At 41.6% G+C, this 144,179-nt stretch overlaps 2 protein-coding genes across 2 annotated transcripts; both read left to right on the forward strand.

Moving 5' to 3' along the window:
* Positions 1–25,660: 25,660 nt before the first annotated feature.
* On the forward strand, positions 25,661–102,521 carry ABC4 (UbiA prenyltransferase family protein). Its single transcript, XM_087665457.1, is given in 10 exon segments — positions 25,661–26,224; positions 53,525–53,628; positions 76,750–76,821; positions 76,901–77,039; positions 77,144–77,244; positions 77,335–77,434; positions 77,527–77,565; positions 77,807–77,917; positions 88,530–88,595; positions 101,491–102,521. Coding segments are annotated over 10 exon segments (1,338 nt in total). The 5' UTR covers positions 25,661–25,762; the 3' UTR covers positions 101,635–102,521.
* Positions 29,119–30,663, forward strand: LOC148014975 (uncharacterized). Its single transcript, XM_087666036.1, has one exon. It carries the CDS (start codon positions 29,134–29,136, stop codon positions 30,661–30,663), a length of 1,530 nt encoding a protein of 509 aa, XP_087522162.1. The 5' UTR covers positions 29,119–29,133.
* Positions 102,522–144,179: the final 41,658 nt, after the last annotated feature.

A 144,179-nucleotide genomic window follows, 5' to 3' on the forward strand; every position in this document is an offset into this window, starting at 1 on the left:
AGGAAGGAGTTTTGCCCGAGGGTCGTAATTCAGTAGGTGCATCCGTCTTCAGTATTGGAGCTACCAATAGCTGCATCACCCCTGCCTGCTCGTAATCCATGGCTCCCATGTGCTCCAACCAGGACCTATCGCACTCCATCAACATGACTCCTTTTTCATTCCAACCTGCCCTTTCCCTTCTAGGCCTAGAGTCTGCCTTGATCTGTTTGATTGCTCTCCCTTCACTATCATATTCTATAGTGTCTAACTCTTCTTTACTCTCGTCCCCCACAGAGCGACAGTCCTCGTACCCCTCATCATCGGAATCTTGCCCCTCTGACTGCTCGTCATCCCCCAGGTTTTCCTCTCCAATCTCCTCTTCGTCAGTAACTAAGGCCCAATTGTATAATAGGTTAAGATCATGAATTTTGGTCCATTTCCACTCAGGCCTAGCCAAGAGATCGCTGAGGGGTTTTAGATTAGCAGCCATGTTACCCTTCAATTTATCGATCAGGCACTCTATGATTTCCTAAAGCTCGAGCTTGTTGGTGGGGATATGGAACGAGACTAGTTTCCCTAGGTCATGTGAGCTTTCTGCCATCATGCAGAGTGGCACAATGGGCTCCTTTGCTAGCATGCTTGGTGATTTAGCAGCTTGCCTATACAGCTCTTCTTCATTTGAGAACAGTAGGTCAATGATTGCCAAGACATGCATCCAATCCCGCTCATCCTCAGGGCAAGGGATGTACTTGATCAATGACCCATTGGGTTTTCTTACCTAGGCATCACCTTTTAGCATGGTTAAGATAGCATCGAGATCGGCTGGGGTGGTCTTCTAGGTGTCCATCTCAACCCTCACTGCTTCTGTTCTATTCCCCAAGAAGATGAGATTATTCCCCCAATCTTTAATAACTCGCGCATTCCTCATCCAGGGTCGGCCTAGCAGTATATCGTAGTTCACTCCCTTCATGACAATGAAGTTCATGGAAAACTGCACTCCTGCGACCTTCACTAGCTAGTTCTTTAGGACCCCGAATGGTATGACCTTCATTTCATTGGCCAACGTAACATTGAACCTAGCCGCTTCCACAGGTGGGTTTCCCCAGGCTTGTAGAACTGCGTGGCTCAAGACGTTGACCCCAACACCTATGTCTATGATTCCTTTTCATGTTGCGTCTCCCAAGGCTAAGATAGGTAAGACTGCATGCATTTCCATGCCTTCACAGAAAGCGTTGACATGCAGTGACCTTGGAGCCGAGTGTAGCGTTAGGCTTGGAATCTACATGACTGCATCCTGCTCTTGCAAGTCAGCGGCAGTATGCTCCCCTTTTCCCTCCACCCAGTGCCTTAATTCTTGCCATAAGGGAGGGTGCTGCGAAAGCAAATCTCCTAGGCTCACGGTTACTGGGGTGGTTACTAAAGTGGTGAGGAGGTTGCTGGGTGGTTGGCTTCCTCCTTGGTCATAGCATTCTTTGGCCATATGTCTTGGTTAGCTTGTTGACAAGCTTCTTCTTGGTCTTGCCTCTATGGCATCTCTCGTGGTGTGGGTGCATTCCCCGATTGAGGTCGCGATGGTGAAATGGGTGTACTCACACTAGAGAGGTCTTCCATTCGGTCTTCCAGTATGGGTTCTACATCTTCAAGGTGTTCCTGGGCATCCTTGACCCACTCCTTAACTTTGGCTATAACCTCAAGTTGTCGTTTGGGGTGGGGGTATTCCCCTACCTTGGCACTCCCTAGTTCTGTTGTCTTAGGAGCTGAGGTCTCTGCCTCTGCATCAATGACCCCCTTTCCCGCCACTAAATTTGTAGCTTCCTCAGTCTTAAGGGTAATCTTTGTGTCTGTTCTCTTTCTCCTTCTCCTCTGGCTTTTCTTTCCCAACGAGGCTGCGTCCAGGTTACTTGGCCCATGCAATGAGATGCCTGCTCGTTTTGTCTTTGCTCGCGTCATGACATGCAGTGGAATGGGCGTATCCTCACTGCCAAAGGTCTCCATACTGAAGAGCCCCAAGGGTATGGAGGACATGTTGGCAGAACTAGTTGATGGCTTCCGTCTAGGACAGTCAAGAAATAGATGTGTGATTCCACACTCGGTGCATCGAAGGTAAGCTTTGTCCTTGTTTGCTTCTTCCCTTTCTGGGCAGCGTGATGAAATATGGTTTGCATGACCGCAAGTCGAGCATGAGATTGGATCTTGGCTTGGTCCTCCAAAGCCTCTACCTCTTCCTCTGCCCAACGCCATTATCGATACTGGTCGATAGTCCATTAGGACTGGATTGCCTTCCTCGCTATAGGAGATGTATGGGTTCACATAGGTTTCCTCTTTACTAGGTTCGTCCACATAGTGAATAGGAGCGTCACTCGGTGGTTGGGTTACATAGGGCCCTGGTGGTCTAGGTATGCATGTTGGGTTCATTTCTAGCCTAGGAATGGCCGGTCTTGCGTCATTTGGTGCTAGAAGCGCCAGCTGGGCTCCCCTGCCAAAGAGGTTAGGTGGCCTGTTGCCTAAGTATGGAGGGTTGTATTGCTGCGTATATGGGAATCTCCTTGGCAATCTGCAATGCAATGCATCATGATCGAACCTACCGCAATTCGAGCATGGCCTAGATCTAGGATCTTGACACTCCGCTAGGAGGTGGTTTCCACCACAGTGTATACACTGCACATGAGACCGCACAGGCTTCCTCATCTGTTCTTGCAATCGAGCAAGCTCCATTCTCACCTCAGCCAGCTCCTAGCCTTGGTCAACACTCTTTCCCTTATCCTGTATGCTAGAGTTCTCTCTCTCTCCTGAAACTGTTGACCGCTCTGGAGCTCTCTGACTTGTACTGTCCCGACTGGTGTTCCTCATGCTTCTCTCCCTAAGCTGATCGTCCACCCTTATTGCCTCTTCAAAGACTCTAGCTAACACATCTCGATGTAGAGTGGAGTTACTAGCCAAAGCCTTGTAGAGCTCCTCGCTTCAAATTCCATTTATAAATATGGTAGACACAGCCTTCTCGTTAGGTCGCTCATTTGCAGGGATCCTCTTGAAGAGGCTACGCACATGAGTGACATAGTCCCTTATGTCTTCCTTTTCCCTCTGACTGACATTCATCAACCGGACGATGAGATTATCTGAGTACCTTGCCTCAGAGAATCTCTTGATAAAGAGGTCCTTAAGACGGGCAAAGTTCGTGCACTCAACTGCATCTAGACTAGTATACCAAATTCTCCCCTTATCACCTAAGCACAGACCGAAAGCTTGAGAGCATTGTGCAAGGTCCGTGAGGCCGTTTACTTCGCAAACTTGTTCAAATTGCTCCACAAAGCTATATGGGTCATTGCTAAGTTCATATTTGTCTAGCTGCTTTTGCTACAATAGGGATTCTAGATTGCCCCTTGCGTGACCCCTTATCCCGAGAGTAATGCGGTGGCTAAGGTTGTTGCGCTCTGCTCAGTGGACGTATTGTCCATGAGCCACTTGGCTACGAGTTCACTCAACAATAAGTCAGCCTCTATTGCTCGTTCTCTCTATGCATTTGGCTCTACTTTGGCTGCACTAGCCAAGGCTAGCACACGTCGGGCCTCGTACATGTCTATATCTTGTTGGAGTTTCCTAGCCTTCTCCTCGTGGTTATAGGCAATAATGCCCTCTAGCACCTTTCTAATCGCATTTCTTTCCTCTTCTAGGCTTGCTACCACTTCCTCTACTGGTCTTCCCTGAACTACCTTCCTAGTCAACAAGTCGTACTCATTGACTAACTCCTACACTAAGACTAGGAATTCTCCCAAGTCCAGTCGACGGTCCTCTCCTTGTCCGCCTCGTGATCCTGACATTGCTCCCACTTCCAGCTCCACAAGGTCGTCGATCAATTTGAGTAGCTCCGCCACTAGCGTCCGATCCTCTATGTTGTCGCCTTCCGGATCTTCATGTCCTCTTAGAGTCCTACTAATGGGGCTCTGAGGTAGCCAACTATGTTTTGGGATTTTCTCCTAACTAGTAGTGGGTTCCTTGATGTTATTATGTCTCCTGATGAGCTCCTTGTCATTGAAAGCAGTCGTCAATCTTATTCAGAAGTTGTGATTCGTACTTTCTAGTGCTCAGTGCGAAAACAAGCTTTTCCTTTTCTTGTATTGCACCTTAGGTAATGAAATCAAAAAGTGACGTGCGGATGTATGAAATGCTCAATGCAAACTCCACTCTTCCCCTCACATTTGTAGCCTGATGTGGCTCTAAGTGCAGGTTCTGGTTTATCTAAAGTTTTACTGAAAGTCCCTGCTGCATTCTCTATTCTGCTTCAGGGTTGGTTGGTTGACTGGTCGCCGAACGTCAAGTCAAATTCTAAATTTGGTCTGCTTAGTGTCTACCTGTTTGGGGTGAATCCTCGGTTATCCTATGTGGCCTCTAACTTCTAAGGCTAAACTAGGTTCCCTAGGGGATCAAAGATGTGACTAAGGTGGCCACGATTGTGGGGCAGGTTAAAAAACCTTATATTAAAGTTCTGGCGAATTGGTCTGATTCTGGGAATCGGACGGGTTGGTCCAATCCCAGGAATCAAACGAGCTGGTCCGATCCTAGGAATCAGACGAGCTGATCCTAGGAATCGGACGGGCTTGTCTGAGTTTGACATTGGAATGGTGGTCAAATTCTATTATAGTCCGATTTTCCTAGTCGGACGGGGGAGGTCTGACTACTGCAATGGGTCGAGTCATCCAAATCCGGGACTAGGACACGTGGTCCAATTCTGAAACTGGGTTCGATTATAGCAGTTAGATGAAGTGGTCCGATTTTCGAAGTGGTCCGATTCTGGGAATCGGATCGGAAAAGTGGTTCAATTTTCAGAGTCAGATGGTCCGACTCTGAAAATCGAGCGGTCCTATTCTGGGACTTGGACGGCCTGGTCTGATGGTGTGAATGACGGCCCGTGGGTTGCGCGCGATGTCTCAAGGTCAATGCCTAATCCACTGAATCGTGCCGCACCTTCCAAATAAGTGCAAAGCAATAGAGGGAACTGCCATGCATACCTTGAAGCAATGCGGCGCTTGAATCGATCAGCACTTCAATGATCTCCCCACAGCTCTCTCTTTCTCTCAATCTCTCCCTGGCTCTCAAGCTCACTCTCTTCTCAGAAGGTAGGATGTCAAATGTGGTCCTTCCTGGTTCCCTAGGTCTCTTATTGCCCGATCCTAGCCTAATGTAACCTCAAAATTTAATCCCTCATATTCTTCCAACCAGAAATCTGAATATGTGCCCCTATTTCCCTGTTTCCAGCAGTAGTAGTTACCTTATGTTTTCCTTCTTCTTCCTATCCTAATCTTAACCTAATGCAACAAAAACCAAAACCAGAGATGGAGATGGAGATGGATAGTCCTACTCTAATATTCAACAACAAATCAAAATACTTACTTGCTCTAAGGATCAAAACCTCCTAAATCTCCTAACTATCTCAAGCACTGGTTCGGGCTGCAAACCCTATTTCTATGCTCGATTCGATGCGTGCGGCGCTCAAGGCTCGATTCTGTCGATCCCGACAACGGAACCAAAATGGAGGGGAGCTACGGAGCTCTACCTCAAGACCTACGGACTGCTTATTGATCAAGCGTTTCAAGCCGAGCAGCCATGGCTACCTCTCACATAGCCGATGCGCAATGTCTACCTTACGGGTTTAGTGAGCTTACCTTGATGCTCGATCAAGTTCCTCCTCTCTCTTGCACTTCGGTAGCTCCACGATCCTTGTGGCAAGCTCAAGCAACCTCAAGCCCCCTCCCTCAAGCTCCATCCTCCATAGCCGCGCAAGAGAAGAGAAGAGAAGAGAAGAAGAGAAGATGAAGAGAGAAGATGGGGAGCTTCTTCTCCACAATCCCTCACACTCACACACTCACTTCCTTACACTCCCTCACTCAAGCACAAGTAAGAAGGCAAGAAATAAGAGAGGAAGAAGAAAAAGCATTGGCCACACACAAGAATGAGCTTCTCATTCACTTTTGAACTTTATATACATGCCCTACTTTTTGGGTGGTCATCCCCACTTTTTACATGGCTGGCCATTAGCCTAGGCCCTCTTTTCCTATTTCCCACTGTTCTAACTTATCCCATTCCCGCTAATGCATACAATTTGCACAGGAGTGAGCCCAGCACTCTTTTTACAAGGATTCGGAAGTGCCTTCATATTTAATGGCATGCTTTTACTCTTTCCTTTTCTCGAGGCGACACTGAAGCCTTCTGGAGAGGTCGTCATTCAAATTTTCAGGGTCTAACCTCCATCCAGGGCGCCTTTTCCTTCCTTTGTCCTGTGCCTTTTCGGTTATCTCCTTCTTCTATTTTTCCCACACTTCTGCTCCATTTTCCAATCCTCTGTGCTGCGGTAAATAGAGAGTAAGGCTGACACCAAGAGAGATAAAGAGGTGTTGAGAAAGAAGGTGAGAGTTAAAAAAGAGGCAATAAAGCCAGTGCAGCATCCTAAAGAGCGGATGGTTTGGCACGAGAAGCGAGCTTTAGCGAATTATCATGAATTTGATTTAGCTAGCTCCCTTTGCGATGTTAAACCAAACATGAATCTCATACAGCTAATCAAGCTGTCACCAGAAGTATGCAAAGAATTTAAAAAGATCTTGCGTACGGGTTATATCATAGAACCCTTAGGAATAGTGCGAGTAGGGGATCACTGGTTTGAACATGCCAAAAAGCACTGCCCAAGGGTTGTAGCCTATGTTGATGGAATTCTAGTGGATAATGCTATTCTCGACACAGGATCCTCGGTTAATATTATGAGTTCTAAATTGATGGAGAGGTTGGGTCTTGCAATTCAGAAAGATGCCTCCACAATCCTTAGAATGGCTAACAATAGTCTGAGATAGCCGGAGGGCTTCATTACTAAAGTCCACGTGACAGTTGCCAATATAGAATGCCTGTTGGACTTTAGGGTAATCCGATTTGCAAGGCGTCTGAGTTACCAAGTATTGCTTGGTTGACCTTGGATTTTGCAAGCACAACGGGCGGAACTTGAAGCAGCGATCCTATAGATTGCTGGGATAGCCTTCGGGCGTGATATTAGTCGTTGATAGATTGATATTTAGCAAAGGTGCTAGACGTGCGGTAGTCGATGCATATCCTGAATCACCTCAAAGTGAGCGAGCTGCCCTATCTTCTACAGAGTTAGAGACAATGGAAGATGTGTCTGCAAGTGAGACATCGTCGACTGACGAATACAAAGAGGGATCAACCATAGAAGATGTCTATAAAGTAACGTTGAACAAGCCATTAAAAGCTCAAGATAGAATAAGGGACATAGATGTTATCGAGCTAGACCTTGGTACGCCAGACAATGAGCAACCAATAAAGCTAGGGTTCATGCTTAGTATGGAGGAACGGGAGGATTATGTCACTCTGATCCAAGAGCTCCGCAATATTTTCCCTTGGAGTTACAATGAACTTAGGGGCATCCCTCTCAACCTCGATATCCATACAATTCTGTTGAAGGAAAGAAGCCATCCTGTGCGACAAAAACTCAGGCGTATCCCGTTTGAGTTGCGGGATGGGTTGTTCGATGAGTTATAGAAATTACGGAAAGCGGATTTGATCTTCCCTATGCAGCAGACTGAATGGTGTTCACTAGTTGTGATCAAGAAGAAGAAAAATAATCAAATCCGGTGGACTTTTGAGAGTTAAACAAGAAAACAATTAAGGATTACTACCCACTACCCTTTACAGATGAGATTCTGGATCAATTGGCGGGTAGGGAGATATATTCATTCATTCATAGACTATTTTGCAGGCTATAATCAGATGGCAATCGCAAAAGAGAATAAGCTCAAAATGACATTCATAACAGTCTTTGGCACCTTTGCGTATCATGTGGTGGCATTTGGTCTATGCAATGCGCCTAGTTCTTGGCAATGAACTGCTGATAAGACCTTTGGTGACATTTCCCCTGAGGAGCTGAAGGTATTTATTGATGATTTAGGGGCAACCACCATGAGAGAAAGGCAATTGATTATTTTACAAAAATGTTTTGAGCGATGTAGACAATTTTGCATAGCTCTCAATCCGAGGAAGTGCGTTTTTGGCATACCTTATGGGCTCTTGCTGGGCCATGTAGTTAGCTCAGTAAGGATTGCGACGGATCTTGAAAAGATCAAAGCTATAGTCTCCGTCACCCCCAAAGAAGTTCATAGCTTTCTGTCATTAGTTGGATATTATCGACGGTTCATAAACACTTTGGCATAAAGAACATTACCATTGAAAATCTGTTATCCTTCAATTGTTTGTTTATGTGGAGTGATCCTTGTAAGGTGGCTTTCGAGGATGTAAAGCAAGAACTTGCAAGAACACATGTGCTGAAAGCACCGAAAAGGGGCAAATTTTTTAATATATTTTCAGCATCTACCATGCATAACATTAGTTGTTGGTTAGCACAAATGTGGGAAGAGAAGTGGTATCACCCGATTGCTTTTGCTAGTCAGAAGCTAGGTGTATCCGAAGTTAATTATACTTATATAGAAAAGTTGTGCCTTGCGGTGGTCTTTGTGACTAAAAAGTTCAGGCATTGCATCCTTTATGAGAAGGTTGTCCTTTATATGAAGGCAGAAGGGCTACGACTACTGATGAATAAGCTATAACTGCCCAACTGTTTGGCAAAGTGGTTAATCACTTTGCAAGAGTTTGACTATGAGGTTGAGCAAGCCACCCAGATTACAAGGTATCGTAGAGTGCCTTGTGGACTTTGGGGAGCCAAAGGAAGCTATGGCTGAAGGTAGTGATTGGGACTCATTGTTCAAGATTAACACGGCATCTATTCCCTCCTGGTATGTGGTGATAACGCATTATTTGTCGATGGGAGAGACTAGAGATGGTTTATCGAACTCAGAAAAGCAAAAGATCAAGCAACAGGCTTTAAAATTCACAATAATCGTAGGCACGTTGTATCAGCAAGGGGTAGACGATATCTACCACCGATGCATAATGCATGACGAGGTCCCTTTTATCTTAGAAGAGTGCCATGACTCAGCTTGTGGATGTCATTTTGCTTGGCTGCTAACTACGCAAAAATCCTTGAGAATGGGATATTGGTGGCCGGCCATCGTCCAGGATGCATTCGAGTACGTTAAAATATGCAACATTTGCCAACAACATGATAACCAAGAGAATAGAAAGTGACCACTCACTCCTATAATGGCGATCCTTCCATTTGAGAAGTGGGGGATCGACTTTGTGGGCCCTATTACTTCATTGTGCACTACACAGAAAAGATATATTATCATAGCGACTGTTTATTTTACTAAGTGGTTGGAAGTACGTGCAACACGGAAAGATGATGCGAAGGAAACCACCAATTTCCTATTAGAGCAAATAGTATGTCGATTTGGTCTGCCAAAAGAAATAGTATCGGACCGGGGGATGCATTTTCTAAACAAAGTGATAAAAAGCCTTACTAAGGCTTGGCACATCAAGCACAATAAAGCAACCCCCTATAACCCACAAGCCAATGGGCAGATCAAGAGTACCAACAAGCAGCTTGTGGGCGTTCTATCTAAGGTAGTATCAGAAAAGAAACGAGATTGGGACAAAAAGTTGTATGTGGCAGTGTGGGCATATAATACAACGTTCAAACGAGCTACTGGTCACACCCCATTCAAGTTAGTATATGGAGACGAGTGCGTCCTACCTCTAGAGATCAAGTTGCCGACAATAAGATTCACGATCAATCATTCTTTGGGTAATGGGATTGTCCTCTTAGAGCGCTTTACGACTCTGGCACACCTTGATGAGATTAGATTGCAGAGCTTGCTACATCAGGAGGTGACCAAGTGTCGGATGAAGCAGCGCCATGACCTAAAAGCAAAGAAATACACTTTTAAGAAATGGCAGCTAGTGTTGTACTATGATGCATGTAGAGAATTATTTCCAGGAAAGTTGGAGCCCAAATGGGATGGTCCTTATAGGATTGTCAGGATGAGGAAGAATAAATCCACAGCATTATTGGCATATCTTGAGGGTATGGAGTTTAAAAATAAGGTTAATCTTAATAAGATTAAACCTTATTATTTTTTATTGCGCTAATGACATAAGTGCCTTGCATGTCTATGTGTGATTGATCAGACATGTGCAAGGAAACAATGATAGATGTTGATGGGTCGATTGATCCCTTATTTGGAGCACTCATACTTAGAGCAACAATATCATTGGGGAAAGCTCATCTGGTGGAGTAAAGGCTATAAAGTGACTGAGCAAGACAACAGGACATTTGTTTGGGACATTTTTTGTCCCATCACCGCTAAACTTCTCCAACCCTACCTTGAAGATTAAACCTTCTAAAAAGATACTTAAAGCGATGGACGAACAAGTTAAAACCATCCAGCAAGATATACAAGCTGCCAAGGATCGGCAAAAAGCCTATGCTGACCTAGGAAGAAAAGGGTGAATCTTCCAAGAAGGGGACAAAGAGGAGTTCTTTATCCTTGGAAAATTCAAGAAGCTATGTCCAAGATAATGTGGACCTTACAAAGTCATAAAGGCTCTTGGACCTAATGCTTATAAGTTGTAACTTCCTAAAACCCTAAAGGTTCATGATGTATTCCATGTAAGTCTCTTGAAGCCCTATGTACCTAATCCTGATCATATTATTGATGATCAACAAGTTGTAATGCCGAGCCAAGGTTTACTTGAGCTTTGACCTAATATAATCTTGGATATAAAAGAAAGAATCCTTAGGAATAGGACCCTTAAAGAATATCTAATCCAGTGGAATGATTATCCTAAAGAGGATGCCATTTAGATCAATGAGGTAACCCTTATAAAAGAATACCCCCAATTTCTCTCGAGATGAGGACATCTCGATTTCTCTAAGGGGGAAAGAATGTAATGTCCCCATTACTTAGTTTATTTTAATGTGTGTATATATGTGGTGTTGCACGTCCACACATAGAAAAAAAAACTACAAAATCTCTACAAGATTTACAGGAAGCAAGACTAGTTTACAAAATAGTTTGAAATCTCTAGTATCATGTTTAGATGACTTAATTCTCACTTTAGATGGATCCGAATATATATTATGGCTTATTTTGAAGGGAATAAGTCGTCCAAGACAAAAGATAGATAAAAATAACACGATTTATAAAAATCATCATTTTTCTATTTTTGATAGATTTTTATCATTTTCCTCGTGCAAGCTTGTCGACTAGATGTACTCCAATCATTTAGAGTACCCGGATGACTATATTTGGAGTTCGTACGACGAAGTTATGATCCAAACAAGTTGCAATGCAAGGGGGGAAAAAAACGAAAATAGTAAAAAAAAAAGTATAAGCTTTAAAACTGTGCTAAAAGAAAGTGTTCTCTCTTTATCATCAATGATGTCATCGAAAATCACTAAAAAATTAAGCTCCTCTCTTCTCACCCCCCCCAAATAAGAAGAACACCCAAGAGTTGCTGCAACCATCCTTGAGCAAGAAAATGAGGATGTGCGGTTGTAAATGAGATCGTATAAGTAGACCTTGATATAAGAAAGGGTCTCATTCCATTCAACCCAAGGAAAGGATACGCTGAAGATCTCTCATCCTCTTCCACTCTAATCTGAGAAGAGAAGGCACTAAAGAACTCTATCCTATTCTATCATATCTCTACTCTCATCTCTATTCCACCTACTAGAGAGAGTGAAGTATTGCTCTCCACGAGGCAAGATGAATCATCCGCGAGGCCTACATCATTGAATCCCGCAATATCCATCATCATCATTGAGAATCTTACACCTTTGCCAATCGGTATTGTTGCCGTGTTCTTCTTCTTCTTCTACAAATCATATTTCTATCATGGCCCCAAACAAAAAGAATCTAGAAGCAGAAATCGCGAATGACCCTACTAACATGGAAGCAACAGTTGGAGTTGCAAGCACAAGAATCATTAATGGAGTCACGGGTGCGGATAACAACCCTTTACCAATCGCAATACCATAGGTTTTTCTTAAAAAAATCTATTCAAATAAGATAAGTCTCTTGAGAAATACTGACTTAAGGCCAAGAAACTTGGTTATAAGAACTAGGAAGTTAGAGACCCCAAAATCTAGATATCCCTAGTTGAATTCCAAGGGAAAGATTTCATTATGTGAAACTCAAGTGTCGATTGCTACTAGAATTAAGCATCACTTGAAAGTTGCATGATTGATTGAAGCCATAATTGCTTGCAGATATCAATCTTGATTGTGATTTTCTATATTAGATCCTGATTGAATTAAGAATTGGAACATATAAGAACTAAGGAGTCCTATACCTCCCCCAAGGATAGGTGTTGAATCCCCATACCAAGAGGGGATGTTTTTACCACCACGAAAGCATGGACCGGCTTCGATGGCGAGAGATCTCCCAGTAGGGATCGTATTGAGTAGAAGGTGGATAGGGTGCCAGGGGGGCTCTAGCTAGTAAATCCCTTTTTGCACCTAAGAACTACTTGGTCCCCTGTATGGCTCGAGTTCTACTTAGGACACCTATAAACACTAGCTATAGGTGGATTTGATCTTGGTGACGTGCAAATGCGCTGGATGAGGTAGCACGTAAAATTGTAATTTTTCTCTTATATGGACGGGAGAATACACATTATGGAATATAATCAATGAAATTGTTTTATTCAAATTGTATATCCGTGAGTAAATTACGTAAACGATCAATTGTGCATAAAATGATTTTAATTAATGAAGTTGTTTTTATATGTTTCACGTAATGTGATAGGTAATTAGATAACTAAGAACTTCCATAGAGGGAATTGGGTGGATGGATTCCCAACGAATCTAGTCTTGTGGCAAGGTGGTCTTGGTTAGTCGAGAGATTTCCCTAAAAACAAACGCTAGGAAAAAAAAACTCCAGGAAGGACTGATTCGCTGACTTACCTAGGGTTTGGTCTCTTGGCTAATAGGTTATCTAGCCAAACAAAACCCGATCATTCTGGTTAGAGTACGGATAATGACAGCTAGAAGGTAAAACTCTGGGCGACTACTAAAAAGTTATATGTCGCATAATCAAGGCGGGTACGTCACATGTCTCTTGATCCTAGCCACACCCATGGAAACTTTCCTTGTCACAATCTAGATGATCCTGTCAAGAAATATCATTTTCCTAAAAGCCATGGTCGACTCAAGGGCCTCTGCATGTTTCATTGATGATGGATTTGTGAATAGATACCAAATTCTAGTACTCCAAAAGAGCAATTACGCAATAGCCGAAGTCGTTGATGAAAGACTTCTAGCATTTGGTGGAGATATTACCAAGGAAACCTGACCACTCATGGTAACTCTTGGTGATCACAAAACTTGTGTATGCTTTAATATCATATCCAAGCCACAATATCCAATCATCCTTGGGATTCATTGGCTAAAGAAACACAATCCGAAAATTGATTGGGTCAAGCAAAAGATTACACGACATGAAAATCAAGGAAAGTCAGTATATGTAGGAGCCAAAGCTTCTATGTACACAGCAAGGTAGGAACTTACCTACATGATATATCATATACCAACTTAAGGATCTAGTAAGGATGAGTCACTTAAGCTACCAAGCCAGTATCAAGAATTCCAAGATGTCTTTGAAAAAAACAATGAAAATCTATTGTCAGAACACAGACCACATGATTGTGCTATAGAACTCCATGAGGGGGCTCAGCCACCTTTTGGAGCCATCTACAAGCTATTCCTTAATGAACTAGTTGAACTACGCAAGAACATTGATGAGAACTTAGCCAAGAGGCTCATTAGACACTCAACGTCTCCTACTAGAGACCCAATTTTGAAATCATAAAGAACTCAGTCACTTTCTCGTTTACATTAAAAAAATTAAAACCGCAAAACTTGAGATCTGAGATTTAATGCAAAATTTGAGATTTTGTTGCATTTTGAGAGTTCAATGTTGTTTTCATGGAACAGTAATTGATATGCTCATGGACCATAGTCCATAATAGTCACATAAATTAAAATTTTATAATTTATATTCAAATAAATGGAAATTTTTATTTGAAATAGTACTTTAAAGAGAAAAATTTGTTTTAATGTGTTGAAAATTATAAAAATTTAAGAGTGTGTGTATGGATGTATAATGATGATAGGGCATGAGGATTTGCCTTAGTCTACCTCCATTTATGTGTGAAAAGTGCATATTTACTACCTATTCATACAAAAAATAATGATAAAACTCTTTTTCACCTATTCACGAAAGCAAAATCCAACTAGTAGGGAAAAAAGAGCTAAAAAGAGATAAGATTTGAATAAGTTCTAATTTCATTGCATATTATGGCATGTAGACTTCATTTATTTAAGTTTAAAGAGGAATAGTAACACGAGTTAGCTTGGTAGTGTCCCTTTGCAATGCAACATAATGTTAGAGAAAAGAAATCATGAAAATATTGTTTTTACATGACACGACTGATTTATAGTTAAAATCATTTGAGCACAATGAGTCACACACGTTGCATTTGCATTTAAGCATGATATCCAAAGGAAAACTCCTAGCTGCGTTATCAATGAGGTTTCTTTGTTGTAGCGTAGCACAATGATCTTTGGGGAGACGTTATGTGAGGCTAGAATATTATTGGATCATTATACATATCATGAGAGGATTTTGTCACATTTGTTCTTTATGTTTGATATGGTGTATCCTAGGGCTAATCCCTGGGTTATAGGAGAGCTGTAGAAGCCATAGAAATTAGTTGGGGGTGCTCTATTTGTGTGTATAATGAGGTCTTAGTCACCTATATGTATAGAATACTCCCTTTGCTTGGAGTTGGAATGGGCAAAATATTGAACTACAATTTTGACGCTCATGTCTACAAATGTAGTATTTATATAGATCAATTTGTATTATCCAGACACTCTTGGTTGCGAGGCCATGTGCATTGTTTAGGATGGCCTATTTTTTGTTTTGACAAATTGGTATAATAAACATAATCGAAATTTTAAGAGCTTTGGTAACTTGGACTAATACAATGTTGAATGCACACAAATGCAATACATGGAGATGTGGCACTCACACTTATATATAGGGAATGAAAGACCAACATTAACAAGAGCAAGCCTAAACTATATCTCCAAAGGACCTTTATGATAATTTCTCAAAGATAAACACATTTAAGAATGATTTTTGTTTACATTGCATGCATACTATCCTCACACAGTAAACCTGCAACATGATAAAAACTTGATAACCCATAAACTATATTGAGAACTACTATACTAATAATTTTTCTTCTTCTCTTCTCTTCTCTCTCTCTCTCTCTCTCTCTCTCTCTCTCTCTCTCTCTCTCTCTCAATTAATAATTAATAAGATATATGTACAATTATATATGTGTAATAAATTAATTAAAATATAAGTATATATTTCTTATTAATAAGTAATTGGTGTATTAATAATTAATTATTAATATATAATCAATTATGTTATGTTATTGTATCATTATACATATTAATGATTATATGTATGTATGTATGTACATAGAATATATACACATTCATGTGTGTGTGTGTGTGTGTGTGTGTGTGTGTGTGTGTGTGTGTAAATGGATCTCATACACACATATACATACACACATTTTTCCTCTCTCTCTTCTCTCTCTCTATGTGTACGTGTATGCGCATACGTGTCTATTTGTATGCATACACACACGTACATGTGTACTAGTATGCATGTATGTTTAATAAATATGGGTCTATTTATGTAGTCTCATAAATGTTTGTCCTCTCTCTCTCTCTCTCTCTCTCTCTCTCTCTCTCTCTCTCTCTCTCATCATTTTTATTTATCTCATTTCTTTTTCCTCCTCTTATCTCTAATCTTTCTTCATCTCGTATGTATGCATGTTCGTAGGCACTATTAGATATACTTAATGCCCCATCCTTGTAAGGCACCACCAATGATTCGTGATACTCTAAGTTCTAAGGCCCCTATTATGAGGAGAAGCCATGTGTGAGCCCAAATATTAGTTAGATCTTCACTTGTATGTCAAATGAGGTCTATGTGATATCGAATGAAAAAAAGGTGACCTTTGTGAATCTAGACTTTAAGTTAGATAGAGTAGTAATGATGGTAGCAACTTGAGGCATAGTGTGTTGGATTTCAAGTGTGGAAGTTATAGTAAGCGGATTTTTTTTAATTGACTAGGAAAGGTTCATAATATGGTCAAATATGCCGACTAGACTACCTTGTCGGGCTATAAAAGAAATAAAAGAAACAAGTTAAAACCAAAAAGCACGAAATGGATCTTCTTAGATTATAGAGATGAGGAAAAGGCTTACAAATTGTATGACCAAGAGGCAAAGAAGATCATAGCAAGGCACGATATGGTGTTCAAGGAGTAGCCACATAAAGTGGAGGATGAAAATATAAGTTCCACCACTTTATTGTCTCGCAAAGAAGTCATCTACTATGAACATATCCCAAGAGCCATCCCTACCTTCAAGGAGGAGAAACCATCATCTTCGGATGATAAGGAGAAAGTTTACCAACTTGCAACCATGCCATTGAAAAAGCCATTATGGTGATGGTGAAGTAGCTATATGGTCATAGTAATCATATGCCTACCATTGTTGATGAAAAGATAGATGGATTAAGGAGGTCTCAGAGAATAGAGGAGCAAAGAATCAAACTTGGAAGAAGCACTTATTGATCCAACATGGAGAGTAGTTATGCGAGCTGAGTATGGCAACATAATGAAGAATAATACTTGGGAGCTCATGGATTGGCTAGAAAAGAGGAAGATTATTGGTACCAAGTGGGTTTGGAAGGTAAAGTACAAGGTTGATGGAAGCTTAGAAAAGTACAAAGCCTAATTAGTTGCACAAGGATTTTCACAAGTTGAAGGATTTGATTTTCAATAATCATTTGCTCCAACTACTAGGATGACCACTATTCACACAATACTTACAGTGGCCACTCATAAGAAGTGGCCAGTTTATCAAATGGAAGTTGAATTAGCATTCTTTAATTGTACCCTCAAGGAGAAGATATATGTGGGTCAACCACCAGGATTTGAGGCCCCCATTCTGAGAACAAAGTTTGTAAGCTAAAGAAGGCACTGTATGGATCAAGACAAGCCCCTAGATCATGGAACTAGCATTAGATACTAACTTGTATATTTATAAGGATGGTGAAAAGTTTTTAGTGATTGTCATATATGTGGATGACCTTCTTATTATAGGTGACTATAAAGATATGATCCATCAAACTCAAAAGGCTTTGAGCTCTAAATTTGAAATGAAAGACTTTGGCTTGTTGCATTATTGTTTGGGGATTGAAGTTTGCCTAGCAAAATCTTCAACTTTCAAAAGAAATATGTGTGGGAGATCTTGAAAGAATTTACCATGATTAAGTGTAAGGAGATAGCAACACCTATGGAGGTCAAAATGTGAAGTTATCCATTGAAGATACATCAATACTAGCAAACATTGGGAGGTAAAAGAGGTTGGTCTAATCTACTTGTGTAACACTAGGCCTGATATAAGTTTTGTTGTTAGTGTTTTGAGCAAGTTCTCGAATAAACCATGATTACATATAAGAAGATAGCAACACCTATGAAGGTCAAAATGTGAAGTTATCCATTGAAGATACATCAATACTAGCAGACATTGGGAGGTACAGGAGGTTGGTCGGCGATGTAACACTAGGCCTAATATAAGTTTTGTTGTTAGTGTTTTGAGCAAGTTCTTGAACAAACTATGAGAAAGTCATTGGAAAGTTGGGATGTGGGTGCTCATATACTTGAAGGAAACTCTTGACTATGATATCACATACAGTTTCAAAAGTGCTTTCATAGGGAGCCTGGGCAGGTAACAATGATTATAGGAAACTAGTATTTGGATGTCATTTCTCTTTGGGTTTAGGAATCTTCTGTTGGATTAGTAAGAAGCAACCAACTGCGGCACTATCTTTGATACTAAAGCATAGTACAAGGTAGCTTGTTTTGTTGCATCTAAAGTGGTATGGTTAAGGAGGATACTATGGCATATTGGAGTATAGGATGAGGATCCAATAGTGCTAAGACATGACAATAAGAGGTGCATCGCCATTTCCAAACGTCTAGCTTTTCATGCAGACACCAAACACATTAAAATCTAATATCACTATGTGCATAACTTGATCAAGGATGGGATACTCAAGCTTCTCTACTGCTCAATAGAGGAGAATGGAGCAAATATCTTCACCAAATCTCTTACAAAGAATCTGCTTTGAGTTTATGTAGTTTACTTGTGAGAGTGAACGTTGAGGGGGAGTGTTACATATGCTAAATGTACCACTCTCATAAGGTGCCATCAATGATCCATGGTTCTCTAAGTTGTAAGGGCTCCATTATGAGGAGAAGCCATGTGTGAGCCCTATTTGGGTCCTCACTTATATGCTAGATGAGGTTTATGTGACTGAATGGAAAAAATATGACCTTTATGGATCTAGTCATTGAGTGAGATAGAGTAGTTATGTTGGTAACAACTCGAGGCACAATGTATCGAGTTGCGGGGTGTAAGAGTTATGGTAAAGGGAATGTTCCCTAGCCGACTAGGGAAGGCTTATAATATAGTTGGATAGGTCGACCAGACTGCCCTCTTGAGCTATAAAAGGAAGACCCCTCCAAAGCCATCATCAATCTATCTTTCACCCAGTTAGAGTTATTCTAGCTAGCCTTAAGCTCTTCTCCTATCATCTCTCTAGATCACCATCTAAGCTTCATAGTAGAAGCACATGGGTGAAAACAACCATCTTTGTATCAAGTTGTTTGAAATTAAAGCAATTTTTGATATTCTTATATTTGATATGTACGCTTTATTTCTTGCTCAAATTCAGCCTATTGTGCTATGTAATTTTTTACATGCACATATGCATATATGTATGAAAATGGGTGTATGCATATATATGGATATGTATGTATTTGTGTCTAGATGTGTGTATATGCATATATGGATGTATGCATGTTTATAAGTGTGTATTTTATATATGTGTACCCATTCTCTTTCCTATGCTCTTTTTCTCTCTCATATATATATTCAGATGTATGTGAGTATATATGTGTTTTAGTCATGCATGCAGATTTCTGTGGTCTCATGAGTTTGCATACTGTCATTATTTTCTCTCCTCTCTTATTTTTTCTCTATTATCTCTCCATTTTTTTCCCTCTCCTATCTCTCTTATTCTTATTTTTCTCCTCCTCCTCTCTCTCTCTCTCTCTCTCTCTCCATTTTTATTTTCTCTCATTTCTTTTTCTTCATCTCTTATATTTCTTCATCTCATATGTGTGCATGTGTATGCATGTTTATATATGTGTATGCATTCCACGTGCATGCACAGACATACATATATGTGTATGCATTGCACGTGCATGCACAGACATACACACATATATAGGATGTGTGTGTTTACATATGTGCATGCGGGCATGTTTTATAAGTGTATATCCATTCTCTTTCCTCTTACATGTGCATGAGTATGTATGCATATATGTGTGTATATATGCATATGTGTTTGCACATATGTGTGCATGTGGGCATGTTTTATAAGTGTATATCCATTCTCTTTCCTCTGACATGTGCACGAGTATGTATGCGTATATGTGTGTATATATGCATATGCGTTTGCACATATGTGTGCATGCATACATGTATATATGTGCATATATTGTTCATGTGTTTTTATAGTTTATATGCATTTGTGGAGGTTTTTAGAATATGCACGCATTTCGTGCACATGTTTGATTATTAAAATATCATATCATGTCATATGTCTCTAATTAAAAAATAAACTTGTCTCTCTAGAAAAAGGGGAGAGAAATAGAGAGCCACATACAAATTTTCAAAGATTCAACTTCTCCCTTTCCATGATCACATTGTTTATTGTTGGGGATAAAGGTGTTGGTGCCTAACTGCCCACATATTAGTTACACTAGCAATATTCACACACCAATATATTGTAGGTGGCAAGCATCCATCACTGTCACTTTATTCTTTATTCTCTCAATGAAATTTGAATCGGTCACACGTTGTGACTATTGGAGTTCCCACATATTGTGTGTGTGTCTCTCTCTCTTACTATTGTTCCTTCCACCATAGCTATCGCTATTGCTTGTGTGCTTCCACTCCAAGCTCACTTCCTTCAACTAGTATCAAAGGCATCACACTGGCATTGAGGAACTCAACCCGATATTGCTTTAGCTTGTGGATAATATCTATAGTTCACAGGTTTCATGGTAGCCATGGCTCAACTTGGAGAGGTATGATTTGGTGTTCTTCTCCTTCTCGATGATCAAAGGCATGTTGAGGCGGGCCCCAAACCTTACCCTAGCCACAGTGAGCATTGTTTTGGGGCCCTATTGTAGGTAGCATAGGGAGCAACAATAAGATAGTAACTGGCATGATTTGTGCCTGATCTTCACGCTGCTTGGATAGCACACGTGGTAGCTCGTTGCTTGCTGGGCCACTTCAATAATAATTGGGCATTGTTGGCACCCCTCTATCATTGGCATTGTAGATTTGGATACTCCTATTTAGTTAAAAGATCTCTAACATTGGATGTATACTATGGGTAGCATGCTATAATACACATAGGGACAACCCTTACCTCATTGTTTGGAGGTCACTTATACTACTCGGGATGTATATTTGATGCCAGATCACTTGGGGATGCTACTCAATGTTATAAGCTACTATTAAGCTGATTTGAGCACACTTTTGGCTTAGTTTTCTCAAATATTTCCCTGATGTAATCATAAGGGAAAAGCTTATGCCTATTGCTACTTGATGCTATCTGAGATCTCTATTGGATACATTGATGCCACATACTTGGTTATGCTCCTGACATGCTCTTAAGTTGAGATTGGAGATTGGATGCCTTGACATTGGCATGATTTCTTCCATTGCCACGTACTTGGTTATGCTCCTGACATGCTCTTAAGTTGAGATTGGAGATTGGATGCCTTGACATTGGCATGATTTCTTCCATTATTCACTTGATGTATTGAGCTTGTTGCTCAGTTAGCATTCGACTTTTACTTCAGTGGGAGCCACTTGGATTTATGTACTGAGACACTTAACATTGGATGTTATATATTGTGGATTGAATTGTAGTTGAGCTTGAGCTCATTTCATTGAGACCATGGGATACTTACTTCATGCTTATGCTCTTAAGATGCTACATGTATGCAATGGATGCCTAGTGGGCTGATCTAACATTTGTCTTTGGGCTAGCACCTAGCTCTATCAAATTGTTGTTAGTGATGCATACGCTTGACATGGCTATGTATTGAGCCTCTAGTTACTATTGCTCAATCAGTTGTGCCTTTGGGAGGTCTCTTCTGTTTCTTGTGAGACCCACTACATGCACGATTGTTATGCCATTTAATGTATTTCCCTCTGACACTTTGAGGTTGACAGCTTTGCATATTGGTCACATGTTTGTTGACTGCTAGTTATTCGTATATACCCGCATTGTGCAAGAGATATCCCTAGCAATTGTAGTTTGCAATTTATTAGTGATAGCTCATACTTGGCTTTGATTTCTTACTACTATACTCTATTTTCAGCATGTTGTAATTGCAATTCTTTGCACTGTTTATGAGAGTAATTCCCTTGTCTTGACAATTTCTTGACTACAATTTTTGGGCAACTCATTGTTTTGTCAGTACCTCTTGTTTCTGCTTGATTTAGCAGTGGTTTTGGGGTTGATCTGCAAGAAATTATAGTAGCTTTTTTTTACCATTTGTGCAATTGCTTGGTCTCATTATGGTTGGTGGTTCTCATGACAATGTTATCTTCAATATTGAGAAATTGGATGGGACCAACTTCAGTTATTGGAAGACCCATATATGGTAGGTTTTAGTGTAGAAATTACATGTTAGACCACTCAATAATGGGGGTGCCAAACCTGAAAACATTATGATTGAGGATTGGGACGAACTAGATGAGTTATACAAGTCCACAATCATTTTATTACTCTCTAGCATGTTTAGTACAACCTTGTGTGATTGAAAATCAGACTACATATGAGCTTTGGATATAGATTAAGAATCTTTATGACAAGCACAGTCATGTGCCTCAAACATATTGGCTAAAACAGTTGATGGACCTTTGCATGAAGGAAGGGACTTCTATGTCTACACACTGGAATGAGTTTCACTCCATCATTAGCCATTTAGCTTCACAGAAGATTGAGTTCAAGGATACTTTGCATCCTTTATTTTTACTTGGTACTCTTCTCGAGTCACGAGACACTTTTCGTGTGGCTCTAGGCTAAAATAGCAAGATGTTGAGTGTACCCTCTTGATAGAAGAGGTAAATAAAAATAATGTGGATGCTTCCAGTACGTCACATGCATTGATTGTGAGAGGTTGGCAAGATGAAAATGGCCGTGATAGAGACTCTAGCAGGTCTCAGTCTAGGACACATGGATAGTCTCGCAATAGGTCCCGTGGCCGTAAGTCCAGTCTTACTTGTCATTATTCTGAGAAAGCAAGTCATTCTCGGCCATAGTGCCATAAAATGCACAAAGACAAGTGCAAGGAAAAGGAAAAGGGTAAAGTGCAGGAAAACAATGATAATCATAGCATTGGGCATAGCAAGTCTAGCATCAAGATTGAGGAGATTCATGTGGTGCATCCTAATATATTTGATGATCTTATATTGGAAGCCTCTTCCTTGGATGTTTCACAACTGGTTGATGCTTTGTCAGGATTTACACAGTGTTGGTTGATAGATTGAAGGGCTTCCTTTCATACGACCCCTCATAGAGAGTTGTTTCACTCCTATTACAATATGGCTGGATTTGTCCGTTTGGATAATGACCTGGCATTGGAGATAATTGGTATTGGTGATGTCCAGTTGCATTTTGGTTCAAGTAACATATTCACTTTTCATGATGTACATGATGTACCACTCTCACGAAGAGTCTTACCTTTGCTAGCACCTTAGATGATGTAGGTTATGTTATCTCTTTTGGTGATTCCTCATGGAAGATTACCAATGAGATTCTTGTTATTACAATTGGTGTTAAGTCTACTATCCTCTATCCCTTGCTTATATCTAGGTTAGTTGACCATGTTTTTGTTGTGGCTCTAAGCGGTTCCTTTACCTATCACACATATGAAGTGTATCTAGAAAGCCCTTGAGTGATTTCATATATAGGATGGTAACCCTATTGGTTGCCCTCTATCTTTTCATGTGAAGATTAGTCAAGCCGATTGTTTACAGTTTGATGAGCAAAACGCCGAGATGGCCAAGATCCCTTGTGCATCTGCATTGGGCTATTTGATATATGCCATGATAGCCACTCATCTTGACATAGCATTTGCAGTGGGAGTTGTGGCATACTATATGGCTATACTTGATAGACGACATTGGGATGCCATCAACAAGGGTATCTTGAGGTACTGAAAGGGCACATCAGATATATGCATATGTTATGGTGGCCAGGGTACAGGAGTCGTGGGCTACACTGACTTTGATTAGGCAAGGACATGCAGATAGTAGGAAGTCCACCTCTGGCTATATCTTCACCTTTGCTTGAGACGTTGTTTCTTTGGATATCCAGCGTGTAGAAATGCACTGCCCTCTCTACTATTGAGGTTGAGTATATTGCCACCACCCGTGAGACTTGTAAGAAGACTCTTTGGCTAGGTCATGTAGTGGCAGACCTTTGTATGATTGAGATGGTATTTTCATTGCATTCAGATTCTATGAGTGCTATGAATATAGTCTTCCATGCGGAGACCAAACACATTGAGGTGTGTTACTACTTTATTAGAGAGGTCGTCGAGGACAGGTTGGTTAGCCTTGGCAAGATCTCTATTGACCAAAATCTTGCAGATTTGATAATGAAAAGTCTCTTAATTGAGCGTTTTGCCTTCCTTAGGAAGTTGATAGGTGTTGGATCAGATGACATATTTTCTCATCCTATTGTACTTATGTACATTTATACTTTGTTACTTTTTTTATTGTTCTCTCCTCGCTAGAGACACATTCACCTTTAAGTGGGATGAAGGCACTTGTGCCTAATCACTCGTGTATTAGTTACATTGGTAGTATCTGCACACTAGCACATTGTAGGTGGTGAGCATCCATCACTGCCACTTCATTCTTTATTCTTTTAGTAACATTTGAATAAGGGAAGGTCGGTCACACATTGTGATTGTTGGAGTTCCCACATCTTCTCTCTCTCTCTCTCTCTCCTACATAGCTCTTACTTTTGCTCGCGTGCTTCCACATTGGGCTCATTCCCTTCACATATTGTATGCTCAATTAAAAAAATGAGAGAGAGAGAGAGAGAGAGAGAGAGAGAGAGAGAGAGAGAGAGAGAGAGAGAGAGAGAGAGAGAGAGAGAGAGAGAGAGAGAGAGAGAGAGAGAGTGTGTGTGTGTGTGTGTGTGTGTGTGTACGCGTGCGCACGTGCGTGCATGTGTGTATGTTTGGGCATATTCAATTGAGAGAGAAAGAGAGGGAGAGAATAGAAACAAATTATAGCCCCTAATTACCCTTCAAGAAAAAGCAAATTTTATTTCATAAATACCAAACATCTCTTTCTTATGCCACATAGGCTTAGGAACCTTCTGGTTGGCTCGGGATCCCAAGGCAAACCTCTAAATAATATACACATTGCATACACATATTCAACTATTAAAATATCATATCATATCATATGTCCAAGAAAAAAGAAATTGATTTCTCTCTCTAGGAAAAGAGGAGAGAAAGAGAGAGCCACATATAAATTTTCAAACATTCAACTTTTCCCTTTTCATTGATCACATTGTAAGTTCAATTAAAAAAAGCAAGAGAGAGTGTGTGTATGTGTAGATGTGTTCAATTAAGAGCGAAAGAGAGAGAGATAATAGAAAATAATTGTAATCCCCACTCACTCTTCAAGAAAAAGCCATTTTTATTTCTTGAATACCAAACTTCTCCTCCTTATACCACATAGGCTTGCGAGCATTCTGGTTGGTTCGGGATCACTAAGATAAGCCTTCAAATAATATATAGACCAGAAACTTCTCCTCCTTATGCCACATATGCTTGGGAGCCATTTGGTTGGTTTAGGATCCCTAAGGTAAACCTCTAAATAATGTATAGAATGAATACCCTAAAAGGCAATGTTATTAAAAGAAAAGTAACTCAATAGCGTTTTAAAGAGGCTTTGGTGTTTGAAGAAGAGAGGGATGACCAATAGGAAGTGAAGCCATGAAAAAGTAGAGTTTATATGTTTTAGGATGGGTGCATTGTGGCCAAAAGTATGGTAGGATGTCTTGCTCCACGTAGAATTAAGGGCACCTACATTTTTGGAAAAAGCAGATCCAAGAGTAAGTTTAAATTACTTTTTGCAAACACCATGAGAATTCTTGTCTTGTTAGCAATTTGGATAGCAAGGAATATGCTTCGTTTCTGGGGGATAAGGGAAGAGGATTGAGCATAGTTGGAGTAAAAGAAGTTTCGTAGTATTGAAAATAGCCTTTTGTTTTGGCTTTTATTGAACTAAGGTTGGTTACATACCAGTTTGGTTCCATGAAAACTACTAGAATAAAAGGGTTGCTTGGCTTTTCACATCTAGGTGGACAAGCAATTAATTAATTAAGTTTCACACCTAGGTGGACAAGCAATTAAGGTTGGTTACGTACCCTGTCCGGACTCCTCACCGCGTGACATATTTGTGTCACACCCGTAGGCCCGTAACTTGTCCGGACTGATATGTAAACCAACTTAAGGTGTCTGGCTGCTCTTGTGGAGTAGAGCGCATGTGCATGGGTCGCAAAGTCGGCCTACTGTGAAAGCAGTGTGATTGTCATGCATTTTACAAACGTTTGAAGGAAGCATGGCGGCAATGTCACCTGCAGGCTATTTAATCCTCTCTTCTTTGTCCGCTGCTCCCTTTCTTCCTCCAACTCCATCTCTATCCCTCTCTGGCACCGTGATCCCGTCCACTTCCTTTCCTCCGCTCCTGTCATTGCAGAGGCAGAGGAGGATACTTCTAGTTCATCATCATCATCATGATTCTGGGCGTATCAAAGGTCGCATCAAGGCTCCTTCATTGAGCTGTAAGAAGAACAGCGCTATCGAAGAGGAGCCCGAGCTCAAAGCCGAGATAACAGAAGGGGCAGCAGAAGAGGGGAGCAACGAGGAGGTCTCCTCCTTTCAGACCATTCCCATCTTAACCCAAGAGAAGAAAGCACAATCAGAGCGAGCAGAGCGGGTTCAGGAAGGACTGAGCCGACGAACATTGATTTGGCGTGCCATCAAGCTTCCCATCTACTCCGTGGCCCTCGTGCCCTTATCAGTGAGTGTATTTTACTCTCTCCCCTGTCGGCTCCCTTTCCCATGGTGCACTTTGCTCATCTCAAATATGGTCGCATTTATGGTGCATTTTGCTTTATGTACTTACTGTTGAGGAAATCCGACGATGTTTCGTCCTAGATATACACATCTCTCTGCTCAGGAGGAGCAAATATTGGTGCCAGTCACGAGTCATCCTCGATACAAATATGACTGTCCTCAAGAAGAGTAAATATTAGTATTTGTCTGATGTATTTCTCAACAACCAGGTAGTAACCTAAGCTGCAACTGCATCTTGAAATAACATTCACTTTCCGAATTTTGGCGCTCCTGTGTTTACACCAAAGTTGCAGCAGCAGCATATATCGTTAAAGCTGCCAGTGAAGCTGAGCTCTGCCATGTATTTACCATGCATAGTGCCCGAGTGGCTGTGATCTCTTGCCAGCTCAAGTGCTCCTGAAATTGGCGTAATGCTGCATTGCAATTATGATCAATCATACACTTCTAGAAATGCTGGAACTGTCTTCCATTTTTGTCCCTCTGCTATTGGAAATAAACTCAGCTGCTGACTTTCTTTTCTTTTGTTCTTTACGAGCCTTTGAATTGCTTATCACTGAGTGCAAGCATACGAAAGGTTAATCGGGCCGAGGGTTTGGGACCATGCTCAAATATGCACAGAATCTGTTACTGCTGAATATAAAAGGGCACTGAAAGGAGGGACATTTTACATTTAGTGATTGTCTTAGAGAAGAACTGAAATTCCTTTAACTCCAAACAGACTGATACAAGATGGCTCTATCCACCCATGTGCTTCCATTGTGAAGCTTAGATAGATGGTAGGTGATGTCACGAGGATGTGCATTTTTGATGATTTGCTTAGCATTTGGCCTAGATATTAATTAAATAGACACGTGTGAGGTGCACACATGATGTGTAAGTCAGTTACATCTCAATGATAGGTCCAAGACCCCAAGAAGTGAGTGGATGTCAAAGGCAAAAGTTATAATAAGTTATATTGGTTAGGTATGAGGTGGTGCCTAGTGGCAATTTGGGCTTTGTGTATTTAATTAGCCATTAAATGTTAGTGGTGACATTAGGAACTAGGCATTAGTTAATTAGTTAATACTAGTTCAAAGGCTAATTAATGTTCAAGATCACTTGGGAGTCAAAGTAGCCTAGCCAATTTAATTATGGATGGGTCATTCAATTTTTTGGCCAAGGACAAGGCTTGAGATTGATTTTCAGAACTATTAAAATCCAAAAATTAATTTAATGGCCGGAAAATGCATTAGGAAGATTGCCACTGGGCGAAACTTGCCCATGCAAGTGAGGAAAGGATGTTGGAGGCTGGCTGAGCCTCATTCCAACCAGTTAGAGGATGGTGAAGGCTAGGAGAGAGAGGAGCAAGGTTGTTACAGTAGGTTGCCTACAATTTTTAATCAATTCTAGCCAGGAGAAGACAGTCCAAGCCCAGGGTGCTTAGCTGCTGGCAGCTCCATTTTGACTAGATGATAGCCATCAGATGCCTCTAGACTGCTGGCGATAGCATTAAATGCTATTTCTCTGCTGGCATCAGCAGATTTGAGTAGCTTCTTGCAACAAAAATCGGAAATTTCTCTCCTTAGCTTTCTCTCTTATCTACAGCCATTTCCTCAGCTATTCTCAGCCATTTACAGCTGATTTCAGCCATAGAAGACAGGTAGCAAAGCGTGTGCTGCTGTAAACCATAATTTATAGTAGAAATTAGGGTTTACTAGCCATCTTGGGTTCCGCGCCAATAAATTGAAGGCTTAGTACTTGGAATTAGTGGCTGGAATTCTAGAAATTGCTAGATATTTCGGGAAACCAGCCATCCCAATTGGATTTGGGGTTCATTTTGACTAGCCAAGGATCAATTGGAGGCCAATCCCTTGTTAGATCAAGGGGCAAATCGGTTTGAATGCTTGCTGGTCATTTTTGACTGAAAGGGACATTGGAAAGTGAAGAAGATTGGAGCCAAATCTCAATGTATTTCACCCAATTTCAATAGAAGTTAAAGGAATACCACAAAGGTGTCAGATTTTAGGCCAAACCAAGAGTTTGTTGTCCAAGATTATTTGGTAACATTCGTATTTTTCAAATTATATGAATGGAATGCTTGCTATAAGTAGTGCTTAATTTGGTCATTACAATTTTTCCTTCTCTCGACTCTTGAATCTTCAATTTTCAGCCTGAAATCATAAATGGCTTCATCTTCCCGCCCCGCTCGTCGGGTTGGTGGTCGAGGAAGAAGATCTGATGATTGGTCATGGTGGGAAGAAGTAAATGCTGACCGCCCTTTGAGTGGTGGAGGATCTCGACCATGGACTTGCAAGCTTTGCACATACAAGCGAACTAGTGGAGCAAACAAGGTAATCCATTGAGCCGAGCATTTGTATTTCAAATTTTTATTGATTTTTTTCCAAGTTCCTTAAATATTAGAATATGGACTACCAATTGCCACTTGTTCCATTTTAATATTTATGCATAATCAGGTCCGAGCTCATCTCCTACATGAGCCAAATTCAGAGGTGCAGTTTTTTCCAAATGTGACCTTGGAGAAGCAAAGGGAGCTTCGTGACCGTGTAGCAGGTCAACAAGCTTATCTTGCATCTAGACCACGACGTGTTGCAGTTGACCCTGCAACTTTTGTGACACCATCCCCATCAAATGTATCTAGAGTAGGGTCAGTATCAGGAAGTGCTACCTCCACACCTACTGCAGGCATTGCATCGGCCATGGCATCAACAACGCCATATGTTGCACGTAGACAAAGCACACTTGATGCTAGTTGGGATCCCAAAAAGAAGGAAGAGGTGGATACATCAGTGGCACACTTTTTTTTATCATGACCACATTCAATTTCGTGCAGCCAGGTCAGAGTATTTTAAATTGATGTGCAAGAAGATTGGTGAGTATGGCCCTTCGTATGTACCTCCATCATCAGAGACCTTACGCACCACTTTGCTCGACAAGGAAAAGCGCCTTGTTGAGCAAGCAGCAGTGACTAGAAAGAGCATGTGGGCTAGAAATGGAGTTTCCTTGATTGCTGATGGTTGGAGTGATACATACAAGCGATCCATTCATGGTATGGTTGCTTATTCTCGTGGAGAAATGTATTTCATATCTTCACATAATGCATCAGGGACAGGAAAGTCAGCAGATGTACTTGCAGCAGAGTGGGTTACAGGTGTTGAGCTTATTGGCCCAGAGCATGTTGTGGGATTTGTTGCAGATGGAGAGCCTGCAAATAGGGCAGCAGGTGCTATTATTCAGGGATATTATCCGCATATCACAGTTTCATATTGTATGGCTCATTGCTTGAACAACCTACTAAAGGATATTGGCAACCTGTCATGGATTGCACCTGTCATAGAGCAAGAAGCTCAAATGGTTAGCTTTGTTTTGAATCACCAGTTTCTTCGCCATCACTTCTCTTTGCGGTCGAAGAAGACACTTTTAAAATACTCTGATACCAGATTTGCCTTTAACTTCTTGATGCTAGGCAGGTTAAGAGAATGCAGTGGTGCCTTGAGGCAGTTATTTCTTAGTGATGAGTTTACCTCATCAACATTGGCAGATACTCCTACAGGTATCTTATGCTTGGAGAAAGCAAATAACTCCACTTTTTGGGATGATGTAAAGCGGATAGATGCTATGGTATCACCCATTGTACATTTATTGAGGGTTATGGATGCTATGCAACCTTGCATTGGTAAGGTATATGAGGCTATGGACAGGCTGAATGAAAAGTTGCAGGAGTTGGCACCAAATGATGAGGCGTATGAGGAAATACACCATTTAGTTGTGACGAGGTGGAACTCCTATAGCTCACCCATGCATGCAGCTGCATTTGTTGTGGATCCTGAGTTCCAAGGCAAGGGTCAGGAGAATGACACTGAGGTTATGGATGCATGGAGACTTATATTGTCTCGTCTAGTGCCTGATCATGGCACTAGACGAAAGATCAGAGATCAGCTTCCATGTTATAGGACCTTTCGGGGTTCTTTTGGTTGTGGGGATGCACAGGAGGATCGCTGTAAGATTGGGGCAGCTTTGTGGTGGGAGGACTATGGTTCGGATGGTCTTGAGTTGCAGCAACTAGCCATCCGTATTTTGAGTCAGTCAGTTAGCTCCTCTTGTTTGGAGCAATTGTGGAGTACCTACGCTCACATTGCTTCAAAGAAGAGGAACCGTCTTGGTGTGGAGAGGGAAAACGATCTAGTATTCGTTAGTGCTAATTTGAGGATGTTATGTAACAGTATGACAACAAAGCCTGATCCATTCACAGAGTGGGAGATGCAGCAAGAAGAGGAGACACATGCTGATGTTGAGGGAGATTCAGCAATTCATGGTACACATGATGATGAGGCTGGCACTTCAGGAGTGGCTAGAGCAGCCTCAGATCATGATCATGATCTTTGATTTAGCTTACTTATCACGAGTCTCATGATACATGAGTCTGTTAGCAGTCATGTTTGTCATGCCTTGTCATCTCCTGCCTGTGAGCCTCAGTCTGAGTCAGACGAGGACATTAGGAGCTCTGACATGTCTGTCATGTGTTATGATGGGGGAGGCTAGTCACTCTCGACTGGCTGTTTTAGGTTGTGTATTTCTTTTTGGCCTCTTTTAGTGGGCAGCCACTGGCTGCCCGGCCACTTTTTGGTCACTGTTGTGGGGCGCCCATTTTAGGACACTTTTAGGGTTTGCGCCCATTTTAGGGTTAGGGTTAGGGTTTGTCCGTTGCCTATTTATTGGCAGCCCCCCTCCCCACTTGGTCACTTGTCTTCTTGCAGATTCCGACACTCCTCCCCCGTGGTGGTGCTGCCATCATCATCAGCCTGATCTGGTGCCCTCACTGACGCTGTTGGCTGCGTGCAGGGACTGATCAGTCCATTTCAGTGTATTCAGCATTCATTTCAGTCAGTGCAGATTTCTCTTCCTTATTTTCTGCTTTCTCTCTCTCTCTCCCTCCGTGTTCGTATTTCCTCTTCCGTTGCACACTCTCACATGGTATCAGAGCCAAACTGAGAGCACGGAGGTCTTCATCGACTGGAGAGACACCACACCTATCATCTGTTGCTGCCCCCCTTCTCTCCAACAGCCAGGCGGCCCCTCCAGGTGGTCTATACATTTGTGTTTGCTGCCTCAGCCCCTTCCAGAGGCTGCCACGTCATCAACCAGCCCCTGTCTACTTGCGTTTTCAGCTGGGCGGCCTTCTCTTCAGCTGGGCGACTCCACTACAGGCTGCGTTTTGCATCCAAGGTGGTTGTTTTCCCTCCTGGCGGCTTTTCTCCAGCTGGCGCTTCTCTTCTTGGCTGCGTTTTGGTGCCTGGCAACTTTCCCTCCGGATTTTGTGCCCTACACAGCTGCGTTTTCACCTCCTGGTGATAGGCGACCTGATTTCTTGGAGTTTGGTGTTCTTCTGGTGGTTGGTGACCCTTCTGGTGGTCATTCTTCGGCATCGGCACAATTTTCTTTGGTGTTTGGTGTTTTGCAGATTTAGCAGATGTCTTATCATCAGTTTACAGGTTTTGATGACTCAGATGACGAGCTTTTGTCTCGACACTCATCTGAACGGAGGCGTGATTTCTATCACGAGGACCATCGTCCGGAGTCTATTCCTCTTTCCCATCCCCCTTCTATTCATGTATCTCGGCAAGCCTCCTCCAGTGGGCCGAAGATGCAGCCTTTGGTACCCCCTGTACAGGTACCCGTACTTCCTCAACTGCCCAAAGAGGACCGGTTGGATGGCTCCAACTTTTCTCTATGGTCCTGCAAGGTGGAGTGTATCTTGGACTCCTTCGATCTTTGGGAGCTTGTTTCTGTTCCTATTCCCTGGCCTAAGGTGGATCCCGCAGATGGGACATCTATGGATCGTGCAGCCTTATGGGATCGGCTCAATTCTAGAGCCAGATCTTTCCTCTTTTTGAGTTTGCAGGATTCTGTCCTTGTTCATGTTCACAGGTTGAAGACTGCAGCAGATGTGTGGAGAAAGCTTGCGTCTCTCTATCAACAGAAGACGTTTGCCCACCGGATATCTCTCGAAAAGAAGTTGCGGATGCTCGCTATTGATGATAGTCCTTCCATGAAGGACCATATCAACAGATTACAGGATATGAGGGATGAGCTTGCATCCCTCGGTCGGACGATATCTTCTGAAGACATGGCTATGATTCTTTTGACTCAGCTGCCATCGCCTCGGTTTGATGTCTTCTACACCAGCCTTCTTACATCGAGGACCCGTGAGAAGCTTCTATGGGAGGAGCTATCCCCGCTTGTCTTGGAGCATGACGAGCGACTCAAAGAGGTCAGTGCTAGTGGATCCGACTCCACTAGAGCCTTTGTTGCAGGTTCGGGAGGACAGAAGAAGAAGAAGAAGTCAAAGGCTAAGAAGAAGGACAGTTCTTCAGGCTCTGACTCAGATTCAGAGCGACCGAAGTGCCCACACTGTGGGAAAGGGACACATCCAGAGGAGAAATGCTGGAAGAAGTACCCTCACCTTCGTCCGGGAGCGAAGGATGGATCTACATCGGAGCCTTCTTCTACCTCTACACCAGTTGTTACCCATGAGTCAGTGTTCCTTCATATCCATGCTTTGGAGGAGGATCCTTCTTCCGTGGCTGCAGTGTCTTCTGCGCAGCCTTGGTTAGTGGACAGTGGTGCTTTGAGTCATATGACTCCCCGAGGTGATTTGTTACAGGATCTCCGTCCATCAGAGGGTTTAGTCACTGTTGGTGATATTTTATCGGTGCCTATTAGTGGTGTTGGCACATTGCCTTTGTTTACCGACCGACCTTCGAGCTCTTTTTCACAGGCCCTACATGTTCCGGATTTGGGCCTTCCCCTCCTCTCAGTTTATGGCCTTACGAGGCTTGGCACACGGGTGATCTTCACCGAGCATGCCGTTGTTATTGAGGATTCTCTTACAGGAGCTGTTTTATCTACAGGTTGGTAGGAGAGCGGGCTTTACAGGCTCCATTCCCCTTCTTTGATGCAGGGTCCTCCGAGGCATTCTATTGCTACACCCGTTTCCACTTATGCACCTTCTATTCCATAGGTTCCTTCCCATCCCCCACCTCCTCCTCCGGTGGTTCCCTCGTACCCCCCATCCCTTTCAGAGGGGGACGATCTCGGTGATGCGGCTGTGGATTCCCTGGCCCCTAGTGTTTTAGAGGGGGATTCCCAGGATCGTGAGGAGCTCCTTAAGCAGCAGTCTACATCGACGGACTTCATTGACCTTGGCATTCCTCTTGCCACCCCAGGATCCGTTTCTCCCTTGGCCTTCAGCCACATCCAGGATCTGAGAGGGGGTGTTAGCAGTCATGTTTGTCATGCCTTGTCATCTCCTGCCTGTGAGCCTCAGTCTGAGTCAGATGAGGACTTTAGGAGCTCTGACTTGTCTATCACTTGTTTTGACGGAGGAGGTAGCTCATTCTAGAGCACTCAGTTTATTGCATTTCAGTGCATTTTCTCCTCTAGTCGGGATTTTATGTGCGTTTCCCGGGGCAGTTTCTGCATTCTTCAGCCTGCCTCACCTGCCGGACATTGTCCACCCTTACCGGGATTTTTCTGAGCATTCTTGGCATTTTTACCAGCATTAAATGCTGGTCGGATCAGCATTAAATGCTGGTCGGACATATTTATGGCCTCAAATTTCAGGTCGGCCAGTTTTTGGGTTTTTTGGCTATTTATAGCCATTTCCCACTTGCCAGTCAGTTGTATTATCATCTTCCCTCCTCCTTTGGCAGGTGCACACTCCGACTCCGTCATCTTCCTCCGTCTTCGGTGCTGCTGTCATCATCAGCCTGATCTGGTGCCCTCACTGACGCTTCGGGCTGCGTGCAGGGACTGATCAGTCCACACTTTTGTATTCAGCATTCATTACAGTCAGTGCAGATTTTCTTCCTTCATTTTCTGCTGTCTCTCTCTCCTCTGTGTTCGTGTTCTTCCGTTGCGCACTCTCACATGGTATCAGAGCTAAGAAGAAGAAGTCAAAGGCTAAGAAGAAGGACAATTTTTCAGGCTCTGACTCAGATTCAGAGAGACCGAAGTGCCCACACTGTGGGAAAGGGACACATCCCGAGGAGAAATGCTGGAAGTACCCTCACCTTCGTCCGGGAGTGAAGGGTGGATCTACAACGGAGCCTTCTTCTACCTCTACACCAGCTGTTACCCATGAGTCAGTGTTCCTTCATATCCATGCTTTGGAGGAGGATTCTTCTTCCGTGGCTGCAGTGTCTTCTGCGCAGCCTTGGTTAGTGGACAGTGGTGCTTCGAGTCATATGACTCCCCGAGGTGATTTGTTACAGGATCTCAGTCCATCAGAGGGTTCAGTCAGTGTTGGTGACATTTTATTGGTGCCTATTAGTGGTGTTGGCACATTGCCTTTGTTTACCGACCGACCTTCGAGCTCCTTTTCACAGGCCCTACATGTTCCGGATTTGGGCCTTCCCCTCCTCTCAGTTTATGGCCTTACGAGGCTTGGCACACGAGTGATCTTCACCGAGCATGCCGTTGTTATTGAGGATTCTCTTATAGGAGCTGTCTTATCTACAGGTTGGCAGGAGATTGGGCTTTACAGGCTCCATTCCCCTTCTTTGATGCAGGGTCCTTTGAGGCAGTCTATTGCTACACCCGTTCCCGCTTATGCACCTTCTATTCCACAGGTTCCTTCCCATCCCCCACCTTCTCCTCCGATGGTTCCCTCGTACCCCCCATCCCTTTAGAGGGGGACGATCTCGGTGATGTGGCTGTGGATTCCCTGGCCCCTAGTGTTTTAGAGGGGGATTCCCAGGATCGTGAGGAGCTCCTTAAGCGGCAGTCTACATCGACGGACTTCATCGACATTGGCATTCCTCTTGTCACCCCAGGATCTATTTCTTCTTTGGCCTTCAGCCACATCCAGGATCTAAGAGGGGGTGTTAGCAGTCATGTTTGTCATGCCTTGTCATCTCCTGCCTGTGAGCCTCAGTCTGAGTCAGACGAGGACATTAGGAGCTTTGACATGTCTGTCATGTGTTATGATGGGGGAGGCTAGTCACTCTCGACTGGCTGTTTTAGGTTGTGTATTTCTTTTTGGCCTCTTTTAGTAGGCAGCCACTGGCTGCCCGGCCACTTTTTGGTCACTGTTGTGGGGCGCCCATTTTAGGGCACTTTTAGGGTTTGCGCCCATTTTAGGGTTAGGGTTAGGGTTTGTCCGTTGCCTATTTATTGGCAGCCCCCCTCCCCACTTGGTCACTTGTCTTCTTGCAGATTCCGACTGTCCGTTGCCTATTTATTGGCAGCCCCCCTCCCCACTTGGTCACTTGTCTTCTTGCAGATTCCGACACTCCTCCCCCGTGGTGGTGCTGCCATCATCATCAGCCTGATCTGGTGCCCTCACTGACGCTGTTGGCTGCGTGCAGGGACTGATCAGTCCATTTCAGTGTATTCAGCATTCATTTCAGTTAGTGCAGATTTCTCTTCCTTATTTTCTGCTTTCTCTCTCTCTCTCTCTCCCTCCGTGTTCGTATTTCCTCTTCCTTTGCGCACTCTCACAGAGTCATGACACATTTACATTATATATAATATTATGATCATTGATGACATTGTGACACTTGGGCTGTTGACAGTTGTGCCATGCCGATATTATATTTGTACTTGAGTCTTGCAGTCTTGCAGTTGCCCTTTGGGCTATTTTGGCATGCGGCATTTTGCTTCAGTCTAGAGATTAGACTTTATATTTGTAGTCTTTTTTGGGGCAATGAGCATGTTCTTTCAAAGATTAGACTTCAATTTCATATTTGTAATCTTTTAAGTTTTTTGGCAATGGTACCATAGGCATGCTCTTTTAGCTTAGACTTTAAAGTTTAGTTCATTGTCCATTGTTTTATCATTTATGATTTTTGGCATATGTATTATGGATTTTATTATTTATAATTGAATAGCTTACCTCTTGAGCCTTGTAAGTTGCAATTCAATTTTTAATGAGTAGTTTTAGAATAATGCATGATATCTTAAAGTTAAAACTTAAAATGATTTGTCCTTGTGGATTATATACCTTGGTTTTAAGTTTTAACACTCCAGAGTCCATATGGATTATAAGTGAAATATTACAAATTTTTCATGAATTTTGATTTTTTAAATGCCGTTCCCGTTTCCACGTCCCCGTTCCCTAGGTTTGGCGTTCCCGTCCCCGTCCCCGTTCCCCGTTCCCGTTCCCCGTTTCATGTTTCTATGCTTGGGCACCTTCAATAATACCAATTCCCCTTCTTGAAACTCTAAAGGCCGCCTCTTGTCATCAGCATACATCTTCATTTGGTCTTGAGCTTTCCTAAGATTCATCTTACATTGCTGAAGAAGGCGGTGCATTCTTTCCAACTCTTCTTTTCCATGAGGATTATTCTCTCATTAAAGATGACTGTGGGTAAGGGAACCTTATAGCCATACATAGTCTCAAAAGGAGAAACTCCAATGCTAGCATGAATAGAGTTGTTGTAGGAAAACTCAGCCAAGTGTAACCAAGAATCCCATGAATTTTGGACATCATAGTAGAAACGATGAAGATAAGTCTCTAACCATTTATTTACCATTTCTGTTTGTCCATCAGTTTGTGGATGATAGGTCGTAGAAGGAGCCACTTTGGTGCCCATAGATGTGAATATCGCCTGTCAAAAGTTACTCATGAACTTTGAGTCTCTATCATGAACAATCACCTGCGGTAATCCATGTAGTCTAAAAATCTGCTCCATGAATTGACTGGCCACTTGAGAAGTAGTAAACTGGGTCTTAGTTGGAATGAAATGGGTAGCCTTGGTGAGTCTATCCACCACCACATATATACTATTCCATCCCTTCTTGGTAGTAGGTAAGCCAATAATGAAATCCATGGTAATGTGTATCCATTTGCCTGTAGGAATGGGTAATGGCTCTAACAAACCACTTGGCTTAAGGGTGCTGTTCTTATTCTGCTGACAAGGCATACACCTCATGACAAAGTCCTTGACGTCTTTCCACAGTCCTTTCCAATAGAAACTTTTGTTGATCTTGTTATAGGTCTTGAAAACTCCAAGGTGTCTAGCTAAAGGCGAAGAATGTAGTTTCTCCATAATTTTCCGTGTAAAAGAAGAGGTAGAAGGAATGACAATCTTGCCATTTAACCAAATAAGGCTATTTTTAAGTTGATAATGCGAGTTTTCTTTCATGAGACCTTGCTGTAATTTCTGAAAAATATGGCTGAGCTTTTCATCCAAAAGATAAGCCTCCTGCAGTTCTTCAATCCAGTCACTATGCAACTCAGTCATTGCTGAAACTTTGCAAGCCCATATACGAGAAAGAGAATCAACTACTATATTGTCTTTATCCCTTGTATGAGTGATGTCAAAATCATAATTCTGCGGTGTAGCTACCCACCTACGCTTCTTCGGAGTAAGATTGGACCGAGTAAGGAAATACTTAAGAACCCTGTGATCACTCTGGACTTTGAATCGGCTGCCATACAAGTAATGGTGTCATTTTTTAATTGCATGGGACTGTTCTTGGCTCCATTGTTGAGCTCATCTCTGTCAAATGGGTAATCAACTTGTAGATCTTGAAGCAGAGAAGCTATTCCATATGTTGCTTGGCCAAGAAGAGTAGAGATTTGAGAGATATGAACACATCTTGATGGTAGACTCCATGAAACTTGCAGGAAGCTTCAAGAAAGGGGAAAGAGAACCCTCTCTTTTCAAAGTAACCATAGTTTGTTTCCAAACTAAGCCCGGTTAACTCTCCTTTACCCTCGTTACCTCCAATTTTGTATGAAATTTTGATGACGACCTGCTACTTAAGCCATACTTTGCCATATCTAACCTTGAAGATCTCCAGATGTAGTCTCTTGCCAACTGTAGATGGTTTGTAATCCTCCACTAGTCATTGTCTTTGTCAAGTACTTGTCTGAAATTGATTTTTGATGGAGAAAATAGGATTGAAAATAGAAGGAAAAATGGATCAAAGACCAATGTTATGATACCACTTGTTAAGAAGTGGACTAGAGAGAGAAAAAGAGGAGAGAAGTCTGTAGAAGAGAGAATAGTGCAGAAGAGAGAAATAGAGTGAGGAGAGAGAAAGACTAGAATAGGAGAGAGAAAGACAGGAAAGAGAGAAGCCATTGAAGCTGTGAGAAAGGTGAGAGAGAATGACAATAATGTATTAATGTGTCAAAAAGATAGGAAAAATTAAATGCCCTCTCCTTTTATACCAATGTCAGTGTGACATGGCATATCATCAATATTATTCACACACTAAATCCTTATTCTTCCCAGCTTCTTACAATGAATAATGAATATACCGTGCTCATGCAACAAACACACTATGCAGTGAATACTAAACCTCGAACTCTTGTATTGGATCAAGACAGAGGTTATGAGTTGGAGAGTGTGTCGTACTCCGAATGGATCTCGAATTGGAGCAAAGGTAGCCTCTGAGTGTCGACACCAGCAAACGCAACAAAGAAAGGTTGGATTTGATGCACACGGCACTGGAGGAGAGAGAAAATCTTAATGACATTTGTTAGGTGCAAACACAGCAAACAGAGGTGAGAGAACATTAGGGCGACAGCTAGAAACTGAAAACACAGCACTCTGAGAAGAGAGGAGATCAGGGTGATAGTTCTAGGTTGATGGCGATAGCATCAAATGTTGACATCAGCATCAAATGGAGCAGCAAATAGTAGGTGAATAGCTACAGATAGGAAGCGAAGGCTGGAATTAGGTGCTAGATTGTAGCAGATGGTTGGGGGAAGCTTTGACCGTGATGTCCTCCACGAACGGGGTGTGGGCCGTAGAGATACGGCTCTTGAAACTTGCAAAAACAAGATTGAGGGAGAGTGGTGGCCTGTATGCCTATTTATAGAAAGTTTGGGGCACCTAAATTAGGGTTTTGCATTTGGGACACGGTAACTCTCTAGGATTAATTAAGCATGTTTTGGGGCTGTTTAAGTTAGGCAATGCATTTTTAGCTCGACACCCCCTTCAAGCCCAAAATTGAGCCATGAGAAATAAGCCAGTGATATAGATTTTCTTTGTATCCCAAGGCGTCCCATCCCAAAGTAGCCAGGGTATCGAGCAAAGGGTGTACTTCGGCTGCCCAGTGACCTACCAAGATTACAGAGGCAATGGTTATCTTACCAAAGGAGGTCAAGTGATCACCCCAGAGAGACCAAGGCATTGGATCAAGGGTGCTCATCGGCTGCTTAGGGGCCTACCAAGTCTTGCGAAGGTAGATAGAATCAACAATGGACATTTTGATTATTTTTGTTTGTTTTTTTAAAGGACTTTTGATGTGATTTGTACAAAAGATTTAGCATTAAGTGATGGTTTCAAATCAATTATCGTTCCATTGAGTCACTGTGTCTCAAAAAATGAGAAAATAAGGATGGTTATCCCCACTGCCTTCATAAAACAAGCAAAACTATCCCATATACTATTGGGATGAGTGTCCAGGGAGTTTTAATTTTGTGTGTGCCAATCTTTATGGAGAATATATGGAGAGAGAGGCAAGACGGATAAGCAAGCAAGACAAGCAAAGCTAGCATGCAAGCACATGGAAAAATTGCCTTTGGAGACTGCCATATGCAATGTCACGATTATGGTGCATCTAGAGGCGACCACTCCTAGGGTGACCGAAAATAAAGAAATGCACACAGATGCATGTTCACATGAATAGAATGCCAATGCATGGGATAATACAGAGGAAGATGCAAATTTTCAAGCTCATGTAGAATGCGATGCAATGGTGCTACTTGGACAATGTCCTTGCAGGGAATTGTTCACTTGTCCAAGCGCCCTTTTACAATCATGTCATCTTGATAATACGGATGAAGTTATAAATGTCCATAATAGAGAATACATAGTAAGTAAATGTTTGAAAGTGAAAAGCTGTGAACATTATAACTATCACCATTGAGAAAAGAAAACCACCCCCTCTAAAACTGGAAGGAGAAGTAAGAGGAAGGCATTCTCTCCCTGTCAATTGGAAGAAGTAGAGGAGGGTGTATCCAAGCTGATTTGTGTAGAAGATAATGTAGAACCCACTAGTTGATCACCTTAGTCAAAATATTTGCAAAATTGTTGCTTGATAACAGAAACCCTAGGCGAATGGTGCTTAGCTCAACCTGCTCTTTGGTGAAGTGGCAGTGAACCACCACGTGTTGTGTCCGAGGGGTGATGATAGGATTGTCCACAAAGGGAAATGGTACTCTAGTTTATTGAGAAACCACTTCTTTAGTTTACACACTTCATTTAGGATTTTACATTGGCATTCCCAAAAAGAGCTAGTGTCTACATTTTGGCCACTTTTTTAATGGGTGTCTACACAGTGGTGCGCCACCCTAGATAGTCTATGTCTATAAATGAGCAGTCACTTCATTCATTCACCACCTCTCTCTCTCTTCAATCATTCTTGACCATCTTCTTTGGTCATCGCTACCACTTCCTTCTCTCACCAGCCCCTTTCACTGCCCTCATACCCCTTTAGGAGGACATTGCGGTGCAGTCAGTTCATTCATTCACCACCTCTCTCTCTTTTCAGTCATTCTTGACAATCTTCTTTGGTCACCGCCACCACTTCCCTTCTCTCACCAGCCCCTTCCACTGCCCTCATATCCCTTTAGGAGGACATTGTAGTTCGTGGCTCGTGTTTGCCTTTACCCTTCCTCTTTTGCTTGAGGCGTTCTGTTTTAGCATCAGGCCTTGCATTTGGAGCATCTTCCACCTGCCATCACCATCATTCGCTTGGCGTCAGCACCCTTTTTCATCAGGCTTCACCTTCACTTGCGTTTTTAAGTGTGGAGATCTTCTTGCTTGGTGTCATCATCTTCAGCTTGGCGTTAGCATCCTAGCCTCTTGCCACAGTCTCCATCATTGAGTGTCAGTGATTTCATCACGCGTCTATCATAGGGACTGTTGGAACCTGCGTTTTTGCAGCTCGGCTCCTCCTCCATCACTTGGTGTCACTCGTCTATCTCTAGAGCTACTAGGATCTGCATTTTTGTAGCGTGGCTTCTCCTCCATCACTTGGCGTCACTTGTCTGTCACAGAGGTTGCTGGGACTTGCTTTTTTGCAGCTTGGCTTCTCCAACACTTGGCATTAATAGTTTGTCGTAGAGGTTGTTGGGACTTGTGTTTTTGCAGCTTGACTCATCTTCCATCATTTGGCGTCATTATTATCCACGTGGTGTAAGCTTCTGGGTTGCTCTTCTTGTGTTTGATAGCTTTGACACTTTGGGATTTGCGTTTCGTTGCGCAGGTCATTCCCGACATCAAAGGACTGCTGTTCGCTCCCTTGACAATAGCTAGTGATCATCTTCCACATCTCTGACGGCATCAGGGGACGATGATCCGCTCCCTTGACAGTTGTCTTTCATGCCCCAATGATTACTTTGATAGGCCATTGCTTGGAGGATTGTGTTTCACTCCCTTCACTGTGCAAATTTCCTATAGGTGTTGCTACCTGATTCAGACAGGACAATGTAGTTATCTTGTGATCTTTGACTTTGTTGTATTAGCTTTGCTTCTCATAGCATGATTCACTGCATCATCATCGTGTTCTTCTTGTGTTTTTAAGTTTCTCTTCTCTCTCAGTGTTTGCTGCACACACTTTGTGTCACTCTCTGCAACCCCTATTGTCTCTCTGCATTATTGCTTATTTTGACATGGTATTAGAGCATACCTGTTATTTTTGACATGGTATCAGAGTGCAGGAGCTCTGAGAGCTAAAGACCTTGTTCATCAGAGAAGACAAAAATAGGTTGTGGGTTCGGTATCATCTACCGATTTTCCCCTTCATTTCCATTGTATCACTAGGAGACAGAGATACCTTTCTCTTCCTCTCCCACCCACCCTTCCTTTTACAGGTTGATACTTCAGTGCTATAACTTCTCCACAGGCAGATGGACAGACCACTAGGTGCTCCTCTTTTGGCATCATTGGATCCCCCAATGACACTTGCTGACATGAACCTTTACTCTCTACCTTGCCAAAGTATATGTGTCTACCCCTAGGAACTTATTGTGCGACCTCTTCCTTTTGGGCCACTGAGTTTATTTTGCATTGGCTTTCAAATTTTTATGCTCAAGGCAATAAGATGCATCTGATGTGCACTAAGCCCTTTCAAGCCATAAGAGGATCGACTGGTACCACGGCCTCCTTGCGACTGCTACAATGCGCTACGAAGGTTGCTTCTACTTCTAATTTTAGGAATGCCACCTCGACAACCCATGGTTCCACAGTCCGCTCCCTTGAGAGACTTTGATTGTTCGATATCGTCCCCTCGATAGTCCGATCCTTTGAGAGAGAGTGATTGTTCGACCCCTTCTATTACTTCAGCTTCGCAGTCTGCTCCACTGAGAGACAGTGATTGTTGCCTACCCTTGGCTCAACCTAAGTCTCCCTTTTTCCCACCCTTGACTACTCAAGTTCGAGAGGCCACCTTTGGGAGTTCTTCAATATCTTCGATACCCTAGATATCTTCTTTGGCATGACCGGCGGCACTTTCTATGTCATCAGATGATTCAGAGTCCGTGATCCGATAGATTCCCTCTCTCTTGTCGAGGAGAATTTAAAGGGGGATGTATTCTCTTTGTCCTCAGAGGGGGCTTTTACTTGTTTGGCTTAAGATGGGGTCCTTGCATCTCCACCCTAAGGGGGGCACCTTCTCATCATGAAGTTCGTGACCCTCCATTTAGACTCAGGATCTTTAGAGACTGTCTAGATTGGAGCCTTGGATGTTCCGCCGTGACTTGGTGACGATGAGATCTTCGAATTTCTTCTGCCATGGAGTTATAGAGCTAGTGGCTTCTCCCGAGGTGGAGTCAGGTTCTACAATTCATCCTATCTACTGTTCCTTATTACAGATTACCTTTCAGGTGGAAAACTTGGATCTTCCGGATCCTCTACATCTTCTTTGTATCTCTCTTTGCTCCTCTTTTTTTATTCCTTTTGGGCTTAAGAGGGGGTGTTGAGAAACCACTTCTTCAGTTTACACACTTCATTTAGGGTTTTCCATTGGCAGCCCAAAAAAGGGTTGGTGTCCACATTTTGGTCACTTTTTCAGTGGACGCCCACAAAGTGGTACACCACCCTAGACAGCTTATGCGTATAAATAGGCAGTCACTCCATTCATTCATCACCTCTCCTCTCTTCAGTAATTCTTGACCACCTTCAGTCACCATCACCAATTCCCTTCTCTCAGCTGTCCCTTCCATTGCCCTCACACCCCTTTAGGAGGACATTGCGGTTCGTAGCTCGTGGCTGCCTTCACTCTTACTCTTTTGCTTTAGGCGCCTTGTTCCAACATCAAGCCTTGCTCTTGGATTATCTTCCACCTAGTGTCGCCATCATTGGCTTGGCGTCAATACCCTTTTCCATCAAGCTCCACCTTCGCCTGCGTTTTTCAGCGTGGGGATCGTTTCCTTGCTTGGCGTCATCATCTCCTGCTTGGCATCAACATCCTTGTCTCTCGCGATAGTCTTCATCAGTGAGTGTTAGTGATTTCATCATGCATCTATTACAAGGGTTGTTGGGACATGCATTTTTGCAGCCTTGCTTTATCTCCATCACTTGGGATCACTCATCACTGAGGCTGTTGGGACGTGGTTTTTTGCAGCTTGATTTCTTCTCCATCACTTGGCGTTGCTCGTCTATCATTGAGGTTGCTGTGAACTGCGTTTTTGCAGCCTGACTCATCTTCCATCATCTAGCGTCATCATCTGGGTTGCTTTTCCTGCGTTTGACAGCTCTGACACTTTGGGATTTGCATTTTGTTGCCTAGGTCATTCCCTAGCATCAGAGAACTGCGGTTCACTCCCTCGATAGCTAGTGATTATCTTTTACATCTCTGTTGAGGAAGAGGATGACTCAACGAAGGAGTTTGGATCTTGCTTCTTCTTCTTCTTCTTCTTCTTCCTCGAAGCCTCTAACTCTTTGCAATCCTTACGTAAATGTCCCTTTTTACCACAATGATAACATTGGGCCTTCAACTTCTTCTTCCTGTCACCCCTCTTTGAGATTGTAAAGGCCTCATTGGAGCCACCAGACTACGATGGAAGCCTCCCTTGTAACCACAAAGACGTCTTATGCTCAAGCATCATAGAGGACATTTGTAGAAAACTACTGGTGTTGATGATGTTTGAGTCCTCAAAGCATTGGCTACTCCAAACTTTGGAGGGATCTTATAGAGCATAGTCCCCACAACATGAGCCTTTGGAAGGGCAGATTGCATGTGTCGAAGTTGATCTTGTACTTGTGTGATAGGAAGTACGAAAATTGAATAGTGTCCTTTGGCTCAAACTTTATCTGTTGGAGCTATTCATGAAGAGTGACAGTACACATAGGTGAAGGAGCCTCATACAACATTTGAAGCTTTGTCCAAATCACTAGAGAAGTCTTGTAGGAGGTGACCATTGAAAGAACAACTTTGGAGATGCAACATAGAAAAGCAGAAAATGCACTTGCATCATTAGTATCCCATGTGAGCATAGCTGCTTCATAATTATCCTCGTCAAAATCAATTGGAAGAGGAGTAGGACGCTCACAAGCTCCAGACACAATGTATCATAACTGCATCTGCACAAACCATGCTTTCATAACAACACTCCATGTTAGATAATCAAGGCCATGTAACTTGTCATCAGTGGAACAATAGGGAGGAGTCATTTGGAGAGGATAGGGAGAGAAAATAAAGGAATGAGGAGAGAGAGAGTACAGCCACACCAACAGCACAAACTGCACAAAACAAAGTTCACACGCAATGTACACAAGCTGATCGCAAAAACACAATGCTGAAATCAACAAAAGCTGCAGAAAACCAGCCAGAAGGTGTTGCCTAGTGCTGTACCACTTGTGGATGCTGAAAATGCAGGGATGACAGCAGGAGGCAGTAGTTCAGGAGCCCTCTGGACCAGCAGGTGGGAGATAGACTGAAAACATAGCTGTAGGAGGATAAAATGCAGGCTGGCGATGCATTAAATGCAACAAACACAGATCTTTAAGGCTGAAAATAGCATGATTTGCAAAAGCAGGAGGTTGCTTGATCAACAGAGAGTAGTGGAAGACCTGAAATCAGGAGAATACAGCAGCAAGAGCATAGATCTTGAAATTTGATACCACGTTAGAAGTGATGTATCAAGGGAAGCATAAATAGATGTTGTAGAAAATTGCCGAACACAAGACAGAAGAGAAAGAAAGAGAAAACAAAAAAGAACTGTGTAAAGAAGAGAACTCAGAATAATGCTCAGGAAATGGAATCCAGTAACCAAACACGAGAATGTCACCTACAACAATGAGTCATTGATTGTGTAGGCAATGACACTTGCTCCCTCTCTCCAACAAAACCTGTTAGTGATAATGACCAATTGAGGAGCTTGAATGTAAAGGAGAAAAAAATGGCTGTAAATGGTAGCAAGTTGGCTAGCATAAAATGCCCAAATAAACATCATAATGGCCACAATAAAATACCTAAAATGCCTAGAAGTATCAGGCATGACCTAGACTCACACATGCGTGAACTAGATTGCTAACCAGACTGGCACATGAGTTGACTAGACTACTAATAGATTGGAGGTGAAAAGCTTTGCTCTAGTGTTGAGATTGTGTTCAGCTGAGCATTTACAACAAAAATGTCTATGATGAGTAGTTTAAGATTCGGTTGAAGGTAACAATTGACATATTTGCTCAATTGGCCAAAGATTCACAGTTTGAAAGATTTTTAAACTCCCCTAAAAAGGATTACAAGGGTAAGAAGAAGATGCCATCTTCAAAGGTATTGGGGCGGCAAGAAGCTCCCAAAGGGCAGCCATCGTAGCCTAAAGATGCACCAAAGATTGGTGATGAGTAAAAGCAATTGATACCAGTAGGATTGGATATGCAAATGCTAGGCCTTCTTGGTAGGGCCAATCTGATGATTTTTGGACAGCAAGGCATGCATGCTAAAGTGGGTCACTTTGGATACTTTGGTGGTGATTTGGCTTTCCAAGCAATGGCTGGTCATGCTTTAGCCATGGGGATGCAAGGATTAAATGTATTTGGCATGTAGCCACCTATGCATGGTATGCGAGGCCCAATGTATCCGCGTATGGCAAGTGGAATGCCAAATCCTATGTGTAGCAATGTTGGCATGATGCTTGAGCACAAGGTAGTATGTCTAGCAATGCATATATGCAGGCCACTGTGTTTGGGACTCATGGTATTAATGCTGGTCATGAAAATGCTCCATATAGTGCTGCTGGTCATGTGTAGCGAATGTACCATTTTTGGTAGCGATGTGATAGTTCAAAGGATCTGTGTTGTTTGGAGGGACAAAGTCCTAAAACCTATTGGAGGTTGAAAGAGGAAGAGAGAGAGCTATTGCTAAAATTTTCTAGCCATTGGTGATTAGGCCAGCCATTGGATGCTATCAAAGAGCTGCCCCTATCTGACTAGGAGGCCATTGGAGGCAAGTGACAGCCCCTTCAGGTTGTCTACAAGCAATTTTGGGGTTCATAAGGGCAGGCAAGTGCATGTGGGGCTCTTGCTGATGGTGGGATACTGTCAATCAGCCATTCACATTAGGGAAGCATTAAATTTCAGCTAATTTTGGCGATGAAACTGTGAAATTTCTTTCTCTCCAACTTCCTCTCTATTCTATCAGCTAATTCACAGCTTCCCTCAAGAGATCTCAACCAAATTTAGTGTAAGGAAGGTGCAATTGAAGAATTTATGTTGCAAAATTCTAATTTAAAGTAGAAATCAAGGTTTACCAATCACCTTAGGAAGAGTGCTAAGAAATTGGGGTCTAGTACTTTTGAAGTTCAACATTTGAAATATGGGGATTTTAGAGAGTTTCAAGAGGTCAGGGAGCCAACATTAAGTTTGGGGCAGAACTTGTCATCTAAGGAGCAGATTGAAGGCCAATTCCGTAGCAAACCAAGGGGCAAATTGGTTTAAAGGCTTGTTGGTTAAAATGGACAGCAAAAATGTATTGAAGATTGAAGGAGATTAGGTTGGATCTTAGTGTACTTCAACCTTTAGCAGTACAAGTTAGAAAAATACCGTAAGGGTGCCAATGTTGGGGCCAACTGGGTGTACTTCAACCTTTAGCAGTAGAAGTTAGAAAAATACCATAAGGGACATCAGTATTGGGGCCAAGGGGTGTCCAATGTCCAAGACTAACTGGTAACCTTTGCATTTTCAGTTTATGTGAATTTTATTGCTTGCTGTAATTATTGCTTAATTAGATTATTTACCACCCTTTTTGAGAAGGAAGACTGGTTTTATCCATGCTCGTACTAAGTGCGTTGAGGTGGAGTATCATTATGTTAGAGAGACTCCTTGTAGGAGAGATCAGCTTGGCCTATGTGTGAACATGGAACAATGTTGTAGATCTTTTCACAAAGGCTTTGCCTTGTGAGAAGTTCAAGGGTTTTCACAAAGGTTTTGCCTTACTCATCTTTGTGGATTAGTCATAGTTCAATGGATTTGACACTTTCCTATATACGAGTGCCAACTCTCGTTAACCACATTATTTCTAGGGGGAATTTGCCGCTATATTTTGGTAGTGATGTGTGTGAACCCACTTAAGATTGTTGGGGTATCTTTCTCCTCTCTAGGAGGTTTTTTCCCTCTCGGCTTTGTACATATGCCTATTCACTTTTAGGCATGCCTAGTCTTGTAAATCTCCTCTATTGATATCTCTCAATATACTTTTTGTTGTACTCTCTCAAGCTTCTTTTTTTCCAAGTTATGTGTGTATGCATTCTTGCAATCCAAAATCCAATGACAAGTGGTTTCAAATGGCAAAATTAGATGCTCATAATCAAAGAAACAAAGCATAGATCAATGAGTGTCTACAATGAAGCTCTCCAAAATCCGAAGTTGGAGACTCTTTTGATTTTAGAAGGTCACTATTTTTGGAAGTTAGTTTGATGAAATTTCTATTTATGTCAAAGCTTGAATATTTTGCAAGGAATAATTTTGTCTTTAGGAGCCATATCAAATTCTCAATTAGTTAAGGTATCTCTAGAGTAGAAGGTTTGGAAGCTTCTATCTCTAAAAAATTGGCATGTGGTATCTAGAATAGGAGATATGCCATTTAAATGGGATAAGTGTCGTTACATTTGCCATTTTGCTTAATACTTGTTACTTTTAGTAGACACTTGTCTTTTGTAGCTTCCTCTTTCCACTTTTGGACATCTAAGCTTTTTTACATCTATGCACTGGAGGTCACTTTTCTTAGAGTTTCCAAAGTCTTAAGTTTTTGATTTGCAAAAAATCAATTCCATGCAATTATTATAGTTGGTTTAGGCACTTTGTGCTTGAAATTGGTCTAAATTTCGGGTAAAGGGTGGTAATGACTTGATTTACATGAATTATAGCAATACTAAAATTCACATAAATAGAAAATTCAACATTTACAATTAATCTTGGACTATGGACATCCTATTGGTCCCAAAATTGGTGCCCCTTGTGGTATTTCTTCATATTGTATTGCAATTTGGATGGAATACATTGAGATTCCTTGAATCTACTTCGCTCTCCAAATGCCTCTTGCCATTACAAATGACTAGCAAGCATAGAGACAGGGAACGGCCGTTCCGGCACATAGGAACGGATTAACGCGTTCCAGGAGGTCTGAGCCTAGGAAACGCTGGCGAAATGTTCCCTCCCGTTCCCTCCCGTTCCCTGTTCCGTTCCCTAGCCGTTTCCTCTTGTTCCAGGGCTGTTTCTTGTTTGAAACGGTTGTTCCAAAAAAAAAGAAAAAAGAAACACGGTTGTGTCACCTGTCACTCGCTACTCCTACCTGTTGTCCGCAGCCTACTCTTGCGTGCTCTTGCTACTCTCGCCTATCGCCCATAGCCCACTCTCACTACTCTCGCCTGTTGCTCGCCTGTGTTGCGACTCGCTAGCTCCCGCTTCTCCGGCCTGTCGCCCACCTACTCCCGCTTCACTCGCCTACTCCGCCTGCCACACTTGTCTCGCCTGGGCCTTGCTTGCTCCCATTTGCCTCTCCTGCCTCTCCCACTTGCCTCTTCTGTCTACCTCACGTGCGGCCCACCTCTCTTGCTTGCTTGGTTTGACTCCTGTCCGCGATTAGGTGAGGTCCAAGGAATCTCGATTCTCAACGCTCATGTTGAAATTTTGACTGAAATTTCTGCAATTTCATTGAACTTTCAACTTTGGTTGAAATTTCTGCAATTTCATTGAACTTTGACACATGGATGTTGAAATTTTGGCTGCAAATTTCTGTAATTTCATTGAAGTTTACTGATTATTTGTCACTTCTATATAGATGGCAGCATTGACATCTATGGGATCTTCATCATCCTCAGCAGGTACTTTGTCAACAACTGGATGAAGTCGAAGCACTACTTGGTCATGGTGGGATGAGGTGGATGTAGGGGTGCCATTGAGAGGTGGAGGGGCTCGCCCTTGGAAATTCAAACTTTGCTCTTATGCTCGCACTAGTGGGGTTGATAAAGTGAGAGCCCATCTTCTACATGAGGAGGGAAAAGAGGTGCGTTTTTGCACCAATGTATCAATTGAGAAAAGGCAGGAGTTACTTGACTGCATAGCCACTTCTATGGGAAATTCACATGCTAGGAGGATGCCAAATATAGCAGTGGATCCAACAACATGGACTCCAAGGCTAGTAGGGCATGGTGCTTCATGCAGAAGACCACCAGGATTAGTGGCTACACAGCCTTCTTGTGGGCCGTCAATGGCAGCAGGTCGTGATGTTTGACAGAGTTCATTGCAGACTTCATGGGAACCAATGGAAAAGAAGAAACAGATGCAGGAGTTGCACGCTTTTTTTACCATGACCATATTGTATTCAAATCAACTAGGTCACCTTATTTTTTAAATATGGTGACAAAGATTGCAGAGTATGGACCCACATATAAGCCCCCTTCATTAGAAACTATCAGGACTACATTGCTTCAGAAGGAGAAGGCAGCCATAGAGATTGCAACAACAAATATTTGCAATCAATGGGCAAGAAATGAAGTGACATTGATGAATGGAGTGACACACGCCATAGGTCCATACATGGTGTTGTTGCATATTCTCGTGGGGATGTATACTTCATTGGTAGTGATGCTTCAGAGATTGGGAAGAGTGCAGATGTATTGGCATCTGAGTGGTGCGAGGTAGTGTAGGCTGTTGGGGCAGAAAATGTAGTGCAGTTTGTGGCAGATCGTGAACCTACAAACAGTAGGGCAGCAGGAAACATTTTAATGGCAATGTATTCACATATCACCTTTAGTCCATGCATGGTGTATTACTTGAATAACTTGTTGAAGGATATTGGGAACTTGTCATGGATTGCATCTCTTGTTGCAAAAGGCAACAAGATTATCACATTTATATGTAATCATCAGTACTTGCATGCTGAGTTTTGCAAGAGAAGTGATAAAGAACTTAAATACTCGGATACACGATTTGCATATAACTTTCTTATGCTTAGTCGATTACACTATTGCAAAGGTGCAATTAGGGAGCTATTTGCTAGTGATGAGCATGAAAATTGGACTGGGGCTGCCACTGCTACTACTGTGTTATGTAATGCATATGTATCTGATAGAGATTTTTAGGATGAGGTGAATCGCACCAACCAAATGGTTGATCCTATTATGCACATGTTGAGGCTTGCAGATGGCATGGATCCATGCATTGGGAAGATGTACGAAGGTATGGATCGCATGATTGAGAGGTTGAAGAGTTTGGAGCCAAATGCAGATAGGTATGAGCAGATCAAGGAGTTATGCATCAACAGATGGAATGAGTATGACTCTTCTATGCATGTTGCAGCATATGTGCTTGATCCTGAGTTTCAAGGAAAGATGCAAGAGACCTTGAGGTGGTCAAGGCTTGGAACACATTGCTTGCAAGGCTTTATTCTATCCGTGAAATGCAACGCAAAATTAAAAATCAGCTCTCTGTATATCGGCAAACATTAGGGATGTTTGGTATAGAGGATGCACTAGAGGACATGACAAATATTGGGGCTGTTTTATGGTGGGAGGACTATGCGGAAAAAGCTCCAGAGTTGTAGAGTTTGGCTATTCGTATTCTTAGCCAAACAATTAGCTCTTCTTGTTTAGAACAACTATGGAGCTCATTCAATCACATTCACTCAAAGAAGAGAATCGTCTCGGTATAATGAAGACGAATGACCTAGTTTATGTGAGCTCCAATCTTCGCTTGCTAGCTCGTACATCAGTTGCAAAGGCTGATTCTTTTATACGTTGGGAAAAAGATGATGATGATGATGATGATGATGGTGATGGTGATGGGCAAGATGTTGTTCAGTAGGATGAGCTTTCAGGCATAGTGGAGCCATCTTCCATGAATCAGAGCACTTAGCAACTAGCCTTTTGAAACTTTAGAGTATTGACTTGGAAATTGGAGCTCTTGTAACTTGGATCTTTACTATTTAGGCTTTAAAGTTTAGTGCATATTTTGTGTCTTTGCAATGTACACTTGTTGCCAGCTGGATTTATGCAACATTGTTGATAACAATGTTGAATCATGAATGCGACAATCCTTTGATAGTTACAATGTTTTGAATCTTTATTATTGTTGAAACTTGATTATTATGTCTCTAGAGTCTAATTTCACGAATTATGGTTGATACGATCTCTCTCTCTCTCTTTCTCTCTCTCTCTCTCTATATATATATATGTATGTATGTATGTATGTATGTATGTATGTATGTATGTACTGTTCCCTCCATTCCTGTTCCCTCACTTTGGGCGTTCCCCCCGTTCTGGGGGGGTCTCGTTCCCATTCCCGTTCCCCGTTCCTGGTAACTATGCTAGCAAGCCTTCAAACCAAGTTGTCCCTTGGTTTGCTTGGGGGATTGACCTTCACCGTGCTCCTTGGGTGACAAGTTCAGTCCTAAATCATTGTTGGCTTGGTTGGCCTCTTGAATTTCTTGAAATTTCTCAATTTAGTTGCTGAAATGCAAATCTGAGCACACTTCTTGAGGTAGCTATAAAATCCTAATTCTTGCCCTAAATTAGGGTTGACAGTGGGGATTTTTCAAAGTCTCCACCTCCAATTGCTCAAAGTGCTGGAATTTGTTGAGGAAATATGAGAAATGGCTGGAGTATGAGAGAGAATGTTGTAGAGAGATAAATTTTAGAGTTCCATCACAAGAAACTCATCAGACCGGTTTGCTGCCATGTTTCCAAGTGCATTTCTACTGTTACTTGCTGTTTGGGAGCCAAAAATGGGTTGTTGCCTGCCCTTAGCTGCTGTAGGCCCTCTTGGGCAGGTTGCCAGTTCCTATTGGGTCTTCTCTTGGCGGCAGTTGGCCTAGAATGCCTTTTTGCAGCTATGGCAGCCTCTCCTTCCCCTCTTTCAGCTTGCACCAAGCTGGAATGACCCTCTCTTAGCCTCCAAGTGCCTTCTTTCCACTTGCATGGGCAAGTTTTGCCAAGTGGCAATGTTGCCAATCCATTTTTCAGCATTTTCTAGCATTTTGAAAGTAATTTTCAGATTGTTTATTCTGAACATTAGTTTAATAATTATCTGTCGCTAAGAAAAATGATTTGACCATCCAACAATTAAATTGGCTAGGCTAATTTATCACCAAGTATTCTTTAGCACTCAATTAGCCCTTGAATTGACATTAATTAATTCATTAGTCCTTAGTGTCACCATTGACACTAATGGCTAATAAAGTGATCTAGGCCAATTTTTGACATTGGATACTGCATAGTACTTGTCAAGTACAACTTGTTACAACTTTTGCCTTAAACACACGGCTAGAGTAGGTTTAGGAAAATCTCTTAGGCTGGTCGCTCTCATGGGAGACTCTTGTACAGCAGATCCAACAGAATCCAATCAGGCTGTCTATTATACCAAGACATGGAAGGATATATGTGGAAGAAATAGCTAGCCTTCCATTTCGACTTCATACTCTTAGAATTGCTTGAAGTCTATCCCATTTTCTTGTACAAGGTACGAATGATCTTTGTTCAAATTTGTGAAAATTTTTGAGGTAGAGAGAGTCTGATATAGCATGTTGTAGGTACCTTAGAGGGTACTTAAATATCCTTATGTTTGTAATATGTGGTTTGCCTCATGATGCAGTAGGTTGCATGTGTAGATGCTTGTGCCATCTGCTCTAAGATTTTTTGAGTGGCTGCATAACGTTTCATCTAGTTTTTAGCTGATGTCTGATTGTGAAATTTTCTTTGAAAGCTGATAAGATTGCTGCTTGTTTCTGTCAAGCAACAAATAACAAAGCATTTGGTTGTATCATCTTGGTTTCTTTTGCGAGACAGGTAGGCTCTGCTGTTGCTTATTGGCAATCACGAAGTTTTCACATTGGCCGTTTTTGTCTGTTGTTGGCCTCTTCAGTGCTGGTTATTGCATGGCTAAATTTGAGGTGAGCAATCCTTGTTGATTCCCTATTTCATTTGTCAAGCAACTTAGAGGCATAATTATTCTGGGTTGATCATTATAGGAGTTGTCCCAAGAAGTTCGATGAAATATTTGAAAGCATGTGGCTCAAGGATTGGACATCCAACAATTTTCTTCAAGTTTTTTGCATATGAGCAGTTATAATCACAGATCTATTGTATTCAATTATTGCTTTTTGCAGCAATTGAAGACAGTGTTACTGTAGATCCAAAGGCATGCTAGAGACTTTTGAAATTGAGAATTGACTCCAACATTTTCTTATCTGTGAGCTTTATTTTGAGAGGTAGCCTTTGTCATGGCTTATATTTTCATGACAACAGAGTATGATGCAAACAAGAGTTTTGTTAGCCTCAGGCTTTCATGTGGACAGCAGGTAAGAAAACATGTTGCTGCTGTGCGTTCTTGAAACGTCCTTGCAGCTTCTTCTCTCTTCAAATATCTACCTTCTCTCTCCCTAAGAGATCTCCTTGATGTTTGGCATCATATGGAGGAATGGCTTTGTTAGGCTTTGGGCCTTAATGTGTATAGCAGGTCAGAAAAAAATGTTGCTGCTCCATGCTGCTACTTTGTGCCCTGATTGCAGCCTCTTTTTATACAAAACGTCCGTACCAAAAGATATCTTTGATGGGCAACATATATAGAACTCCGTTCCTAGAATCTTGAATATGAACCTTAGTAAGTTGAAAGACTATGTCCTCATTTCATCCCTTTAAAGCTTTCAAACCCTAAATGCAAGAATCTTAACAGTGCTGAATTTTAAAGTTCACATATTGCAACAACTTTAGCATTAGATGGTGACGTGTGGGGCCTTGGCTAAACAAGAAGTGGTCTTTGTAGCTCGTTACTCCAGCCATGCGAGAGGATCTCAGACCTGGGCACTCAGCTTTGAAGCACATGCAGTCCTAGAATCTAGCAACATTGGACTGATATTTCTTGACCTCAACAACTGTAGTTCCAAACCCAAGGTTTTCAAGAGTTCCAATCACCTAGATTAGCTGTAATAATACTTGATCAAGTCAAAGTTAATCCTCAATTGTTGGCAAATTTATCAGGCTCTCGTACAATCCCAAAAAAGAAGAAGAAACTCATATTAAACCAAAACTCAAGAAGCTTTGGTAGGACATTTGTCTCGAAAAATGACAGAAGGGTACCAAGGGACATGCCACTCTTCATCCTTGCAATTTTAATTGCCAGACTGCGCCACCGCCCCCTGGTCCGCTAGCAAACTGCCTACAGCACTGCCCCCTGGCTGCCAGGCTCGCCAGCCTGTGCCAGCTCCGCCTGGTCCAGTGTGCAGCCAGCACCTCCACCTAAGCCCCGCCAGCTATCAGATCTGCCACCCCCTCTGCCAGGTCTGCCCTGTTTGCCACCTCTGCCAGGTCATTCGGCCTTGACAACCGCCACCATTAGTTTGGGCATCTTCCCGGCTCGACCTCGGCTCACATTTCAAAGAGGTAACAAGTACATTTAAGTATTAATATGGAGTAGATGGATCTTGATCTAGTGCATTTAATGAAGAGAAGGAACCAATCATATTTCTCACAACAACATCCATCACAAATCCATTTGGGCTCCCAGCCATCCCTCCCTCATCTTCTGCTGCTGCACCTTCCTTGAGGCTTCCATTGAGTGCACCACATTATCCACTACACACCACATCGGGGGGTTCTGCACATTTAGGCATAACCTTTAAGAGCTCTATATATCCGTCTCTGGGTGGTGTACTTGTGATGAAGGCTCAACCTCCCACACATACACTTTCGAGTTATCCCTTTGGGAGTGCATCCCGGACATACTCGAGTGTGGATCGTTTGATATCGCAATTTGTCTCTATGGCAGTACCTAGTAGTCCATCTGATCATTTTGTTGTGCCCTAGTTGACATTTGGGCAAGGCTATCGTGTTCTAGTGCCTGCATCTACACCTACGGTATCATATGGACCTATGCAAACAGTTCTTCCATGTGGTATAGATGAGTAGCATGAGTCATGTTACCCTTTGCGATTGTCGAGCTTATGCAAGGCTTGTTACGTAAGTTTCACTCTTAGCTTCAGCATTTCAACTTAGTATCCGAGCGTTGGGCACACTTCAGTGACTGCTATGGGGCTCGGGATAGGGCCCATCCTATCAATTTGGATCATGAGCTCCAAAATGTCAAAATCATAGACATGGACGACTTGAAAGTCAAGTTGGTTGAGTATCGGCGTCTCCTTGCTGAGTTCTTAACCACTTGGGCTCCCAAGTTTTATGACGATCAAGTTACCTTGTTTCCTAACAAGCTGCCACGAAAATATTTCCATTTTGTGTAAGAAGTGATTTCATAGCCTCAAATGCCCACATTTTATGAGTTTGAGTGCCAGCTGTTGTGTTACGTACGGTTGTTCGATCAATTTCATAACATGTCCTCGATAGAGGGGGCTATAGTTGCATCTTCTCAGAGGGGGAATTAGGGCAAGGATACACAAAACTCAAATCAAAATCAAAGTCACAACAGGGCCTAGTTGTGAAGAAGAGTGTGGAGGCATTGCTAGGGTTTGCATTGAGAAAACATAGAGTGTACGACCACGAGAGAAACACAATGAGACAAACACAGACATAGAAAGCAAAACTCAAATCTCAAACACAAACAGAAGAAGGGATAGAAAGAACACAACTTTGAAGTGAATAAATGCTATAAATAAATGTAAGAGTATATAGTGTGCCCAAGGGGAGAGCAATGTGTCGGAGAGTGACATCCACCAGAGACGGATCCTAAGTGCTGTGACCACCGATCGGAGTGACAGAGTGAGAGAAACATCAAACGGTGATCACCAGAGTGTGAAGAGACTAAGGTGATTGCAGAGGATGATGCTTGATGATATGGATGATGAAACAAAACATAGCAGTAAAATACTGCAGTAGAACGCGGCAGTAAAATGCACCAGTAGAATGCTGTAGTAGAGAAGCAAACGAGGCGATGGTAGCAGTTGCGAAGGCTAGACCACCATGTGGTGGGAGATTGATGGTTGAGATTTGCACACAAGGGTGAGAAACTTGCACGGGAGAGATGAGACTGAATAGGGGCAGCCTGTTTATTTATAGATGAGGATGGATCCTCTCAAATGAGGGTTTCACTGAAATCTCTTGAACCACTCCATGTTTTAGGGTTTTTGATTAAATTAAGCTTGTTTTGGGGTTGTTTAAGTGGCTAATCAGCATGAAATGCATTTCTTAGCTCAACACCCTCTCTGAGGTCCAAAACATGGTGAGAAGAGAAGGCCAACCTAGTTTGCCCAAGGCGTCCCACCCCAAAGCAGCGAGGGCATCGAACAAAGGGTGCACGATGGCTGCCCAATGGCCTATCAAGACTATAGAGGTGATGGTTATCTTACCAAGGGAGTCAAAGTAGTCCGTTCCAAAGAGGAAAGGGCATCGGACAAAGGTTGGTTGTCAGTTGCCTAGTGGCCTACCAAGCCTTACAAAGGCGGATGGAACTACAATGAACTTGATTTTAAAAAAGAAAAGTGAGAGATGGTTTGTGATCGATTGATTAGAAGATGAGGGAATGAGAAGGGATGGGTAGGTCGAACCCATCACAAAACAGACAAACTATCCATCCACTCGAGGATATCGATGGTGAGGGAATTGTAAGGAAGTAATGGTGGTGTGGTGTACAAACTGCTGGTGGAAACAACTTAGGCTCCATCTAATGGTGCTTTGCACAATGAGTATGCTACATGCGGTGAAATGCTCATGCATCAAATGCCACTTGGACAGTGTCCCTCGTGGAAAAATTGTTCACTTGCCTAGGCACCCTAGTACAAAGATGATGAAATCATGCAATGCAAAGGGTGAAGGTACAACCCAAGGGGGGGGGGGGAGGCACAATGAGTATGCTACATGCGGTGAAATGCTCATGCAGCAAATGTCACTTGGACAGTGTCCCTCGTGGGAAAATTATTCACTTGCCTAGGTGCCCTAGTACAAAGATGATGAAATCATGCAATGCGAAGGGTGAAGGTACAACTGAGGGGGGGGGGAGGAAAGGCCGATGTCGAAGACAAGTGTCGAAATCTATAGAATACCAAGAAGGGTAGAAACCCCCTCTCAACCTGGAATGGCGATGCCAAAGGAAGAAGAGGAGCCAAATGTCGGCGGTCTTCATGTGGTGCCGAGAACCATGATGAGAAGAGGCATTGCGACTAGAAGAGCGAGATAGAATTTATTGCCATGATAGCATCAAGAGAGATGTTGTACGATCTGCCTCAGGAGGGGAAGGCTCCATGCTAGGAGAATAGCAAAACTCCTAGGAAGATGAAATCATGAATGAAATAGTGCGTATCCCATGTCTCCAGCTGAGGTAGGACTAGACAAACCTGTATATTAGCCCTGCATTGAAAACAGAGTCTACAAAAGAGAGTCAGATCTGCAATCATAGAGGTCAGTAGTGAGATTCTCTAAAAAGAAAAATAAAGCTAAAATGAAAAATAAATTGAATGAACAAGTGCAATAATGCAAATGTGTATGTGTGTATAAGTGTAGCGGAAGACTTGAAAACGAAAGGTTAAGGGTGTGGCCACCATCGCATACGGTGAGGTGGAAAAGAAGGCCTAGAAGGTGTAGTGGAGTTCCTAGAAAGGGATGTGTAAAGTGCAATAGGATCAGTGTTAGTAGAACAATCAGTCAACCCCTCAGGAGTAGAGTAGGATGGCCACTGAGATTGTCCGTGTGCCTCATGTCCAGCAGTCGTGGGTGCTGAAGTAGATAGGGTAGCAGTGGGAGGCGTAACCCCACTAGACTATGTAGTCGTAGTAGTTTGCTGTGGTTTTCTAGGAGGAAGATCTTGGGCCTTGGTACGACACTCGTCATCCATATGGCCCGACCTTTGGTAGTGAGTGCAAAATCTATTTTTCTCGGGAATTTGCTGCCAAAAGGCTCGAGGTTCTTTGTTTTTTTTTGGAGAAAGTGGTGTCACCCTTGTTTTGGTTTTCTTCGCGTCTTGCGAGTTCTTGCCACTGTTGGTTTTCCCTCCTGAAGAAGAGGCAACCAGTCCACATCCCTCTCAATAGATGTAAGTGGAGGACTTCTCGTGGACTTGATCATGTAGTCTTGCATAACGCAAGAATTGTCACTCAAAACTCGTAGAAGGTTGGCAATCTAGGTAGTGAGATAATGTGTTGGATAAAGTGGAAGTATTTATCAGGCAACTTGTTCAAGAAGAACGTGATGTGATTGCCATATGACTTTGGAGAGCCAGTAGTGGCAAACTCGGCTAGTAACCTTCGATATTTGGCCAACTTGACTTTCAGATCATCCCCTTCCTTAATGGAAAATTCTTGAAGGTCAAAGTTGATGTTTATACGCCGAGTACGATCTCTGGCTAGATAGCGGTTGATGAGATGACTCCAACGTTTTGATGCAAGAAGGAAGTGTTGTAACTGAGAGTGAAACTCAGGAAGCAAACCCTGCATCGGCTCAACATTGGTTGTGGCATTGCGAGCTCTTCATAGATGGATGTAATCAGGGTAGGCTAGGTGAGGGTTAGGCATAGGCTCAATACCAACAACAAGGTCCCAAAGACCTTGAGACTCAAGCACTTGCTGCATATAGTTCGATCAAGTAGTGAAATTCAACCCGTTGAAATGAGTCTTATTCGTGAAGACATTCTTGGTCGAGACAATAGGAGTGGTAGTGCTCGAATAAGGTGGATAGGGTGGGTATTGTGGTGGAAAGTACTACACTTGGGAATGGGTTCCATAATGCCCACCAGGCATTCGAGAAGTGTGCACGGTGGATTCAAATGTACGGGATGATTAGGCATGGGCATTGTCACCGCATGAGGACCCCATGGTGGAGGGATAGGGACATGTGGAGCAAAGGATGGAAATCCTTGCGTAGGAGTGACCCATGGAAAGTGTGACGATGTATCATAAGCAGAGGAAGGAAATACTTATAGCTGAGAGGTCATGGGATGTGTGTAGCTGGGGGTAGTGGGGGGGATGCCCATCACAGCCGTCCCAACAGGAAAAGATGTGCCTACATGAGGAAAGGTAGAGGAAATTGTGCTAGAGGGTGGCATTCCATGTAATGAAGTCCCATAGTGTGGAATGGCTTGTGGAAAATGGTAGGTGACAGTGTTAAGAGGTGGAATGCCCCCTAACGAGGCATTGTGATGTGAATATGGAATAGAGAATGAGAATATGCTAGGAGGGAAGACAGAAGGTCCAACTCCCAGTGTGGTAGAGGCGGATGTGGAATGTAAGCCTAGGTTTTGAAATGAGTGTGATATGGTTTCAAGAGAAGAGGGTGGGATGGGAGGGAGAGAAGAAGAGTAATTGACTTGCTCAAATGAAACAGAAGATGTAGGTATACTTCAGGATGAATGTTTGTTTCTTGAGCCCCCTCTATTAAGATTTACATATATTTGACCATCCGGATCTTGCACACCAAAAGGCAAAACAGGAGAGGGTTTTAATTCGAATGACTCAAAAGGGCTGTACAAACTTGACACAGGGCTTGGCAAAGATGATGAAGATGGATCACCAGTTGTCTTGAATGTCGTATTGCCTCCATGATCAAAAACGAACCGGTATGGAAGGAGTAGCAAAACTGGAAGAAGGGATGTCTTTTGGTCCATACTTGTTGCGTAGGTACTCCCCAAACTTCTTCTTTGTGAGGATAATGAAATCTGGAATATTTGGCATGGGTGTAAACAGAGGGTGATGGTGAGGGTCAACACGGAGTGTCGTCTTCCTCGCGGAGTCCATAATGCCTCCTCAAGGACTTCAGTAATGGAGAAGCTTGATAAGACATCATGGGGTCATGAGAAGCTGTCTGTGACATTATGATTTGGTTATGAGTCGTATTGTGTGCCTCGTGCAAAGACTAGCACTCCACAATATCCGCAGGATACTCTTTATAAGAGCACCAACTCTGATACCATGTGAAGAAGAGCGCGGAGGCACTGCTAGGGTTTGCACCGAGGAAACACTGTTTACGACCACTACAGAAGCACAACGAGACAAACATAGACACAGAAAGTAAAACTCGAACCCTAAACACAAAACTTAAAACTCAAACACAAACAAAAGAAGGGATAGAAAGAACACAACTTTGAAGTGAATGAATGCTGTAAATGAATGTAAGAGTATACAGTGTGCCCAAGGGAAGAGCAGTGTGTCGGAGAGTGACGTCCACCGGAGACGGATCCCAAGTGTTGTGACCACCAAGCGGAGTGACAGAGTGAGAGAAACACCAAATGCTGATCACTAGAGTGTGAGGAGACTATAGAGGATAATGCTTGATGATGTGGACAAAGGAGCAAAATGTAGTAGTAGAATGCCGTAGTAAAATGTCGCAGTAAAATGCGGCAGTAAAATACTGCTGTAGAACGCGGTAGTAAATTGCAGCAGTAGAACATTGCAGTAGAGGAGCAAATGAGGTGATGGCAGCTATTGTGAAGGCTGGACTGTCACATGGTGGGAGACTGATAACTGAGTTTTTCACACAAGGGTGAGAAACCTGCACGGAAGAGATGAGATTGAATGGGGGTAGCTTGTTTATTTATAGATGAGAATGGACCCTCTCAAATCAGGGTTTCAGTGAACTCTCTCGAACCACTCTGTGTTTTAGGGTTTCATTAAATTAAGCTTGTTTTGGGGCTGCTTAAGTGGCTAATCAGCATGGAATGCATTTCTTAGCTCAACACTAGTGAATCCCAAGGAACCAATGAATCTACACTTAAACCTGGATGGTAGAATGCACCAAAAAAGAATAGGTATTGTCAACATTGTTCGAAGGTTGGCCATTATGACAACGAGTGTCGATCTAAGGCAAGAGGCACACAACCAAAATCCGAGAATTAGACCGCCGCATCCCAATCAGTAATCCCCAATAGGGAAAGCGGGGTGGTGGCAACCCTCATTTGGGGTAGTGGCAAGGCCAAACCCACACTGCCTCCGGTTCGTCATCACAGTCGGCGAATTACTCAACTCAAGAGGGTTTGTGTGACTGGTCTGTAGAGGCCCATAGGTGGAGACATGATAGACATCATCCAACAAAGCGAGATCCCGACCCAAGTTAGTGGAAAAATTAACGCGGCCTTGGATTTGAATTGTGACCGAGGTGTTATTTCCTTTGTGGACACTACCGGTTGGAGGGACTCAGGAAATAAAAATGTCTGCTCTAGGAGTCATGTGATAGGTAGCTTCACTGTCCACAAGCCAAATAGGTATTGACGTGCTTGGTTATGATGAGTGGGCCTCTACAGGCAACTCATCAGGAGGCAACTCGTAGATGTGAATGAGACTTGCACCTGATGTCTCTAAAGAGATGATGTGGCCTTTGCAGACCAATCAGACAAACCCTTTGGAGTAGAGTAGTTCGCCGACTATGATGATGGACTGGTGGCAGTGTGGGTTTGGCCTCTCCACTACCCTCGTTGAGGGTTGCCACGACCGTGCTTCCCTTGTTGGGGATTACCCGACTAGGGTGCTTGGTTTTGAGTCTTGGATTTTGGCTGTTCTCTTTTCTTAGATCGACACTCGTGGTCATAATGCCAACCGTTTGACAATGTTGACAATACCTATTCTTTTTAGGTACATTCTGGCATCCCGCTATAAGTGTTGATTGATTGTTTCCTTGGGACTTACTAGCCTTTTTTTGATTTTGATTTTGATTTGAGTTTTGTGTGTCCTTGCCTTGTTGCCCCCTTTGAGAAGATGCAACAAGAGCCCCCTCTATCGAGGACGTGTTATGAAATTGATCAAACAACTGTGCGTAACACAATAGTTGACACTCAAACTCATAAAATGTAGGCATCTAAGACTATAAAATCGGTTGTTGCACAAAATGGAAATATTTTCTTGGAAGCTTGTTAAGAAACAGGGTAACCTGATTGCTAGAGGACTTAGGAGCCCCAGTTGTTGAGAACTTGGCGAGGAGATGGCAATACTCATTCAACATGACTTTCAAGTCATCCTTGTCTATGATTTTGAAATTTTGGAGGTCATGATCCAAATTGATGCAACGGGTCCTATCTCGAGCCGCATATAGCGGCCAATCAAGGGTGCCCAATGCTCCAATGCTAAGTCGAAATTTTGAATCTAAGAGTAAACTCAGGCAACAAGCCCTTCATAAGCTCAACAATAGCGGAGGCATTACGAGCCTTCCATAAGTGGACGACCTGGTATGAAACAAGGGCGGAATGAGGTTGGGGTTCTAACCTCTACACTAAATCCCATAGATTCTAAGAGTCTAGGACATACCTCATCAAATTTGAAGAAGTGGTGTAGTTTGACCCGTTGAAATGAGTCTTTTCATTAAATGCATGCTTGGTGGATGAGGAACTAGAACCATGAGGTGTCTGTGAAGATGGATAGATGGGATAAGATGGTGGTGGTGCCGGATAAGATATAGGAGGGGGTAAAGGTGGATAGGCAGAAATAGGTTGCTGGTGTCCAATGAGTGCCAAGTGTTACGGAGGTATCGAAATAGACATAGTTCCATATAATACTCTAGGTGTAGGTGGAGGCATTGCGACACGATAGCCTTGTCCAAATGTCGGTTGGGGCACTACAGAATGATCGGATAGTCCACTAGGTAATAAATCATAAGCACCACCTTTAGTTGTAATAACATTGAAGTAAACTTGCTTAGACAAAGATAAGATAATAGTGGACTTGCATAGCTCATCAACCTCTTTCCAATCATCTCTATTCTGTGAGAGTGCGCTGCGGAAGAGGGAATACGAACACGGAGGGAGAGAGAGAGAGAGCAGAAAATAAGGAAGAGAAATCTGCACTGACTGAAATGAAATGCTGAATACACTGAAATGGACTGATCAGTCCCTACACGCAGCCCGAAGCGTCAGTGAGGGCACCAGATCAGGCTGATGATGATGGCAGCACCACCACGGGGGAGGAGTGTCGGAATCTGCAAGAAGACAAGTGATCAAGTGGGGAGGGGGGCTGCCTATAAATAGGCAAAAGGGCAAACCCTAACCCTAACCCTAAAATGGGCGCAAACCCTAAAAATGCCCTAAAATGGGCGCCCAACATCAGTGACCAAAAAAGTGGCCGGGCAGCCAGTGGCTGCCCACTAAAAGAGGCCAAAAAGAAATACACATCCTAAGACAGCCAGTCGAGAGTGACTAGCCTCCCCCATCATAACACATGATAGACATGTCAGAGCTCCTAATGTCCTTATCTGACTCAGACTGAGGCTCACAGGCAGGAGATGACAAAGCATGACAAACATGACTGCTAACACCCCCTCTCAGATCTTGGATGTGGCTGAAGGCCGAAGAAGAAATAGATCCTGGGGTGGCAAGAGGAATGCCAATGTCGATGAAGTCCGTTGATGTAGACTGCCACTGAAGGAGCTCCTCATGATCCTGGGAATCCCCCTCTTAAACACTAGGGGCCAGGAAATCCACAGCCGCATCACCGAGATCGTCCCCCTCTGAAAGGGATGGGGGGTACGAGGGAACCACCGGAGGAGAAGGTGGAGGATGGGAAGGAACCTGTGGAATAGAAGGTGCACAAGCGGGAACGGGTGTAGCAATAGACTGCTGCGGAGGACCCTGCATCAAAGAAGGGGAATGGAGCCTGTAAAGCCCGCTCTCCTGCCAACCTGTGGATAAGACAGCTCCTGTAAGAGAATCCTCAATAACAACGGCATGCTCGGTGAAGATCACTCGTGTGCCAAGCCTCGTAAGGCCATAAACTGAGAGGAGGGGAAGGCTCAAATCCGGAACATGTAGGGCATGTGAAAAGGAGCTCGAAGGTCGGTCGGTAAACAAAGGCAATGTGCCAACACCACTAATAGGCACCGATAAAATGTCACCAACAGTGATTGAACCCTCTGATGGATGGAGATCCTGTAACAAATCACCTCGGGGAGTCATATGACTCGAAGCATCACTGTCCACTAACCAAGGCTGCGCAGAAGACACTGCAGCCACAGAAGAAGGATCCTCCTCCAAAGCATGGATATGAAGGATCACTGACTCATGGGTAACAGCTGGTGTAGAGGTAGAAGAAGGCTCCGATGTAGATCCACCCTTCGCTCCCAGACGAAGGTGAGGGTACTTCTTCCAGCATTTCTCCTCAGGATGTGTCCCTTTCCCACAGTGTGGGCACTTCGGTCTCTCTGAATCTGAGTCAGAGCCTGAAGAACTGTCCTTCTTCTTTTTCTTCTGTCCTCCCGAACCTGCAACAAAGGCTCTAGTGGAGTCGGATCCACTAGCCCTGACCTCTCTGAGTTGCTCGTCATGCTCTAAGACAAGCGGGGATAGCTCCTCCCATAGAAGCTGGGCACGGGTCCTCGAAGTAAGAAGGCTGGTGTAGAAGACATCAAACCGAGGCGATGGCAGCTGAGTCAAGAGAATCATAGCCATGTCTTCAGAAGTTATCGTGCGACCGAGGGATGCAAGCTCATCCCTCATATCCTGTAATCTGTTGATGTGGTCCTTCATGGAAGGACTATCATCAATAGCAAGCATCCGCAACTTCTTTTCGAGAGATATCCGGTGGGCAAACATCTTCTGATGGTAGAGAGACGCGAGCTTTCTCCACACGTCTGCTGCAGTCTTCAACCTGTGAACATGAATAAGGACAGAATCCTGCAAACTCAGAAAGAGGAAAGATCTGGCTCTAGAATTATACTGATCCCATAAGGCTGCACGATCCATAGATGTCCCATCTGCGGGATCCACTTGAGGCCGGGGAATAGGAACAGAAACAAGCTTCCAAAGATCGAAGGAGTCCAAGATACACTCCACCTTGCAGGACCATAGAGAAAAGTTGGAGCCATCCAACCGGTCCTCTTTGGGCAGCTGAGGAAGTACGGGTACCTGTACAGGGGTACCAAAGGCTGCATCTTCGGCCCACTGGAAGGGGCTCGTCGAGATACATGTATAGAAGGGGGACGGGAAAGAGGAATAGACTCCGGACGACGGTCCTCGTGATAGAAATCACGCCTCCGTTCAGATGAGTGTCGAGACAAAAGCTCGTCATCTGAGTCATCAAAGCCCATAAACTGATGAGAAGACATCTTCGATATCTGCAAACACCAAAACACAACAAGGGAAGGTTGCCGGTGTCGAAACACAAACACCAGAAGCTCTTGAATTGGCTGCCTTGCACAGAACGCAAGGATGATGTCAAACGCAAGTGCTAACGATGCAATCACCACAAAAAAAACAGCCTTCTGCCTCAAAACGCAGCCTGGGAATAGGTCGCCAGCAGGAAAAGAGCCGCCTGAAGATGGAACAACAGCCAGAACAGCAAGGCGCAGGTTGGAGGAGTGTCGCCCAGCTGGAGGAGGGCCGCCCAGGCTGAAAACGCAAATTTGGGGATGACGCCAACAGCAAACGCAAATAGATGGACACCAAAACAGGCCGCCTTGATCAAGGAGATGGTGCTGAAAGTGACGCCTCTGCTGTTGGAGGCGTCTTGACCAACAAACGCAAGGTTGTGGGTGTTCTCGCGCGTAGAACTCAGCTCCGTGTACTCTCCTTCGGCTCTGATACCATGTGAGAGTGCGCTGCGGAAGAGGGAATACGAACACAGAGGGAGAGAGAGAGAGAAAGCAGAAAATAAGGAAGAGAAATCTGCACTGACTGAAATGAAATGCTGAATACACTGAAATGGACTGATCAGTCCCTGCACGCAGCCCGAAGCGTCAGTGAGGGCACCAGATCAAGCTGATGATGATGGCAGCACCACCACGGGGGAGAAGGAGTGTCGGAATCTGCAAGAAGACAAGTGATCAAGTGGGGAGGGGAGCTGCCTATAAATAGGCAAAAGGACAAACCCTAACCCTAACCCTAAAATGGGCGCAAACCCTAAAAATGCCCTAAAATGAGCGGCCCACATCAATGATCAAAAAAGTGGCCGGGCAGCCAGTGGCTGCCCACTAAAAGAGGCCAAAAAGAAATACACATCCTAAGACAGCCAGTCGAGAGTGACTAGCCTCCCCCATCATAACACATGACAGACATGTCAGAGTTCCTAATGTCCTCATCTGACTCAGACTGAGGCTCACAAGCAGGAGATGACAAAGCATGACAAACATGACTGCTAACATATTCGCGTCTTCTAACTTTATTCCCTTGGTTTATAATGGCTTGACTTGTTTCTTTTATACCAATACCTGCCAAATTTGAGTCTTCCAATATTGGAAGTTATTGTCATCCAACTTCTCAATGTTAAAGATGGCATTGTCATTGGGAGCACTTGAAACACCTACCATTATGTTTGTCAACCAAAGAGAATATGTGCTTCTGTAATAATAGTAAATTAGCTCCAAAACTGAGCAAAAAAGCATACAAGAAGAAGAAGATTGAGCCAATATAGTGCTATCCACAAGCTGGAAGTACTAGAGTGCACAATACAAGCCTCTCCTCTCAAAGAAATTGCCCAAAACTGAAATTTTGCATGGTTGTCCATAAAGTTGTTGTAAATGAATGTATAACTATAGGCAAAAGGTTAAAATACAAAGCTTCCACTGTCAGGGATATTTGGGTAGCAATGGGGATATACAATGCAATTGGCAATGCAAGATAGAGTATCAATCACCAAGATACTAAATGTTGTTAGAGACTCAAAGATGTCAGAGATAGAGATGTAATCTAGAGCAAAGAAGTACCATGTATATAAGCCAATTGTGCATAAGAGATCTCCAAAAGCAATGGAGATCCACCAATTTGTAACTAATTTACTATATATGAATAGTGAAGCTCAAGTACATAAGTTATAACCAAGCATGCATCTAAAGTTAAACCCGTTTGACAGGAGGAAGTATCAGGTGTACAAACCAAAGCTAAATCAGCCCACAAGCATCAATGTTTACACAACAAGGATAGAGTATGCATAAATCAATAAGCATGTAAGAGTCTCCCATCGACTCAAGAGCCTAAGCTGTGCATTGAAAATATCGAAATGCTACCACACAAGCAAATTTGGAATGTCCAAGAGCCAAGCAAAGCTCAATACATATGTCTTATAACATCCGAGTGCCCAAAGACATGAAGCAATACATCCAGGAGCATATATCTACAATAAGTCTTTAAATTTGTAAATGGGAAACCACTAAAGCAAATAGCCATTGTGAGTATGTATCCAACGAAGCTCAAATCCAAAGCTTATGGCTCAACATAAGCATATCTGGGCATAATAATCAATACCAAGCGTCAATACATCCATGTAGCATTTCCAAAGCATCTGTGGGCATTCAATACATAAGCCTTCATAGTGAATGCTTGCTGCCCACATGGTATATTAGCAATGAACCCTTCAATGATGGAACTATTCGAGCTCTAATGGATCCAAAAGCCTTTCCTGAGCATCAATACATCATTTGGGCATAAGAAACTTGCTCCATAAGCATCAGTGGAGCATTAACCGAACAAATACTTGCTGCCCAAACAGTGAACAGAAGGTCTGTCATGAACAGTGGGTCAATGGTTGACCTCAAACACTCAAGATAATACTCAACATGGAAGCCTTCAATGCAAGGGAGGATGCCAAGCAAGTAACCAATGAGGCTGGAGCTCAGCAGAAGCTAGAGGAGATGATTTAGTCGGGAACAGAGGGCAGCCAGATAGGCGCAAATCACTTTGATGGCTGCTGGTTGTCTGCTGTTGTGGCTGAGCTCAATGACCACTTAGCAAGACTCAAAGCAATGTTCGGAAGGTCCTCAGCAAGTTGTGAATGAAGCTCTCATCCTAGGCTGAAGTGAATGTCGGCGAAGATCCTCGGATGCTTGCTTTGATACCAGTTGAAAGATGGAGCATGAGTGAGAGCACAAGTGGAAGCAACAAGATGCAAGAGCCATGGAGGTTCAAGCAAGAGAGAGCAAGACGGTATGTGGGAACTGCAACAATTACAATTCTATTGTCATAAAAAGAATAAAGAATAAAGAATAAAGTGACAGTGATGGGCAGCCGCCACTTGCATTATATAGGTGTGCAAGCACTATGGATAAAGTAAATGTAAGTTGCTAGGTATAGATTGCCTTTAACCCCCAACAATATAGTCATTGGTAGTGACATTTGTTTGGTGCCTATTAGTGTTGTTGGCACCTTGCTGCTATTGTTTGACCATTTGTTGAGCTCTGTTGTTTCGGAGGCCCTACGTGTTTCGGATTTGGGCTTCGACCTTCTCTCACAATCGATATACATGATTGATAAGGAAATAGAAGAAACCACAATATGCCAAGAGAGCAAATCATCCTTGGAAAGGATGCTTTGCATGCTCGAAGGATTTTAACTACTGATGAAGAAGGCCCCACAGATGGGCAATGTGATTGCCCACTGTGATAGTACAATAAACAATGTATGCATCCCGATAGTCTAGTTATGGCAAAAACTGTTGAAATTCAGTCTCTTGGATGCTTGGTAGTAGGTACAGCCAACCACATGAGGCTAAACAACAGACAAAAGGGACCATACCTTTCTTGCTAGTAGGAAAGAAAGAAACAGATGATGGAAGTTCTCCTTACTTGTAGTACCAAAAGAAGCAAGAGCCATTGGAGATATTGCATCTTGATAGTGCAAGCCAGAGGAAGATCACCCACCAACATTTTGAAATAAATACCTTGTATGTGAAGGAAGTTCTCTCTCTCTCTCTCTCTCTCACACACACACACACACACACACACACACACACACACACACACACATCTATCGTGCATAATTACTTCACAATTGGGTCAACAAAATTAAGGTCCCCGTAATGGGCATGCCATAAGAGCCCAAGTGTTGAAGAAGAGAAAGTGGGAAGGGCTTTGAGCTTGTAGATCCCACCCTCCTGTGTGCGAGACGGTAGAATAGTTGTGATGTGATATTCTCCATCATTAACCACCTCTTCTGTAAAGACCAAGTATGTCCTCGTTTGTGTAAGGCCATGTACTAATAGAAGATTGAGGCCCAAGTGAGAGACATAGAGGACTTTGGTTGATGAATCCTGTTTGTCAGGAAAAAGTGGAATCATGCTCACATCTCAAACATGTGTGAAAGAACCAATGGTGAGTGTGCCCCCTTTGTCTTGGAGGTCCTATATTTAGTCGTGGTGGTAGGTCATGTGAGAAGACACTCTACTATCCACACACCAAGGCTTTCTTTAAGAAGCAAGGGTGTTGTCATTCACCTCATAGAGAGGCTAAAAAATGACTTCCTCATCGTGGTCGGTGTAGCTTAGAATCCTTCACTCCATCCTTTGCGCGGCGCTTGTGGTCGGTGTAGCTTAAAATCCTTCATTTCATCCTTTGCGCGATGCTGAAGTATGAGGTATTTCTTTCAACATTTCTCGTGGATGAGTTGTCTCCCCACAATGTGGACACTTGAGATGACCCTTGGACTTATTGCAATTCTCTCTTTTTTGCTTTTTCTTCAAATTCTTACCCTTTTTTTTGCATTTAATTGCCACCTAAATGTGTGCTGACATTGAAGGTGCATCTGGCTGTCCCTTCTTTGGCTGAACCTGTCTCATTATGTTGAGCATCTTGCTCTAGGATCATAGTTATGGTCTCTTCCCATGTGATGGTGTTTTGTACTTTGCAGGTGAGAAGATAGCATAGAAAGCATTGTATTTGGGGGCCGAAGAATGTGACAATAGTCACAACCATGTCCTCCCAAGAGACCTTTTCAACGAATGCTAGGTTATCCCAATGACCCCCATCTTGTAGATGTTGTCCTTCACTATCAGGGAGTCAACAATAGAAAGTTGACATAGATGGATCTTGAGAGTCATGAAATATGCAAAGTTGTGGACTTGGTAGAGGGAAGCAAGCCACATCCACATGTTTGCTGGAAAGTGGATCCTTTGTACATGTAGGAGGACAAATTCATGGCAACTCATGAAGGGAAAAGGTCCCGGGCTCCCAAGTTGAGCTGGCCCCATTGAGCGGCTTGATAAGTAGTGTATCTGATGTGGGGATTCGTAGGAGCGTGGGGAATAGGGGACCTATGGTAGGGTGCATAGCAGCAAAGAAACACATTTCTTTGCTTTCGAAACTTACGAAACATTTCGTAAAGTACGAAATGTTTCTTTGTATAAAAAACGTGGGGAGGAGGGACCTCAAAAAAAAAACGTGAGTTAGTCTATAAAAAAACAAAGGTTAGTGTTAGTCTATGGTCAATGGAAAAAAAAAAGCAAAAAAAATCAAAAGAGATGTACCTTTCGTCACTCGTGACTTGTTGCGTGTGCAGCCTGTTACAACTCACACCTCCCATTTCACTTGTCTGTCTCGATTTTGCCCTGCTGACCATCGATAGTCCCATGCCACCTCCTCTACCTGTCCGCCTCATCGACTATCCGCTCTTGCCTGGCTAACCATTGACAGTCCCACCTCCCACGCTAGCTCCTCTATTTGTTTGCTTTTGCGCCTATCCGCTTTTGCCCTATCAATAGCCCTACGCAAAAGACAGAATTACAGGGGACCAAATGAGATCAGCCCCAACTCCTTCAGGATGGAAATTCGCTTAGAAGAATTGGAGCATCCTACACATGAGGATGATGAAGTGTGGGCCTTACTTGCAACAGAGAGAGCACAACTTCTGCATCAAACAAGATCTAGGGCCAGGGGTGCTGATGCATCAATTCCAACAGAAGGTTCCAGTAGGATGGTAGTAGTTAGTGCTGGAGCTAGTGCCATAAATGACACAGAGGATGATTGGAGTGTGAGTGAGGAGGATGAGTATGGGGATGATGATGCTGACGATGGTCATGATGATGAGTGTGAGTACTGACTCACGAGCCATAACTCATGACGGTTCATGATTTTGGATTAGACTCTAGAGTCTTATCTTTTTGGGATTTTCACTAAGTCAGTGTAGTGTCCATGGGCCATTATTGTTTGGACAGCTCATTATTTGACTCTAGTTTCATTTATGAGTTATCTATGATGTATCATGATTCATTTTGGATTTTGACATTTTATCATTTTGTAACTTGTTTTGAAATGAGAATCATGATATTGCCGCTTCACCCATTTTACATTGCTATTTGCACATGGGCTATGTAAAATGTCTTTCAATTTTCTTTATGTGATATTTATGAATCAATGATCATGATGTTTAAGGTTTGATTATAGTATAGCTTATTCAAAGATTAATCTTTGACAATAGTCAACAATGGATTATGGATCAAGGATGTGTAACGTGTTATTCTGAATTGACTATATTGTTTAATGTTTTATCACTTTTGCTCAATTCACTTGTTTTTGTTTAAGAGAAAGTTCCATGGAGGCTTAAAGCATATTTCCCTAGTTTAAAACTATTAAAAAACCCTTTATAAAAAAATATTGCGTTTCTTATTTTATCCCTTCTCGAAAGAAACTTATGAAACACGTTTCTAAACGTTTCAGACGTTTCAGACTGCTATGGTAGGGTGAGGAATAGGGGGGACATAGGGTTCTGATAGATTGATGGCATCGAGGATGCAGTCCACCTTGCAAGTCTTTGCAAGACCATAAGTAGTTGGAGCCATCCAACTTTTCATTCTCGGGAAGAGAAGGTAGCATGTCCACCTCAACAGAGGGTGCCATGATAGCAAGGCAGAGACTCTCCGTGGCACAGGGGGTAGAAATGCGAAGTGAAGGTGGGTGGGAGGGAGCATGATCATGGTCCAAATCACAATATGATCTTTGATCTCTTCAATCTTTTCAACGATCCTTTGCTTTTCACAATTGTGACGGTCTTCATGTCAATCCTCTCGATCACAGCACTTGTAACACTAGTCTTCAAGATCTTGGTCATTGCTATGCATGGTCTTTGTCAAATTGATGGTCCAACCGGTCTTGCCAAACCTATCAGTTAAACTTTGTCCGTCAAGATACCTGCAAAGAATTAAAAGTGAGACAAATGAATGATGTGTCTGGATATTCGGGGGCTCTATAAAGTAGAGAGGGCTCCTACAAAGGCTCAGAAAAGAGGGAAACCTGTCATAGAAAGGGTCTTTAGGGTTGAAGATGATGAAATTCCTGCTAGAAAACTTGTGTTTTGATGTCGCCCAGCAAGAGAAAGGCTACATAGGGAAGTAAACACAAAAAATTTGGTGTATTTACATTAACTTGGTGAAGTCTCCTATTCAGGGACTGCTCCTATTCCTCGTTTGGCGATGATACCGTTGTCGTGATGTTATGAGGATACAATGTGAAAAAGTATGGAATGCATCATCATTCGACTTCTTTATTGATCTAGAGAGTCAATGTGATCTGAGCCATTAGTACTAGTGTGAGTTGTATGGATTATTCGAAAATACTAGATTTTTGGATAATTTTAGTCTATTTTTGATATTATTTATTGTAAAAATCCAAAAAATTTAGAAAAAGCTTTTAGATTAGGATGGCATGCAAAAAGCTAGTTGCTTTTTCAGCCAATTATGGGATTTTCACAAGAGGGACAGATTGACGAAATCACGCACATTGCGATCGCTGTAAACAGGCCGAAAACTGCAGATTGAATTGAAAGAAGCGGAGAAGGAGTTGTAATTTTGATGCACGTTTTGTTCTACGAAGAAACTCTAGGAGATCTAATGCTTGGAGATTGCTTTTGAGTAGTGCGAAGATTCCAGGTTTTTTCAATACATATTGATTCAATTCATTGTGCTTTGTCTTTGTAGTGTTTACCTCTTGTGTATTCTCTATCTTCTCTTCCATCTCCTATCTCTACTTCCTTCTACTCCTGATCCCTGGTGGATTCGACCTTTCAACAAAAACCCCTCTGACATTGGTGAACCTGATGCGAATGGTCGTCAGAAGAAGGAAAGACAAGATGGGAGAATCTTCAAATACAGTCTCCAGTGATGTTTTGCAATAGTTGGTGCAAAATATGAATATGCTTATGCAAGTACAACAACAACAACAGGTGATGCAAGCTTCAGCTAAAACAGAAAATGTTATGATGAATGCTTTGCAAGAAGTTGAGCGTGAGGTGAAGTTATTCAATGGCAGGAATGTATCTGCATATGTACATACCTATGCTCAGAAGATGGAATTCTTTGGGGTGGCTCAATCTGCATGGAGCCGGTATTTTGTACGTGTTATTGTTCATGAACTGAAAGCAGGGATTACTGAATTATACTTGCAAGATGTTGATTGGGTAGCCTTGAAGAAGACACTCAGGGAAGAATTTTACATTGAGGATACTGGTTTGATTACGAACAAGACTTTTCAAGAGTGGGTTTTACAACCCAATAAGGGTCTTATGGCTATGGAATTGTTAAGAGAATTTGAAAGTCGATTTGAGTAGTTGGATCTTGCAGAACAACAAGCTCTTGCAAGTCAAAAAATTGAATTGTTTCTACAGGCAGCTGATCCTGAGCTTCAAGAGAAGCTTGATGATTTACTGGAGGATCAGACTATAGAGATAGGTTTGAAAACAGAATGGAGACATGTCAAGGAAGCTGTTACTGCACTTGTGAAGAAGCATAGAAGAAGAGAAAGATTGCATGTCTCTAGCTTACCCACTGTTACGGGCAAGACAGTTGAAGTATTCGGTAAGCCACCTACTTCTGTGGCTAATCCTATGGCTGTACCTGCTATTGTTCCCTCTGTTAGGGAAAATGTCTCAGATGAATTAGTCAAAGGCATACGGGATCTTCAATTGAAGGTTGCAAAATTGGATGAAAAAGGACAAGAGGAAAGGGGACGGGCAACATCCCCTAAGCCTGGAAAAAGATGTATGTGGTGTGACAGTTTGCAACACGAGAGAAAGGATTGTGGTGCCTATCAGGAGGCCTTGGCACAATAGCTCGTCTTTTGGAAAGATGGCAAGATCCATGCATAAGAAACAGGATTGCCTCTTGCTTTGAATTTTGAAAAGGGAGGTATGTAGAAGTTGTTGGAAGATTTGGCTGTCCGAAATGCTTATGCGACGGTACATGCTTCTACTTTTGGTCTACAGTTGGATAGAATGCATGGCCAAGTGATGGTTGGTCCAAAGGCTGAAATATAGACACATGCTTTACATGTAGCTGAAAAGAGAAAGGTCACTGATAGTGAAATGCCTCATGCATGACAAGACATTCGTGGCATAACTGGTTGGAAATCACCGGTAGATGCATATTCAATGTATGCATATTTAGCAAAGGTACAAACACGGATGTACTTGTGAAAGAAAAACGAAAAAGAGATGAAGATATTGCAAGGACATCTAAAAGAATGACAAGAAGAAGTGTGGATCAGCTTAAAGCTGCAAATCAGCCACCTCCCGAGCTTGTTATGGAAGAGGTCAGTCAGGAGCAAAAACAGGATAACAAACAAGAGGGTAAAAAGAAGGGCAAGCAGCTAGGATATAAGTTGCAATCTGACATTGAAATAGCCACAGATCTTAAGAAGGTTCTTGAAGAACGGATCTTAAACAGTCGGGTGGAATTTACCTTGGGAGAGGTGCTTGCATTGCCAAGTGAGAATTTCATGATGAGATCATTGACATAATTAAAAGGAAGCGCTAGTTTCTTGGTGATACCACTAGTGCATTGCTGCAATTTGAAGAGGAAACTGGTTTGTTGGGTATTCAGGCTGAATATGAGCATGAAGTAAGAATAGGATTGTCTATGCAGGATGCTACTAATTAGTGGACAGCATGTGGAAAAGAGAAGAAAGTGGCTGAAAATGCATTGTCTTGTAGCTATATGCATGGTGGAGTAAGGCAAATGCAACAATATGGAGAAGAGACTCTAGGATTTATTCCTCGAAGTCACTACACAAGAAATCATTGGGCTAGAGCTACCACTGAAACGGTAGTGAAAATAGGGGAGCGTGAAACTCTTTGTGTTGCTTTACTTGCTGAAAATTGCAGATTGAACTGAAAGAAGGAGTGATCTGGGAGATCCGTGAGCAGGTGTTCTGGAGTTTTACCCCCCATTTCGGAGCTAATGGGGCCATTAGATTTGGGTTCCGAGTAGCAGAGAAGGAGCTGTAATTTTGATGCACGTTTTGTTCTACGAAGAAGCTCCAGGAGATCTAATGCTTGGAGATTGCTTCTGAGTAGTGCGAAGATTCTAGGTTCTTTCAATACATATTGATTCAATTCATTGTGCTTTGTCTTTGTAGTGTTTACCTCTTGTGTATTCTCCATCTTCTCTTCCATCTCCTATCTCTACTTCTTTCTACTCCTGATCCCCGGTGGATTCGACTTTTCGACAAAAACCCCTCCGACACCGTGTGCAAGCCTGCAACAGAATTTCGCAAGCATAGAGAGGGAACGGAAGAGAGAGACAAAGTAAATGTAGAGAGAAAGAAGGAACTCATTTGCACAGATCTGAAAATGGTAGAGAAAGAAGGAACAAATCTGCATAGATCAGAAAATGTATGCTGAATGCAAGGCTATATTAGATGGCCCTTGCACATTGCTGATCTGCATTAGTGAGGGTGTTGGTGTCAAAAGTCTTTCACACCTTGTATTATTGGAGTACAAGAAGAAGAAAAAAGAAAGAGAGAAAAAATAGGTTGGCCTCCATTTGTCTTTGTTCATTATCTCATGTCGCCTCTTGTTCGCCTTGTGTTTCTCCCATTATGTGAGCTGCCAATCAACTTGATCAAAAGCGTTTTAAACTCCAAAAGGAGAATGACAAGATCTTCTGACTAGAGATGGGCCCTAGCTACGATAGTTCTTTGAAAAGGTTGTTTTGGTTAATTTGGATATAACCTGTCTAGAGGGATGAAAGATGTTTGGATCTCGGGATGATGGTTACTTTTTAAAGTTCAGATCTCTTGAGAGGTTTGGAAATGGACATCAGCTCTCAATGAGACGGGTAGCCCATTTTCACAAGAGAATTGGCTTAGAAGAGAACGTGCAAAACTTCATAGTGATCATTTGTGAAACATTCTTGAGAAAGCCTCTCTTTGGAGGCTCTACTGGAGCCAAATGAGCAGTAATTTTATTGCATATAATGTCCTTTAGTATTGTTTTTGCTGTGGCTATCGTGATTTTTGGGTTGCTTGTTTGTTGATGCTGTTGTATTTGCTAGATGAGCACTTGAGAGCAAGTTAGACTGATTCATGATTTGGTCTGAACTTGTTCAAGGATGTCTTTGGTGGTGGAAGACCTATCAAACAGCAAAACTTGCCACTAATGCTGTATCCTGTGATTTTTCTAACAGCAATGATGCGTACGATGCTGAGACTGGAGTAGATAAAGACAAACAAGAATCTGTTGTGAATATGACAGGCAGGTAGGCTGAAGTTATGTGGCTCAAATTTATTTTCCTGGCTTTGTTTTTCTGTACAAGTTTTGATCCTTGAGCTACACAGTCGCGAGGGTGTGCTAGTTGGTGCATATACATGTCTCGGTATTGGAATAGCGGGTCTTGTATGGGGAGCTTGGCAAGCACAAAATATGCAAGTGGCTGCTTTTCTGGCTGCAGCTATTTGCTGTGGATACATATATCAGGTTTTGCAGCTCGATATATTTTGACCCACAAGTTGACATTTAAAGAACATGGTGGTAGTAGCATTCATATTAATCTCAAGTACTTGGAACGTTGGATTGTCCAGTGCCCTCCATTTCGGTTTAGCTATCAAGGGCTAGGAGAGCCTCTTTGCTTCTTGGCTTTTGGTCCCTTTGCAACTACAGCATTCTATCTGAGCCAGTCTAGGTGAGTCATTTAATTATCTTAAGTGCAAGAAAAGTTTGAGCTTCCTTTCACTTTTGCAGCCACATAAATCATTTCAGGCTGCTGATGCAGTATAGGAAACAGCCTACCTGTAACTAGCACAATTTTGGTAGCAGCGATTGCAGTTGGCATTACTACAACGTTGATACTGTTTTGCAGCCATTTCCACCAGGTGATTTCTTCTCTGAATATCGTTTTCTTAATTTTTTTATGTGGATGCCTTGAGTCCTCAGAAACTCTTGATTAAAGCTGTCTATTTTGCAGATTGAAGGTGACAGACTTGTTGGAAAACTGTCCCCTCTGGTAACACACTCCATATTAAATCCTGTGGTTTACATTCTCGATATCTGTTTTTTTCACATGGATCTTTGCATTGCGTTAGTGCAGCAGAAGAATGTTGCTGAAGTTCTTCTTCTTGACCTTACTGTTTACTTTATTATGTTTTTGTTTACTTTGTGAATTGACTTGGATTTTCACTTGCGGTAAACTATATGTGAATTGCTCAAACAAATTGGGTCGCCTGCATTCTTCTTGATGACACCAGGTGAGGCTTGGAACACATAAGGGGAAAGATGTGGTCAAATTTACTGTTATTGGCCTTTACCTCCTGCTTTCTGCATTTACTGCCACCAAGGTTCTGCCTTTTCTTTGCATGGTGAGTATTTATGCAGCATACAGAATATGAAATAAAGAAAATGATGAGGGTTGTATATTATTCTATGGATGACCTGTCTGATCATTCTTGTGGAATTTGTTGAAGCTTTCAGCATAGTTCTTATTGTGTATAGTCCAGAAGCCAAATGACTGCAAGTCTCTGTTGTTTAATGTTATATTGACTCAGTCTGAGTTTCAAGGTAAGTCACATTGTTTAAAAAGAATTAAAAAAAATCAAAATTAGTGCATGCTACCTGTGCACTGTTCCGGGGTGAACAGGAAGCTGTATATGTGAGAAAGCTCTATGGTACAGGAAGCTGGCTGTTTTGGTACCTTTTCAAGCAAAAAGTGATGCTTTGCACTCTGCAATTTCTTTAAGGGGAACATTTGGATGATAATGAGAATTCTTATATTAATGCTGACCGCAGATGATGGCCGAGATCAGATATAAGAACCATGCTGCAAATCTTGACCAGCAAGGCTTGAAACCACAATGCTGCATGCAGCATTGGAGACTTGCACAACTAATGTGTCTATCTCACAACTGACTTCTTACAGGTTGTTGCTTAGACAACATGGTGGTGATTAGGTATGGACAACTGCTGCCCCTCTGGCAACTTCGGCATGCAAGCATGTTGTTAGACTGCTGAAGCAACATCTGTGTCCAGAATGGTTTAATACACCACCAAAATCATTTGGAGAAACACACCAGAAAACCTAGGACAAACTTTGAATCAAATTCAAGAAGTTCTGCTACTTTAAGTGAAAGAAGAAAATTTACACCAAGGAAATAGTGACCTAATAAGATGGACTTGGTAGGCAAATCTCAAACAGCTCCTACTAACTCAACTATAGATACATCAATCACTCCGTCTGGTACCACTACTGCATTTTTGTGAGTAACCTAACAACAGAAAGAAGACACATGATGGAAAAGCTGCTATACGTGTCAAATGTTGGATGTCGAAGGTCTCTCTCATCAGCCCAAGTTATAGTGTGTTGTTTTCTTCTTATAACTGTGCATGGTATATGATAAATCCAATTCAATTTAGGTTTTTGTACATAACACCTCCAAGAGTACTAGAGTATCTTTAATAGACTCATACCACAAAAGCAGTTTCCCCAAAGCCTTTGATAATGAATTTCTTTATCAAAGGATTAAATGCCAGAAATACCATGGCTCCTGAAGTGTATCTACTTATGTTTCCACCTTTAGGGGCTCTTTTAGTTGACTTTTTCCCTCCTAGAGAAATCTTTAAGTAGATTTTAGTTGAAGAATCAGGTATACAGGTGTGAACTATGTGATCTTCAAAATTTGGAGTAACTCAACCCTTTACTAGCATTAAACACAACCAGCCATATACAACTCACATGAATTTGGAATAAATTAGAGAAAAGGAGCCACCATTTAGCAAGGAAGCTGGTGGCACAGGGAAGACTGTAAGACCACAACTTAAGAATGCAGGAGATCCTTTGGCCCCACCACGAACAAGGGTGCCATTCAACACAATACACTTTCACTCCATCATTAGAACCAAGTGACTCCAGCAAAAAACTACGAGTGGTAGGAAATAATATTTCAACTTGCTCCCTTATCTCTCGATTCTATAGGCGCATATGCATACTATTGTGAAAGAAAAGGCATATGTTAAGAGTAATAACCTGCAAAATGAATAGGCAGCATAAAGTGAGGCCACATAACAGTTGTCAGTCTGTTACCCTAACATCACTTTATGGAATGTGAAAGGTACCTCCTCTTGGGTTTGTGGGTGCCTATAGCCTCTGTCGCACATGAAAACTTACGTGTGATGTTGTTTCTAACCTCGATACCTTTTGAAACTGTTGTGTAAGACTAAGGGTTACCAGGAACCCTTCATGTCAGAAACCTGCCTGCTAAAGCTATGGTCTCCTTGAGAAAATGGAAAAAGTTTTTCACTTGGCATAAATGCCCTAAAATGAAGCAAACAAGACAATTCTATGAAGACATGGAGAAAATTGTATTTTATGGAAGATAGATACTCTTATCATCAAATGGATTTTTTGGGAGGGACATAGTACAATGAGCAAATATTAGTTGTGCCACTACAGGTGATGGATTACTGTTCATAGAAAAAATTGTGTTTGTTGGTATGTAAAATCTCTCATATTGGGGGGGGGGGGGGGTTTTATATTTTCAGATAGGCAATCTTCTTAGATTAAGCAACTTAAGGTACATTTAAGTGAGCTATGACTAATACCTTTCCAATGAACTATCATGATTCATCAAGTTTACCCATGTTAGCCAAAAGGGCTTCCACATGTGCGAATCTGATAGCCCAAACCCAGTCTATCACATTTTAATATGAAGGAGAATTCAAGATTGAGCAACTTGTAGGCCATTTGGAAGTGCTGTTTTCAGCCTAAAGTACTTGATGGGAGGATAATGTCAACCCTTTATCTTTTGAGCTAGGCAATCTTCTTAGTCAAGTAACATAAGTCACATTTAAAGTAGCTATGACTATTAGCTCTCTAATCAAATATCATCAATTGCACCCATGTTAGGAAAAAGGGCTGCCACCTCTTGGAGGTGCCCATTTTTGGCCTCAAGTAGTTCATGAGAGGATGATACCAACCCTTAATCTTTCTCAAATGCAATGTTATTAAATCAAGTATCTTAATCTTAGTGATATGGATCAAAAGGACGTGAATTTTTAACTTAATACTCTTTGAATACTTAAGTTGTGACACTTAAAGTTATGCACATGTAAGGTGCATATGTGAGATTAAGTTGAATGTGTGCCATGGTGATGGATTATCCTAGTCTTGGGTAGTGGGGAAAATTGCCAAAAGTTGTGATAGATAGGTACTTGTGGGGTATCTAAGTTGGATCTCAGGCAAGGATATTGAATTTTCCCTTGGGGATGACTTTCATTGTCATAGGGGTTAGAGATTTAGATGATTTGATGTCCTAGACTAAGGTTTGTGGAAAGTTTCAACACTTTAGAGTTCAAAGAGGTTAGGAATTGGAAATTGAGGTTGGGGAGCCTTCAATGTTATTTTTGTGAGGGCAGGGCCAAAGGGCTACGCAGCTCGTTTTTGCGTGTTTGTGTGTAATCATCACGAGTTTGTGTATAATCATGCATCCAAAAACTCTGAAGTGGAAAAATATAGGCTGAGAGCTAAAGAATGCCTGATATACGGTGTTGCAGTGTGTAGGGTTGAAGATCACCATAGGGGTTTGGCAAGAAAACTAGATAAGATAGATGGAGATGTGTCTTCAAGAGATAAGTAGATTACAGTGAATGTTTAAAGGTTCAAGAGCCACTTCACGGTCAATTAGAGGGGTTTGAGAGAGAAGAATGTATGGGGGTTCAAGAGCTTAGACTCCGGAGATGGTAGAGATAAGAGAAGGGTTGAAGGTTTCAAGCCAAGTTCTTGAAGATGTTGATAGAGCTTCCAATTGCATGTTCTTAGCAAAGATCACAAGAGTATTATCTCATAAGTTCTAACTCAAATCAAGCTTGTTTTCTTGACTGTAAGAGCAATAAAAAAAACAAGTACAATATGTTGTCATGTATCATAAACAACTTTGCATCCCATCATTCATACATGATGTTATAGCATGAATCAAACTTTGCATGATTACATTCAATGTAGACTGTTAGGGACAAAAGCTTAGGAGTCAATTACAAGGCTCGAAGGGCAAAGAGACTTGCTTCAAGAGAGCTTCAAATTGAGTTCCTGATAAGGATAAGTCACCACAACCAATAAATAAGAGAAAAAAGTTCCTCTTAATTTAACTCAAAGCATCTATGAATGATCTTCAAACATTGCTCTGTCATAGGGGCGCATAATACTTGCATATTTTGACAAGATGTCTTATGTAGAGTAAGAAATGAATTAAAAGAACATTGCTGTAGCTAATTCTCTGAATATGCCTGAAGATATTAGCCCAAATATCTTCTGGAATTTACCTTTGATAATAGCATAAACTTCTCCTAACACAGTGTCGGTGCGTTTGGTGTCGAGAGTCCACCATGGGGGTAAGAGACAGCAGGGTGAAGGTAGATTCAGGGAGAGGAGCAGAGGAAAGAGAAGGGGTTCGAAGAGAGGAGCAGACGGAAGAGAAGGGGTTTGAAGAAATTGAAGACGTAGAAGAATACTCCCAAAAAGAATTAGAAAATGTAGAAGAATACTAACAGAGATGAAGTTTGTTAGTTTATTTCAGCATTATGAGAAGATAAAACTCTAATAGACGAAAACGTGTATAAAATAATACCTTCCTCTATGCTGCTCAGATCACCAATTTGATGCTTCCACTGGCTCTGAAAGGAGGGTAAAATACCATGCCTGGCCAGAATTCTGCCAGATTACTCCATCTCCATAGTTGTCAGATACGAAAAGTACGGTACGGTACGGTACGATAAAATACGGTACTAAATGGTACCTTAAGATTTTATAAGGTACGGTACGATATTAGTACAAAAAAAAAAATTTAACTTCATTATTTTGAACTATAGATGATAGAACAAATGTTTAAAGTCTAAATAGCAGTGCTATTGGAGTATATAAGATGAATACTTGAGGGTAACACGCCAAAACCTCTATGGCATATGCCTCATGCGCAACATGCGCTACAACTTACAAGTACATACATAGGAGTGGATACATCATACATGAATGATCATACAAATAAGAGGCACGTATGCTTGAGAGAGAGAAGGTTGAGAGAGAGAGAGAGAGAGAGAGAGAGAGAGAGAGAGAGAGAGATGAAATGACATGATATGCTTTAGGAATGTCTACAAGAGGCCAAAATGACCTATGAGACCAACAGTTACCAAACAAACCACCAAAGGTTTTGGTAAAAGATTTATGAATTTTGTGATGGTTTTGTTTGGCATTGCTAAGGCTTAGTAGCTACTGATGGTACATTCACTAATTCGTGTACTCTCAGAAGATACATTAGGCCAAGCTATCCTTTGGCCTAGTTTTATTAGCAATGTGTACTAATGCTTTGGGTTGGGTGGTGCAAAATGAGCTGTGAACAAAGGTAAAATCAATAGGATTAAGCTACTTGATGATTCTCAAATGGTGCTGAATTTATTTATTGATGGCACTAACATATTGTGAAAAATGATGGGACATCAATTAGAAACGTTTGGAATTGCTTGAATACCTTATATATGGCCTTTGGCTCTAGGATAAATCATAACAAAACATGTACGAGGAGTCTAATCAAGCTTCCACCCCCTTTCTTGGTTGATTGATCAAGGCTACGAAATCACCACTACCACCACAACAACAACAGTCAACAACCCAAACCACCACCAACAACAACCACAAAAAAAAGAAAAAGAAAAAAAAATGCTTGGTTTTTGGTACGAATTCGTACATTACGGTACAGTATGGTACGAACCATATAGTACGAACCTATTCATACCACGTACGAGTGCAACTATGTTTATCTCCCACTTTGGAGTGTTGTTCACTGCTTGAAAACAACGATCGCGCGTCGTGCGATTTCGCCAATCTCTCTTTTTACATAAAATCCTCTCAAATTGGCTGAAAGCTTTCTTTTACATGTCATCCTGATCTAGAAGTTGTCTATAGTTTTATGGATTTTTGCAAGAGATAATATCTAAAATATCATAAATTGGCTAAACTTGTCCAAAAATCTAATATTTTGAACCATGGACACTAATACTAATGTCTAAAATGACATTGGCTCTCTAAATCAATAAGAAAGCCACACTCTAGATTTTTTTTTTTTGCACGGTCTGTACATAGCAGTACAACAATTATTGTTTGAGGATGTACATCGAAGTGCTAATAGTCTTGACCTAAAGGCGCTTAAGAAGCTCAATTGCGAATAAGATAGAACGTGCCATGTTCATGACTGTCCGATTTCTATGCTCTACGATTGCATTTTGAGAAGAGGAGTTCGTAGAGGTGAGCTAGTGAGAGATGCCATGCTCTTGTAGAAACTTGGTGAACTTGGGGTAGATAAAGTCACCACCATTGTCACTTCTCATGCAACCTACACGAGGGTGAGGTGGTTATGTACCAAGAGCACCCAAGCAAAAAAGTAGATGAATGTGTCAGATTTATGCTTAAAAAAGTACACCCACGTGTATCTCAAGAAATCATCCACTATAAAAAAGAAGTATAGTGCATTGTTCAAGGGGGTAGTGGATGTCGGCTAGCAAAGATCAACGTGGATCAATCTATGTGGTGCCTCAACTTCATGTGTAGATTGCCAAGGGAATGGAGTATGGTGTTGTTTCCTTAGCTGACATACTTTATAGACATCTCTAGAAAGTTTCATGCATGTAAGGCCCTTAACCATCCGTAGGCGAGACAACTCATAAAGAGAGTCGTAGTGGAGATGCTCCAAGCAGTAATGCCAAAGATGCTCATTGTTTGTAGCATCGGAAGTGGTGGCTAAGGCTTAAAAGTGGTGGAATGGAACCCTCAGTGGCGGGGTGGGAAAGAATATGGGTCATGTGGTAAAGGCCACTAGGTTATGCCTCACTGTGAGCAATCACTAAACTATGTGAGAGTGACCTTGTTATTAGGGAACTTAGGAGTCCCCGTGGTAAACACATGCATGAGAAGTTATCGATACTTAGCCAACTTGACCTTAAGGTCATCCTAATCAATGATTTTGAAATTTCGGAGTTTGTGGTTAGGTGTGATACGATGAGTCCTATCTCAAGCCACATAGCAATTACTCAAGTACTCAAGTATGCCCATAACTTGGATGTTAGGTGTGCTGTAGTTGGGAGCGAAACTCAAGAAGAAGACCTTGCATCAACTCGACTATGGAGGAGGTATTCCTAGCCTTCTAGGATTTGACAACCTTGTATGAAACAAGTGTGGGATTGGTTTGGATTCCAACCCTTGCTCAAGGTCCCATAGGTTATGAGAGTCAAGAAGATGCCTCATGAGATTTGACCAAGTGGTATAATTAGACGTCTTGAAATGATTCTTGTTAGAAAAAGCGTGCTTGGCCAATGAGAAAGATAACCATGACGTGTCAGATAAGATGGGTAAGGAGGAGGATAGGAAGGAATAGAAGGTGGGGAGGTAGAAATAGGCTCTGAATATCTATATGGTGCTGATGGTGGAGGCATTAGAACATCAATGCTTTCATAAGGTGTCAAGGGAGGTGGAGTCATTGGAACATAGAAGCCTTGTTTGAATGTCGACTGAGGCACAACAAAATAACTAGTAGGTCCATTCGTTGAAACCATGGAGGCAAATAGTGGTACCAACTAATTGACACGTGGGTAAGTAGGGGTAGGACCTTGTGTTGGGTGTAATCCAAAGGTGCATAGGATGGAGACTAAACCTTCCCTAAAGGTGCATGAGCACCACCCAGAATTGAAGGTATAGAGATGCTAAAAGCTGTGCCTATGTTTTAGGAACTCCAATGTGGTGTTTGCAATGTCATGTGCTAATTGGTATGCAAAAGTAAATGGTGTAAAAGGTTATGGTGATCTAGCAGAAAAAGTTGGTGGGATGGGAGGGTTTTGAAATTATTGTGCAAATGATGATGATGATGCATTAAATTGTTTTCAATTAGATGATGAAAATTAAACTGAAGGTGAAGATGCAGAATGCAATGAAGATGATACATCAAACTCTTCTGGACTTTGAGAATCATAATGAAAAGAAGGAAGGGAAGAAGAAGAGATATGAGACTTTTTCCTATAATCACCCCTTCTTGTGTTACCATACATGAGTGGATCTTCAATGGGAGATTTACTGTGATTAGCATATGACACTCTTGCTTCAACTTGTTTTTTACCAACATGTTGGGAATGAATAAAAAATAAAAGATAAGGGAACAAAAGTGGAAACTTGTGTACCTTGCACTGAGTAGGAGAGAGAGGCTGAAAGTAGGGAACATACTCCGGATCTCTTTCTCCGAGAGGGGGGGCCATCCCTAGTGGAGGTCTTGACGGCCCTGCAACATTGTTAAACTTGTGTACTACATCTGACAAGAAAGAATCAAGTATGCCTTCTTCATGCAGCTTTTGTTTAAAGGCTTGTTGATGTAGCTCTTTGGTCTTCCTGGCTTTGTGAGCCAAGATCAGCTACAACTCCTTATTTGTCATGGAATAATGATGCATGTCTCCAATGTAGTTAGAAGGATCTCCAGCCGTGTTGGAACCTTGCAGATTTGGTAGTGGATACTACTCTTGCTCAGTTGGCAACATAGGCTCCTTTAGGGATTGAGTAGGTATAGAAGTGTTGGAAGCCATTTGTCCTACTGTAGTTCATGGCTTTTGAGAAGAGCTTTCAGATCAAGTTCCAGGTTTCTTTAGAGAGTACTTGGCTCTGATACCATGTAAAGAAATGGCCTAACTCAAAAATTCAAAACGATCATACGACAAAGCACAAACTAATAATAGAACACAATTAGGATTAGGTTAACTCAGACAATGAACATAGAGAAAAATGAAATGTATGAATCTAAATAGAATACAATGCTCAATGTAGCAAGCACACTATTTAGTGAATGAATACTAACCCCAAACTCTTGTGTCTCTAGGATCGGGGCAAAGAGTATGATCTCAAGAAGGTGCCGTACTCTTGACGGATTCTGCAGAACGCAGCAAGAAAGCCTTCAATGGTGTTTGACAGCAGCAAATGTAGTAGTGGATGCTGGATCAGTGCCACACGGGTAAAGGAATGCAGGAAATATGCAAATGCAGCCAGTAATGATGATGTGGCAGGCAGCAGTGGACCTAGAACAGCAAAACGCAGCTGAGTGTTCATATGGCAGACTGAGACAGCAGCAGAAACAGTGGAACACAGGCTGGTCGATGACATGGCAGGCTGGTTGGCAGCTGCAGACTGCAAATGCATCAACTTCTGCACATGTGGTAGCTGGCGACAGTACGAGACAGGCTGGACAGCAGTTGCTCGATCAGCACTAGTCGAACCAGGGCTGGAAACAGCAGCAGTCGAACTGCCTTGATCCTTTATCTAATGCAACAAGAATACTCTGTCAGCTCAACCTCCTCCATTCTCTGCTTGATTTGGAAAATGGATGAATTCTTGACTCTCGGTAGCTATCACCCACATCAGCCCATCCCTTGTCGAGAAGAGGTTTTTCTATGTTTGTGAAGTAGGAAAGCATCATCAAGATGCTACGGGGAGTTTTGGAAACTGCAAAAAAGGGGGTTTCAGAGTTTTGGTAAATTTTGGAAATGAGAAGAGTAGTTTTGGGTTTTAGCATTAATTTTGCACATCAATACTTACTATATCATATCAATGCGCACATTAACATTTAAATCAAATTTCACACAAAACATCAGGGCTTCATGTGACATGATCATGAAGTTTGAACATGTAACAACTTACATCATACATGATCATTACAAGATTGAAGAACATAAAATTTTGTGTTACAGACGATGAGGATTGAGCAAGTAATAGGGCTGCAATCTGCATAGATATTAGAAAATCTAAAATACACATGAGGAGTGCATCATAGATAATTGCAAAATTATAGACCTCAGGACCCAACTACTAATATCAAGACTTATAAAAAAAAAACTGAATGAATCATGATGTTCAGTGGCAAGTCCAAGACATATGATAGTAGAATCAAGATGGAGCAGAGCAGATTGCACAAGCAGATGGGCACAATAGAGAATGAGAACAAAAAAGGTTCTGGACAAAATGTGCTGCCACAGGGTGGACAGGCTGAAATGGAGTTTTGGGTGGAAATGGCCATTCTGTTTCAGGCTGCCCGAAATGCTGTTTCGGCATACTATGATCATCAGCTCACCTTTTCAAACTCCTTGAAACCTGTATCTTTGAATGCCTACAGCATAGTTGCCTGGAATGGTTTTTAGGGCACCCCAGCAGCCTTTGTTGCGGCCAATCCTAGCGAGAGACAATTCATGTGGTCACATTAGGATTGTAAGCATTGAGGTGGTAATAGTGTTTGACTGTTGCTGGCAGCTAGTAGCTACCAAAAAAGTGAGTAGTGTATTCTATTTCAACTCAAGCGTACAATTATGTTAAGGCTTAAGTAATAGCTTGTGCTAAAAATACACACACTAAGACATTTTCATAATTCTTTTGTTCCCATTTTCCTGCTTTGGATTGGAGTTGGAACTTTGTTTCCTGACACTGAAATTTCCAAATCCCATGCAGAATCATTCCTATACATCTAGTTGATTCAAGAAAGTGCCTCTTTTCAACTCATGACCAGTTTATAGAAAAGGGCATGCACGTATAGGACCCTTGAAATGCTCTGAACTCCAGTCAAACTTTTGAATACATTCATTTGAGGAATTGTGCATACAGCAGCCAATATGTTAGTCCAAGGTTGCCGCCCCTTTGCAAATTTCTGCAACACACCAGTATTTGTATGATTTTGTGCTACAAGGTTTTCAGCCAATTTTTGTTCCATTTTACATTGGTATTATCTCTTGACAAGTAGATTATGGTTGTTATTTTTGGGAATACAAAGGTGTTCTACAGCAAGCAATGCCTATTGTGCCTGCTAAGGTTGTTAAAAAGCTTTTGTGAAATGTTCTCTAGGGTAGGTTCATTAGTGATTCTTTGGAAAAAGTTCAGTAATGCTTCTGTGAAATGTTGTGTAATAATTGCAGTTATTCTGGGCTTTGACTTTACCAATTGGAGTTCTAGTGGTCAACTTTGTGAATGTCAACCATGAGGCGAGTTTTCCAAACATTTTGTTTTAACATCACCGTGTTATATTCGATGGTTGTTGATGTTTTCTTGGTGGTGTGAAAGATTGTTTCCTTTTGCTATGGTATCCATAATTAAGAGCAAAGTACAGATGGTACTTCAACAGCCTTGACTGGCCACACTTGAAATATGAAAGCAGTGCTAAAAAAGGGGGGCACAGCAAATGGTTTGTTTTATGTGTCTGAGGACTCTGTTGCATGTTTATAAAGACTAGGAATATAAAGGCATGTGAACAGATATGACGATGTGGATGTGATGTCAGATGCAAGTCAAACATTAGGGTTTATCATTATGGCAGCCTGCAGCCGAATGAAGTTTGAGACTGAAAACTTTTACATAGGATGAGCTCATCCTCAAGGGTGATCATAATTTAAGAACATGATCAAGGTTGTAATTCTCCTTTTCCCTTGCCATGTGAAGTTCTGTGTTTTCTTTCCTGGTGCGAAAGTAGATCATTGAAGATCCTGATCTCATCAGCCCCTTTTGTGTTTGAGGGAAAAGTTTGCTATGCTTTTAATGTAGTTGATCCCAGGAATTGTCTCGCATCAGTTCATAGCAGTTCAGGGTGGGAGACTGCAGGTTGGCATGCAGGCATCCATACAGCATTGAATATGCAAGTGAGGAGTGTGCAGAGAAGGTTCAAGGAGAAGACCTCTTTGTGCTCCACAAAATTCTTTTTCTGGCAGATTAGTTGTTATGGCAAGAGAAGTCACAGCAAGTGGAGTGACAACCAAGGCTTTTGGTGACTGAAGGCAGAACTCATGGTGGGAACCTGCTTTGTACAAAGGTAGTTCCTGTACTTAGAGGTATCCCAACTTTGTGAATCCATTGAACAGATTTGGTTCAATTTACTTTGAAGACCATAGCAAGGTGTAACTCCTAATATTCAACAGCTTTAGGTCATTGAGACAGGGTTTCCTGTTCCACCTTTGATTTTTATGCCCAGAATAATTTCAGGTTGGCTGGAATGGCAACACAGCAGAGAGAAACAAGCAGATAGAAAGGGTAAAAAGAGCAGGGTGATGCAACATTTCCACAGTTCCAAAAATCTATTGGGATAGTTTGCTCACCCTTTAAAATGGTACCTTAATCTATCAACCCATTAACTTCACATGAAAGATCTACCGAGTGAGATAGGTGGCTAGTTACCTTTGAGCACAATTCATCGTTCTAGACTTCTGTCCATTCATGCTCCAACCGAGCAGATCCTCTTCTCATGTATGTATTTAGTTGTCTCAAACGTGGCAGCATATTGTTGCCTTACATGTTTGCAGTTCTTGCTTGGATCATGCATGCCTGCGGCAACTCCCTCTTCCCTTAGCTGCTCTCTTTTTTTTTTCGTGAAGATAATTGAATTAAGTAGCAATATTTACATCAGACCATCAGGTCAGCTAAGAAAAACAGAACAAACACAAATCAAGGTGAAGGCTACCAAGACTCAAACACACAAATATCACACAGAAAGGACAGCTGGTGTGGAGCGAACAATATCCAGCCAGGGAGCAGCAATGTCAGGAAGAACCAGATCGGCTGAAACCATAGAGGAGATCTGCCATAACACTAAACCACGAATACGAGCCACATGACCATGGATGCCTGAGGCCGAATAAAAATAAAGGCCTTATGAGTACGCCAAGCTGTTCTCTCTCTCTCTCTCTCTCTCTCTCTCAAGTTTGAATTAATGTATAGGAATATTTACATCAGGCCTTCCGGCCAACCAAGCACAATCATAGCCTTTTCGGAATATATGAGGCTTTCAGGCCAACCAGACAAAATGGCAATAGCTGTCATAAAGTGAAAAGGCTAACAAAAGAACACAATACCCAAACAAAAACTCTCTAAAAAGCTATCAAGCATCAATTCATAGGAGTGAGTAGTGTCCATGCATGGAGCAGCCACCTCTCCAATAATGAGGCTAGCTGAAATCATAGAAGAAATCATCCATAATAGCAAGTCTTGCACTTGTCCCATGGCCACGGATACCTAAGGCTGAATCAAATATAAAGCCCAATCCAACCATGGTGACACGGGTAGAGGGGTAGGCAAGGGAGAGTGTCTCTAAAGGCGGTCCTCCAAGCTTTGACCAGAGTAACTTGTAACCTCTCGGAATTCGGAAGCACTGGCAATTGCGGCAGAAAGAATAAACCCTTGCCCGACCTGGGATAATAGTATCCTAGATCGTCTTCAAGACCAATCATGCCATCCTATTAAATTTATCCCTTTGCTATTGCTTCTCAAGCCAGTCAAGCATCCTAGAAGTAGCGAACTCCTCTGTTTGCAAAGAATTCACTTCCTTTTTGAAGTTTGGAGGGTGCCATATAGTAAGGCAAAGAAAGTCCTTCCAGGCGGCAATCAAGTGGGTGAGAAGAATAAACTTTGAAGTTTTAAACAGTTTGGGTGGAATTCAGGATATTCCACCACAAGGCCTGGAAAGTAGTGTGCCCATGGGAAATGCCCACATCCTCCATAAAAAACCTAGCAATATCAGTCTAGGGTGATGTTGAGCACACAAAGCTTTTAAAAGAGCAAACCTCAGAGCTTTCATGTGAATTTTCACATCCAAGAAGGTAGCACCGCCCAACTGCTTTGCTGTACTCACACGTTGCCAGGATACCCATACTTGGTCCATATGAGTTCCTTGTTTATGGAAGCACATTTGTGTGATGAAACACAGCTCAGGGACCACCTCATTTTGTGGATCCAACAAGCGCACTATATTCTTAGGTGCATGTTTTTGGTGAAGCCTAGCATAAAGTTGATGACTTTGATGATAACTATCATATAAGGTATCCAAACGGGCCAGCAATTTGTATTTTGCATACTGCTCATCATGGAGAGCCTAGCACTTTGCATTTCAACCATTCAAAGTAAGTGGACAACTCATTAGAGGAGTCCTTGGCTTGTTGTAGGGTGAGAGAGTGTTTGAACAAGGATTGCAAATGCTGTAATTCAGCATTTAATGCTGTTGCTTGCTGAATACCATAAAATCTAGACAAATCTCATGCATTACTTTGAAAAATTGCCCATGCATGCCCCCCTTAGACAGAGCTTGTCTATAAAAGGAAGCTATCAATTGCAGCATGTTTTCCGAGAATGGATAATGAAACAAGAAGGATTGATTGAATCTCAAGGGGATACACCCTAACTCAGCCGCTCTCTCTCTCTCTCTCTCTCTCTCATGTGATGGTTTTGGACCTGTTTGTTGTGTTATAGAGTACAAGGACTAGAGATGCTCAAGTCTTTTCCGCTTGGAGCTTTAGGGGTGTTGCGGAGCTCTATTGCAAGACAAGAGGCCAGCACCCGGAGGGACTCACATTGAGAGTAGTTACAAACTTTTCACATATCAGACCCTACTGTCACTACTAGCCTAGTAGAGACAAAGCCACTCCGGCAAATGCCTTCCATTCCACACCGTGGAGTCACATTGGATAGACCAATTTCACTTCATCCAGCAAGACGTCGTCTACCAAGACCAAACGACTTTCATTCCACACTGTGGAGTCACATTGGATAGAGTGATTTCACTTAATCCAGCACGACCCCGTCTACCATGATCATGTTTGAGAAGGCCTCACCACAGCTGGATCAGAGCCATTATCACGAGACATCGAAGACTTGCCACTAGGCATATCAATGGAGGAGTTAGGGATTGTATCATAGCTGAGACCATGTGTAGATCTTAAGATTAGCTATAGTCTCCACCTCAATTTCCGTAAATAGCCCTATAAGATTAGGCTTTCCTTTTCTTTCTACTGATGGGACAACACTAGACATTGTTCTACTCTAGTGTAGTCCCATTGTACAATTATTCTCAGCATTGTTTCATAGGCCACTTACTTTTTTTTAATGTTATCTTCACCTTACTAATTAGATGACATTAGACATGGATGTACTTTGGATTTTGTCTCATAGGCCACATTGGCCTTATGTAGATGTGAATATATACATATTCTCTCTCTCTCTCTCTCACACACATAAAGGTAATTGTATTTATTATTGGAAAAGTACAAAAGTCATAAATATACTACATGGGCAGCAATGAAACTAGGGTATGCCAAGAGACCAAATCATCCTTGTCATTCCTTGGGGAGAATGCTGGTATATTGCATGATACTAAACTGCTAGTGGAGAAGATCTCTCAATTGAGCAATGTGACTTTGCAAGTTCGAATGGGAATAACCCTAGAAGCACAAGAAGTGAAGCACAATCTTCATATGTGGTTCCACATGATCCAAAAATTTAGTCTTTCCAAATACCAAATCACAGGGATACATGGTAGTTTCAACCATATGATACTAGATATTAGACAATAGGGACTAGATCTTTCTTGCCACTAGGTAGGAGACAATCGATTGCGACATGTCTCCATGCTTCCAATACAGAAGAAGCACAAACCATTGGAGATATTGTGTCTAGAAAGTATAGAAGCAAGAGGGAGATCCCCAAAATTCACCAAGTAAATACTTCATATTTGAAGGGGTTTTTTTTAGCCCACAAATAATTGTTGTTGATCTTCACCATTTCATGCCTTTGTGAAGGCCCTAAACGTAGTTTCCCTTGTTTGTTAGCCACTTTCTCTTTCTCTCACTCGCTCGCTCTCTTACTTCCTACAAGATTCTCTCTTCTCCCTTTTCATGCAAAAGCTGCATGGCATATGCACATATTTTCATTCAAGAGAGAATCTTGTTTGGCCAGCATGCAAAAGCCATATGCACAATGAAAATGACAAAACCAAAAAATCCACATAGCCACTAGAATGGAGTAGCCACATTAGAGATAATAACCCTCGTTGATTTAATAGAAGCCATGTGCCACGATAATAAGCTTCTAATGTGACCAATATGACCATGAACTCCAAAGTTGGGTAAATGATAATGGCATTTCTAGTATGCTAGATATGCTAATGTCCAATCCAACAAAGAAATCAAACACCAACATCCAATCTAACTAAGAAATGGAACAAATGAGAATATCGTGGCTATGATGTATCAGCTTGAGGCAATCTTCCCAAGACCCACACTAGATTAGTGATTCTTTGCAATAGTCCAAACCGTATATATCATCTAGTACTTGTTGCACAATAATCCTTAAGTTTAAATTGGTGACTTGTAGCTGGCACACCCTAAAACCTGCTACTAGTACCGTCAGCTAGCCTCATGCCTCTTTCTCTCTCTTGTGGCTTTGCTTGTTTCTACCTTCTTTTTTTTCGTAAAAGGTAATTGTATTAATTACGAAAAAAAATACAAGATTACTGGATTACAAGATACATGATGACACAAAGCCATCATGCGAAGAGGTTTTCTCTTTCTCTCTCTCTCTCTCTTTTCTGATTACAAGATACACGAGGGCCGTGTGGGGAAGCCCCGTAGTAATGCATTGAAAAGGTTACACCAATCATGGCAACGACCCAGAGGCAATCGCCATATGCCACGGATGCAAATCCTCCCGAGGGAGCAAGTCGGAGTGTCGGATGATATCTAGCTGCCAATGCAAGAGCCCTTTAAGCCTGGCAATATGTCGGGGTACATTAGAGGCCGAATCAAAGAGAAAAGCATTGCGCGTGGTCCAAATGTGCCAGCATCCCCAATATCTGAAAAAGTGAAATAAGAGCTTCTCATGCAACTGTGGCGGTGCGGAATACTTGGGGCGCACAAAAACCCAGTCGAAAGGAGTTAGCGAGGACCCCACCACCGCGCGCCAAATGTGCGACAAGAGTGACCAGATATTCTTGGCGAGCGGGCAAGAGAGAAAACGATGTCGGGCCAATTCCGCCAGTGTGGTACAGAAGAAACAATTGCCATTCGAGATGCGACGCTTGGCAAGGGCCGAGGCCAGAGGAAGACCACCAATCATCACCTGTCAAAGAAAAACCTTGCACTTGAAAGGTGTCTTATTTAGCCAGCCCTCCATCAGCGTTTTCTGCCACCATGATAGCGATTTCCGTAGTCCCCAAACAGTATTAGCTTTCTCTCCCAGCCATTGGTGATCTTGAACAAGAAGATGATACACCTGATTAGTAGAGGGCTTTTCCAGACTCAGGCGGCCTGCAAGGTCCCAGTCCTGCCAAGTTGTTTCTACCTTCTCTCTCTCTCTCTCTCTCTCTCTCTCTCTCTTTTCTTGAAGATAATTGAATTAAGTAGTAAATATTCACATCAGACCATTAGGTCAGCATTCTCTCTCTCTCTCTGTGTCACATTAGACCATCAGGTCATCAAAGAAATTGATGAAAGTTTATCAGGACTTTAACACAAAGAAATCACACAGAAAGGACAGCTAAAGTAGAGCGAACAATAGCTAGCCAGGGAGCAGCAATGTTAGGAAGAACCAGACCAGCTGACATCATAGAAGAAATCTTCCATAGCACTAAACCTGGAATACGGGCCACATGACCATGGATGCTTGATACAGTGGTATGTGCAGGAGCTCTTGACTACGTATGAGATGAAGGAGCTCTTGACTACGTATGATCTCTGGAGTTTTACTTCCCGCGTGTGGTTCTCGGAGACGAAAAGATGAAGCAATGTTTCATCGCATGTAGTGCATAATACACAACGACTAGCAGAGATCTTTCAGGCACGTAGCACCTCCCTAGTTGGAAGACCACCGATCAAGAGTCTCCACATGAAGACTATCCTGATATAGAACCTTAGACTTCCAAAGCTGAATGAATCTTTCTTGCCACTTCTTTTTGCTATCCCGAACATGCCATAATTTATTAACCTTTCTAGTGATCCATCTCTTGGCCTCTGCCATCTGATGATATATTTGGTTAGCAGACCACTTCTCGAAATCATCAGGAAGCACAAACATCCAATCACTCCATGGATACAATGGTTGTAGCACATGCAAAGGAGAGAATTGGAATGGGTTGTGGCCTTCCAGTTTGGATCCATAGGGACCGTAATGGACTTGCATCCCTTCATCTCATACGTAGTCAAGAGCTCTTGCACATACCACTGTTGGGAGAGAAAGATTCTCCTTGGGGTTTGATAAATCTCATGACCTAGAAAGAAGTGAAGAAGTCCCATATCCATTATGTCAAACTTCTCATGAAGTGTTGCCTTCGTCTGCTCGACCATCTAGGCATGGTCACTTTTCACAATCAAGTCATCCACATAAAGGACAAACAACACACGACCTCCACCCAAGGTATGTACATAAAACAACAGGTTTGCCTTGGAACGTTGATATCCCAATCTCTCTTGGAGAAATGAGTCAATCTTCTCGTTCCAAGCATGAGGAGCCTGCTTAAGGCCATAGAGGGCCTTTCTCAACTTGTATATTATCATCAGAAGAATCGAAGCTGGGAGGCTACTCAACATAGATCTTCTCCTTCAACTCTCCATTCAAGAAGGCAGACTTCACATCCAGTTGATAGACTGGCCAGCTCCTATGACTAGCCAGGGCAAAACTTCACAAATAGTAGCGATCCGAGTTGTAGGGACAAAAGTATCATGGAAATCAATGCTTGGGAGTTGTGTAAAACCTTTAGCAAACAAGGTGGGCCTTGTGCTTGTCCAACATGCCATCACTGCAATACTTGGTCTTGAAGACCCATTTGACTCCAATTACCTTTTTATGAGAAGGCTTAGGTACAAGATACGAAGTGCCGTTTCTCTCAATCGACTCCAACTCCTGCTTCATTACTTTTCGCCAATGATCATGTTGTAAAGCCTTCTTTATGAAGGTGGACTCCCTATCCTGCATGGCATGAGACATCAAACATTAATTAGTGTACACAAAGTGAAATGTGCTTAGTCCCTCTAAGAATGCCGCGGATCATCTCGTGGCTACCACTCCTTAGGGACCCCCTCAATCCTTGCATCATGAAGAGTGTCACGGGGCCAATGAGGAGGAGGTCGAATCTCTCCCAATTGCTCGCCATCTATTGAAGTCTTTGGAATGTCCACCGATTGCTGGGGTGCAATCGGAGACTCTAGTGGCGGAGAAATAAACTCCTCATTTGAAGAAGAATCCTCAAGAGACACAAGCTTCAAAGGTACAATCGTTGACGCCCAACTATCTCTTGGATCGCCAAGAACGAGGTGTTCCTCAAAACCTCCCCTCCCTTCACGAACCGAACATCATGGCTCGTAAAGACATCTCGCTTGATGGGATCATACAATCGGTAACCTTGGAAATGCAAGCTATAGCCCACAAAAACTTGTTGTTTAGAAGTCGCTTCAAATTTGTCACGCTGTGTTTTCGGGATGTGAATATAGGTGTCACACCCAAAAACCTTGAAATAAGAAAGATCTGGCTTATGGGGTGTTTGGGTTGGTAAACTCTTGGTGGATACCATGATGTGTACAAAAACAAACAAACTCATTAGGAACAAATTCTCCGCCCTTATCAAATTGTAAGGTCCTCAGCTTCTGGCCCGAGCGGTTCTCCTCAAAGAATAACCAATCCGTGAAGTTGGAGAAGGCCTCTGACTTCAGCTTCAAAAAATAAGCCGATGTCATCTTGCTATAATCATCCACTATTAGCGGGAAATACAAGTTTCCTTCAAGGAACCCCGTTTGCATCGGTCCACAAAGATCGGTAGAAGCAAGCTCCAAGGGCGTTCAAGACTGCCTCGAAGCTTTACTGGAAAGAGCATCATGAGTTTGCTTCCCACGGATGCAAGATGCACACAGTTGCTGGCTTACCATAATATCTGGCAAACCTTGAACAAGCTGTCCCCTAGACGCCTTTCACAGGTAATCATAGTTGAGGTGGCCAAACTGAGTAAGCCATAGGTTGGATTGTGTCTCAGAGGTAAGAAGAAGACCTTAACTTGTAGACTCCATTCTCCTAATAACTTGAAGCAATGACTTGTCTCGATCCACAATCAAGAATCTGAAAGGAGTCCACATGAAACTCGACCAAGAGACCGAGGGCACAAATCTTGTGCATCGAAAGCAGATGGTATCCCAAGGTCGGTACATAAAGCACCTCGGAAGTATGGGTACTACCTTGCCTATCTGGAATAAGTTGCACGTTACCTCGTTCCTGAATAGGGATAGAAGAACTATCGCCAACGAGAAATCGGCCCATGTGAAGGCTGCAAATGAGTAATACCTACTGTAGAAAGAGTCATGTGTCGGGATGCACCACTATCAACAATCTATCCATTGTCCAATATTTAAGTGGTAAAGCGTGCATTTCAGTTTATGTGAATTGTTTACTTGTTGTGATTGTTGATTAATCAGGTCATTACCACCCTCTCGGAAGAGGAAGATTGGTTTCAGATAGGGTGGTAAATAACCTAATTTAACACTTATTGCAACAAGCATAAAATTCATATAGACCGAAAATGTTAATGTTACCATTTAATCTCTTGTTGGCCCCAAACGGGCGCACCTTGTGATATTTCTTTAACTTGTATTGAAGTACATTGAGATACAGCCTGATCTGCATATCTTGAAGTCCATGACAACCAATATGCCTTCAACCCAATTTGCCCCTTGAATTTACTTGAGGATTTGCCTTCAATTTGCTCCTTGCAAGACAAATTCTGCCCCAAACATAATGTCGGTTAGTTGGCCTCTCGGAATTGTACGAAATTTAAGTTGTTGAATTTGAAGTACTAGGCCCTAAATTCTAAGCACTTTTTTTGGGTGGCAGGTAAACCCTAAATTTTGTTGTAAATTAGGGTTTAGAAGTAGAAATTCTTCACCCTCGTGGGATTAAATTTGGCTGAGATCTCGAGGCAAGCTATGAATTGGTTGAGACAATAGAGAGGAAGTTGGCTGAGATCTCTTGAGGCAAGCTATGAATTGGCCGAGACAATAGAGAGGAAGTTGGAGATAGAAATTTCAGAGTTTCATTCTCAAAATTGGCTGAAATTTAATGCTATCTTGCTGTGAATGGTTGATTGATTGGCCAACCATCAACAGGAGCTGCACATGCACTCAACTGCCCTTGTGGTGCCAACGTTGATGTCACTTGCCTATAGACAGCCTACAGGAGCTGTCATGTGTCTCCAATGGCCTCCTAATCCATTAGGGGCAGCTCTTTGATAGTCTCCAATGGCTAGGCTAAAGAGTGATAGTTGGAAAATTGCAACAAGAGTTCCCTTTCTTTCTCTCCTAACGTTCACCATGTTAGAATGAGGCTCCACCAGCCTCTAATAGCCTTTCCCTCACTTGCATGGGCAAGTTTCGCCAAGTGGTAATCTTCTAAATTCATTGTTAAGCAATATTTAGTCCAATTAAATTAATTTTTGTAACATTAATTCTGAAAATTGATTTACTTATAATCTTTGCTTAGATAATTAACTATACTAGCCATGTCATCCAAGTAATCTTAATAATTTATTAGCCCTTGAATTGACATTAATTAATGCCTAGTTTCTAATCTCATCACTGAGATTAATGGCTAATGAAATGATCTAGGCTAAAATCTATCACCAAGTACCACCTAGTACTTGTCAAGTATAACTTATTACAACTTTTGCCTTTAACACCCACCATTGACTTCTCAAAGTCCTTGGTCCATCATTTTGAAATAACTAACTTGCACATCACATGTGCACCTCACATTTGCACATCGATTAACTCTTAATCAAATGCTAAGCAAAGCATTGAAATTTCACGTGCCTCAATGATATGGATCATGTCATAAATTTTTGCCTTGAAGAGTAGATGATGTCTTGGATTGAGTGCCAATAGAGAGCACCTCAATTGACACATGAGGGGATCGGTCTACTTGACGTAGTATCCTCATGCTCCTCTCCCAACCAATTGTGCAGCCGCACATAACTGCGAGCAAAGAGCACTCCAATTGATGCATGAGGGGATGGGTCTACTTGACATAATATCCCATATTCTCCTCTCCAAACCAATTGTACAGCCTCACACGACCATAGATAGTGCTTCTAAGTCTTGCTCCTCTTGGAAGGCTATGGCCTACCATCTCCCTCATCTTGAAAGGAAGCTTGTTGTTGACAAGTCCTAAGACAGTCTATTGCAAGATGGCCCATTTGCTTGCAAGAAAAACATTGCCCATGAAGGCTCAAGTATGCATTGGCTGCGATAGGAGTCCTCCTTAAACGAAGAAATCTTGATGATTTGACAAAGGGCAACGATAGATCCTATTGGCACAACACTTGACCAACAGGTAGGAGTGGGCCCTATGAGACCGCCTTAGCAAAGGTTCCATCTTCTTGTATGATGTGGTGAATGCATTGCCAATCTTGGAAAGGTAGGGAGTAAAGTACTCCTTGAAGATTGGAAAGGAGCAAGCAATGGCAGTGCACCCCTAGTGTAGAATAGTCCGCACTTTCAAGCTATTTGTCAAAGTAAAAGTATGCTACTAAAGATTTGACAGAGTGGGTTGGTGGCAAGTGCTGCCTTCATTTGCTAAGATGAGGTGAAATTGGATCATGAAGGACCACTTTTCGAAGGGTATCACTAGAGTGACCTTGGTTGGGGTGCTAGTGAGAGCTGCTTGGATGGAGTCCATAAGGGTAGGGATGGGTGTTCGTCTCCAACCAATTAGCAACCTAGAGATGATGCCTCTCATTCTTGTCCATTTTTTGGCCATTACATGACCGCTTTTTGTCCATTGTATGACCATTTTTTGACTGTTTTTTCTTCTCACTCGTCTCTCATTCCTGAAGCTCTCACCTCTATATTTGAGTACAACTTCAAGTTGTTTTTGTCCTTCCTCTTCCTCTTCTTCAGCTACCCCTACATATACCTCTCTTACCACGTCCTTCTCTACCTCTTCTTTACCACCTCCTCTTCCTCTACCTCTTTGATCTCTTCCCCTCATCTACCTCTCCCTTTACCTTCCTCTCTTTATCATCCTTTCCCTCTAGCTCTCCCCTATTTGGAATATGGATCTGTCTTTATCATTACTTTCCTTCTCGCTTTATTTAGTTCTGTATTGTGGGTCATATATCAGAAGCATTAAGGTTAAAGTTTTTATTTAATAGGTTAACAAAATTTTTATTATGTCATTTTTAATGACCATATGAAGCGCACCCTATTTTATCTGATAAATCTTTGTGTACGTTCAGCACCATACGGAGTCCACTGCTTGGACATATCATCTGGGTCATACTTGACTACCCTGTTTGAACCATACATGTTGGAAAGTAAACTATGTATCTTATTTAATTTAATCCTCTTCTTTAGCCTAGTTTAGCCAAAGGATGAGACATCTCTAGGGTGCGAGGGTGCCTCTAGACCCACTCTTGTGGATCCGATTGTAATTTCTGAAAGGGCATCACTTGATGAGCCCACTTTCTTCCATCCAAGGTCCTTACATGAGAACATCATGTGTGCTCTATCTCATCCGTGTCCTCTCTTGTGAGCATAATATCTTACTTCATTGCATAGGGGAGACTCTTTGTGTTAGTTACACCACCCTGAAAAGGAGGTCCCCTCTAGGAAAAAGAGATTGGCATCTGAGGACTGAGAATTCTGTATGTACTCTTGAGGGTATTGCATGAAAGATTAGGAAGACGCTTTTTTCATCTGCCCTCCACTGAGCACTCCTAAGGCTATGGCATGGGAGATTATAGGATGTTGTAGAGCACCATACCTTGTTCAGATGGGAAGAAAAAGAATAACAAGGGTCTTGGCATCATTGCCTTGGGACTAGCCTATGCTGTGTTGAATATTATCTCAGGAAGCGAGCTAGACGAGCTCTTTGGAATATGACCACATATTTAAAGCCTGGAATGAAATTATGTATCTGGCAAGGAGTTCTCAGCTTCTAGAGGGACAAGGTAACAGAGATATTTTTAATGGAGTTGTTGCTTGTTTCTGTAGAGCAGTAGTACATCTATGAGAGCATCTTGTTGTGTGTTTTCATGTGACTTCCAGCTAGTTGTAAAACTGAGGAGTGTTTTCTTGAACTGCTGTGCAGAACAAAGAGAAGATCTTTCTTGCAAAGTACTATTGCGTCCGACTACATGCTGCATTGGGTGCGGCATTGACATTAGGTTTTGCGACAGCCTAATCAAAACTGCGACTGTTGAGCCAGCAACAACACTTACTCGGCTCTACATAGAGCTCCTCTTCAGGACTTACTGCTGAAGCAACGTCTGGGACTGTTACCATTAACTGCATCTCGCCTAACAGTATTGCTTCTCCCTTTCTTCATCTGAGGCCACGGCCAACCATTCACATTTTAGGATAGGGCTATTGGAAGCTAAGAAATGCCTTTCTTATTCTATTTAAATGGGCTGCTAAATTTGATCCTTGGGTTCCTAAGCCCTCACAGGTCCCCATCTGGGTAGAATTTCCATATTTACCCCTCTTCCTATACCCTTTTGTGATGCAACCCCTACATTTGATCGGAAATAGATTTGGGCAAAGAACTCTCTGAAAATCTACACATAATTAATTATTATTTCGGAACCATAACAAAGGATTAGCAGAAGGGGTTTACAAAAACCTGCATAATTTGCCCAAATACAGAAGAGATGCCCTGAGTTTGAGTGGAATGAACAATCCAATCAGGAGGTGTCTGTCTGTCTGTCTCCACCTTGTTCTCATCACACAACACATCGACTTACTCTGGACTAAAATTTTCAATGCCTGTACGTGTAAGTCGACGTGACTAGGCAAATCTTCTCACCCAGAAACAGTTTCATAGAGAGCAGGAGCCTACGTGGGCCGTAGGTTGATCAGTAGCAACATGGAGTATCTCAGCTTATTTGCCTAATACGAGTGTCTTACCCTATGCATGCCAAATCTTGTATGGAGGAGCTCATCGGCATGGAGTATCTCAGCTTGTTTGCCTGATACGAGTGTCTTATCGTATGCATGACAACTCTCGTATGGAGGATCTCCGATGATGGATGGAGATGCTTCCCTCTGATGTATGCGCTTTTGATGTTGGCGTTAAAGGGTTCTAGTATCTAAAACTTCAGGAGCGTAGTAGGTCATTGCTTAGCCATGTGACAATCCCATTGTTCAAAATCTATCCTTAGACCTTTCATTGAATGTCGTTTATGCATTATTTTCACAATTTCTTCCTTACATGTACAAACTAATCTTGTAGTTTACTTTGAGGGAACACTTATTTAGCATCACTTTGTTATAAAACGAATTAAAGATAGAAAGGAGAACCTTCTTCATAAACACAAATGTCTTCACCACTCACCTTGAATCACTTCTCTACTATAATCATGTGGTGGTTGTATAAAAAAGATCCATCATTAACTACATACATTTGTGAGATCCCTCCTTTTCTACTATAATCACGTCCTTTCATTGCTAGTATATGCTAATATTTTTACAGGTTGGACCTCAAAGTATGGATATTTTTCAAAATATAGGCACACAAACTCATACACCCAAATGTTCACAAGGGGGCACACTTCTCTGAATTTCAAATGGGAGAGTAGGCAAGAGCCACACTAACATTGCTCCTACCTATGGAGCAAGTCCAATAGAGCTTGATTGCATTGGGATCCTCTTACTCAATGATTACCCATGAGGAGGTTAAGTTGACTAATCTAGTGAATGATAGTCTCCAAGACTTTTGTGAGGACATTATTTGGAGGTGTGCCTAAGGAAGTGATAAAAACACAAGAAATTTTGTACTCACAATCCTACAATTACAAGTACTAGCTTTAACTATTGATCATTACCTTCGGAGTAGTTGAGAGCATAGATTGCCCTATTAAGTTTAAAAATTATATTAAGGTTTTATATAAAATCACACACTAATTGTGAAGTAATACATCCGTGTATTAATTGTGAAGTAATACATCCATCTAATACACTTAAAATTTTCTATTGTTTTTCAATTACAAATTGTATATTAATAAGTCATTAAACTACTTGTACTATTTAAACAAAATTTTCCATTGCATTCTCATTCAAACCTTGTAGTTAGCATTGTTTTCATACTTCTTTGTCATGGGTTGATAGCTCAAATTTGTTAAAGAAATTATACATTTAAAGGATCCACATTCATTGTCTTTAAGGCCTATACATGGCTTTTTGCCCCCTTGGTTGGTTGGTATGATGCTAGATGAATCTCCATATTAGAAAGGTGATCATAAAGATTGATTGGAGCTCATGTCATGTATACTAAACCATAGCTTCCTTATCATATTCATGATTCTTCTTAAATAACAAGTACCTCTTGTTAGTCCTTGAGTAGTGCCACAATTTTTCCTTTTCTTTTGCATCTCAAATCCTCTCTGAAACAAAATGACACAATTTGAGCTTATAAAAAGACAAATTGGCTCATTAAAAAAAAAAAACTACAAACAATAATAAGTATATATTTGGCAAAAGTGGGGTTTCCATTCGCAATTCACAAATAAGAGTGCTTTCTCAAAGTGTCTTCTTTAGCTAATTCTACAAAATGTGATATCATACTTACTACATTTTCCTCTTCGTTAAGTTGAGAGTCCATAACATGAGATTCACATTCAAACACAATGACCCAATGGATGGATGCATCCATTTCAAGTTTGTCTTCATAATATAAGTAGACTCTTCTTTGTGATATGTCATCAAGTATGTTTACAACAAAAATATCTAAACGATCTTTTTGCTCCGACATATCATTTCACCAAGCTTTGTCTCATACCTAGTATATCAGACAGACTTTACCTCTAGCAAACCCTATTTCAAAGCACATATTATGTGCTCATCATATACCATAGATATGATCCCCAACATCTTGATCAAAGACTATTAACTTCAATATTAATTCCAATCCATATGTTCTTACTTCAAATGGGGAACCAAAATTTGAGGGGAGAGCTTTCTTGCATTTTAATAATCCTATTAAGTTGTTCTGCATCACACAATTAATCTGAACCATGATAGCACCTCTACTTTCTCAGCACACCACCTACCTTGCAAAAGAGCTCACAAACATTAGATTGTTTAGATAAATATGGATCTCTTAGATGAGAACACTTATTTGAAAATACTTTGAACAATAGTGGCAAGAAAGTTGAACATCCATTTATGTCTCTTTACTTATATTGTTGTGCTACAAAGTAGAAGTACTCTTTCATGATCCAAGCATGCTAAATCTTGATATATATAGTATGATGTTATGGAAATTAATTAAATAAGTTTGATTAGATACATTTTATCTTTTAGCACATACTAATGGCATATTAAAACTAAGAATATTCGCAAGACAAGTGTATCTTGGCAATTACTGTCACTCAATGATGCAAAATGAGGCTTGGAAAGAGACATCAATTTATATGTTGCTACTATTGATAGATGAATCTTTGAGCCAAGGGTTTCCCTTGATAAAAATCGCCCCCAAGGTGTATGGATTTTCAACAAATTTGTATTTTGCTTGATCCTAATATTTGCACTAACCTCCAATTTTCCATATCTTTTTTCTTTTTCAAAATATTCTTGCAATCCATGCTCATTAATTTTGAAAATTTGATATGCACAAGTAACGTGGCTCAAAGAAGTAAGGCCTTTCACAAGAATAATGTGGAGTGGATTTGAAGGCAAGCATTAGAATATGAATATGACGTGAATGAACTAACCCAAGAGGAGGTACATGATACTACTCATCTTATATGCACGTGTGGAGCGGAAAGGGCTAAAGGACAATGTGTGTGTGAATCTATTTGCAAGGTGTTGAGGGTTGAGAGGAAAGAAGGGAACAAGCCTAGACCCAAGAGGAGGTACATGATACTACTCATCTTATATGCATGTGTGAAGAGTGGAAAAGGCTAAAGGACAATGTGTGAATCTATTTGCAAGGTGTTTATGGTTGAGAGGGAAGAAGAGAAAAAGCCTAGAGTGCTATGTCAGTTGCGATAGGGTTTATAAGGATAAATTACAAGAAGGCACTGCCATCTTGAATCCTAATGTTGTTATGCTTACTTTATTGTCCTAAATCAAGGTAATTGTGGGATGAATCCATAGATATACTTTAGGGCTAAATAGGGTTGCTTTGTGGACCATTATATGCTAAAATTTACATGAAAATAAACTACGAAAAATTGGAACTAGAAGCAAACCTATTGTTGTTCTGAATCTACTTTTATGTGTTCACTGCTTTGAAGAGGCATGTATGGACTACATAGTTCATACTTATCAGTTGCTCTCTAAGGGCTATTGTATGCTAAAAAATACTGTTATAAACTAATGCAAATAGGGATTTTTTGATGCTTTCATGAATCACTATTATTATGTATATAGAGGTTGAATAAGTTGGGGGATGTTCTTATGTGCAAATAAGATTGTTTTCGGTCTGCAAAAGTAATGGTTGCTATCCAAACTTTTGTATGGTGAAATATGTGTATAAAGGGCTAATCACAACTGGATCTAAGTTGAGAAATAGAGTCAAAAATTGATGTATATACATATAGTGACATTCATAATTCTATGCTATGAGTTCTTCTTTCTTGAGACCATGTGTCTTTTAGGCAGACACACTAGTCTCTCGATGATGGGTTGCCTAGAAGTGTCATCCAAAGGTATTGTTATTTAATATTGTGGATAGTATCTTGATCATGTAGACTTGAAATGCTATAATGACTATCCATGTAACTTATTAATGACCAACCATTCCAAGGATTGAATATCTTGGCACCCATAAGATAAGTGGTTTTCTATCATGATCGTTCTTTGTCGAGTGTCATCCATTACGAGTGTGACAAATCATAGGACAAATCACATCCTTTACATACATGCTTCAATACAAAGATACTCTATCCCATTGTCGTTTCATAGATAAATAGTTAAATGCATGATATGTCCATTGTACTACAAATACTAGCTTTGCTAAATATTTGATGAGAGGATTTGCAAATTAAGGATCTTTCATAATGTGCAATCAATGCTTAGAAATGGATCAACTAGTTTATTATGTCCATCTTGACCCTCAGCAAACAAGCACCACAAATTTGAATTTATGCATGATCCAACTTATTTCCATAAAATGCAACTAGTTGGTTGTCTTTTGCTATCCATCTAACTATCCTTTTGAGCACAATCCCATTTTCACAAATAATGGTAGGCACTTTGTTGGGGGTAAAGGCGCCTCTGCCTAGCCACCCGTGTATTACTACACTGACAGTCACCGCCATTGCACATTGCAGGTGGCGAGCGCCCGTCACCGTCACTTTATTCTTTATTCTTTTAGTGATAGTTTAAATAAAGGAAGGCCCGGTCACACATTGTGATTGTTGGAGTTCCCATTTCTAGTCTCTCCCTTTCTTGCTCTTGCTCTCCCGCCATAACTCTCGAGTCCAACCTTCGATCCGTCGCTCCCTTTCAATTAGTATCAGAGCTTTGCTTTTCGACTCTTGAGCTTGGTTCGTGGCCTTCTCAGCATCCCATCGACTCCCTACTTGCATTGGCTCTCCTTCTTGGCAGCCATATCCGACTCCTTCGAGCTCTCGTCACTCCCCAGCTTCCCGAGCACCTTCCCGGCATTGTCGGGCACCTTCAGGGCATTACGTAAGAGGTATTTGATCATTTTCTTCAGGGTTTACTTCAGTTCTCAGGTTTCACAGGCTGTAAACAAGTTGTGGACAGCCATAGCTCACATCTCTTGGAGCTTCCTTTACCTGGATCTTGCTTCCAGCCTATCAAGGCTTGCTGAGGCTTGGTGTAGGCCTTCTTTGGCCCTCATTTGTGGCCCCTTTGGGCCCATTATTGACACGTGGGATAGTAGACCCCCCCAGCCAGTTCACTTTTTTTTTGCGCTTGTTTCAAAATTTGGCCAAAAAATCACTCTTTTTGTCATATCTCGGGCATTTGGAACCCGATTCAGGCAAGGTAAGAGTCTAAGTTGGGGTTTTGGCACGCTCCGGACGCGATGGTGATGTCGGATTTGCCAATTTCTGATGACAGAATCTTCTGCAACAGATTCCAGGTCTGAGACAGCATGTATTTGTATGCCTATGCTTGTTTGGGCATGATTATATAACCGGTTTGATGCCTATTGCATCTCGATTGATTGGGGGATTGAAGCTACATGTAATGCTATGATTTTGGATTGATTTTGGGGCTGGAAATACACATTTTATAATAGTAAATGCATGTTGAATACTCTTGGGTTGAAGCTATCTTTCATGCTTTGACACATGCCTATTGGTTCCGAATGTATATCTTGGGTTATGCTATGATGTATTGATCATCGAGGGACGACTTTGAGCTTGTCATTGAATCCGAATGCTTTTGGAAGCTTGATCTTATTTCAGCCCGCACTTATTGACATTGGTATATGCTTTGACAGTGATGCTTCTTGGGTTTATGCATACCCGTTACCTACGGCTTGATGCTCATGTCACGGTTGATTACCCTATGCATATGTTGAGCTTGAGTGCTCATTGAAGCTCCACCTTGGATGCATTTTTGATTATCTGGAGTAGTCTTGGATGTTACTTGGCTTGTTAGAGTTTGGATTGGGATGTACTTGATATCTTACATGCTTATGGATGCTACATACGGATGCTCTACTGCCTACATGTTTGGGATGTACTATTGATGTATTGTCTTGGACTTATGTCATTGGCACTATGTCTTGCCTTGGCTTGAGCTCTTGAGCTCATACATACGGCTTTTGTGCCAGTGGGAGCATTCTTGAATGCTTATCAGATATTGAGCAGGTGGTACTTTTATGCATTGAGCCATTACATGCCATTGAGCAGTTACAGACACTTGAGACTGTGGGACTTCTTACCTTTTGGAATGATACATTGTATGTCTTGGTTCACTGTATTCTTATGAGCTAAGTCTCAGTTTTGGATCCGTATCTTTGTGAATTGACACCTACTTGTGTCAAGTTTTGGTAGTGGTAGGAACACTTTGCCCCGTTGACTAGGGGGTGTGCCTACTCACTGGCAGATGTTTGTATGACATACTTGGGTGTTGGATTCATGCTTATCGACCGTCATATGCTTATGCTATGCACACATGATGCCGGCTTTGGTCTTGGCAATATTTGATTGCCTTGGGATCTGATTTTAGCACTGTTAGCTCTCTTTTACTGAAATCTGAAATTTATTATAGCAAGCATATACGTATGGACTGACATGGATTTTTCATGTTGAAACACTCTGAAATGATGTACTTTTACTAGTACTTGGTGGGCAATAGCTTTGGTTCCACTTTCCTCGCCATTTTCCCTCTATTTTAGTGATTTTTTGGTCATTTTTCTGCAGTAAACAATAAGTAGTTTTGAACTGTCTACAGTCTTCCAGCCTGCATTATGGCAAGTTCGTCCACTAATCATGCTATTTTCAACATCACTAAGCTTGATGGTACGAATTAATCTTATTGGAAGAGTCAGATTTGGTAGGTGTTGGTGTAGAAACCGCAGATTAAACCTTTGAAGTTAAGCAGGCATCCACCTGCAACTATGTCAGATGAGGAATGGCTTGAGCTTGATGAGTTATGCAAGTCCACCATTGTATTGTCTCTCACAGAACAGATTCACTACAATGTATTTGAGGAAGAACAGAGTGCATGGCAGTTGTGGGATAAAATCAAGAATCTCTATGACAAGAAAAGTCTAGCGAGTCAAATGTATTGGCTAAAGCAGCTTATGAATCTGCGCATGAAGGAGAATGTGACTATGTCTACTCACTTGAGCCAGTTCCATGCTATACTCAAGAACTTGACTTCGCAAGACATCACTTTTGCAGAGGATGTCACTCCTCTTTTCTTGCTTGGTACTCTTAATGAGTCATGGGATGTATTCCGCGCTGCATTATGTGCCTCTACTGCTATCTTGAAATTATCTGATGTTGAGAGTGCTCTTCTGTAGGAAGAGGTTAACCGTAAGAATTTGGATGCCTCTCGTGTGTCTCATGCTATGACAGTTAGAGGGAGGAATAATGGATATGGAAAGCATGGCAGTGGTAGTGGCCGTGGACGGGATTCTCAAAAATCTCGGTCCAAGTCTCGTGAGAAGTCACGTAGCAAATCCCGTGGCAGGAATGCAGATGTTACTTGTCACATTGTGGAAAAAAGGGCTATATTAGGCCACAATGCCATGAATTGTACAATGAAAGGCGCAAAGATAAGGGGAAAGACAAAGTGCAGGATAAGTCTTCTGATCGCAGCATAGTGCGTGCAAAGTCCAGTGTTAAAATTGAAGAGATCAATGTTATGCAACCTGAGGATGTTGATGATGATGACTATATCCTTGCAGCTTCTTCTAGTGCTTCGCAGATGACAGAGATACACTCTATGTATGCACAGTGTTGGCTCTTGGACTCAAGTGCATCCTTTCATGTGACACCTTGTCGAGAGTGGTTTTATTCATACCGTACTGTTTCGGGTACTCTGCGCTTGGGTGATGATAGCTCTCTTGATATTGTGGACATTGGTGATATTAGGATGTAGTTTCCTTCTGGTAGCAGTTTTGTTTTGCAGGATGCACGTCATGTACCTGCTTTGACACGCAGTCTCATGTCAGCGAGACAGCTTGATGACGCAAGTTATCATGTATCTTTTGGAGATTCTGTATGGAAGATCACTCGTGGTAGACTTGTGATTGCGAGAGGTGCCAAGGTTGGCAGTCTCTACCCCTTGATTGTATCAGCTTCTTCCCTTGATCATGTTTTGTCTGTGGGTTCTATCCCCCATGTATCTCTTTGGCATGCCCGTTTGGGCCATATGTCTTTGAAGGGAATGAAAATGCTTTCTGGTTTGCAGTACTTACCGCCCCTTGATTATGCATGTTTTGATTCATGTGAGCATTGTCTTTATGGTAGGCAGACTAGGTCTACGTATAAGAAGTCTGGTAGGCCACGCATGAGTGAGCCCTTGGCATTGGTACATTCAGATGTCTGTGAGCCCATGTCTTGTCAGTCTATGGGTGGTGCAAAGTATTTTGTTACGTTCATATATGATTTTTCACGAAAAATTTGGGCTTATCCCATTAAGCTGAAATCTGATGTCTTGGCTGTGTTTCAGAGATGGCTTGCATTGGTTGAGAACCAGTCTGGGTATAGGCTAAAATTCCTAAGGATAGATAATGGGGGTGAGTGTCTCACGTGCTTTTGAGCAGTTATGTGATGAGAGGGTTATTAAGCGTCAGTTGACCACCCCCTACACCCCCCCAGAATGGTTTGGCTGAGCGGATAAATAGAACCATCCAGGAGCATGTATGCAGTATGCTTAGTCAAGCAGGCCTACCACAGAGCTTTTGGACTGAGGAAGTTAGTACAGCTGTGCATGTCATAAACAGATCACCTTCTAGTGGTTTAGAGAGGTATGGACTGGAAAGCCCCCCTCTTATGCGCATCTCCGTGTCTTTGAATGTGAGGCATTTTGCCATGTGCCCAGGGACAAGAGAAGTAAGCTGGATCCCAAGAGTGTCAAATGCATTTTCCTTGGTTATGGGGATGTAGGCGAGATGGGTTAGCGTCTCTGGGATCCGCAGGCGCGGAAAGTCATCCGCAGTCATGATGTAGTCTTCCATGAAGACAAGATGCATAGGCAGCCTAAGAGAGTTGTTGAGATCCGCAGGGTCATATTTTAGGAGGAGCCGAGAGCTCGCGCACAGGCAGTTGGATAGCCTACAGCTGCAGTAGATGCTCATGGTCAGAGCGTTGGACAGGCAACAGAGACGGTCTACTAGAGACATACGTCCACCAGATAGATTTCAGCCCTCGATGCATTATGTCTTGGTTACAGATGCATGAGAGCCTTTCACTTATGATGAGGCTATGCGCAAGGGTGACAATCACTCCTGGGAGAGGGCTAGGCAGTTTGAGATAGACTCCCTGCATAAGAATGACACTTGGGATTTGGTTTCCTTGCCTATGGGCAAGAAGGCTTTGCCATGCAAGTGGGTGTACAAGCTAAAAAGTACCCCTGGACACCCCAAGCCGGCATACAAGGCTAGATTGGTAGCAAAGGGTTTTAAGCAGGAGCATTGTGTGGACTTTGATGAGGTCTTTTCTCCTGTGGTTAAGATGACCACCTTGCACTTAGTCTTGGCTTTGGTTGCTTAGCTTGACTTGGATTTATACCAGATGGATGTCAAGACGACTTTCTTACGTAGGGACTTGTATGATGAGATTTATATGGAGTAGTCTAAGGGCTTTGTAGAACTTGGCAGGGAGCACCTAGTGTGCAAATTGAAGAAAAGTCTTTATGGCTTGAAACAAGCACCTAGGGAGTGGTATCATAAGTTTGATGCCTTTATGCAGTCACAGGGCTACAACCGGAGTGCTATGGATCCATGTCTTACAACACAAAGAAAGCTCGTGATGGTTCTTTATTGATTTTGGTACTCTATGTAGATGATATGTTGATAGTAGGGAAAGCTCATAATGAGCTAGATGCTCTTAAGGCTCAGCTCAAGAAGAGCTTTGAGATGAAAGATCTGGGACATGCCACTCACATACTTGCTATGCACATTACACACCACAGACATCAGGGACTCCTCTACTTTTCACAGAGGGAGTACATTTATAAAGTCCTTGAGCGCTTCCGCATGTAGGATGTAAAGCCTATTGGCTGTCCATTGCCTTCTTATGTAAAGGTATCACAGGCTGATTGCCCGCAAACAGAAGAGCAGAAGGCCGAGATTGCCAAGATTCTCTATGCATCCGCACTGGGCAGTCTTATATATGCCATGATAGCCACTGGTCCAGATATTGCCTTTGCAGTTGGTGTTGTGGCACGCTATATGGCTACACCTGGCAAGAAGCATTGGGATGCTGTGAAGGGTATCATGAGGTACTTGAAGGGAATTGCAGATATGTGCATATGCTATGCAGCCAGGATACAAGAGTCGTGGGGTACACTGACTCTAATTATGCAAGACATGCAGATAGTAGAAAGTCCACTTCCGGCTATGTATTCACCTATGCTGGAGGTGCTGTTTCTTGGATGTCCAGGGTGTAGAAATGCACGGCCCTTTCTACTACAGAGGCCGAGTATGTTGTAGCCCCACTGAGGCTTGCAAGAAGGCCATTTGGTTGGGTTGTTTAGTTGCTGACCTTGGTATTGATGCTATCCCTACACTACATTCAGATTCTATGAGTGCTATTCAGTTAGCCAAGAATCCTGTCTTCCATGCGAAGACAAAACACATTGAGGTGAGGTATCACTTCATACGTGGGGTCATTGAGAAAAAGTCTGTTGATCTTGTCAAGATCTCGATTGACCAGAATCCTGTAGATCTGCTCACGAAAAGTCTCTCTACAGAGCGCTTTGCCTTCCTCAGGAGGTTGATGGGTGTGGGATGAGATGGCATCTTTCCTCATCCTGTTGTACATGTGTACATGTTGTATTGTCTTTTTTCTTTTTCTTTTCACTCCTCACTGGGGTAGATTCGCCTTTAAGTGGGAGGTTGTTGGGGGTAAAGGCGCCTCTGCCTAGCCGCCCGTGTATTACTATACTGACAGGCACTGCCACTACACATTGCAGGTGGTGGACGCCCGTCATCGTCACTTTATTCTTTATTCTTTTAGTGAAAATTTGAATAAAGGAAGGCCTGGTCACACATTGTGGCTGTTGGAGTTCCCATTTCTAGTCTCTCCCTTTCTTGCTCTTGCTCTCCCGCCATAACTCTCGAGTCCAACCTTTGATCCGTCGCTCCCTTTCACACTTTCCTATGTAAAGCTTATTTCTAACATGTGATGCTTATATACCTTTGCCACATATTGAAATACATCCTCTCCCAAGCCACTTCTGTAGTGGGAATTCTTCCTTGTGGTGTCATTGTGGCAAACACATGGGACTCCCCAAGATTCAAGGAAAGAATATTATTGAATCTTCTATCACTTGTATTGAAATACATAATCCCATCACTGTCTCTTCTAAGGTTTTGAGGAGCATCCACAAGATAGCTTTATAGTGTCTGCTTTCCATCAAACATGGCAAGAATATGAGAATTTAGAATATTGATGCAAAACTTCCTTATTTTCAAAGATGCTCTCTCAAAGACTTATAACCTAGACACTTCAAGCCACAACTTGGTCCTTGTCAACCAAAATTACATTGTTAAGTATTCATACTAGAACAATTTTGGACCAAGTTATGCTTAATAACATTGAATGGATTATGTAGTCTAATCCTTATTTTACCACTGCTAGTATTATAAAATCCTCTAAAGCTTGATGCATAAGCCTATCAATGTAGCTACATGTGTTTATCATGCTCTGTGGGATGTTAGCACACTCCTTCCATTGAAGATTATCAAGAGAAAGTCTTGTAAAACTCGGTCTTTTACAACCCTTGTGATGAAAGGCTTCAACTATTTCAGCCACATTTGTATTAAAACAAAAAATTACCCTTGTAGTCAGATCACAATTCGAATGCATATCCCCCTCAAGTATCATTTGAAAAGGGGTTCGAGTCAATCACCTTACTACCAAATGGATTGAAGTTAACTACTTTCCTAGTAGTGCATTTTCCATGGAGGCAAAACAACAAGTGATGATAATTATTAATTTAATGGTCTACTCTTATTATGACTTCTCTTTAAAATCACAAAGATTTAAGAAAAGAAAAGGAAAAATACAAATACCTTGTTCATCTTACGGAGAGGGTAGCTCTGACTTCTTATAGGAATCTATACCTTAATACTAAAATAAGTTAGCATATAAAGCATACATATGATTGCAGAAGTATTTAGAACAATATCATATCATTACCTAAAGTCGATATTGGTCTAATTAAGCCACTCTAGAATGTTTGATTCTTATCAACCACATGCTTTTTTCCTGGACAATTGACATTCTAAGGTACATTTTACAAATCAAGCATAGTAGCTTGGAAATGGTTGTGGACTTGATATGCTCTATCAAGCATTGCATGACCGACTTTGTGTTTTGAAATAATGTTAGCCTTTTTTCATCAAGCTTACAGTCTATGCAAACTTTAGAGAGTATCTTAATAGTTTTGAACTATTTCAAGAACCAAGTCAAAGGTCAAATTGCTCTCAATTCCAAAGGAATGCACCTATTACATTGCCTCATCAACCCTCCCTTTGGTTTTAGAAACAACCTCTTTTAAGAGCTTTCGAACAACTAGAGAGGTAAGTACTAGATTTTCCCAATAACACAACCTAATTGGCTACAAGTGACACGTTGTTTTAATTTTCAAGTCCAAATAATTGGATATAGTATCTGGTCTTCCTTGTTTATATAAGAACACTCACAACCTACACACCAAATTTGAAACAATCGATTTTGTTGCTTGTCTTTAAACATGATATCAAAGCTATCATGGAAACCCCTTATTGTTACTTGTCCAACACTCTTCTAGAGTTGGATTTAATGTGAAAAATAGTCATTGTCTATGTCCCCACTGATGAATTGAAAGTTTTCATTGGCAATGTTATCTTACAAAATCTCTATGCATATGGCACTATTAGTGAAAATCACTTGAACTTCAATGCAATTCGATAGCTTCTTTTCTCACAACCCATCAATACCTTTATGGAAACCTTTAACAATATGAACAACATGTCCTACCTCAAAAGCATCATCTAAAAGTAGCAAAACTATGACAATGTCTTACCACAAGTGTGTTGATTATCGAAAAAAGCAAGAGATCGTAGCCTATGAAATCACAAGTTATCTTTGTGTGTGTGTGTGTGTGCACGTGCGCGCGTGCGTGCACGTGTGCGTGCGCATGTGTGTTTGTGTCACACACAATAATAGCGGATGAAACAAAATAGTGGATCAAAATGATTAAGCCTGAGCAAAGTTCAATTGAAGAATGCAAACATTCAAGACAAATGAGAAACACTATAAGGAGATGATTGTATTCAAAGTTTTATTCTATTTTGTGCTTTGAAGAGTTGCTACAAAATATTCTTAGTAGTTATTTTAAGCTTTTATTATATAATAGCACATATGACTACTTTAAGCTAGTTGTTAGAGGAACTTGTAACGTGTGTGTTTACATATTATTTTTATATTCCATGTCAACTCCATCTCCTCAATACAATGATAGCCATCTTACGATCAATACTGTGGTTCCATTTAGTCCATTTCATCTAGGGAAGATATTTTGATGCAAGACTATGCATTATTTTCTTCAAAATTATTAGAAAAGTTTTCAAAATGGTTAGGAATGTGGAAACAATTCTCTTGTATCACAAGAACAAAGAGGTTCCTCATAAAAGTGGTACATCTCTTTGAGTATCCAGACAAATGAGTACATATTTGTTTCCATAGAGTAATGAACATTATCGTTGACATCATAAACTCATGGTAATCAGTTTCTCAAATCTTGTGCCTTTATTCATTTATGCTATGAGAGTGTATATACTTTCTTAGATTCATTTTTCATCCTTATAGGCATTGAGTCTTGGTTAAACAAAGCCTTGCTCCAACCATTCTTTTTCAATATGGAACATCAAACATGTGGAACCCAATAAAACATTGCTTGGATGCAAATCAATGTGAAGCTAGTTATAATGCACACAATACAACCATCACTATATACATCATGGGGAGTGGAGAGAATGTAACTATTGGAGGTAGTGAAGATAGCGATAGAGTAAAACATGTGCGTCTCCCCTTGAAGGCTCAAAAGGGTCCCCTTTTATCATAACGTGGCTAGATTATATGATTTGCTAACTCCAATTAATCAAGTGTAATCTTGATTGATTAGAGTCCCAAATTGGATGATGCACTAGGTGATGTAAGACTATACATGGAGTCTCCTTTTATAATGCATTTGGTTGTCTTGTATGCATGAGTCTTCATAATTAAGCTTTCCAAAGAAAATAATAAGAAAAGGGAAGACAATTTAGAAATGTTGAAAAATGTGAGGGAGAGTTGTACATGTGCATTACTGGTATAATGTGAGGTCTTACAACATGGAATTGATAGTTTTACAAGGGTTTGAATAGAGAGAATGAAAAAATGTATACACACTTCTTACAAGATGCTCTCATCTTTCAAAAGGAAATGAAGCTTACTTTGGAGAGAGATTCATGGAGGAAAAGAATTAAAATACTAATTGAGAGAAGTTCAAAACCTCTACCATTATAGATGTGACATTTGTTACAAATCTTATGTACATAAATATATTGTTGCATTTTTTTCTTTTAGTAGACTAACACTTTTTCCATGCATGCTCCATTTATGAAGCTCTAAATATTAAAATAAGTCTAAGTAGTATAGAGAAAAAGAGGGGATATCATACTTAATTTAATAATAAGCTAGGAAAAGTGAGATGCATGAAAAGAGAAAAATTTAAGAGAGAAGAAAAAGGAAATCGGATGTATACACCACATGGGAAAGTTATGGGGATCATTGAAGTATTTTCTTAAAATACTCAAAGACATGTATGTCCAAGCTTGGCCCCATCTTTTCCTTTCATTTTCAAAGGTCTTGGCTCCAAGTAATTAAAAAGTTAGAATTTTTGTAGAATGTATTCTCATATCTCCTTGTCCTCATGTTGACTTCCTTGTATGCTTGGTATCATTTTCTTAAATGTGAGGAGACTCTCATGCTAAATTCTAAGGCTTTTTAATATTGTGTGGCTTTTCTCCAAATCCATCGAAGTCTAATGCTAGAATTATTATAGATAAATATTCCAAAAGAGCATTGCTTTTAAAAAGAATTTTCTTAAGGAAAAATTAGATTACTCTCATTTGGTAGAAATGTTTAAGTTTTAACAAACATTAGTTCTTACATAAGGCTTAAAACCTTTAAAGCTATGTACACCTTATAAAATTCTAAGAGAAGATTCATGTGGAAATAATAAAAGGTTATGAAATGCATCAATCATATTTATCCCTCCCCTCAAGCTAGAGGTATTCATGTCTCTAGCTTCATCTTCATGTTTTTGTTTGTGTTGGTAGGTTTGTAGGATCTTCCCGTGAAGACACACAATGGTGGATGACCCTACAATGACAGGGTGTCAATCTCCAGCCATTCACTTAGATTTTATGCATATTACTTGAGATGTCGTGTAATTGATAACTACCATTGGAGTATCTCTTTAGTACAGTAAAAGATCCTTCATATTTGGCTTCAAACTTGCCATTCTTCCTGTTGTCAAACTTGTTATCATACTTAAGCATAAGAGACCCTTTCATAATCTCTTTATTTGAGAGCTTGTAACTGAACTTCTTTATCCTCTTCTCTTCTTGGATAGAATAATGTTAGATTACCTTTTCATTGACTATTTGAAATCTTTCAAGGTCTAGAATGTGTTTGATCTTTTTTTAAGGTCCAATATTATTTCTCTCTAGCACTCGCAAGCTAGCTAGCTCTATCTCAATGGTGCCAGGAGGCATATTTCACAGTGGATTCCGTGAGGTTTTTCAATGGATTTCATAAAACTAGAGACATATTCCATAGTGGATTCCGTGAGTTTTTTTGGTGGATTCCGTAAAACTATATTTATTTGCTGGGGCTTGTACACAAGGTGGATTCCTTGTGCGAGAAGTTGATGGGGATGCTGTCCTTTTCGGGCGTCACATTAATTTAATGTGCACGTGGGTGATTCCACAACGGGTGATTTCACAAAATACATATCAAATTAATGGACGTTTATGAGTTTAGAGTGTGCACTTGAATTAAATTAAGGTTAGGGCAGTGTTTCAATCTATTTTAATTATTTGTAGCTGAAGACTGCTAGGTACTCACTATTGTTTGTTTATTTTATTTATAAATAATTGTGAATGCTTCAGTTGATGTGTAGAGTATGTAGCGGTGACTTTGGATAGCACTGGATGTTAGCGTAAGTCCAAGCATAAATTTCATAATTATGATTAGTTATCTTAAATATAATATATAATATTATGTATCTATATACTATTTTATTATTAAAATTATTACTCTATTTGTAAGTTACAAGTTTAAACTTTTTTACTAATAATTAGATAATTGTCCTTAGTACTATTAATTTATTTGTTTTTTATATAGATTATTTTAGAATATGAAATTTAAGATATGATTTTATTGAAATAAGCTTTCTTTATGGAATACATTGCTATTTTCTTAATGTGGTTAAGTTTTGAAAGGCTTTTTTAGCTTTCTTTATAAAAGCAACATGATCGTGTGCAAAACAGGAAAACATGGTGAAAACTGAGTTTTTTCGTTGGTCCCTCATCCAGAATTGGAATTCAGAGCTTCAAGAGTCGTTTTGGGGGTTTTGACATGCTCCGAATGCGATGGTGATGCCAAAACGTCAAGATGATTCAGAGCACAGAATTTTCTGCAATGTTACATGATATCTTTAAACTCTTAAAACTTTGTATTTCAATTGATATTTGTAGTTTCTTTGTGATTATATGTAAGATATGAATGCAAATATCCATGTAAAGCTATAATATATAATTAAGGATGGTAAACCATGGCTTTTGCCATAGGGGAGGTTGGGCCCAATCGTGCGTTTTTCTCTTGTCTTTCTCAATCTATTGAGCTATTCAAATCCTCTTATGTATTATAATTTTGTTTGTATTTAATAGTTGAGATGTTTGATTTGTTAGATTTTTCCACTAAGTTCTATTATGTGTGTCATAAAGTTGTTTATGATTGAGATTTGATTTGCTAGATTTGCCATGTGTTCTTCTTCGTAACACTCAATGGCAAGAGTATCTCTTGGCCATATACCAAATAAAATAGAGTGAACCCCAAGGATGTCTTAAATGAGGTGCGGTGGGTCTATAAGGCTACTGTTAACCCTCAAACGAACGAAGGTGGAAAATCCGGAAAAGCTAAAGCAGAAGACAAAGACAAAGGCCAAGGCAAAGAGAAACGGAAGACAAAGACACACAAGGAGAAGAGTCCTAAATAAGGGAGAAAGGCGCACAAGGAAAAGCGCAAGTCAAAACTTTTGTAAAAGAGCGCAAGCGCATCATGGTTTAATTCAAGGAGCGCTGGGCTCTCACTCGGGCAATTTGTAAATGTAGACGGGCGGTGGAAAGGAATCTAAGAAGATAGAAGGACAATGGGAAAAAGGGCCTAGGCTACGGCCGGCCATGTAAAAAAGAGGAAAAGGGGATGACCGCCCAAAAGGGATTTAGAGTTTTGTATATAAAGTTGAAAAGTGAATGAAAAGCTCATTCTTGTGTGTGGCCAAAAGTAGCTCTCCTCTTCTTCTTCTTCTTCTTCTTGTTCTTGCTTGCTTGAGCTTGTGCTTGAGAGAGGGAGTGTGAGAGTGTGAGGGAGTGAGTGTGTGAGGGTGAGGGACCGAGGAGGAGAAGCTCTCCATCTTCTCGTTTCTTCTTCTCTCCTCTTCTCTTCTCTTATCTTGCTCGCGGCAATGGAGCTTGGAGCGTGGAGCTTGAGGATGGAGCTTGCTTGAAGCTTGCACTTGGATCGTGGAGCTACCGGACTGCGCGGGAGAGGAGGTAACTCGAACGGCACGGAGGTAAGCTCACTACACCCGTAGATATGGATGGCGCGTCAGCTATGTGAGAGGTAGCCATTAGTGCTCGACTTGGAACGCTTGAAATAATAAGCAGTCCGACGGTCTTGGCGGTTGAGCGAAAGCTCCCACAGCTACATTCAAACGCTTATTTCAATTCATAGGCTTATCATAAACCTGTTTAGTGATGATTTTACAAATCATTCCATTAACTTTTTCTACCAGCCCATTCCATTGGGGATAATAAGGAGTAGAATACCTATGTTTGATGCCCAATCTTCCCATGAGGTCCTTTACAAGATCTCCACAAAAGCCTAGTCCCCTATTTGAAATAATCTCCAATGGAGTTCCAAACCTGCAAAATAAATGGATTCAATTTTTTTTTTCCCATTTCTTTGGCAATGATTCTACTTGTGGCAATATCTTCTCTCCATTTGGTCATGTAATCCACTCCAACTACGATGTATCCTCTTCGAGTATTGGTACATGAAATAGGGCCAATTGCATTAATCTCTGACTTTTTAAGTGGCCCATATGATTTGATATGTTTTTGAGGTTCATGAGTGGGCTTCCTTGGCGCTATTCTTTGGAACACATCACAAGCCTTCCACTAGAATTGCACATCTTGATATAGACTTGGCCAAACATATCTTGCTTGGAGGGATTTTCTACTAATGATGTCATGGGAAAAATGTCCCCCACATACTCCATCATAGCAAGCTTCCAAAATGTCACTAATTTCATTGCAAGATGGGACCTTATGAAGAACTTGATCTTTTCCTCGACAATAGAGGTTATTGTTGATGAGTCGATATCTTACTACCTTTTGATTTGGCCGCCTTCATTGCTACTTGGTTAACTAACTTGGAGGCTCGATCATCAGAGAATACCAAGACAAACGTAAAGAGGAATGGATGCAATATTTTGATTCATGAGGCTTTAAAAAGTGGCTAGAATGTTGATTAATCCACATGGAATAACAAAGAAATGATAGATCCCTCAATCAGTGTCCTGAAAGTTATCTCTACTCTAGGGATATGATACTTTTCTCCCTTAGGTGCTGATCAATCAAATCATCTCTACTCTAGAGATAGGATACTTATCCTTTACTATGATCTTGTTGAGGTCCCTGTAATCAATGCATATCTTAAAGGAGCCATTGTTCCTCTTAATCAACAAGACCAAAGATGCATAAGAAGGTGAAGAACTAGGATTAATAAATCCCATCAACAAATTTTTGATCTACTTTGCAACTTCTTCATGTTCACATTTGGATGATCTACAAGGTGTCTTGTTCACTAGTTTTGAACGAGGCTCCAAGTCTATAGGATGATCAATTGCTCTCTTAGAGGGTAAGGCTTTAGGCACCTAGAATAGATCTTTATACTCCTCTAGAAGAGCTTTCAATGTTGAATTATTTGTTTATTCCTTGGACTAATTTCTTACCTCTTTATTCAGGTGCAAAATAAATATTTGAGAGTTCTTGTTAACCTCCTTTTTGAGCTACTTAGTTGTGATAAGTTACAAATTTGATTTATTATGGTGTTTGCAAATGAATGAGTTGTCTCTTGCTAACAAATTCCATATAAAACTGAGAAAAATCCATAGTAATCCTTCCCAATCACGTTAACCAATCATAACCTAATATCACACCCATAGGGTCCATCTCTTAAGAAATTAGGTTTAGCTATTTTTCATAATTTTCAACCAAGCGTAGGAGAACTTGACATGAACTTTGGGGCACATTTGGGTGTTGACCTCATCATCATCATTGGCTAACTAGATCTTTATAGGCTATTGTAATTCAATGAGAAGCCACCTCATAGGTCTGTGCCTAATTTATTTATGCAACTATGAGTACTATCAATGTCCAATAAAATAAAAACGTTTTTTCCATGGATGCTTCCATGGACACATTTTTTCCATCATAAGTTTCTCCAAATCATACTTGCCTCATGAAAGTCCTTGGCTATCCAAAAGATGGCTAAAGTGATGGATCTCTTTAGCACTTCTAAGAATATGTCTTGGTGGCTAGCTCAATAGCCTTGAATACAGTTGTAGGGAATCATGCCATTACATTAGTAGAAAAATTTGGATCTGACCCATACATGTACTTGTGTAACTTTGCATCATCGGTAATGCTTTCCGCAAAGGTTAAGAAATTGGTTAACGTACTCCCTTATGGTAAGTCCATGCTGCTCTAAGTTGTAACACCTTCAAGCAAGTCTTTCTTTTTCAATTCGAGAGACAAAAACTTGTGCCAAAAGTGCCTTGAACTCATCCCAAGTGTCTACAAGTTGATTTTCCTTTTTCATATAGCACTACCAAGTCTATGTGAATCCTTTCAAGTATAGAGTGGCAGATTGTATCTTTTAGTCATCTGTCCACGAGAATCTCAAAATAAGACTCCAATTTTGAAATCCATTATTCAAGATCGAACAAGGATGAGGATTGAATCGTTATAGATAAGATGTCCATTATAGAGCTAATCATTATGCGTTTCCATAAGATCAGTGATGCTTGGATAATTTCCATAAGAGGGATGATATATTACTACATGAAATAGTCCTCTTGGAGCATGAAAATTTGCCCCATTGGTGCCACCAATATGATGGTCTCCCATCTCATAGGTGCTGCTAGAATTTCCATTTTTCTAAGAATGCCGTGAGAATTAACATTTATTGGCATTGAAGTGGCACTCTTTTCATATTTGTTATGTGGTTTGTCCCTATTTTCCTTTTCCTTCATTTGAAATTCCATCCATTTTGCAAATTGATTTATAAGTCTATCAATAGATGACCGAGTTTGATTCATTGCATCCATAAATTGTTCATGCCTTGAAGAGTGTTTGATTTCATGCTGACACAAAGAATTATTCAATTTACTAAGATCTCCATATATTGGGTATCATCCTATGCAATAGAATCTCTGATTTGAAGCATATGCTTCTCTAAAGCCTTGTTTTTACCCTTATGTCTTATCATCATGATGGTGAAGTCCCAAAACTCTTTGGCCAACAATAGCAAGCAACAAAACCCCAAGTTAGACTACACATTCTGGTGAGACTTTGATCAATGGATCCACTATTACTAAATTGAATGTTGCCCTATCGCCTAATATTGTGAATTTGGCACGTTTTGGTTTTTATTAGAGAAGTAGATCTTCTTCTCTACAACTTGACTAAGTGAGGTGTGAATTCCCAAGTCAAAAATAGATTTTTATAAACTCAAAACTCTTAATTTCTTATTTCCATTTCTATTTTCTTAAGGAGTTATAGTCTTGATGGGAGTGAGCCACCCTAAAGTGGAAGCATGGAGCAGAAGTAAGAGCTATGGTTGAAGGGAGAGAGAGAGAGAGAGAGAGAGAGAGAGAGAGAGAGAGAGAGAGAGAGAGAGAGACATACACACACACAATATATGGAAACTCCAACATGTGTGACTGGCTTTCCCTTTATTCAAATATCACTAAAAGAATAAAGAATAAAGTGACAATGATGGAAACCTGCCACCTGGAGTGTACAGGTGTGTGGGTAACTAATACGTGGTGCAGGTATTGTCAGTGTAGCTAATACATGGGCGGCTAATCACATGCACCTTTATCCCCAATAACCTCCCACTTAGAGGCGAATGTGCCCCTTGTGAGGAGAGAACAATAAAAAAAGTGATAAAGTACAAATGCACATAAGTACAACAGGATGAGGAAAGACATCATCTCATCCAATGCCCACTTCCTAAGAAAGGCAAAGCGCTATGTTGAGAGACTCTTGGTGAGCAGAGTTGTAGGATTTTGGTCAGTTGAAATCTTGATAAGCTCAATGGACTTGTCCTCAACGACTTCTCAAATAAAGTGGCAATGCACCTCAATGTGCTTTGTCTTCGCATGGAAGATTGGATTTTTGGCCAACTGAAGAGCACTCATAGAATCCGAATGTAGTGCAAGAAACCACATTAGTAATGCCAAGGTCTGAGGGCCTAACTAGAGAGTCTCCTTGTAAGCCTCAGTTGGCAACAACATGTCAAGATTGTGGGAGAGAAGGAAGGAGTCTCACTTGTAGCTTTCTTGCTTGCACAATGGGAGAATACACACAAAGGTGGAGGCTAAAAACAGTTTTTCTCTTCTTAGTTGTGTAAGCCAAAAAGAACTCTAGTACATAGAAATAGAAGAACCCTATATATGGGTCTCAAACCAAACTCAACTAACTAAGGTGGCATACTAATTGAGCCACGAACTAGAGTAGATAAGGATAGCTGTCATCTAGCTATTATTCATGGGCGGTGTACCAACCGCATTTGCAACTGACAAGTCAGTGACATAAATGCACAACGGTCACCCTAGCATATCACGAGTGGAGCTCGATATCTCAACACTCCCCCTCGAGCTCAATCCTAATTTCTGCACACCAAGCAGGTCTCTGAACTTGCACAGCTTCTCTGCGCCCAATGCCTTCATAAATATGTTAGCTACCTGATCCTCTGTGCTGACATAAACTAGATCAATAAGACCTAGTAAAATCCTCTCCCGCACATAGTGATAATGCACCTCAATGTGCTTTGTTCTAGCATGATAGACTGGGTTATTTGCCAAGTGTATACTACTCATGTTGTCACAATAAATGACAACTGGCCCATCTGTAGGCTGATGCATATCATAAAGTAGCTTATGCAACCAAGCTACCTCACATGCAGCCATTGCTGCACCCCTGTACTCAGCCTCTGTGCTCGACAAGGCAACTGTAGGCTGTTTCTTGCTGCTCCAAGTGACTGCAATACTTCCAAAAGAGAACACATATCCATTGGTAGATCGTCTATCAGAAATACTACCAATCCAATCAGTATCAGTGTATCCATGCAACTGTATCTCAATCCCAGTCTCATAAAATAGTCCATACTGCAATGTGGACTTCACATACCTGAGTATGTGTCTAGCCGCATCCAAATGTGGTTTCCTTGGAGCCTGCATAAACTGACTTACCAACCCAACAGCATAGCTCAAATCTGGCCTGGTAATAGTCATATAAATCAAACTTCCTACTATGCGTCTGTACATAGTAGGGTCTTCGAGAAGCTCACGTGCATCTGCGCTCAACTTTACATTCTGCTCCAAAGGAAGTGAAATAGGCTTACAGCCTGTCATCCCATATTTGGACAGCATGTCCAATCCATACTGCCTCTGCAAGAGCCGTATCCCACTTGGTGATCTAATCACCTCAATGCCCAGAAATAACGCAGCTCTCCCAAATCCTTCATCTCAAACTTCTGCTTCAATAGCATTTTCACATGAAGGATATCTTCATCACTGTCACCTGTCATAATCAAATCATCAACATAAATGACAAGTAGCATAATACCTTTCTCTGTTTTTCTCACATAAAGTGAGAAATCTGCCTTGGAAATCTGAAAGCCAATAGTGACAAGATACTGTCCTATCTTGTTAAACCATGCTCTAGGTGCTTGCTTTAAGCCATACAATGCTTTCTTCAACCTGCAAACAAACTCAGGATGAACAGCATGCACATAACCTGGTGGCTGCTCCATATAGACCTCTTCTTGCAAATCACCATGCAAGAAGGCATTCTTTACATCCATCTGATGTAAAGTCCATTCCTTTGATGCAGCCATAGCAATGACTGCTGTTATGGTTGCCATCCTTGCAATCGGACTGAATGTTTCTTCATAATCAATGCCATATGTTTGTGCATACCCCTTGACTACTAATCTTGCCTTGTATCTGTTCACAGAACCATCTGCGTTGTGCTTCACCTTATAAACCCACTTACAACCAATTGCATTCTTATCTTTAGGCAAAGGTACCAATTCCCATGTAGCATTTACTTCCAAGGCATACATTTCTTCATCCATGGCTTTCTCCCATTTTTCTTTTCCCATGGCTTGCTCAAAAGAAGTGGGTTCTGGTTCCTGTATCACTTTGAACATATAGGCACAGTGAATGGCTGTAAATCCATCATATTTCAGCCTATCCACAGGATACCTAGCTTTGGTAGACCTGCGCAAAGTAGGTTCACTCCCAGGTGCTCTCAAAATATCCCTGGCCTTCCTTACTCCAGGTATAACAATAGAAGGAATACCCAACTCATCATCAATGCTCTGTTCTGAGCCACTAGATTCACCATCCACATAAGAGTGACCTGCATTCACATCAAACATGGGCTAATCTACCTTCTCTTTTCCTTTTCGTGAAACCTGCATACCACTATCTGCATTGTTTTGAGAAGATTCTCCTGATCTCAATCTGCCTGTCCATGGCGAAGAATGTGAACCACTGCTAGAGAACGCTCCAGGTCCACTAATATTTTGTGACTGCTACTGTGATATCTGTGCAGTATTACCATTTTGTGCATCTACATCATCAATCACATTTACTGGTTTATACCAGCTACTCATCTCATAAAAAACAACATCTCTGTTCACTGTAAACTTACGAGTAGAAGGGTTATAGCATCTATACCCTTTCTACTGTAGAGAGTAACCAATAAAGATGCACTTCTCAGCTTTTGGATCCAACTTGGATCTCAACTCATCTGGCACATGAACATAGGCAATGCAACCAAAAATCTTTAAATGAGAAATATCTGGTTTCTTACCAGTATACCTCTCCTCTGCAGTCATCCCATGTATTGCTGCAGTGGGAGTCCTGTTCATTATGTAGACTGCTGTAGCAACTGCTTCAGCCCAGTAAAAATCTGGCAAGTCTTTTTCGTTGAGCATGGCATGAGATACCTCTCCAATATGCCTGTTTTTCCTTTCTGCAATTCCATTTTGTTGTGGGGTATGACTGTATGAATATTGCTGCTTTATGCCATGCTCCTGCAGGAACCTTGCAAACTCATTTGAGAGGTACGTTTCCCCTCCATCTGACCTTAGGCATTTCATTTGCAGGCCTATTTCTTTTTCAACCATAGCTTTAAGAGTTTTGAAATACCCAAAAACTTTACTTTTTTTTTCATAAAATACACCCAAACTTTTTTGCTATAGTCATCAATAAAAGTGAAAAAATAATGTCAGCCTCCAAGAGATGCAGCTTTAGTAGTCCACACATCAGAGTGGATTAATTCCAATGGCTTCTTACTCTCTTGAACATGTCTAGGAAATGGTTTCCTTGCCTGTTTTCCAAACTGACAGGCTTCACATACCTTATGCATTTCTGCAACCTTGAATTTAGGCAATCTTGCAACAATATTTTGGGCTTGCATTGATTTAAGTCGCTGTATATTAACATGACCAATGCGCTTATGCCAGATATCAATATCTGCGACTACACCGGTCCCATGTGCAAACATTGCTACACTTAATTCAGACATGTCTGCATCCAACGTAAACATTCTACCCTTCTTCTTTCCTTTTTCTATCAAGCGACCTTTATTTTTCATATCCTCAACAAAGCATCCATGAGGATTAAATCTGACCTGCAAGCCTTGCTCAACCATTTGACCAACAGAAACCAGATTCTTGGTGATATTCGAGACATGAAATACATCGGACATGTATTTCTTTTTCCCATCTTGCACAGACAAAGGAAAATTTTCAATCTGCACAATAGGATGTGCAGTATCATCACCAGTCTCCACAAATCCTGGTTTTTCCATTTTCCTTGCATCCTCCATCCATTCTGCATGACCTGTCATGTGGTTTGATGCACCTGAGTCAACATACCATACATCATTGCTTTCTTCTGCACTTGTCACAGAATTATTCATGTGCTGCACCATAAACAAATGCTTATTTCTGTCATCACCCTGTCTACTAGAAGATGCATAATTCCCTTGTTGCAATTTTCCATTCATGATGTCATTCTGCTTTTTATAGCAGTCTTTAGCCATATGACCCATTTTACCACAGTAGTAGCATTCAACATTACTGTTTGCAATTTGGCCTCTTTGCCATCCACCATGACCTCTTTGGCTCCCCCTGCCTCTAGAGTTACCATGTCCTCCATAGGACTGGTTTTCTTGAGTTTGCTGCATATTCTGATTTCTACCACAGCCTCCAGATCGGCCTCCTCTACCTCTGCCTCTACCTCTTCCAGCATTTGAGTAGAAGACAGCTTCTTTTGAAGTTCCTCCTGAAGAAGATGCACCACCATTTCTCTGCTTCTTAGAAATTAGAAGAGCAATCAAATCCTCAAAATCAGAAAATCTTTCACGGACAGAAATGGATGTTCGGAACTGTGCATAATCCTTTCCTAGACCATTCAAGGTCACAGAAACTAAATCATCATCTTCCACTGGCGACCCAATGGAAGCAAGTGCATCTGCAATCTTCTTCACCTTCATGTGGTAGTCATTGATGCTCATACTTTCTCTTTGCACATTGTGCAACTCTTGCTTGAGCTGCATTTTCCTGGCTTGCGTATTTGTGCTATACATTTTTGACAAAGTATCCCATGCCTCCTTTGGCGTACTTGCATCTTGAATATGCACAATCGTAGAGTCTGAAATGCTGATAGACAGCCAGTACATAACTTTCCTGGCTCTCTCATGCCATGCTTTAAATGCATGCATTTGCTATTGATTGGAAACATCAGGAAGAACTGGTTCTTCTTCATTTCCTGCAACAAATTTCCAATATTCTTTTCCCATAAGGAAATTCATCATTCTAAACTTCCATGCTTGGAAGTTGTTCTTGTCAAGCTTTTCAGTGACAATCTGTGAAAGAGAATCAGATGCCATTACAGAACACTGCAAAAAATTCTGTCACTGCAAAGAACACAGCTTCAGCCTCACAAGGTCAAATTTGCAAAACTGACGAAAGTGGTTTTTGACCACACAGTCACTTCCTAGTGACGATTTTGTATCAACAGGCAACAAGGATGATTCTGTAACTCTCAATGTCTCTGCGCACAGGCATACGATGCAATTTCTACAGTAACTTTTCACCGACCTGTAGAACAGTGGTTGCACAGCATAAAACATGACCTTTTCCTGAGTGCGTGCAGAAAACTTCCGCCTCCAAAACAGGCCCCGAAATGGCCTCAAATCAAAAAAATAGAGCAACTTAGGGCTAAAGCCCTGTCCCGCAGCATACACCTCCAGCAAAGATGAAGACATAGCCAGAGGTGGACTTCCTACTAGTTGTATGTCTTACATAATCAGAGTTTGTTTATCTCATGACTCTTGTATCCTAGCCACTATACGCCTATAAGTAAGAGCAACGAGCTCAAAAGCTGAGACAAGACATAGAAATGCATGAGGTTCAATGTGTCTTAGTTCTTGCCAATAGAGCTAGGACAACATGACCAAATGCTAAGAGGGAGAATGTCTTAGAGACTGATCTTATGCTAAGCGAGATTCTCATGAAGTGACTCTTAGACAACATAGCTACAGAGTAAAGCAGAGCAGCTCTAGCGACTATGTTGCTAGCAAGACTAGGAATCACCCTGAACTCTAGGAGCTAGACCAAGATACCTGTGGTTGCTAAGCAACTCGACAAGTATAAGCTTGACAATGACCCGTACAACTTTATGGAGCAGTTTGAGCAAGTATGCGAGGCAAATGGCCTCATGGACCTTAGTTTATGTGTAGAAGCTTTTGGACTTTGCCTAGAAGAAAAGAATGGACGTGGTACACTAGTCTAGACAATGCTGAACGCAATGACTTTAATAACCTCAAGAGTCTCTTCATCAAGAGATTATCTGATGTAGGATACTCTGACAACCTTATCGTTAGATTGATGAGCATCAGTCAAAAGGACAAGGAGGATATCCGAGACTATGTCACTCATGTGCGAAGTCTCTTTAAGAGAATCCCAACCACAGAGTGACCTAGCAAATGAGTGGTCTTCATTGTGTTTGTCATAAGTGGAATCTGAAGCGAAGAGCTTTATAAGCCCTTGTGAGAAACTCAGTCCTGCAAAGGGGTGTGCTAGCTAGGGTCTTCAAAGAAGCCATATGAGTGGATGACCTACTTAAGGATAGGAGTTCATGACCCACAACCCGAGACAACACTACCTCTAGAGTCTCAAAAAGAGCTATGAGACCATTAGCGAAAGATCCCAACAGAGCACCTAAGACAAGGGAAAGAGTGTCTCCAGAGCTAGGAGTTGGCGAACGTAATGCTAGAGTTGGCTAAGCTTCAAGAGATGATGAGAAGGCTTGCACAACCTGACATGAAATGTGTGCATTGCAGAGGAAACCAACTTCTGACTGAGTGCATGGATCCTAAATCTAGACCCTATGCCAATTGCAGTAGGTTTTTTCCATGATGCAATGCATTGCTGATTGCCGAGGCGGTTGCCATACCCATAGCCATATAAGTGGCCTTACTACCTAGGGAATAGACTGCCATATTACGGAAGGGGAGCTCCACTAGCTCTCCTAGTACCTAATGATTTAAAGCCAACTGTCACTAGGATGGACATCAACCCCACAGGGATATCTAGACCATCTGGACCCATCGTGAGCCATCCACTGAGTGATCCTACAATATATTATGTAAATGAGCCAAATGAGAGTGAAGCATACGTAAACCCTTATGTCTTGTATGATAGAGAGGATAATCCCATCTTGATGGATTTTAGACCAATGTCGATGATGGTGTTAGGTAGGGGAAGAGGTAGAGGTCTAGGAGGACAGAACCAAGAAACCATCACATGGAGGACAGAACCAAGAGACCATCACATGTTGTCACCCAAGAAACCATCACATGCTATCACCCAGGACACATCACATGCTGTCACCCAAGAAACCATCACATGCTATCACCCAGGACACATCTCATCTTGATGCCTTGAAAAGGAGCAACCCAATTGAGAGAAGGCCAATCTAAGATGCCTTGAGTGTGGGATCACACACTTGTATGCTGAGTGCGCTAGGCAGAAACCTTCCACTAGTTTGACTATCGTGCCATTTGTACCATTGGGATTGTTGTTCGGAGTTGAAACACTTGATGTGAAGCCACACAAATTTCATTGAATGTAGCACAAGAAAAGTGGGCCAGTATTTCATTATCAAGACCTAGAAACCTTGATGCAGTCTCAATGGGGAAGAGAAGCTATAGAAGAAGAAAAAAGTGGGATGAGATGAGGATTACACTTAAGACAGATAGTGCCACCACGTTACCAAAGGGGAAGCAAGTCACTGATGTAGAAGGAGAGACATTTGCTCCTAAGACAATAGAAAATGAAAGTGCCAAGAATGGATAATATCTCAATCCAAGAGGCACCAATTAGAAGTGGTTGATAAGGTCAAGGAGTGGGTGAGAGTGTGGAAAATCAGAGTTTGCAGCAAGACGAATGTGCACAAGAGGGAGATGAGAGCTCAAAGTACAAGAACAAAATCTTGCTTACTAAGTTGCTCAAGGTACAACTTGGATACACTCTATCTCACACTTGATAGTGCCCCATAGGCTGCTTATATAGCCTCTACCAAGCTAGGGTTAGGGTTTCCCCTGCCCCTTAAGGCCATTTACATCCATATGCCCTCATAGACCCTTGCTTAGGGTGAATTCCCATGCCTATATTGTAACACCCCCCCTCAATGCCAAGGTGGCATTGCATTACAAGACATGTTAAAGTTCCCCCCAATCAAATAGGATGCCTTTATAAATCAAGCTACAAGGATATTCATAGGTAGAGGATGTTACAAGACTCACAAGAGTCGGTCATTTGTGGATTGGGAGGCAAAGTTGGCCTCCAATTCCTTAGATACTAGTGGAACACTGGGACACTCACTGGTGATATTCCCAAGGTCTTTTTGCATTTGTTGCACTTCATTTTGTTAGGGTATTTCCTTGAACAATTGCTTATAACATGCACTTTTTTATGACAGAAGGAGCACTTAGTAGAAGCGGTATGGACTAACACTTGCTCACGAAAAGTGACTGCTGATGTTCCTTCAGTATGGTTTCTCTTCTCTTCATCTAGACAAGACTGGATGGTACTTGCCAAAGTTGGGTTTGGGATATTAGTTAGGTAGTCACAAGGGTTGGAAAAACCTTCTTCACAGACTTTAGCAGGATGGCAATGGCATCTTCATCATGGATGGGTGCTTGAACGGAGGCAAGCTATGCCATAAGACCCTTCATATGTGAAATAAACTTGCTTAGATCTTCTCCCTGTTTGTATTCCAAGCTTAAAAATTCAATCTTGAGAAATATCTTGGAGTTCTTTCCTGTAGCACCGTAGAGTCTTTCAAGCTCATCCCACTTTTCCTTGGCAGTGGAGAGTTGGTCAATATGATGAATTAAAGATTCATCTAAATGAAGCATGATGATGACCTGAGCCCGTTCATCATCTTCTACATCAAGGGGATTGGATGGGTCAATTACTTTGGTCCCTTTTATGAAGGGCCAATAGCCTCTTTCCATCATTTTGTATTTTACCAAGACTTGCCAAGGATGGAAATCTTTTCCATTAAATTTGTGAATTTGAGGTCTTACATCTGCATAGGCCATGGCCATGATAGGAAGGTCTTACCAATTGCCTTAAGCAATGGCAGTGTCTAGTCCTTTACAGGTGGCCAAGTACAACCGAATAACAAAATGATAGCTAAGTTTTAAAGTTGTAGATTTGAAAATGGTTGGAAATCATACATATGGAATATCTCAAGATAGGATTTAGGAGGTCATGTTCTTCGAACAACCCTTGATTTAGGCTTTACTGTTTTTTCTAGGTTTCAACGAGGTGAAGACTTCAGGTTCTTCCTGATAATGTGGCCTATTAGAGGATTTTTTGGTGGATCACGGCTTATCAATCAACTCTATGCTCTTGGATGAATCAGAGAAGACTACAATAACACTCATATCTCTGATGTACCAGCAGACTAATGTTGGGATATGGTATATGTGTTCATAGTTGTACATATAGCCTTACAACCAAGCAAGAAGAGATAAATGTTATCAAGCACTTGATGGATTTAATTTTCTGATAAAAAACCTGATTGAGTCAATATCCAGCTAGCAACATGATTGTAAAATGCAACATTAGTGCTTACAAGCACTCATCTCAAAGTTTATGCCACTTGAGATGTAAGATGTGGATTGTTTGATATGAAAAATTTGACGAATGGAAAAGCTTGAAGCTTCTTAGCTATGGCTACTAGGAAACATGCACTTAGGGTTTGACTGATTGTAGCCACCACAGGAGAAATTTCACCAAACCCTCTTAGAAGGAGATAGCCCACTAGGGGGGTTTGAAAGCCCTATGGTGACCAAGAAGATTGCACTACCTGTAGATCATGCCATGCTCTAGAACTTCACGCCACCCAAAACTATGCCATTTTTTGGAATTGAGAAATGCTGCCCTCCATGTTGACTAATCCCTATGTTTAACGTGCCATGATGAAGTGCCTTGTGTTGGGGAAGAAGTCCTTAGAAGGAATCAGGAGCTAAAATGCCCTCCTTTGGCTTCTCCAGGTCCTCCAAGGTTAGGGGGTCAAGTTGGCTATGGAGGTTGAAGGTCCAATATGAGAGAATTAAGCTTTTCTTGCGCACTTAGTGAAGTTGAGCTTAGAGGAAGCTAAAAGGATAGGAGGAGGCTGTGATATCATGTGGAAAATCAGAGTTTGCAGCAAGAAGAATGTGCACAAGAGGGATATGAGAGCTCAAAGTACAAGAACAAAATCTTGCTTACTAAGTTGCTCAAGGTACAACTTGGGTACACTCTATCTCACACTTGATAGTGACCCATAGGCTGTTTATATAGCCTCTACCAATTAGGGTTTCCCTTGCCCCTTAAGGCCATTTACATCCATTTTCTCTCATAGACCCTTGCTTAGGGTGAATTTTCTTGCCTATATTGTAACAAAGAGAAGCCTGAGCGCACCTAAAAGATACGGAACCTATTATCAAAGATGAGATTGATGAGCTCTCTAGTAGTGTGAGTAGACCAGTCTCACCTACGCAGTTCAGATCGAGAGATGCATCTGCACCCCATATAACACCACATGGACAGAGTCTAGATGCCACATGTGGGTAGACTTTCCATGATCATTGGAAAAAGAGTGTAGAGCCTAACAAAAAGTAGGCAGTTGGTAACTTGCTCACGTAATTGATATCAGCCCTTGTGACCCACCTTTGGGAGAGCTAGTTAGGCAGAATCCGACACTATGGTAAGGGTTGAAGCAGTGGTGGGTAGAATGACATGACGAGCTTGGCAAGACCAACTTTCCTGACCATGACGTAGTAATGCACATACCAAGCTTAACCTTGAACTTAGTGCCTAAGTCTTTACATGTGAATGCTTTTTGGAAAGGCATAGAGATGCACAAAATCTTACCTGTCAACACATTAGGAGATGCCACAAGAAAGAGAATTGTAGACACATGAGGAGGAGTTAGTGTACTCAGCCATGCAGTCACACGGGCTTGGGGTAATCCACTTGTCAGGACAAAAACGTTTAATGTCACATTGGCTAATGGAATGAAGGTAAGACCATTTGGAGTCCTAAAAGACTAGCCCTTGAAGATAGTGGGAGTCCAGTTCTCAGTGAACTTCATAATCATGAAGGGAGTGGACTATGACATCATGCTAGACCGATCTTGGATGCAAAATGCACGAGTGATAGAATATTGGGGAAAAAGTTTCGTATTCTTAGGCAACAGATTGAAGGCTGTAAGAGTCAAGATGGATACTTGGAAGATCACTCCAGTCAACCTAGATGCCATCTTTGTTATATTGAAAGAAGACTCACAAGTAAGCAAATCCTATGGGCCCAGGAGATCTAGTAATCAACCAATACCAACGCATCTACTGCACAAGCCTCTAATGCTAAACCTGCATGTAATTGTAAGAGTACATATCATCATTGAGATTAACAAAGAGGGTGAGGAGGCAGTTGCACCCACCTACTTGTGCATATTAGTGACTGCCCAAACGACACATGCCTTTGATACACTCATTGACAAGGAAGCTGACCATAATATCCTTACACACAAACATTGGACCCTCATTGGTTAGCCCCACAACTACAACCTACACACACTAAACTCAATCCATTTGAGGTAACCGAGGAATTGATTGACAACAAGATCTCTCGAGAGAAAGCTTGCACACAATGGGCTCATCACATCCTATCGTAGAAGCAAAGTCTCTGCAACAAGGCAAGAGCTAGAAGAGCTGACAAAGCTAGCCGACTTTGACTCTTCCTTTCCGTGAAAATGATATGCTCTGCATCTTAAATGGGAGCAAGAGGGCTACCAAATCATGACCAATGTTGAGCAGAGATGCGCAATCAAAATTGTTGAGTGCGACCCTACTTAATGGCCCCTACCTCATTTAAAGTCTTGGCCATCATGTGCAAATGACCTTTAGAGGAATATGTCATGGCCCGCCCCTATTTTGATCGAATCCTAATTGAAGAAGAGTTGCATATATTGCTAGCAGAATGAATTGTGGTGTCTTCCTCACTAATGTCTTGAACTACATTACACACGGAGGCAGTAGACCCCATGATATGGACTGTCATGCAACTAAATTCCTTTAATCCTTTACTCTCCAATCTTAGGAAGGATTTTCATCATTCCTGAGGGGGAGGGGGTAAGGTGGAAAAGAAAACATGACTTGAACTTCAAAACTTCAAACCAAATTTCAAAAGTAAAAAAGGATGAATAAAGGAAACTTGTACTTTAAGAAAATCTTTTATGGAATTAGTGCTTGGAATGTGTGGATTGCTTGAAGTATAAAAAGTTCACATTCCTTATTGAAACGTAGCACCATTCCATGAGGTTCGATCTTAAACTTTTTTCTTTTTGCAAGAAGTACTCTCAAAGGCGCTAATTGTAAGCTATTGTGCCATAATAGGAACTCAAAAGATGGCATGCCAACTTTTGTTCTAAGAGGAAGAGCACAACAGGTATTGACTGGCCACACACTGAAACACAAGTCTACAACCAATTGAATTATCATAACATTAGCAATTTGGAAGAGTTGGTAAATAAGGAAGGAGTGGTGAGACAAATAGTTTACTAGTGTAATCTCTGCAAATATATAGATAAGGTAGGCTAGAAGATTGACCATAGTAGATGCACATAATTCTTAAAAACCTTTGAAATAGGAAAGAATAGTGGCATGGTAATTGTCACGAAGGAAGGCTCCCCTAAAAGAATAGAAGTTGTGCTTAGCCCGAAGTTAGTGGAGAAGGCCTTAGGGTTGGCCAACACAAAGAGAAAGAGATCGAAAAGGGACATTTATAGCATGTTGAAGGTGCTTAAGACAAAGCTTCACACCAATGGACATCCCTCTGACCATACTGTCTAGTAGGCCAAGATGGTGCATGCCCTATTTTCTAATCACCGATACAATACCCTCATGACTCAGATATTGTATCGGTGATTATTATAAGCTAAGGCATTATTATCACACTAGAGACTTACATGAGTGGAGTCACTAGCCACCGCAGTTGAATTAGACTAAAAAACACATGCACGAAAAGTATCCTTGATATGATTTGGGGGGGTGCTGACCGCCATCATCTAAGAAGTAGTGGGAGAGACAAAAATGGAAGAGGAAGTAGGGGAGACTTTGAAGAGATCTCCCATCCACAAGTAGCACATCTCCTCAGTCCCACAAAGCCCATCAACATCTATGAAAGCATGAAAGGTGGGAAACAAAGAAGTGAGCAAGCCATAGAAAGAGAAGGCAGAGTGAGCAACAAGAAAGAAGGGAGTTTAACCCCGAGCTCAATAGCAAGAATAGGGGTCCAGTGAAATGATTGTGAATGACAAGGCAGGGAGGGTTCGGTCCCATCAAGCCAAGGGGAGCAGAAGAAAATCTTGCTGAAAATCCCAAGCAAGAAGAAGAAGCAGGAAGAAAAGGAGGAACACGCGCAAAAGGCAGAAGAAGAATCTTGAAGGATTGAGAAAAAATGAAGGAAGAAGTTATAAGAGGAGGGCGAAAGGGTAAGGAGTGAAGAGGATGAGCAAATGTCTCTCACCATTAGGCTATTGCTCAAACAACCCTCCCCGTGTGGAAGAGCTGTGGCCAGAAGGAGCATAGATGATGCGGTTGGGACTAGCTCTACAACAAAGCAGAAACGGCCACCATAGGACTTGTGGTGGAAGGAAAAGCAAAGGCCCCATTGGAACCACCCCCACCTATCATGGTTGCTATCACTACTACCACCCAAGAAACCATGGATGCCATAGTGGACCAAAGCAACATGATGGCTTGGTTGTAATACCTAGTCAACATGGTGCAACACCTAGTGAAGGAGCTCCAATATTAGGGACAAAGAGACCCACTGTCGTGGATGCAAAATTTAGAAAATATCCAAAGAAGTCCAAGGTTGAAGCATCCACAACATCTGTGTGCCATTGACCATGCCGGCAGTGAGCAACTACGATGAATATGTGGAGGAGCTCTTAGGCCAACTTAAAAAGGTGAAGAAAGATAGATAGGCTGCCATGGCAGAATTAGAGAAGGAAAAGGACATGTTTGTTGCATACCAACTAGAGAAAAAAAAGTAGACAACCATTTATTAGAGGACGTGAACAACCTAAAGGAGGAATTAGAAGTAAGGAAGAAAATGGAGACAGTGAAGAAAGAAGAAAGTGCAAAAGAGCTACAAGTGGAAAAGATAGAGGAAGAAATGGGATTGGAAACAGACTTCTCAAGCCTCATACAAGGGAAAAAGGATATGGAGGAGAAATTCAAATAATTAAAGAGCCTAGGAGAGGAGCTCACCGAGGAGCTGAAGAGGGTAAAAACACTAGCCCATGCACAATTCTAGAAAGAGAAGAGATAGAAAGAACAACTACTGAAGGATTTGCAAGAGATTAAGACCCAAAAGGAAAAGGAGTTAGCAAAAAAGATGCTAGAGGCGGAGAATTGACTCCTTAAGACTCTCGAAGAGCAGGAAAGACCACAAGAAGAGCTAAATCACCATAAACAAGACAAGGAAAAAATGTTGTCAATATGGAAAGAACAATAAGAGGTTGTGACAAAACTAGCACAAGAGGTGAACTAAGTCAAGGTGCAAGATGGAGAAGAAGGCATAGGCCTCAGAAGAGAGAACCTTGGAAGAGTCAGGGACCTAGCCGAGCACCTTACCCTAGAAAAAAGGAGGAGAATCATGGTGGAAGTAAGGGCAAAAGCAACATAGGTAGGTCTTGTAGTCCAACACTAGGCCTTCTTGAACACAGTCCTGCATATGACTCAAGCGAAAGGTGAAGATACCATGAAAGGGCTATGGAGGAAGCTAAAACTTACAAGATGAGCCCTAAGATACAACCATCATGAAAGAACATTGAAAGAGAGAACCGGCCTAAGCACATAGTGACAACGATAATACCTAAGGCAAGTTGAGCTCTCGTTGAAGGAGCTGGAGGAGTTAGGGTTTAGAGAGCTGGGACAACCAGCTCAACCACCTATTGTAGCTCCAACAGACCCACCAAGAGAAGAAGGGCAATGCTTTGAACAAGGCCAAGATAAAGAGGAACAACCGCAAGCGCCAAGCTCGACATAGTAGGTGCAAGCACACATGGAAGAGCAAGATGAGGAACGCGCCCTTGAAAGGGTTGTGGAAAGAGCATAGGCATAGAGAGCAGGTAGATTTGACACAAAGGAGACTCCAAGAAAGGTTGTAGCAAGTTATTGAGGTCCAGGTTCCACAAAGAGAGGAATGCCACCTTGTAAACTGGGCGTAGGAATTGGCTGTTTGGGAGCAAAGGGACAATCAATGCCAATCCTTCGAGTTTCCCTTTCACTATCCTCATTCTTTAGATAGAGTTCTATCTCTAAGGGTGGTGGAGCAAGTGATTAGACTCACACAATGACTAGAAAACAAGTGGATAGAGAAGAGAAGAAGACATCCCACAAGGTGGCAAAGAGAGCCTATAGATTATTGGCAAGACAAGATTTGGGAGATTTCGAAGACCATCAGCCACAATGGTGGCAATGCATCTAGAACACCAACCTTGATGCTTGGATGACCTTTTGTGGCATCATAGTAGAGATGAGTGCAATGACCCTACCCACATGCCATATCCACAGAGAGAATAGGAGCAAATTACAATCCAAAAATGCATGGTAAGTATGATTTCCCAAGGGTCCACAATGTGAATGTAGAAAGCCTAAAAGAGTGCCTAATCTTCAATGAGTGGAACATCCGCCACGCGATATCCATCACGTGCTTCCTTGATTAGTTCTCATCCTGGCTCGACCCTGCCTTTATTACCACATGTAATTATCTACGGGTTCTTAGGATTTTGCTCAAACAAAAGCCCATGGAGGAAGAGGCCCGCTGACTCCCACCACTCTTTTTTGATCTAAATGCAGGTATTGATAGCTACATATGGCTCGTCTGATGATGAGGGATATGCTTCTGCCTTCTTTTTGCATGGCCATCCTCAAATATATGAATGATAGCCGCTTCACCAGGTGTAGCCACCCCTTGCTATCAATGATGCCTCTAAATGTACACGTTAACATAAAAGGATACTTGCAGAGTAGATCTTTCCTTAGCAAATCTCTTAGGCCCCCTTGAAATGTAACTAGTGAAGAGCATCAATATGATGTTTAGCATGCTCCTTCCCAATGTATCTCAAAAGAAAAAAGAAAAGAAGAAGAAGAAAAGAAAAGAAAAGAGAAAATAAAGAAAAGATCCACACAAGGCAAAAGGAAAGAAACAACGAGCTTTTCCATGTATATCAGAGTGCCACAATCACTATAACTAGGGGTTCTCAAGTTAGATGCATCTAGTGGCCTCTGTAGGATGGCTCCGTGCCTAACCCCCTAGGCCTTCCTATCCCCCCACTTCACACTTAGGGCACATCAAGGGTAGGACACATCTTAGAAGTTTGTGCTTTCCTATGGTTAGACATGTCTCCCTAAGTCACACCCACAACACCTCCCCTCTACACAAATTGGGTCCTCAAGTGTGGGATAACACCACATGCTTCCTTGAGGTTTGATCCAACTCCCAGTTTCACCGGCATGTATACCATGCACTGCACATTGAGATAGACACACCCCCAAGTAATGCATTTCCTTTTTCTTTTTTAGGTACACTCAACAATGGCGATCAACCACCAACATTGGAGGCCCCCATTACCTAGTTAAATATATTCTCAGCCTTTATAATCTCTCATGCTATTTTGATGCTTCTTCTCCCCATCCAATCTCCATGAACCCCCATCATTGATCCATATGATAAACCTTCAACCACCCAAGCCCTCATCAACGACCGCAGAGAGCAAGTGCCATGGGACTGACACTCAGTTAGAAGGGGGTAATGTTAACCCTATTGCAAAGAAAGCAAAAAGAAAATTTAAAATATGAAAGGCAAAATGGAAAGAGGCGGCTCTGATTGAAGAAGTAAGAGAAAAAAAGGCCAAAAGCACAAGGACAACCTTAAAAGTTCAAGGTAAGCGCACAATAGGAAATGCACATTTTAAATATAAAAGGCACTCTAAATCTTTGTAAAAGAGCACCAGGCTCCCTTCTATGCAATTTGTAAATGTAGACAGGCATGGGTGAAGACACAATGCAAATAAGAAGGAAATAGGAGAAGAGGACCTAGGCTAAAATGGCCAGGCATGTAAGAAAGGGATGGGTTCCCAAAGGGGATTAGGGTTAGGGTTTTATGTAAAAGATAAAAAGTGAATGAGGAAGCTCATTCTTGTGTCTGGCCAAAACTAGCTCTCCTCTTCTCTTCTTCCTCTTGTTCTTGCTTGTTTGAGCTTGTGCTTGAGAGAGGGAGTGTAAGGGAGTGAGAGAGTGAGTGTGTGCAGGTGAGGGACCATGGTGGAGAAGCTCTCCATCTTCTCCTCTCTTCTTCTTCTTCTTCTTCTCTTATTTTCTCTTGTCTCGCATGCGGCAATGAAGCATGGAGCTTGGAATTTGAGGATCGTGCTTGTTTGAGCTTGCACCTTGGATTGTGGAGCTACCAAAATGCTTGAGGGAGGAGGCAACTTGATCGAGCATGGAGGTAAGCTCACTATACTTGTAGGTGTGAGAGCGTGTATTGCTATGTGAGAGGTAGCCATTGCACTTGGCTTGAAATGCTTGAAATGCTTGAAATGATAAGCGGACTGTGGATCTTGGTGGTTGAGCGAGAAGCTCCCACAATCTATTTCTAGTAAACCATCTCAAAACATACTGGGGGACTTGGACATCCTATGGAGCATCAGGTATCTTGGCTACTAGATCATCGGGCTATTACTACAGGGTATCTAACTAGTTGTACAATAGTGGGAGGCTTCTCCTGAAAGATCACATTGTGTACCTCAACAACATACTCAGATTTCTTATGCATTTTTCTCTTCATGGAAAACAACATTATGGTTGTGGATAACCTTCTAAGCCTGTGGATTCCATAGGCAATATCCCATCTCACCTGCATCTCCATAACCAATAAAGATGGATTTCTTAGACCTAGGATCCAGCTTATTGTGCTTGTCCTTGGAAACATGGCAGAAAGCCTCACAACAAAAGATATGCAAATGAGCATATGAGGGAGGTTTCCTAGAATATACCTCCTTTGCAACTTGATAGTCAAGAGTAGTACACGGGGATCAATTTATCAAGTGTACGACAATAGTAACTGCCTCAACCCAAAAATGTTATGGTAAGCCTGCCTAGCTAGGCATATTGCAAACTCGCTCTTGAATGGTCCTATTCATGTGCTTAGCCATACCATTCTTGGTGGGATGTATAGGGCAATCAACTGACACTTAATACCCCTCTCGTTATAAAAATGCTCAAAGGATTTAGACATACTCACTCACAATATTTGACTGTAGTTATTTTAGCCTATATCCAGATTGGTTCTCAACCAAAGCAAGCCAATGCTGAAATATAGCCAAGACATCTGATCTCTACTTAATAGGATATGCCTAAACCTTGTGCATATTTCTGCACTAAAACTTGCCAGATTTGGGCCTTCTAATAGCTATAGTTGGTGCCATTCAACTTGTCAATATTAAAGATAGCACTATCATTGGAATCACTAGTCATATTGAGACTAAGTAAATACATAGAAGGGCAAAACATGTTGCTATAATGTCCTACAAATTAGCCCCAAAACCACTCCTGGATCAAGCTAAAGACAAGAGGAATTGCTAAATGAAAAAGCTATCCAAAAAGTATGAACAAATGACTGTCAAACGGAAGTGATTGCCCTCATGAAAACTGCCAAAATATGTAATTACAGTTTGCTGTAAATAAAATACAACAATAAGGAAACCAAGCCAAAATTGATCTATCACTTAGATAGAACAAATTGGAACTACTAGGTGATATCTTGCATGATGTGGGATTGCCTAGCTACATTCAATCGTCTAATGCAAGACACATTTCGACCATATCTAGATGATTTTGTGCTAGTATTTTTTGACGATATACTAGTATACTCCAAATCAATAGAGGAACATGAAGGTCACTTAAAGATATCTCTAGTAACACTTCATGAAAATCAGCTTTATGCCAAGATGAGTAAATGTATATTTCTCACTGACATGATTGAATATCTTGGATACATTGTTTCCGCTAATGGAATCTCTGTAGACCCTACCAAAGTAAAAGATATCCTAGAATGGCCAACAATAGGATGGTATCGAATCTTCATCAAGGATTATTCCCTCATTGCTGCACCCTTGGCAAATCTTTTGAAGAAAAATATAGAAATCCTTTGGGCCATTGAGCATCAAGGAAGCTTTGATGAGCTTAAAGAAGCTATAACCATTGCACCTGTATTAAAACTCCCTGACTTCAATCAACCATTTGAAGTGATCACTGATGCAAGTGGGCTCGCAATCGGTGGGGTGCTAGTACAAGAAGGAAGACCCGTGGCCTATATTTCCAGAAAATTGAAACCCTACGAATCCAACTATGCTACTCATGACCTTGAGTTACTCGCAATAATTCATGCCATGAAGGGAATTCACTTTAGTGACAGATCATAAAAGTCTTAAGTGGATCTTCACCCAAGCTGAACTAAACATGAGACAAAGAAGATGGATAGAGATATTGCAAGAATTTGATTTTAAAATCAAATATCATCCAGGGAAGGACAATGTTGTTGCAGATGCATTAAGTCAAAAAGCCTTTCTTAATAGCGTTATAGAAGCTCGAAGTTAAGAACCGTATCCATACTTGATAACCTTGTACTTGAGCTTGTACGCCAAGCTATTTCTCAGGATAAAGAATATGAAGGACTCATGGCTAAGGTACTTCAAGGGGGAAGGTCTGACAAAGAAAGGTCTAAGATTAAGGATTATCATACTAGTAATGGTTGTCTATATTACCATGACCATCTTTGTATCCCAAAAAGACCAGAACTAAAGGCCAAGATCTTATGGGAAGTCCATGATAGCCCCATTGCAGGACATGCAGGGTATGCCAAGACACTCAATGCAGTTCGTAAGAGCTATCACTGGCCAAGATTAAAAAGGGATGTATTAAAGTATATAGCTCAGTGCTTGACTTGTCAAATAGTCAAGGCAAAAAGGATCAAGATGCCTAGAGAGTTCCAACCCTTGGACATTTCACAAATGAAATGGGCGTCAATAAGTATGGACTTTGTTGCTAGATTACCTACTCTTGCTAGTGGGTATGATTCCATTATGGTAGTGATTGATAGATTGACAAAAGTTGCACACTTGATCCCAGTCAAAACAACTTATAAGTCATCTGACATTGCTCGAGTCTTTATCAAATAGGTATTTAGGTTACATGGATTGTCAAAAAGTATAGTCAGTGATCGAGACCCTAGGTTCACCTCTAAGTTTTGGACTTGCCTATTTCAAGCAATTGGAACATAACTATGCTTTAGTACTGCTGATCATCCTCAAACTGATGGCCAAACTGAGAGGGTGAACCAAATCATTGAAGATATTCTAAGGTCTTATTGTGGTAAAGAACCGAAACGGTGGATTGAACATTTACCTTTGGTGGAGTTTGCTTATAATGCTTCCATTCAACAAACAATCAAGATGTCACCATTCCGAGCCTTGTATGGGCAAGAATGTCATACACCTCTAAACTTCTTAGATTCCACTCTCAAAGTGGAGGCTTCTAAGGCTATGCTTGAAGAGATGGACGAACAAATCAAATTGATCTAACATGACATCCAAGTTGCTCAAGATCGGCAAAAATCCTATGTAGATCTTGAAAGATCCATAAGAACATTCAAGGAAGGTGACATGGTGTTTCTAAGGGTAAGACCCAAAAAGAGCTCATTATCCTTGGAGAAATACAAAAAGCTTAGTCCAAGGTATTGTGGACCATATGAAGTAATTAAAGTAATGGGAAGGTAAGCCCACAAGCTTAAATTGCCACCCCATCTCAATATTCACAATGTATTTCATGTAAGCCTATTGAAACCTTATGTACCAAACCCCAATCATGTGCTT

This window comes from Lygodium microphyllum, chromosome 24 (genome assembly GCF_053477565.2).
Source record: "Lygodium microphyllum isolate KBCC chromosome 24, Lygodium_microphyllum_v1.1.10, whole genome shotgun sequence".
In the NCBI taxonomy this organism is placed as follows: Eukaryota; Viridiplantae; Streptophyta; class Polypodiopsida; order Schizaeales; family Lygodiaceae; genus Lygodium; species Lygodium microphyllum.

Coding starts and splice junctions, on each gene's coding strand:
- LOC148014975 (XM_087666036.1), top strand. CDS start 29,134: ATGTGCAAGAAGATTGGTGAGTATGGCCCTTCGTATGTACCTCCATCA.